The sequence below is a fragment of the Amborella trichopoda genome, chromosome 2 (genome assembly GCF_054954075.1).
Source record: "Amborella trichopoda isolate Santa Cruz 75 chromosome 2, AtrichopodaSantaCruz75HAP2 v2.0, whole genome shotgun sequence".
In the NCBI taxonomy this organism is placed as follows: Eukaryota; Viridiplantae; Streptophyta; class Magnoliopsida; order Amborellales; family Amborellaceae; genus Amborella; species Amborella trichopoda.
The window spans coordinates 52983284-53127462 of record NC_142337.1 but is presented as its reverse complement, the minus strand read 5'-3'; the positions used below and the strand labels follow the sequence as shown (position 1 = coordinate 53127462).

The window sequence follows — 144179 nt, the reverse complement described above, 5'->3', positions numbered from 1 at the left end:
TGAAAACCTGAAAAGGCATTACAAAGAAAAACAAAACAAAAAAAATAAAAAAAAGATGGACGTGGTGAAAACCTGAAAAAGCATCACGGGTAAAAGGAATAAAAGATCTCCAAGAGGAGCTTTCAATGCAAAACACTCAAGTACAAACAAGTACTTAAAAGTTCCAATAATACTGCACAAGCAGACACTGAGGATGAATACTCCTCCTAAATCCTACAGGTTCCCAACATAACCAACTCAAAAAGATGTAGGAGGGTGATATGAATGGAAAACCGAAGTGATTCGACAAACCTTGAAAAACGTCAAGACCCTCCAAGATGGAAGCCCGGCAAGAATCCAAAGGGCTCTTTATGGATCCATGAAGCAGAGGATGAAAGCTCCAAAGGTAAAAAGACAACTTCGTGATTTCTAAGTTCTAACGATCCCACAAGGGAATCCTTTCATCATCTTTGGGTAGAATATAACAAAGAAAATGACCACCAAAGGGGCCACAGGTGGCAAAACTGTAAGGCCCACCCCTTTTGAAAATGTCGTTTCAACTTGATTGTTAAAATCATTCATTTACAAAAGCTTTCTCCTTTTAGAAGGGACTTCCTTCATCACTACAATAGGCTAAACTATTAGTCAATCTAGCCTCGATCTCGAAGCCATCTTCCTATGCCTATTATGAAGGCTTGAAACTAGCCAGGCACTCCCTGGTTATATGAGTATAACTGCCAACTACCACATATCAGAGATGGGTGAACCTCTCCAATGATGATATTGGCTAGTCTGGGAGCGTTTTTCTCTCGACTGGATACCCTGAGACAAAATGAGTCAAGCTCATCCCCGTGTGTGCGTACGATATCCCAATAGCTGGAAATTTGAGACAAAGACCCTACAACTAGGGGGCTGAGTTTGTAACAATTCAGTTTGGAAATTGAGTGCAAAGAAAGTGTTCTACTCTACTTCAACGAGTCAACTGCACACGTATACGTTAAAAGACCCCCCAATAGGGGCAATAAAAAATAAAAAAAAAAGAGAAATAAAGAAGAACATAAAACAAAATTTTGGCTATCTCAAAATTCTGACTTTATTCATCCGTTAAAAAATTAGCTTATTACAGGCATTCACGCTATCAAACTTGGTCCTATGACTGAAATTTCTATTATCCCAATGGACTTCAATAAAAGGAAAAAGTACTGAAAATGAGAATGATCACAAGATCAAGGAAAAAAGTAAAGAAAAGAAAATAGTTTGGCTATTCAATCTTCGACTTAGGATCAACGTCCTTTTCCTTGAGTTCCACCACGAAGGCCACCCATCGAGCTAATTCGACTTCAACCTCTTCCAAGCTGATGTCAGATGTATTGTCATGCGACTTGATTCATTTATTTGAACAAGAGGGACCATCTTCTCGATGAGGCACAAGATCCTGACCAGGACCAGATGACTCACCACGAAGTCTCAAAGATTTGGGGCATAGTGGAAGAGGGCAGGCACGTTCTCACCAAGAATCATAGTTCGAAGTAGTCGTGGGCTTGTCTTGCTTAGCTAGCCCCTCACTAGAAGAGGACTTCTTCCCCTTCCATGACAAGAATCATAGTTCGAAGTGATCATGGGCTTGTCTTGCTTAGCTAACCCCTCACTAGAAGAGGACTACTTCCCCTTCTATAACAAACTTACCATGATTAGAAGAGCTGAAGAGTGCCGATGAAGCAAAAAGATAGGGCAACGATCGATGTCCTCTCTGGAAGAAGTTTAATTTTGAATGTGGCGAAACTGGCGAAGAACCCTCTGAGGGAAATACCCCTCTATGAAGAATTGCCCCGCCAGTATAACACATGAATTTCCCATAGCATGCTAAAATAGGGACACGTTCTCAAGGTCCCTAATCACCCAATCGAAAGACGACAACTCATCCAAAACTCACTGATAATAATTGACGTTTTGTGGTCCGGTGGAGTCATTGACATATGTCAGTCCCAAAGCAGCAGATACAGCCGTCGTTGGTCAAGGAAGACGGATAATGGCGATGGGTTCATAGGACCAAACCTGTAGAAAACAGAGCTCAAAATTACCCCAAAACCTCACACAACAGAAGCTCTGAACCCAGACTCATCCGGGGCAGTTTGACCTCGGTGACACTGCTAGTGTCACCCAGCCTGTGTGGGCGACACTGGCCGTGTCGCCCAACTCATAACCTCTCAGATCCAATCGGGCTTTTTTCAATAAATTCCTACGTTAAAAACATGAACTCCAAATCCCAAAATAGGACAAAAAATTGTGTTCCAAGGGAAAAATAAAATAAAATTGGGTTCAAAATATGCTTGCAAAATCAAGACACTGCCCTCAATAAATTGGTCGCCTCGCGTGACCCGGTTGTGAAGACCCCGGTATATGCCCGCCAACACGGTCAGAACAATGGTGTAGCCTGCTCATTCTTAGAAGGCATATACTAAAGGAATAAGGGAGCTATGAACCGTCTTGCAACCACTTGGAAAAAGGATGGATCCCAACAACACGAAAAGAAAAATACGGATCTGTTCAGCTGCTCGAGATTGCTTTCGATTTCTGACCAATAGCTCCATATCAACCCACTGGCCACGTGAAGAATAAGCAGCCCCCAACAGTCGCTCACCCATGATAGAATGGTCATCGGTGGCAGTGGGAGGTTGATACACAATCCCGGTTAGGTTCACGCCAGAAATCTGGGGAACATCCTCCAAGGTTGGCGTTGTCTCACCTATAGTAAGAAAGAAGGTATTTGTCTGATGATTGAACCTTTCAGTGAGAGCTTCGAGGAGCGGAAAGTTCATATTGCAAGAGGTCATGTTCAAGATACCCATCATCGTAATTGAAGCCAGAAGGGCCATGAGCTCGGGCCACTGCCGAGCAGAAAGAAACTAATCTCAGAACCATCGTCCGATAATAGGAAATCCATTAACGCGTCAAGGAACTTCACCCGACCTAAGGCCCTGAGAAATATGAGACGACAGACTTTCAGGGAAGTGCTGAACCCTAGGAAAAATAGGGGAGTCTTCCTCCTCTCTTCCATCGTCAACTCGCTCGAGAGCTTAACCCTTGCTCGTAGAGATCACATTGTTCTTCCTAGGAGCCATGAAAATCTGAAAATGTGAGCAAGAAGATATTGTAAAAACAAAAGGATCATGATGAAGAAGGGAGAGGATGAAGATGAAAGAAAAAAGATGAGTATGAAGGATGAGAAAAGAAGGAGACGAGGGACGATTTTTATAGAAAAAAAAGAATCTGACCCAAAACGCGTTCTATAGTTATCAACTTTGGCCAACAGCAGGTTTTGATAACCCCAAAGCCATAAAAAATGATAAAAAATAATTTCGAAGGTCAGAGGTCTAGGCAACACGCCTCATGTCACCAAACTCCGTACTCAGACTTGGGCGACACCACCCATGTCGCCCATGTGAAAAGAAAAACCCTTTTAATCCCATTTCCCCAAAGAAAAAAAAAACATTGATGTGGGCGACACCAGTCATGTCGCCCATATATTTTTCCAAGAACTTTTTCTTTTTAATTTCTCATGCTATTAATAACAATAAAAAAAATTTATATGGGTGACACTAGCCGTGTCGTCCAACCTGTGAGGGCGACACTCCTCGTGTCGCCCAGGCAACACCACTGGTGTCGCCCAAGTATTTTTGTCATCGTTAAAATTCCCATGTTCCACAAAAATACTAATAATAATAATTTTTATAGGGCCGACACTAGCCATGTCGCCCAGCCTGTGTGGGCGACACTGCTTGTGTCACCCAAATGTTCCATGCTCGGTTTGTTTTAGTATTGGAAAAAGAATAAAAAAAAAAAGATTTTTTTTTAGGTGGGTGACCCTAGCCGTGTCGCCCAAACCTGGTCGACAACACCAGTGCCACCCGGGTGACATGCCCTATGTCGCCCAAGCTTTTTTTTTCAAAAATGCCCCCACTTAATTTTGGCGACTTTCGAGAATTAAATTTGGTTTTTCCATGGTTTTTTATAATTATTTTCTAAAATTTTTATCGACTTTTAAAATAAAATGCTCCTCGGTGGCATGAGCCTAAACTGCCAACCAATTTTCTAGAAAATTTTAAAAAAAAATTCAAAAAGTAAAAACGCTTAACGGTAGCATGAGCCCAAACTGCCAACCAAGTTTCCAAAATTTCAAAAACATAAAATAAAAAAGAGAGAACACTTCTCGGCGGCATGAGCCTGAACTGCTAACCAAAGTTTGATCCAGGGCACAACCACCCTGTTTCAATGGAAAAACGTCAAACTAGTTCAACATTAAAGAGCCGAGACAAGAAAAACATCAAACTTGTGCGACGTTAAATAGCCGAGATAGGAAATGTCAAACTCGTGCGACGTTAAAGAGCTGAGACAAGAAAAAAGTCAAACTCGTGCGACGTTAAAGAGTCGAGACAAAAAAAATGTCATACTCGTGCGACAATAAAAAAAAATGTCAAACTCGTGCTACATTAACGACTAGCCCCATATGACGTAAAATGCCGGATGTGTTCAAGGCACAACCACCCTGTTCAATGTGTTCAGGGCACAACCACCCTATTCAAACGTCTAGCCTCATATGACGTTAAAGGTTCGGTATATCCAGTTAAACGTCAAACTCGTACGACATAAAAGAGACGAGACAAGTAACATCTAGCCCCGTACGAGGTAAAATGTCGGATGTGTTTAGGGCTCAACCACCCTGTTCAATGTTGTTCAGAGCACAATTACCATGTTCGATATGTTCAAGGCACAACCACCTCGTTCAAACATCTATCCCCGTATGACGTAAAAGGGTCGGGTGTATGGTCCATCGCTGCATGACGCTAAACTGCTTAAAGGGCTCTATGGTTGCAAGAGTTAAAACTGCTAACCAACTTTGTTTTTCAAATATCTTTCTCTTTTCAAAATTTTCACTATATGCCTGTGATTTAAAAAACTTTAATTTCTTTGTTAAAATCGTAAGATGTCCCTGCTCCGGGTTCTATTTCAAATCTCCCCCTACTTTCAAAATTTTTAAAACATTTTCTAAAACGAAGGAGCTTGGACACTCGTACATGATGAGTATCATGTCGCCGCGTTTACTGCGTTGCTGCCTCGTCTCTCTCTTCAGATTCAGCCAGACAAGTCTCTTCCTATAGAAACCTTTTCTAATAGACAGCCTTCGAAAACCTTAAGGAAATCAAAGAAAAGGTCATGACTAAAAATTTCAAACTGCGAAACCCCTGAAGATAAGTGGCATGGCTAGAAAATCCAACCAGAGTTAACTCACCGACAATGCCTAAACCCCTAGGAGGAAAAATGCCCTAGATGGGTGAGCTCGATAAGCACAATGACTTAGAGGGATAGTTGGCATGCCCTCTGACCACGTGACGTCAGGACGAAATTTAAAATGTTTGCTTTATATTTGACGTTCACTTGCCCCTCGAAGGACAGAGAATACCAGAGTGTCTACTTCTTTGCCACTCACCTATCCCTCGAAGGATAGGGAGTGCCAAAAAGGGGCAACTGTAGATACCCCATTTTAAAACTGGCAAATTCTATGGTTTCTTGAACCCTTAGGACCAAATTATCCTAGTAAACCCAAAATTCATAGTTCACATAGCCTACCCTGCGACCCGAAACCAGTCTGCCTGTACAGAACCCTGTTGATCCAGATTTATGTAAACGCCCTATTTTACCAAAAAAATCATTAAAAATAGTAAAAACTCCATTGTGATCAAAATGTTCTCTGAGAGCTTCACAAGAAGCTAAAGAATACACCCAAAGTGAAAAAAGTAAATTTGGACAAGAGCTTCACAAGAAGCTGAAGAATACACCCAAAGTGAAAAAAGTAAATTTGGACAAGTTTTGGTGTTTTAAATTCCGAGGCCTTAAAAAATGCATTTTAATTGGGTAAACTTGTTTATTATATGAAGATATTCTCCCCAACAAATTGGGCCCCATTTTTTGCACCTTTCCAGGACGATTTAGGGAGGGGATCGAGAATTGAGATAGGCAGAAACCCTAAGATAGCGATGAGACCCTAGGCAAAAAAAAAGAGTCGTCAGAGAGAGAAAAAAAACCCTAACAAGGAAAAAGAAACATAAGACATAGAGATGAAAAACCTGAGGGAGTTACAGGAGAGAAAACCTTGGAAATTGATTCAGGAAGCCTTAGCCTCCTGAGAGAAACCCCAGATCTACCCTTAAGATACAACCCAAAATCAAAGCCTTCACATCGAAGAGATTTGCTAATAAACATCCGACTCAGAGAGACAAAAGAGGACCGGTTCGGATTCGGACGAATCCAAGAAGGCTCAGGAATCTCGGGCAATTCGACTCGGTTTGGTATCATTTTCCTTTTTTCTTTTTTATTCTTCTTTATTGTTTTAATTTCATTTTGATCTGCTTATTCATTTTAAAATCGTGTTTTGGATGCTCTGGATCATGCAAGCCCGGCCATAGATCTGAGAGCAGGCAGATCTGACCTCATATCTGAATTCGATTTGTCCCATTTTCTTTACCATTTTATTTCTTGCATTTTCATTTAGTTTAAGGTGTTAAAATCGAGATATCTTCATTGGAAGATCTGTCTGATTTTCATATATATATATATATATATATATATATATACATATATATATATATATATATATATATATATATACATATATATATATATATATATATATATATATATATATATATATATATATATATATATATATATATATATATATATATATACACACACACACACTACAAAATTCCTATAAGCGAAAATAAATAGTGATTTCACCTACCCTTATCACCGTCCAAATATCATCACATGATCAATATTGTCCAATAGTGTTTTATTTTTTATTTATTTTTTCTACAAATCGGAATGATCTAAAATTTAGAGAGTATATATATCATACTAAGGCGCATTAAAAATATATAAAAAAAATTATCCATAAAAACAAATTGACCAAAATACCCCCAAAATGTTTCAAGGGTATTTTTGTCAATATTTTGCATGTAAAATATTTGTTTTATATTTTTTTAAGATTCCCCTATTTTTGATAAATATATTTTTCAAATTTCAGGTCATTCCGATTTGTAGAAAAAATATGAAACATAAAAATTATCAAACAATCGTGACTGCGCGATGAACTTTGGACGGTGATGAGGGTAGGCGAAATCACTGTTCATTTTCACCTATAGGTGTTGCCTAGTGTTTTCCTATATATATATATATATATATATCAGTGATTTTATGCAACCATTGTATTATAATATAATGCATTATTGTGTTGGTACAATATCATCCTTTACATTAAATCAAAGCCAATGGCAGAGATTATACCTAAATATCCATTTAAAAAATCCATGTCACATTTATAATCGAAATTTGGAACATTCAAAACATCAAATCTCTTTCAAGGATCAAACTCATCTTGGCATCTATTTGGGGTTTGTTCCTGTTATAATGGTTGCTGTAAAGAGAAGGTTGAAGGTCCAAAGTTAGGAGTAGGGCTTGAGACTGAGAAGATCAACTTGTAGTTCAGCCCATTGTCTCTGGATTTGAACTCCACTGAGAAGATGAGTATAGTTCCGGATGCGAAGATGCAAAGTTTAGTGATTACAGAGTTACCGGTATGACACTCACTCTCTCTATGTCTCTATCTCTCTGTCTATCCCTGTTACAGTTTACATAATGCAATTACTAGTTTCTCTCTGTCTCGATGTATCTCTTTCAAAACAATTTCTTGCTGTAATTTGTGTTTTGCTTGTCTCTCTCTCCAATGATATATATTTAGGGCGAGCTTTCTATGCTTCCCCTACAACATAAAACTTATATACTTCCCCTTATCCAACCGTTCATTCTTAATGGAGGGCTAAGAATGCCCCAATCACAATGTCACGTCTCTACACTATTTTATTTTTAATTTTTTTTATAAACTATTTTGACACCAAATTTTGGACGTCCAATCCTCTATTAAACTTTCATTAGTTAAAAATATAAAAATATATTTTCAAAAAATAAAATGACCAAAATACCCTTAAAAGATTCAAGGGATATTTTTGTCATTATATTCTATCAAAGAATTATTTTTAATATGTTTTATAGGTGCACCCCAACGAGAATATGGCAGTACCAAATTTCATATTCATACAATTTTCATTAAAAAAACTAAAAATAAAATACTTTGAGACGTCGGATCTATGATCAAACGGTGAGGGGCTCTCTTGGTCAAAATTGGATGGTTGGATGATAGGGGAAACACAGATCTTTTATGCTGCAGGGGAAGTATAGAAGCCTTTCCCAAAATATATACAACTCTCACATTTCTAGATAATGCAATTACTTATTCATCTCTCTCATCTCTTCATTTATCTCTGTTACAAAAGTGCAATTAGTGGTTTTCTCTCTCTCTCTCCCTCTCTCTCTCTCTCTCTCTCTATATATATATATATATATATATATATATATATAAAGGAAAAATATTTTGTAAGCCCATGGGCATACTGTTACAGTAAATGCCCACGGCCCATATTGGATCTGGGCCGATCTGATAATCACGGATGTATGATAGTATTTGAATTTTAATTGTTTTTTTACAAATCTAAATTACTAGAAATTTTAGACGTGTGTTCTTCAAAAATAGATGAATCTACGAAAAATATCAAAAAAATATTTTACATGAAATAAATTGATCAAAATGCCCTCGAAAAGTTTCCAATGTATTTTGGTTTTTTTGGTTTTTTTTTTTTTATATTTTTATTATGTGGGCCTTGATGAGAAGAACAAATGCCTAAAATTTCAATTGATTTGGATTTTAATAAAAAAAATTAAAATTCAAACACAAAATAAGGTCGTGGCTGTTTGATTGGCCTAGATTCAATCTGGGCCATTGGAGTTTATTGTAGCAGTCAACGAGTGGGTGCACATAATCCACTCCAATATATATATATATATATATATATATATATATATATTGCCCATTGGCTCATCACCGTCAAGAAAAATCGGGCGGTGTATGTTTTTCGACAGCCACGGACCTAGCATGTCTGTGGCAGTACTATCATGTATTTCGCCCATTGGCTCATCACCGTTAGGAAAAATCGAGCGGCGTACGTTTTTCGACCGCCACTACCCTAGCATGTCCATGGCAGTACTATCATGGACATACTACATCCGTGATGGTCAAAAAATCATGCGGAACTGGCGGGTCCATTAATAAACCACCACAAACATAGCAAGTACGTGGCAGTGGCGAAACACTGTGGCAGTACTATCATGTATTTCGCCCATTACTCCTATTGTAGGTGAGGATGAGTGTACAATTGAAGATTTGACACCAACTTCTCATTGTGTCAATGGTGATACTAGAATGATAGAAAATTCTATTATAAAAGTGTTGAAATTGAATCTAATGAAAATTTGAAGTTCGAACCATTTGAAGGTATGGAGTTTGAATCTTAGGAAGCTATAATGAATACGCTAGGCAGGTGGGTTTCAATATGCATACCAACACTCTTTAATATATGTCATGGAACTGCTAATGCCAGAAGATTTGTTTGTTCAAAACAAGGATTTTGACAAAAGAAATATATGGACAATGAAAATAGAGTTAAAATACCACATGCAAATTGCTAGAGAAGGGTGTATGGCAATGAGAAGGGTGTAGGGCAATGATGATGGTGAAGAAAAATGACATTAGAAAATAGGTCACTAGGAAGTTTGCGAAAGATCACAACCATTTCTTAGCAAAGCCTGGAGAAGTTCAATATATGCGATCACATAAGAAGATGACGAACAAAACACAATATATTAGATACACATATACCAGTGCAAGATTATGCTTGTGCTTAGGCAAGAAGCGGGTGGAAAAGAGAATCTTGTATTCACAGATCGTCATTGTGAAAATTACATTGGGGAAATTTGAGGGAACCGTTAAATTAGCACGAAACAAAGCTAGCACAAGCACAAGTCGAAGAAACCTAGGGTTTCTTCTTCATACCCCAAGCCAGGGTTCTAAAAGTCAAAGCTCTTTTCTCTTTCAATTTCTAAAAATTATGTATAATTGACTCTCGCAAGGCCCCACACATCTCTTATATTTTAAGATTCAATATTCAAAGACATTACATATCCATAAAATGATTAAAATGACCCATATATCCTAACCTAAACTTAAATTTTGTAGTAAAAAATTTACCCCTATGAATAGTTCCCATGACTAGTATTCATGAGTATTACTTGTGAATTGTTCCCATGAAATAAACAAAAAATATATAAAAACCCTAAAATCCCTAAAAAAAACTAAAAACCCTATAAATAAGCCCTAAAAACAAACTATAATATACATCCTTTAAAGTTGAATAAAACAAAGAATAAGAACAAATTTTCCCTCCATCAAGGGGACATAAAACCTCTGACAGATACCCCACATATCTTGCATACTAAAAAGGATGAACCAGAAAGCTATATGGAAGCTCAGTCAAATGAATACAAAAAAAAATAGGTTAAAGCTATTCAAGAGAATATAGCTCCTTGAGTAAGAATTATACTTATGACTTAGTAAAGTTGGCAAGAGGTTAGAAGCTAAAGAAGAACTAGTAGGTATGTAGGAAAAAGATTGAAGAAAGAGCTCAAACCAAGGTACAAGCTTGGTTGTTTTAGGCAGAAGATGGGCATCGACTGTGATGAAATCTTTTCTACCACAGTGAGCATGTCACTAATTCATATGGTGTTAGGCCATTTCACATTGCATATCCACCACCCTAACCACTGAGCCAAGGGCCTCATTAAGTAAGAAGCACTCATGAAATTGCTATCCAATTTTTCTTAACCATGTTACTCTCACTTTAAGACTGAAGCGTTAGAAAAGACGCTAGACCGTCTCTCAATCCAAAGATGAAAAAGAAACTGACTTAGCCCTTTAGGATTATCACTTGATAAGCTAGTGAGGTACTGATAATTGCACCATAATTTCCCCAAGTTTAAATCACTCTTCTGAAATAATAATCTCTCTCCCACTCTCTCTTTCTCTATACCACTTATGTCATGCACTCATTTTCTTTCTGTTAATATCTCTCTCTATGTCTCATATCATTTTTCACTAATATTCTCATTCAAGAACAAATATTGTCATGTCAATTTTCACTAACATTCACAAAACTTTCCCTTAAAATGTCCCAAGCCTAGGAAATAGGAGGTAGCTTGCATTAGGTAGGCAGCCATTATAAACTTTTGCCACTTCTTTGGGAAGAATAAATAAACCAGATGACTACCACAACCGGGGCCAAATTCGCCCTTAAATTTCAAATCATAGAAACAAGAAAAAAAATTTACATATATACTGGGTACATGAGAAGTTTCAAGAACTTTCAATTCTTGTTACCGTTTACATCAACCCACTATGCGGGGTTGAACACCCTTGATTTTGATCTTGAAGTTGATACACACAATTTTAAAAGGAAAAATACACCAACAAGTTGAGAACATCAATATTAACAGACATAGTGGCTCGTATACCTGGCTATGTGCAGGGGTATTGTTCATAGAATAGGATATGGAGATATCAGATCCTGTCTCTTGACTGGCTGTGTAACTAATATAATCACTCTCTCATCTCTCTCTCTCTTTTTATCACACACAAAATGGGAAATGGGTGCGTCTCAATTCATCCTCCTCCTCTCTCAGTGAGAAAAGGATTTAAATAGGCATTCTGAACTAATAAGAAATAGAATCCATAAAGTATATCCAAATCGTTGACCATATCGGTTTTATCTCTCACGATTGGGTTTGAAGTGATATGCTCACATTCTTGGTTGAATTTTTAAAACACCTCTAGATGGTATTAATTATAAGTCTATCTTTATTTTATCTTGATCATGTCTTGATGTTCGAATTCGAGTGTGTAACTCCCAAGATTTAACGCGATATTTCATGAGAAAATAAAGGAAAGTGGTTACTCTTACCCATCGTCGACCAGTCTATAGAACAGTTATAACATGTCTAAGTATTTTCACTTCATGATAGTGAATCCATTTAGCATGAAATTTTGAGAGATGATAGAGAACTCAAATCCAAATACAATGGTTCCATCGCCACCTCAAATGGATCACATAAGAGATAGATTTGGCCCGTCCAAGTGAACCCATTTCTGTTGCAGATTATGATAACAAATTTGAGGACTACGGGTGTATCCACTTACACCTCATGGGACTATAGACCATGAGAGTATAATACTTTTGTGGAGGGGACTATGACACAAATCTTCACAAATTTTGGGCTCATGATTCTTCTTATCTTGGGAGAAATCATCCATCTGTGGTCAAAATTTTGTACAGCTTTCAAGGTTATTGTCGCAGAGATTGCCACATTTTTCATGAAAGAGTGGTAAGATGCTACACTTTCATGATTGATAGGGCATTGAGTCAAGAATCCAATGGTCTAAGTCCCATGAGAAAACTCCGTATAGAATGAGGGTAATCTCAAATTTAGTGATTAGAGGTCATCGTGGCTATTTGTCGGGCGGACAATGCATAAGGATTTGGTTGCCAACGATTATGAAAGATGGGTTAAGTCATCTTCGAATCACATGATTCTTTGGGATGGGGGATATGATGTCTTAAATATGGTTTCCCAAGAGTTTCAAGGATGTACAATGTCATATCATATTGTCATGCCCCAAGAATTTACAATACTGATATTCTTGAGATGTGACAGTCAAAACATATATACATTGCTTGATAGGACAAATTTACAGTGGCGAATTCTTACAAAGTAACAAAAGAAAGTTTAAGCACAACAACAATATCTCCCAGAGTTGATCTTGACGAGCACTCAAAATGAAACTACAGTTTTCTTGAAAAAAATGTTTACCATAATTTGATGAGTTTGGCTACTCAGTAAGTGATCGTCATAGTCCTAAAAATAATCAAGGTTCAAAGTTATCAATATTTCAAAAAGGAGGTCTACTAACACAAATGCATTAAAATTTTCACTTTAAAAAATGCATAATTAAGTATAATCCGAATAATAGAAATGCATATAACATTTTAACCGCAGTGCATAATTCAAAGGATTTCACAAATTACCCTACTGGCGTCCCAAGTAGGTCACCTATATACCCCATCAGCGTCTTAATGGGTCCACTTAATCCCTATCGGCATCCCAGATAGGTCCACTTAATCCCTGCAGCTCCACTTATACCTCACCAGCATACCGGATGAGTCCACTTAATCCCCACCGACGTACCGGATAGGTCCACTTATACTTCACCGGCGAGCCGGATGAGTCCACTTGCATACTTAAAGTATTTCTAAATCTCTTTAAACATTCGAAAGTAGCAATATCTTGTACTCAACATATCACTGGAATTATTAATATCAATTTCACTGAAACCATTAATAACAATCAATTTCAATAACACTTCAAAAATAACCAGCCAAATATTTTGGCTCAAATTTAGAAAGGTAGCAGTTCGTAAAGACATTCTAAGATAATGGCCAATCTAATATGTATAAAAAAAAAACTCTTATAGAAATTCAAGAATACAGAATTATCTCAATTTATGGGATGTCAATTTGCAAATAAACATTTCACAGACAATGTTATAATCAAATGCAAAAATATCAGTTTTCAAATAATAAGACAGACATTTGCACATGAAATTTACAATATCTAAATATTCAAAAACAACAGTAGAAAGAAATCTCACAATTTTACTAACAGCAAAAATATCACATTTATTTCTAATGGTTTTACAGTATCTAAAATTTTCTAACAACCGACAAGAAAATACATAAATTTATTTCTAAAAATTTTCAGCATTAAAAATTTCTAACATAGATAAAATATCACAATTTTATTAAAAAGATTATTTTTCAAAATAATGAGGTCGCTTGCACATAAAATTTATCGCGCCTAAAATTCATGATAATAAGCAAAAATAATTATTTCATTTCATTTTTAAAAAGAAGAGATTATTTTTCAAGATAATGAAATCACTTACCTAAAATATTTGAGAAGGAGCTTCTGATAAAAATTCGGCTAGAGAGAGGAGCTCACTGTGTTTGTAAGAGGGAAAGCGAGAAAGGAGTTGTTAGGCGACGTCTTACCTTTCGTCCTATTTAATTTCTTTTAAAACGCCTCCACCTCATGTATGAGGTGTCATGTAAAAGTCCACTTTTAATACGTGAAAACCACGTCCACTAAAGGACGTGGCAAGGGAGCAAAAGTTTAAACCAGGAAAAGGCTTTTGAAAATAGTGATGGTCCCTAAAGACCATCATGCTCATATGACCCATCACTTATTTAAAAGTTTCTTTTCGTTTTTATTTTTTTGAAATTTTAGGAATATTACATTCTTCTCCTCTTAAAGAAATTTAGACCTCTAAATTTATGTACCTGATTATTGAAAAAGATAGGGATGTTTTTCTCTGATATCGTCTTCTCGTTCCCAAATCTACTCTTCTCTTGAATGGTACTATCATAATATACGGACTAAAGGAATCTCCTTGTTACGCAACACTTGCACCCTTCTATTTAGTATCAAAATTGGCTGCTCAATGAAGGATAGGTCCATCCTGATTGGTAAAGGTTCATATTTCAAGATATGGGATGGGTCGGGCTGATATTTCGTAGTGATGATACATGGAAGACATTATGGATGTTTGCCAATTCGGGTGGTAAGGCAAGTCTATAAGCGACACCTCCGATTCTTTCTAGGATTTCAAATGGTCCGATGTAACATGGGCTCAACTTTCCTTTCTTGTCGAATCTTATATTGCCCTTTATTGGTGAGATTTTTACGAAAACTCGATCACCTTCTTCAAATTCAAGATCTCTCTTTCGGTTATCGGCATAACTCTTTTGCCGACTCTGAGCTGTCTTGAGCCTCTCTCGAATTAATGTTATCATATATGTAGTTACCTGGACAATTTCTGGCCCCAAAAGCTTTCTTTCACCAACATCCTCCCAACAGATGGGTGACCTGCATTTCCTTCTATACAAGGCTTCATATGGTGCCATCTGAATACTGGCTTGGAAGCTATTATTATAAGCAAACTCAATCAGGGGTAAATGGTCATCCCAGCTTCCTTTAAAGTCAATGAAACAGGCCCTTAGCATATCTTCCAAGGTTTGGATGGTCCTCTCCGATTTTCCATCCGTTTGGCGGTGAAAGGCAGTGCTAAAGGTGAGTCTCGTCCTCATGAATGACTGTAGCCTAGGCCAAAATTTAGAAGTAAACTGAGTATCCCTATCCGATACAATACTGACCGGAATTGGATATTTAATACGCGAATACTATTACAGTGAATACTATTACAGCGAATACTATTACAGCCAACTCCAAGTCATGAATTGGATATTTTTTCTCATATTCTTTCAACTGTCTGGATGCATATGCCACTACTTTCCAATATTGCATTAATACGCAGCCCAAGCCTTTATGTGAGACATCACTATAAATCACAAATCCCCCACTCCCCTCAGGAATAGTTAAAATAGGTCCTGAAGTTAATTGAGCTCTTAGTTCTTGAAAACTCTCCTCACATTCACTTGTCCACTCAAATTTGACATTTTCTGTGTCAATCGAGTCAATGGGGTTGCGATTCGAGAAAATCCTTTTACAAATTTTCTGTAATATCCTGTCAATCCCAAAAAGCTTCGAACTTCAGTCACATTACTTGGTTGTTTCCAATTAACAACGACTTCAATGTTTGAAGGATCAACTGATAGACCTTCCTTTGATATGACATGTCCTAAAAATGTCACTTGTTCAAGCCAAAATTCACATTTACTAAGTTTGACATACAATTTCTTTTCTCTTAATATTTGCAATACCATTCTTACATGCTGCTCATGTTCCTTCTGATTCTTGGAATAAATTAAAATATCATCGATGAATACCACAATAAATTTATCCAAAAAGGGCTTAAAGACCCGATTCATCAAATCCATAAATGCAACCGGTGCATTGGTTAATCCAAAAGGCATGACTAAAAATTCATAATGGCCATACCTTGTTCTGAAAGCTGTCTTTGTAACATCTTCACTTTTAATCTTAAGTTGATGATATCCAGATCTAAGATCAATTTTTTAAAACACTTGTGATCCTTGTAATTGATCAAATAAATCATCAATTCTATGTAATGGATACTTATTTTTCACTGTCACTTGGTTCAACTGTCTATACTCGATACACAATCTCATGGTCCCATCTTTCTTTTTAACAAACAATACCGGAGAACCCCAAGGTGACACATTGGGCTTGATAAAACCTTTATCTAATAATTCTTCCAATTGTTGTTTAAGTTCTTTAAATTCTGCAGGTGCCATTCTGTAAGGTGCCTTAGAAATTTGGGCTACCCCTGGCAATAATTCAATAGAGAATTCAATTTCCCTGTCAGGCGGTAATCCTGGCAATTCTTCAGGGAAAACATCGTGAAATTCTTGGATATCCAGAGTGGTATCCAAATTTATCTCTTCCTTTCTATCCTCTTTGATAAAGGCAAGAAAGCCTTGACACCCTTTTTGAAGGAGGCGATTAGCTCGAATACAGGAGATTAAATATGATGGGGAGTTTTTTTTAATACCATTGAAGTAAATACTGGTTGATTTAGAATACTAAAGGTAACCATTTTCTTGTAACAATCAATACTTGCATGGTATGCAGATAGCCAATCCATGCCTAAGATTACATCAAAATCTTGAATTTCTAGGAGTATTAAATCAACCAACAGTTCATTTTCTTCTATCTTTATTGCACAGGATTTGTACACTATATTGGCGTCACTTGAATTTTCCATCGGTGTGACTACTTCTATAATGTATTTTAATTGTTCTGGTTCTACCTTTAAGTGGCATACAAAGTGTGGTGACACAAATGAATGAGTAGATCCAGGATCAATCAAAACACGAGTTACTTTTTGGAAGATAATAAGAGTACCTTGGATCACTGCTTTTAAGGCCTTAGCGTCTTGTTGGGTGATCGCAAATACTCTTCCCTTCATCTGAGGCTTTTGAGCTATCCCTCCTTGCTTTGGAAGCTGTTTCATCTGTAAGCTAGGACATTATCTAATCTGGTGCCCCAATTTTCCACATTTAAAATAGGCTCCAGTATTCCAATAACAAGGGCTCGATCCATGATTTTTCCCACATTTTTTACATGGTTCTATTGGGCTTTGAAGTGGCAAGAGCCTTGGCTTCTTGTTTGCCCTTTCAAGCTAATGTCAATTAGATGGTGTGAGTTTCACTTGACTTTTCTGATTTTTCGTCTTTTGGTAATCTTCAAAATCTTTTTCGACAATTTGGGCTCGATCCACTATTTCAGCATAAGTTCTCAATTTAAGACTGATATTCTGCTTCTAATAGCTGGCCTGAGACCCCTTTCAAATTTTTCACCTTTCTTGCCTCATTGTTAATCATATGTGGTGCAAACCTGGCCAATTCAGTAAACTTGGCTTCGTACTGTGCTACTGTCCGGTTTTCTTGGATTAATTCCAGAAATTCCATTTCTTTTTGGTCTCGAATAAAATCTGGGAAATACTTTTCATTAAATGCCTCTAGAAATGCTTCCCAAGTTAAGGGTTAGTTTTCTTTGATCAATACTCCTTTTTCCATTCTCCACTAGTGGTGTGCTTCACCTTCTAACATAAAAACTGCTAAGGCCACCTTCCTATCATCTGGACATTCCATTACCTCGAATATTTTTTCCAATTGCATAATCAATCCCTCAGCTTCCAGCGGATTTATAGCACCCTTAAAAGAAGGTGGGTTCAATTTCTTAAATTGTTCGATATTACTCCCACCATTTCCCGTAACTGACTGCCTGGGTGGATTGTTGTTTTCCATCTGATGTTGCATTAGAGCAACCATATTTTCTAAGGCTTTGTTTATTCCTTCCATATTAGCTTCAATTATTCTGGATCTTGACTTCGTCTCGGTCTGTACACACAATAAATGTGATTTTAAGTACATTCTTTTTAAATTTCCTACGAATCTTAAACCTATTGCTATGATACCAAATTTGTCATGCCCCAAGAATTTACAATACTGATATTCCTGAGATGTGATAGTCAAAACATATATACATTGCTTGATAGGACAAATTTACAGTGGCAAATTCTTCTAAGGTAACAAAAGAAAGTTTAAGCGCAACTACAATATCTCCCAGAGCAGATCTTGACGAGCACTTAAAATGAAACTGCAGTTATCCTGAAAAAAATGTTTACCATAATTTGATGAGTTTGGCTACTCAGTAAGTAATCATCATAATCCTAAAAATAATCATGGTTGACAGTTATCAATATTTCAAAAAGGAGGTCTACTAAATGAAATGCACTTTCAAAAATGCATAATTAAATATAATCCGAATAATAGAAATGCATATAACATTTTAACAGCAGTGCATAACTCAAAGGATTTCACAAATTACCCTACTGGCGTCTCAAGTAGGTCACTAATATACCCCATCAGCGTCCGGATGGGTCCATTTAATCCCTATCGACGTCCCAGATTGGTCCACTTAATGCCTGCATGTCCACTTATACCTCATCGGCGTACCGGATGAGTCCACTTAATCCCCACCGGTGTACCGGATAGGTCCATTTATACTTCACCGGCAAACCGGATGTGTCCACTTGCATACTTAAAGTATTTCTAAATCTCTTTAAACATTCGAAAGCAGCAATATCATATACTCAACATATCACTGGAATTGTTAATATGAATTTCACTGAAACCATTAATAACAATCATTTTCAATAACACTTCAAAAATAACCAGTCAAATATTTTGGCTCAAATTTAGAAAGGTAGCAGTTCGTCAAGACATTCTAGCATAAATGCCAATCTAATATGTACAAAAAAACTCTTATAGAAATTCAAGAATACGGAATTATCACAATTTATGGGATGTCAATTTGCAAATAAACATTTCACAGACAATGCTATAATCAAATGCAAAAATATAAGTTTTCAAATAATAAGGCAGACATTTGCATATGAAATTTACAATATCTAAATATTCAAAAACAACAGTAAAAAAAAATCTCACAATTTTACTAACAGCAGAAATATCACATTTATTTCCAAGAACTTTACAGTATCTAACATTTTTTAATAATAGACAAGAAAATAAAAAAATTTGTTTCTAAAAATTTACAGCATTAAAAATTTCTAACATAGATAAAATATCACAATTTTATTAAAAAATTTTTTTCAAAATAATGAGGTGGCTTGCGCATAAAATTTATCGCGTCTAAAATTCATGATAATAAGTAAAAATAATTATTTCATTTCATTTTTAAAAAGAACGGATTATTTTTCAAGATAATGAAGTCATTTACCTAAAATATTTGAGAATGAGCTTCTGATAAAAATTCGGCTAGAGAGAGGAGCTCACTGTGTTTGTAAGAGGGTGAGCGAGAAAGGAGTTGTTAGGCGACGTCTTACCTTTCGTCCTATTTAATTTCATTTAAAACGCCTCCACCTCATGTATGAGGTGTCGCGTAAAAGTCTACTTTTAATACATGAAAACCACATCCACTAAAGGACGTGGAAGGGAGCAAAAGTTTAAACCAGGAAAAGGCTTTTGAAAATAGTGATGGTCCCTAAGGACCATCATTCTCATATGAACCATCACTTATTTAAAAGTTTCTTTTCCTTTTTTTTTTTTCAAATTTTAGGATTATTACACCTACTCTTCCAATATTATCGTGGAGAGACGTATTATGGCCTCAGGGATATATGACACATAGCACATCTCAAATTGAGATGGTTTGATAGTCTTCTATGACCCATCATTAGCCAACATATTTGACTGACGACAGATTTGAAATTGTATCATACCGAATCCAAATTCTTCTAATATTGTGTGGAAAGGTCTATTGTGGCATTGGGAGAATATGTCCCAGAGCTTGTCTCGATTTGAGATGGCTTGATACGATTTTATGATCGGTCATTAGCCCACATGTACATATTTGATCGATGACGGATTTGATAGTGTACCGTATCCAAAGTCTTCTGATATTTTGTGTAGAGGCATATTGCGGCATCACGGATATAGTTCCTAGAGTTTGTCTCGAATTGAGATGGTTTGACACCTTTTTTTATTTTTGGTCGTTAGCTAAGATTTATAATTTGACCAACGGCTAGGTATCTTAAGGAATAAAGGGGCCTTCACATGATGAGTCTTAAGCACATTATACTCCACTTATTATATCAGGAGCATGCTTTACAAATATTTTTCAAGAATCATATATATTGGGTTCGTATAGTGGCCCATCGACTACCAATGTATTTGGATCTAACGTTCGTTTAATAATTATTTTATGCATCATGCCCTTAGACTTATTGGTGTACTCATCTAAGTGTGTTTACGTGCTGGAGAATCCCGAAAGCGTTTGGTGTCCGGTCATTTGGGTTACTTTGTCGATATCTTTTATCTCTCTTATTTATGTTTATCATCCCATGTATGAATGCTTCACAACCTTCAAGACTATCCCTTTATTCCGGGAGTCTTGGTTTATGAGTGGGTTAATGCTCATCATCGCATATTTATGATAACTTGCATATTCCCTAAGCATCATTATCACATTCTTCAAAGGGAGTCATCTCTTCAACTTCCTTTTGATACTTGGACGCTCCGAAATGTGGATGCTTAAAAGTGGGAATGTTTAGACAAACATTGGACTCCAAATAGAAAACCAGTGGACATCACATTCGGGGCCAAATTCACCCATTCACTTCATATCAAAACACAGGCTTTAAATTTATATTGTGCACTGAACAATTCTAAATATTTAATCCTTTGTTATAATTTACATCAACTAAAGAAAAGAAAATAAGCCGAAAACTTTTGATTATAGCCTTAAAACCTATACATTTGCTCCTAAATGAAGAAAATACACAAACATATCAAAAAAAAAAAAAAAAGATAACATCGATGGCATATCATCCCATGTACTTGTGGATGTACGCAGGGATGTTGTACGGGCCCAGACTCTTTTGCATGGAATTTCTAACCGTCGTGTGTGTAATTCCTGCCTGACCACCGCGTGTGTAATTCTTGACCTCTCTATGTAAATTCCTGACCATCGTGACCATTGTGTGTGTGTTTTCCAGACGCTGCGCGTGTTATGTCCAACCGCCATGCGTAATGTTTTACCACGGTGTGCGGTTGAATAGGGTGGTCCAAGGGGGAACATCCTCTTCTTTTTATCCCCCTTCTTTTCCTCACCCATGTGATGCCACCTCACCCATGCCACCTCATTGCCACCTCACCTATGCCACCTTATTGCCACCTTACCCCATGCATGTGTGCCTCATCAGCTCATGCATATGGCCACCTTATCTCTCTCTCTTTTTGCATGCAAGCCACTTGGCCTTGCATGCAGCCGCCCTCTCTCTCTCTCTCTCTCTTCCCCACTAAATTTTAAAAGGCCCTCCCCTAGCCCATTCACCTTTTGCTCTCTCTTTCTCTCACCCACGTTTTTTCCTTTAGACTTTAGAACCTTAGGCACTGAAGCCACTCTAAGGAGCTTGACAAGGGAAGGGAGTTATGTTGTCTAAATTTGGTTAAGAATTCCTATAATTTTCCAGAAATATGTATTCTCTGTAAATTGTACTTTTCACCAATTTTTATATGTCTAAATAAGTTCAAATTTGATTCAAATGAAAGATGGTGAGTTATCTTCAATTGTTCTTAGGGTTGCAAAGTGAGATTCTTTATGAAATGGGAGATAGGTTACATTTTCCAAAATAGTGTCACCTGAAATTCTGAGATTTTGCAGAAAACTATACTCTCTATTCATTGCACTTTTCACTGATTTCTATATGTCCAAATGAGTTAAAATTTGATTCAAATGAAAGATGGTTGATTTATCTTCAGTTGGTCTTAAGGTTTCAGAGTGATATTATTTATGAATTGGAAGATAGGCTATATTTTCTAAAGAGTGTCATCTGAAATTCTGAGATTTTCTAGAAAACTACACTCTTTGTACATTATACTTTTTACCAATTTTTATATGTCGAATAAGTTCAAATTTTATTCAAATGAAAGATGGGTGAGCTGTCTTCAATTGTTCTTAAGGTTGCATAGTGATATTCTTTATGAATTGGGAGATAGGTTATATTTTCCAAAAGAGTATCATCTGAAATTATGAGATTTTCTGGAAAACTACATCCTCTGTGCATTGCACTTTTCACCGACTTTTATATGTCCAAATGAGTTTAAATTTGATTCACATGAAAGGTAGGTGAGTCCTCTTCAAGGTTTCTTTTGGTTGTAGAGTGAAATTCTTCATTATTTGAGATTTATGCCACAGATATGATATATGTAATGTGATATGTGATAAGTGATAAGTGATATGTGATAAGTACTGTGATTTCATATGTGAGCATGGACTTGCCATATAATGTGATATAATGTGTAAGCATCATATGATATAATGTGTAATCATGATGATATATGATGTGTGAGCATGGACTTGTCGCACGATGTGTGATATAATGTGTAATCATAATTTGATAAGACATGTTTATGAATTAGTAAATGTACATGGTTGTATTAAGATGTGCTTGTGATGCATTGAATGCCGCACGATGTGTGATATATTGAATGTGCATGTTGTAATAGGACATGCTTATGAAATGAAAGTATGCCCTGAAATGAAAGTATGATCTGAAATGTGTATGTGCTATGTGATAAGGGGCACTATGCAATGGGTTATCCATTGGTAGTGTGATGCGATGTGGTATGATATGTGATATGATGCCCTATGCAATGGAACACCCATTGGTAGTGTAATGTGAAATGTGATAAGTGATAAATGATTTCTTTTCATGCTTTGCTTAGCTATGACATGAATGCATGATAATGAGACCTGCTTTGTTTTGACATGGTAAGAATAATGTGGTATTAATGGGTGAGCCTGGACTTGCCACCTGATGTGATATGTGATGGGACCTATGTGTTCATCCCGGTGTTAAGTGCTATTGTGGTATGAAGTACTATGCAATGGGACACCCATTGGTAGTGTAACTGAAGTGATGAGTTCTATGTAATTTCTTTGGCATGCTTTGTGCGTATCGTATGACCATGATTAGTATTAGTGAGGTGCCTGCTTTGAGAGTATTGCAGGGCATGACTATGTGATCGATACCTGTGAGGTGGATGCTTTGGGTGTATTGCACGGCCTGACCTTGTGATTGCTATAGAATGAAAGTATGCTCTATTATGAAGTGAAACTATGCTCTGTTGTAATAAGGATGCATGTTGTAAGACATGCTCAGTTATAAATGAATGTGTGATACTGAGAAATGCATAGTTATGATGAATTGTGACGATACTCATGAAGGAAAGGTTCGCTGAACTACTAATTCATATGATATCTGATATATGAATTATGATTGTTCCATCATGAAAGGAATCACTTATGATACATTGCCAAATAAAATATTATACATGGTTTCAGGTTACTTAGACTTGCATAAATCTGGAATATGAGTATGAGTTATTGTATGTAGGCAGGAATGCATGGTGCCTTGATCTACTTACTGGGATTTATAGTTCATTCCATTATTTTTCTATCTGTATAGAGTGATAGCTCACACGTGAAAGGCAAGCGGTTTGGTGAGTACAGTTGACGGTTGGAGCCCAGAGCCTGACAAGGACACCCTTTCCGGATTGTATGTTTTGTTGGCAGTTTGGCCATATAGTCGTTATGATTTTGATGTTATGTAATGTTTTTGGGCTATAGGAGCCTTGGACACTGTTGTTATACCTTGGAGCTTTAATGATGGTTTGGAATTAATTTTCTGGCTTTTTGAGTGGTTATATGTGTTTGGTGTTTTTCTTTCTTTTGTGGTTTGCACTGATTATCGGTTTATAAAGCGTTGAGCCACTCCGATCGGAGTGGTATTCGCAACCTCATGATCACGGTCCCACACCTTATTGCCCTCCGGCTAGTAAAAAAAAAAAAAAAAGAGAGGCAGGAGAAGGGGTCGTGACAGGTGTTATCTTTTGAATCTGGTCTTCCTAAGAGAACGGGTCTTAAATGAATTGCAGGAAACGATTATCTTTCTCTTCGTGTCTTGAATATTTTGCTCTCTTTTCCACTCTTTTAATTCTTACTGAGGTAGAACCTCACAAGAACACTTTATCTCTATTATACTGTGTCTATCAGAAATGTGTGTACCTCTTCAATCGAGAAGTTCCTTTTTGATATTGCTAAATTATGATTTTTCAAGGGATAACCATGCATTTCCCATCTTCGAATCTTCACCCTCCATCCTTATCTTGGATTTATCCATTCATTTGAATCACAGAGTTTGCATGGCGTAGTTCTTATCATCATAATGTTGTTTATGTCTTGTGTTTATTTTTTCACATTGTTTATCTCACTGCTGGGTTATTCAAGCAGATACAATCGCTAGCACTTGTCTTTGAATTTCAAACATTTGAATCTTATGATCTCACATATGCAAAATCAGGGATTTGTCAGTGTTGTCAGTAGGCTGCATCCACTTTCATTGTTCAGCTCAATCCATGCCATACCTTTTAAGGATGATAAAACAAAGAGCCAAGAATTCAACAGTGCCAATCTTATGAGAGAATTCCTTGTACTAAGGAAGCAATTTCCTTTTTGGTAACTGAATGTCTCATGACACGTAGAGCTTTTAAGGCCTTAACTGCTGGACAATGATGATGATGGGGTAAGCCATCTATAGGCAGCTTTAAGACTACCGATTAACATTGAGATGGGTTAAGTCATCCCTGAGTAGCTTTAAGACTATCGTTGACACTGAGATGGTTAAATCATCCCTGCATAGCTTTAAGATTGCCGATAATACTGAAATGGGTTAAGACATCCCTAGACAACTTTAAGACTGTCGTTAAGATTGAGATGGGTTAAGCCATCCCTGGGCAGCTTTAAGACTATCGTTAAAACTGAAATGGGTCAAGCCATCCTTGGGCAGCTTTAAGGCTGTCGTTGAGATTGCGATGGGTTAAGTCATCCCTAGGCAGTTTTAGATTGTCGTTGATGCTGAGATGGGTTAAGTCATCTCTGGGTAGCTTCTTTAAGACTGTTGTTGATACTGAGATGGGTTAAGCCATCTCTGGGTAGCTTTAAACTGCCATTAATGTTGAGATAGGTTAAGTCATCTCTGTGCAGCTTTAAGATTACCGTTGAGACTGAGATGGGTTAAGTCATCCCTGGGCAGCTTTAGATTGTCGTTGAGGCAGTAATGGGTTAAGCCATCCCTGGACAGCTTTAAACTGTTAATTGACATGGTGATGGGTTAAGCCATCCCCGGGCAGCTTTAGACGGCCCATTGATGTGGTGATATGTTAAGTCATCCTTGGGCAGCTTTAAACTTCTGTTGGTGGTGATGGGTTAAGCCATCCCCAGGTAGTTTTAGACTACCGATGATACGTTGATGGGTTAAGCCATCCCTGGGGAGATTTAAACTGTCGCTGAGACTAAGATGGGTTAAGTCATCCTTGGCTAGCTTTAAGACTGTTGTTGATACTAAGTTAAGCCATCCCTGGAACATCGTCAAGGGAACATTTGAGTGATGTCATTAAGAACTATGTTTACTTCTGATCATTCATTGAGGACAGTCATCTATTGGATGCTCATTGTATATCTTCAATCAAACATTCGTACTTAGCCTTATATGGGGCTAAGTAATATACTTATAAAACAAAGTATATTAATAACTCATCCATCGGTCATTCGCAACTTGATCGTTGTTAAGTGTTCATTAGAATGTATCTGGTCTTGTTTAAGACAAAAAGTACACCCAACAATGCTTTATAGTCTTTTTAATCTTGGAATTGAGCTCACCCTTAACAATGAATTCTCATAGACTTTTCCCCACTACTTGGAGTCTGCCTTATTTCAAAACATAAGTTAAGAAAAAATTTATACAAGGCTATGACCTTAAACTATCGAAAAAAGATGCGCCTCAAAACTCCAGCAAATAAGATTGTTTTGGTGGTGTCAAATCTTTTAATTGATCATCTCGACTTTGAGATGTACCGATGTGGAAAGAAAAAAAAACAGACTTTAAGGTACCAAAAATGGTACATCTTGTAATATTATCTAGATTGCTATGTTTGTATATCTGCTTGATCCATGCCCGTTTTTCAAACTTTACATTTCATAACTAGATGTGAAGTAATTTTTCAAGTTATCATTGAAATTCCTGACACCAAAATTACGTATTCCCATGAACTTTGGAGGTCCGCTAGAATTCAATCGTTTAAAGTCGACACCTTAGGCTTTGATTGCAAAGAATTTAAAAATTGGAAACTTTTTTATTATAGTCTTGCTAGACTATTTTGTAGGTTTGTCTTTTATTAATGTTATAGTTTTAAGTTAACAGATTTGTTAATCAACTTCTTACTTCAAGAAATGAACTATTCTAATTATGACTTTAATTTGAAAGATTTAAAAGAAATTTAAACTTTACTATTTATTGGAGTTTTTACATTGTATTATGTTAAGAAATTAATAGATATATGTGAAGGGGTCGATGCACGTGACCCCGCATGCCCACGCTAATGACCTTTTTTTTTGCACGTGATCTAATTAATTATTACTACGAGGAACCTATAAGTGGAACCCCTCAACCGTACATCCAAAGGTCTTTTATGAGCACAAGGTGGTTTAAGAACCACCTGGCAGTTTATATATGTTTACTAAAAATATTTATAAATTTAATTTAATTTTGTCTAATACATAATTCAATTATTCAATTTATTATCATAAAAAGAAATTATTCTTAAAACATTTCAAATTTTAAACCATTTAAAAAAAAATTCAAACTTTTAGTTTGTTGCTTCGAAAATAAGTATTTGAAGAAATACAAGCTTTTTATGCTTCCTCTACAACATAAAACTTATATACTTCCCCTTATCTAACCGTCCATTCTGAAAGGAGAGTTAAGAATACCCCAATTACAATATCACGTCTTTACATTATTTTATTTTTAATTTTTTTCTATAAACTATTTGACGCCAAATTTTTGATGTCCAATCCTCTATTAAACTTGTATTAGCGGAAAATATAAAAACAATATTTCAAATAAAATAAAATAACCAAAATACCTCTGAAAGATTCAAAGGGTATTTTGTTCATTACATTTCATAAGTAAAAACTATTTTTAATAAATTTTATAGGTGTGCCCCAATGAGAAGATGACGTGTATTAAATTTCATATTCATACAATTTGTATAAAAAAAACTAAAATTAAAATACTTTGAGACGTCATATGTAAGATCAAATGGTGAGTGACTCTCTTGATCAAAATTGGACGGCTGGATGATAGGGGAAGCATAGATCTTCTATGATGTAGGGGAATTATAGAAAACTTTCCCTTTGAAGAATAACATGAATATAGAATATTCTTTCAAAAAAAATAACATGAATATAAAATATAATTAAGTTTAATGTATTATTTTGTAAAGCAAACTCAACTTTTTGTTGATATGGTGCACTTTTTAATAAATTTACAAAATTTATGGTTATAATAATGAAGAATTTTAATGTCTTTTCCAATAATGGTTTTATCTTGGGGTACATTTCATTTACTTTGGTATATGATGTTACACACATGATCCTTATTGAAGCATCACACCAAAAGATTCATAAAAATGTAAACTACTGCCAAACGTTCTCCGTTAACAGTATACAATGTTATTGACCTACCCAAAGAAAACTCATAGTATTTAATTGGTCTAAAATTCAGTGAACTATATTTTAAAATGAGTATTCCAAAAGAAAATGTTGAAATTTTTAAATTTTTAACAAAACCTTTAGATGAGAGATCATGCAACTAAAAGACTATAAAATACGTACGTGTTAGACTGTTATTAATTACTAGGAAAAGTATCCAATGCACCCCACCACGGCGGGTTGACATCTCATAGCCATATCCAACGGTCAAAATTAGTCTCATATTTTATTTTTATTTTTTATTTAAATAATATATTTATCTGAATTTTAAGTATATTTTTATAAATGCAACTAAATAAAAATGATTAAAATTACTCAAAGTAAAAAATGACTGAAATACAATTATATTTGTTTTGGTCAATTTCTTTATTCAAAATATTAGTTTATTAATTTTAGTCCATCTTATAAAAATGATCCAAAAACCAAAATGCCTGATTAATATCATTTTTAAATAAAAATCCAAAAATAAAAAATGAGATTCATTATTGGCCCTTGGATAAGCATGGTGAACAAGTGGTTGAAAAATCGGCGGTCTGATTCGAAATTGGGTGATCCTGATCGGGTATCGCCCAAGCCGTTCCGATTTCAATGAAAAATGAGATACAGATCAATATTATTTTATTATTAGTAAAAACTCGAAATTTGCTATTAATAAAACCTTGAAACGTGCGACCCACCCTGGTCTTGCCGTGCTACCCACTTATTATTAATAAAACCTTGAAATGCACTACCGACATCACATAATGTCACGCACCCACCCTGCTCCTGCTGTGTCAGCCAATTTTTTAATAAAACACTCTTACATAACAATTATACCCCACAGGTGTACCCTTACGCATCATATATGGCCATGTCAACCAAATCGTTCTCATAGATATTTGCAAGTAACTTATATGTGCCATTCTCATCCCACATCTCTTCGATGTGGGACATTCTCTTTCACATAGCCCAATGGTTGCACTACAAAACATAAAACACATGGAAAATTTTTCATTTCTAATGTAAGGAATAAATTTTCTTCGATGTGGGACATTCTCTTTCATATAGCCCAATGGTTGGGCTACAAAACATAAAACACATGGAAAATTTTTCAATATTTCTAATGTAAGGAATAAATTTTCCAAATTTCTATCTAAATAAAAGACAGCTACTACTCCAACTTAAATTCCAAATAATATTTTATTGAAATTTAAGTAAAATTACAAAATGCTCATCTTGGAGCACAACCGAATTAAAGGTTTGCTGGTATAAAATTGGTCTAAACCTCCGAAGTTATATTTGATCAAATTCTACCCAAAAGCATATACAATACTTTTATATAAAATACATATTTACATATTTTTATTTACAGTATGATATTTTCAATCTCAATTGGCTGGTCAGTCCAACGGTCCAATGGCCATTCTGATCTGAGGAATGGCTTCCAATTCTTTGTTCTTATTTGTATAGTAAAATGATGATAAAATAATATAATACAAACCAATAATTCTAATTTCAGTGTATAATATTGTATTTAGTTAGCTTTTAATAAATGTTTAATAATAATCTTCATACAGAAAAAAAAATCTCAATATTTGCATGTTGATGAAAAAAACTAAAAGTTCTTAATATGGTACACTCATTTCTTATTGGATTTCTGAAAAACAACATTTACAGTGATTTTTAATAATTTTTTTGGATTTTTTTAAGACATAATCTGACCGATTCGGCCGATTCTTGATCCAGATTACCGATTCACCGATCCGGATAAATTCTCAAGATACCCGATCCAGTGCACCGATCCGTTTTTTAAATCACTGGCATTAAAAGGTGTATGTTGTTGTGGACGCAATACCAAACTTTATTAGTTTCTTAACCCTATCAGCCTTTTCTAGCACACCTTATAAAATTTGAATTGTGTAATACCTAACCAAGCTCCAAACCTTAAAATGATTCTTTGAATGTCACTAGGTGTTGTTCTCTTCCCTAGAATAAAGTTGTGAGAATTCTTACTCTTTTTTTTTTGTTTTTTTGTTCTACAAGATAAAGCTGTGAGATCTCTAAAAAGTAGATAGCGTCTTTCCCATAATTTGTTCTCCCTCGTTTAGTTCATTGTGATACGGGAGTGAATCAAGAGAATGACTTTCCCCTATGGAATCCGGCAACTCTAAATAGACTCGGTACCACCTGTCATCATTTTTCCAAGGAGTCCACGTTGTTTTTAAACATAAGCTTGAAAAAAGTTAATAAAAAGTTACAACCTAAACTATACAAAAAAGACATCACACAAAACTCCATCAAAAAAGACATCACACAAAACTCCATCAAAAAAGGTTGTTTTGGTGGTGAAAGGACTTTTAATTCATCATCTCGATCCTGAGTTGTACGGATGTAAAAAGAAAAAAAAAATATTTCTTTTTTGACAAATGTTCAAAAGAATTATTGATGATTAAGTAAAAAAAATTACATCAGAACAAATCAACAGTGACGATAACGATTCACCTCCTTTAGCCAAAGAATCGGCAATGGAGTTTACTTCTCGATAGACATGATTGAACGAAATAGAAGGTCCAGCTAGATCCATTATTTACAACCACAAAGATCGCAATTCCCACATAACCTACTGATCCAATTTACACCATTTTAGCACATTCAAGGAGTCCCCTTCAATCCAGACATTACCAGTAATCTTCCTCTCAAACAAAATTTTCAACCCACACAACAAAGCACTCAATTCAGCAAAATTTGTTGTTTGTTCCCCTATCGGGCAAGCAAAGGAGAGAATAACACAGCCCGTGGAGTCACATACAACGCCACCAATGCCAGCCCTACCTGGATTTCCAAAGGAACTTCCATCGAAATTTAGCTTAACACTCCCGAAAGTCAGGTGCCAACCAAAAGCTCTTCGGTCTAGGACGAGAAATACCAAGGGAAAACAGATCGTGAAGATTAGACAAAACATCCACAATTGGATTACCCCAACCCGCCTGAGTCACTGATAGCCATGTCCCAATGGATAGCTTAATTTTGGCTATGAGCTTTTCAAAAGATAATGAACTCCCATCGAAGGTTCTTCTATTCATCTCCTTCCATATTTCCCAAAGGATAACCTTTTTAAAAATCTTCCATAGGACTTTCCCACCTACCGACAAATGGCTTAAAGACATCTGAGAGATAATACCTTCTACTGAATGGGGCATGACAAAAAGTATCCCAAGTGTGGAGAAAAGCAAGGACCACACACAGGATGTAAAGGAATAATGGACCAAAAGATGTGCCACTATTTCCCTTCTTCTTTGTACAAAAGACAAACATTAGGCAAAAAATTTTCCCTTTTAATTAAGTTATCAACCGTTAAAATCCTATTAGAAGAAGTAAGCCAAATGAAACACTGTGCCATTTCCAAACAGCAGCAACATTGGAGTTAGACCATCTAATCCTATCTTGGAATAATAAATTATAATAAGATTTCACCGAAAAAATACTCACTTTCAATCTCCCATATAATCTCATCCTCAGCATCAGCAACAACATAGGTATTATCCAACACTTCCATAAGAGAGCACCATTGACATAATAGGTGGTTACTTAGTCTGCAGTAGATAGAGAAATATTCCAAGAACTTTGCAAACCTCTTCTTTCTAAAGCCTCCTGAATGTCATTGTCGGCTGAGTTGCCAATCCAAAAAGATCAGGAAAGGCCACTTTCAACGGATAATCCCATATCCATTTATGATGCCACAGAGACACTTGCATACCACAACCAACACTGCATCTAGAATAACCTGAAACAATAGTCCTGCATCTAAAGGTGGACTTCCACACCTGTGAAACCTCTCTTTCGTGCCCATTACCCAACCACACCTGTAATCTATCAACTCTATATTTAGCCATAAAAACTTTATACCTCAAATGGTTCTTGAGTTTAAGACTTCTCCACCACCATCTACATAACAGTGATTAGTTAAACACTCTAATTCTCCTTAATCCCAACCCACCATCTTTTTTAAGTATACATACTCTATCCCATTTAAGCAAATGGAACTTCCTCCCATTGAAATAGGAGCCCCCGATAAAGTCTCGCATCATTTTTTCCAATTTTCTTGCAACCGAGGCAAGCATATTTATCAAAAACATCTGGTAAACAAGAAGATTTGATAAACATGATTTCAAAAGAGTAACCCTATCGCCCAAAGAAAGATACTTGTACTTCCATAAATCCAACTTTTTTTTCACTCTTTCAAGCACTATATCCCAAACAGCAATCGTAAGCCTTAGAGATAAGAAGACCCAAACAGGTCACATTGGAAGGAGCCAACCTTGCAACCCACAATAGCAGCCATCTCCTCTATCACCCCATCCTCACAACAAATCCCAACCATGGAAGATTTATGAAAATTAACTCTCAGACCCAAGGTTGCTTCACAAATATCCAAAAATCTATCAAAGTTAAAAACTTGTAGTGTCTCAGCCTCACAAAAAATAAAGGTATCATCTGCATATTGAAGATGAGAAATTTGGATATCAGAGTTAGCAATCCGAAACCCAGTGAAATAACCTTCATTCTCTACTCTATCTAACATTAAACTAAAGTATTCATCATAAATTGTATATAAGAAAGGAGACAAGGGATCCCCTTGTCATAACCCCTAGAGGCATTGAAGAAGCCTACAGGACTACCTTTGTACGGAACAGAGAAATGAGTCGATGATAAGCACCCAAAAATCCAAGATCTCCATCTCTCACCAAAGCCCATAACTCTCATAATTTCCAAAAAGATCCCCCACTCTACCCTATCATAGACTTTTTCCATATCCAACTTAAAAAGAATACCTAGTTTTTTACTAATAACTCTTGAATGGATGCATTCTTGAGCTAGCATAACATTGTCTGTGATTTGACGATCCTCAATAAAGGCAGATTGGGTATTAGAGATAAGAGTAGGCAGCACCAACTTCAGCCTCTCTGCGAAAACCATAGCAATGATCTCATATAGGCTTGTCAGCAAACTTATGGGTCTCATATCAGCAAGACTAGAAATCAACCCTTTTTTAGGAATCAATGCCACAAAAGTAGAATTAACACCTTTGAAAATTTGACCCGTAATCATAAAATTTTTCACCAATTGAAGCACTTCACTTTTAACCGACAGCCAAAATTTATGGAAGAATGCCAAAAGGAAACCATTAGATCCTAATACTTTGTCCTCAGGTAAGGCAAAAATAGCCTTATGTAACTCTGCACTGGTGGCTTCCTTCTCCAGTTCAAAACACAAATTTAAAAGAAGCCTATTAAAAGAGATTCTATCCAGTGATGGAGTGAAATCAACCTCTTTAGAAAAAGTTTTTTCAAAAAAAAAAAAAAAACGAAGATTTTAAAGTATAAAAAATGGGGCATCTTGTAATATATTATCTAGATTGTCCGTTATCCAGACTTTTATGTGTTTGTAGATAAGTTTGATATGTACTTTTTTCGAGTTTGAAATTCATATTTTTATGTGTTTGTAGATCAGCTTGATATGTGTTTTTCTTTAGTTTAAAATTTCATAAGTAGTAAATTTCATAAGTGTTTTAAAAAACAGATCGGTGCCCCGGATTGGGCACCCAAAAATTCATCCGGATCGATGAATCAGCATTTCGAATCGGGAATCGGCCGAATCGGTCGAATTCAGCCTTAACAAAAATTCAAAAAAAAATATTAAAAATCATTATAAATGTTGTTTTTTAGTAATCCAATAAGAAATGAGGTACTATATTAATAAATTTTATTTTTTTGTATCAATATATGAAGATTGAGATGTTCTTTTCTCATCAAACATTAATTAAAGAGAAAAGTTTATATAGAGCCAAGGCTCTAAACAATCAAATTTGAGCCTACATCAAAAATTTCACTAAAAGAGGTTGTTTTAATGCCGAAATATCTTCAAATTGATCATCTCGACATGAAGATACATGGACAAGAGGAAAAAATGGATCATAAGTTTTGAAAATAGTGTATTTTGTGAAGCATTTTTGGGCCGTCAATTTTCAAGATTTTCAAGTTTGCATAAATATCTTGATCTACACTATTTTTTAAGCTTTAAAATTTATAAATAAATATAAAAATATGTTTTAAGGCTATCACAAAGATTTCTAATATTGAAACGACATTTCTCGACACTATTTGAAGGTAGGTTCTAATTTGATTGTTTAGAGCCTAGGCTCTATAAAAACGAACCCCTTATTAAAACCTCGCTAAATACAATATTATACATTGAAATTAGAATTATTTGTTTGTGTTTTCTTATTTTATCATCATTTTACAAAAAAATAATACATTGCATATTTTATAATGTAAATAAATTAAAAAATAAAATATAAGACATGGTTATCATTTTAATTAGTATAATTATTAATTACAATATTATAATAAACGTGATTCAAAAAACAAAGGTATGACCCTCACAAATAAACAAATCTAAGATATAATAATTAGTGTGGATAGAAATATAGAATTTAAAAGTATAAATTTACAATCATATTTTAATAAAATTAATTAATAAATAAATAAATTCATACTTGCAATATAGGGTAATTGATAAAGTAACTTAAAAATAAATTCTTAAGTGGTATAAGTTAGTGTTATTTTCTCTCTTAAAATATCCCATAAACTATTTTTTTTTAATATTCAATAAACTAATATTAGTGTTATTTTTTTATTTTATTAATATCATATGAGCTAGTACTAATTTTTTTAATTTTAATTAGCTAATAGTCTAATATTAATCATATAATAAAATAATCCCATGAGATAATAGCTTAATAGTATTAGTCTCTTTATTTGATTTTTTAATAAGTAAATTTCAAATTGTTTTTGGTGAAAGATAGGTATGGTGGGCCATATCTCCCAAATTTTATTTTTAATAATTTTATTTCTTTTTTTATCATGTAATTTAATGTCAGGCACACATCTCTCTTATTGAGAAGAAAAATAAGAAGACGATTTTGTCAAGGTAAGTTTTTTAAAAAAAATTTTGTCGAGGTAATTTCTATTTTTTTTGTCATAACTTTTATTTTTTTGTCAAAATAACTTTTTAGTGTTACGTAAGGTTTGAACTAGGAACCTCTTGAGAGGGAGATGGACATAATAACCGACTAAACCACAACCCCACTTGTTATCTTATTTTTTATAATAAAAAGATATCTTGTATGACCTTTTCAAGCCGTAAGTACCATGCTCAAATCCCACATCAGAAAAACGAAAGAAGTTTGAGGTCTATAAAAGCCTCCTCCGTACCATGGTTTATCGCGTGTGTAAAAAGCCTGATCAAACCTGAGGTTGACAAGCACACATGGCAACACGATCGCATCAAAATCCATCATCGCCCGACTCGCCCGTTTTGTGACCTCTAGAATTGACACAAGGTGATCGATTCCCTGTCGAGCCCGAGTCTGAGCTGACTCGGCGATTTTTAAACCACTGCTTGTAACATTATGAAGTTTACTCTTTTAAGAATAATAACACACTACAAACTTACATTATGAAGTTTACTCTTTTAAGAATAATAACACACAACAAACTTAGAACAACATGAAACGTATTCATGAACCAATCTCTATAACCAGCACAACATCAGTCTAATATTGTTTATCTGTTGCTTTTTTAAATTGATATCATTATTTTCAATTTTGTAGGGAAAAAATCCTTTTTTGAATATTTCTTTTTTATGTAATAACATTGAAACTTATACTGGATTTTATTTTTATTTTTAATCATATTATATGGAAGTGATTTCTAATATTTTTTAATCATTTTTAATTATAATATTAAAATTAATAATTATACAGTGATAATAAATGATTGTATTTTATTCGTTAATTTATTTACATTATAAATTATATACTGTAGTATTTTTTGCTATAGTTGCAAATATATTTTTTAAAATTAGATGATATTATAAGACAAAATTTAAATTTATTTTTATTTGTATAATAAATTATTTTTAATACCATATACAATTAATAATTATACTGATATCCAAACAAGGAAACAATGTCTCAATATTCACATTTTTTTACAAATAATGAAACTACATCATGTACCACTCCTAATTTCTTTTAAAAACTAAAAAAACACTATTTTTAGAGATTTATAGTGATTTTTTAAAAAAACTATTTGGGACAAAATTTGCCGATTAGGCCTATTCTCTTGTTCGACACGCCGATCCACCGATCCGACACAGGTATGGGTAAAGACGATTTGGGTTACCGATCTATTTTTTAAAACATAGGAGAAACCTATAAGTGGGACCACTCAACGATACCTTCAAAGGTTTTTCTTGAGCACAAGGTCTATGATCCACCTGTAGAGGGACGATTTGTGTTAGCGATCTATTTTTTAAAACATAGGAGAAACCTATAAGTGAGATCACTCAACGATACCTCCAAGGGTGTTTCTTGAGCACAAGGCCTAAGAACCACCTGTAGGGGTGAGAATTGACCCGATTCATATCCGAAACACAGGTTTCAGACCCTATTCGGATCTAGGTTTGAACCCAAAATTTGGATCTGAATCCAAAAATCAGATCCGAAATAAAATTTGGATTAGATCTAGGTACAGTGGATCCAAACCGAATCCAGATCCAAATCCAACTCGTTTTTTTTAAATAGTAAATTTTTATTTATATATATAATTTTTTAAATAGTAGATAATCCTAATTCGAATCCAGATCTGATATGCTATTTGGATCCAGATCTGATGCATACTATTCATCAAATCTAGATCCAAATATCCAGGATCGGGTTTTAACCTGGATCAGATGTATACTATTAGAATCGGCATCTAGATATGGTCGGATCCGGCCTTGATCCATCCTGTTCTCACCCCTAACCACCTGGCAGTTTATATATTATTATTAAAAATATTTATAAATGAAATTTAATTCTATCTATTAAATAATTCAATTACTTAATTTATGCTCATACAAAGGAATTATTCTTAAAACGATTTAAATTTTCAAACGTTTAGACTTTTAGTATAGAGCTTTTAAAATAAATATTTGAAGTTGATGTATTATTTTTTAATAGAAACTCAAATTTTTGTCGATATGGTGCACTTTTTAAAATTTACAAAAGGGTTATGTTAGGGTGCTCATACTTTGGAGTAATGGAAAATTGTTTCATGCAGGTTGGACCGCATTTCTACATATGCGGTCAGTAAGTGTAAAGCATCTATCTTAAATATAGATGCAAGTAGGTGTTCCGTCTAAAAATAATAGAAACTAATGGTCCAAATGTTTTCATAATAGAATTATTATTTCTATTTTTTATTTTCATATTCATGATCTCCATGTTAGAGATTATATATCCTTAAAACATAGGTCTTAAAATCCATTTCAAAAATAGATTTATTAATAGGCTTGCATTTCTACATATGCGGGTTTGGTTGCATCAAAACCAAGTCCATGGAGTAATTTATCATCATATTCAACAAATTTTGGACACTTCTATATCGTTGTTTTGTATATGGAGTATTTTTTTAATAGGGATATTTTTTGTCATTAGAAGGGGTATGACGTCATCTACACGGGGTGTGACATCAGTGGCTGATATCACATCCCATGTAGATGACGTCACACCAATGACCAAAAATACCCTTATTGAAAACAAGGTTAATGTACAAAACAATAGTATATAAGTGTCCAAATTTTGTTGAGTATAATGATAAATTACTCCATAGTGTAAGTACCCTAATATAACTCTTTACAAAATTGGTTTATTGTTAAGATATTAAACGATTTTAATATCTTTTCCAATAAAGGTATTAGTTATCTTGGAAAAAAAAAAACATGACTTTTGTGGTACATTTCTTTTACTTTGGTATTTAATATAGGCAGCGGTTTGTATAGAGACGAGACTCTAAACAATTAAATGACAACCTACCTTCAAATAGTATCAAGAAATATGGTTTTCATACTGAAAATTTTTGTGATAGCTTTAAAAAATATTTTCATCTTTAATTATAAAATTTAAAGCTTAAAAAATAATGTATATCAAGCAAATCTATGAAAATCTTAAAAATTGACGGTCCAAAAATATTACAAGATGCACTATTTTTAAAACTTGAAATCCGTTTTTTTCTTATGTCTATGCACCTTTATATCCAGATGATCAATTTGATGAAATTTGTTTAAATTTTTGAGATAGACTCTAAGTTGATTGTTTAGATCCTAGGCTTTATATAAACTTTTCCCTAACACCAAAAAGATTCATAAACATGTATAACTGCCACCTAAAATGCTCCCTTAAGAGTATACTATGTAATTACTCTATCCAAAAAAACCTACTTATAGTATTCATAGGTCTGAAATTTAATGAACTGCATTTTAAAATGAGTATTTCAAAAGGAAAAGTGGAAATTTTAAATTGTTAATAGAACTTTTAGGCGATGGATCATGTAGCTAGAGGACCATAAAACACTTATAAGTTAGACTATTATTAATTACTAGGAAAAGTATTCTGTAGTGACCGGTGGTAGGGTGCGCAAGCACCCTTCCAATGGTTGAGATTTCGTTGGGCCGTATCCAACGACAGAAAATTAGATTTGTATTTTATTTTTTTATTTTTTATTTAAATAATATATTTATCTGAATTTTGAATTTTAAGCATATTTTTATAAATATAACTAAATAAAAATGATTAAAAATATTTTAAGTAATAATGACTAAAATACCTCTATATTTGTTTTGGTCAATATTTTTTTTTTTAAAATGTTTTCTTTATTAATTTCAGTCAATCTTATAAAAATAAACCTAAAACAAAATTTTCATATTAACATAATTTTTAAATAAAATTTTTTTGAAAAATGAGATTTTTTATTGGCCCTTGGATAAGTATATGATTCAATCTGAACCATTAAAATGTCTATTGTTGTAGACGCAATAGCAAACCTAATTACTATTCTTTACCTCATGAGTGTGTTATTGTTGTCCTTAAAAATTTGAATTTGAGTTCTCCAAACCTCAAAACAATTTCTTGAATGCCACGTGGTGATGAACCTGGTGGCGTGTGAGATGATATGTTCTTGTATATGTGTTCTTCTTTTCTTTAGAATAAAGTTCTGAGAGTTTTTTCTCTCTTTGTTTTTATTTTGATGTGGTCCACTAGGTAAAGACAAAGACTTTCCCCTATGAAAAATCGACGATCTTTATTTGGTTTATTATGTTTCGTCCCACAACTCTAAATAGACTCACTTCATCATATTTTTTTTCCAATTACTTGTGGTGCACCTATTTCTAAATAAGTTTAGAAAAGGTTTATACAAGGTTGGTTACAACTTCAAACTGTAGAAAAAAGACACGCCTATAAAAAACGTACATCTCGTAATATATTATTTAGACTGTCCGTTCTCAAGATTTTTATGTATTTGTAAATCGACTCGATGTGCATCATTTTTTTAGATTTAAATTTCATAATCGGATGTTAAGTAGTTTTCAGTTGAAGCTAAAAGAGAATGGAATGCCTAAATAGAGAAAATAAAAAATCCAACTTCAAAAGAACACAGTTAGGTAGGAGGATTTTATGAGTGAGTTTTAGTAAGGTAGGAGTTGTCACCCAGAGGTCTATATTTTGGTTTAGAAAATAACTTATATTTTAAGTTAAGTAGAAATTATTTTTCGTTACTTTTTAGAAAGAGAAGATAAATAAGATTTAAAACGATTGATGAGATAGAGATTTATGTGGGAGTTAGAGAGAGAAGGAAGAATGAAAAGGTGGCATGTGAGTTTTAGAGAGAGAGATATATAGTTTATGTTTTTGGGTTTATTTATTTATCTTCTAAGTGTATTTAAAGGAAAAAGTCCCTCATTATAAAAGAAGAGAGATTGGAGATTAAGTTAAGAGTTGATCTTGTAAACTGATTTGTTTTAGTAGACTCCCTTGCAGACCTAGATAACAGGTATTTTCTCTCATCTTTTTGTTTTTTTTTTTAATCATTCTGGTTATCGTTTTCTCTTTACTTCAGTTGGTATCAGAGCTCTAAGATCCATGCTGATAACAAATAACTGATGATCTAAGTATGGAGTTTTTAAATCAAATATTTGAGAGATTCAAAGAAGACCTAGTAGTGCATATTAACAAATTTATAGAACAAAGTCTATGATATCTATTTCATAGTTGGCAATATGAGGAAAAAGAAGAAGATCAAGAATCAACCAATAATCCAAACATTGGATTTGAGTAAAGAGAAAATAATTGGATTTGAGAAAAGAATTTGGGTCTTTGTAAAAAGATCTTTTGGGTGGACTCCCTTGCAGACCTAAGGAGATTGTATATTCTCTTAACCTTTTTATTTTTTATTTTTAATTCTGGTTATTATTTTTTCACTGCCTTAGAAAGTATGTTCTGATATACGATCAGAGGCAAGATCTGGTTTCAGATGGCAGTTTCATATGGTTTTCTTATGATGGTTTTCACAAAGTGGTTATATTTATATATATATACACAAAAAGTTGGTATAGTTAAAACTGTAGCTTTTAAATCTTCAAAACATCTTCAGAGCAATGTTTGTAACCTCAGACTCGGGCAAGTCCATTACCAAGTTCCTCGGTCTTGGCCCCCTGCAGGGCTCGTAACCCTCCCCATCTCAGATTTATATTAAAATGGTACTGTACCTGGGGCTAAGTTACTGTAGAAACTCGCCTAAATACTGTAGCAATTCGGTCAATTTTTTGCTTAATTTCCTAGTTTCATGGACTTGATAAATGGAAGAGTTCAACATAATTTTTTGTCGAATTCAAAAAAATGCAAGTTTTTCATGGTGATTGGTTTCTTAAGCCTAGTTTTGCATTCTTCATCAAATGAAAGGCTTCTTAAAAATAAAATACAAAAAAATTGCACTTGCAATCCTTTTAAGGACAAGGTTTATATGCGGCCAGCTCGCATATTGTAGAAATGCAAGCTTGGCAATAAATATATTCTTAAATATAATTTGATCCTAATTTTAAGAGAATATATAATCTTTAGATGGACCACCTATTTGCATTCATCTTTAAGATGACTACTTTATACGTTTGGACCGCATATTCTAGAAATGCAGGCCAGCCCGCATGAAACATGTTTCCATACTTTTACTTTGGATTTACTATTCACACAGTTTTAGAGAGCTTGGGTTCATCACATCCGAACTCCAAACCAGAATCTAGTTTGGGGGTTTTGATATGGGTCATTTAAGAACACTTTGACAAATACCGAGGCATTGATTCATACCGAGCACAAGGATTGGAGGATCAATGGTAATGGAGATGGGGCATTGTGGTTAAGGGGGGTGATGCCTCAACATAACGTCCCACCCTCCATTCCCACCGTTAATTAATATGTACAAAAAGAAAAGAGAGAAAAAACGAAGAAGAAAAAGATTGGAAGATCAACCTTGAAATGTCAAAATTTCAAAGTCAACAACATCAATTTTTTTTTACAAAAGTTCTGCAAAATGTTTCCAAGATTTTTGAAATTTTTCTTGTGCATATCGATGAGTTGGGGCAACTACCCAAATCCTTAATCTTTAAGGGCATCAAACAAAAGGAGAGAAGTAAATTAATGTTCAAAAAAATAAAATAAAAAAGTAAGGTAAATCATAAAGGAAAATTAAAAAACAAGAAACAACCTCGTAAGGAAAGTGCAAAATCTTTCCTAGCAACCTAAACTACCCATGGAAATTTGAAACAAACATAATTTTGTTCCCCTTAATTTTTATTGATCGCCAAAATTTGAAACAAACATAATTTTGTTCCCCTCAATTTTATTGAAGGCCAAAATTAGCAATAAATTCCTCAAATTATACTTAACCAAGCAAGCCTTACTTAGGAATTGGAATAATGAAAGTTTCATTAGAAAAACCTTCTGTCTCTCTCTCTCTGGTTCCCTTCTCTTGCATTCAAAGTCACACAACTTCCATTACATTTCACCATAAAAGTAGCCAACAGAAGACGAGGAGTAAAGCCAAGTCACTTCAGGCATCAATTTTTAATAAAACATATGTAAACACCAAGGCCCCACTTCCAAAACAAACAAAAGAGAAATAAACAAAAAAAAAAAAAAAAAACTTCCCCCAACTTGCTTTAGATGGAAGAAAGAAAAAGAAAAACAAAGACCTACGAATACATACAGCCTCTGCTTCCTATATAATTTTCCGATTATGAGGCTTAGGAATGTACAAGGACTAAAGATGGAGATGCAGGATGAGGATGCACTTGGCCAGGCTGAGTTCTGGCAGATCACCTTAGCTTTCGTCGACAGTCTCACATTCAAGTGTGCAGTCGAGCTCGGCATACCCCAGATAATCCATGCCAAAGGTCAACCCCTCACCCTCTTAGAGATCATCACCTCACTGCAAGCTCCCTCCCCCGACTCAAGTTGTCTCTCACGAGTCATGCGCTTCTTGGTGAAGAAGCAGGTGTTTAGCGAAGAGGTGAAGGAGGGTGAGGCCTACTACAGGCTCACTCGTGCCTCCAAATGGCTGGTGAGGCTGGGGGCATCGGGCCTTGCTCCCATGCTCACCATGCTGAACCACCCTATTTTCCTTGCACCATGGCACCGCTTTAGCCGTTGTGTGGTGGAAGGGGGTGATGCCTTTGAAATTGCTCATGGTAGCAAGTTATGGAAGTATACAGCAAATAATCCTGGTGCCAATGACATATTCAACGAGGCCATGGCTAGCGACACTGTGGTAGTTCTTGAAGCCTTGCTCTCTTAGTATAAATCAGGGTTTGCAGGATTGACGTCATTGGTTGATGTAGCTGGTGGTACAGGGACCGTGGTGAGTGCGATTGTGAAGGCGGACCCGCATATCTCAGGGATCAATTTCGACCTCCCGCAAGTTGTGTCGAGTGCACCAGAGCATCCGGGTGTTGTTCATGTCAGCGGTGACATGTTCATCTCTATCCCTCATGCCGATGCAGTTTTCATGAAGGTATTGGCCCATTGCATACTTTGTCTTGGACCTTGGCCGAGGTGAGTTATTCGGCGGAAAGTAACCGTCTAAGTTCATGTCATATTGAAAAAAAAAAGGATAATAAAATGAAATAAGGTATATATATAATAAGATACTTATCTTTAACACAAATATTTAAATTGCTTATTGGGAAAAGGTGCACAGGGGACTTATTTTTTATCTTTTAATAAAAATAGAAACATTTATTGTTCAAAAAAGTAAACAAATGGGATCCAGCCAGGGGGGATTAAAACCTTAGACATAAAATCGGTACGTAGAGGCCGAGTAACTTGGCGGGGTCCGAGTCTCCTCTGCAGAGCCCTAAAATAGTGATTTCTCCTTTATTTGTCGTAGTTTTCTGACTAATTAGACAGTCAAGAAGAAATTTTGTATCCTCATCTTTCTCTATCTCTTTCCTCTCATTGATTGCCAAAAAAATTTGGGATGTAACGCTCCCTCCATTCTATTCTCCTCTCCCTCCCCTTCTGCAGTTGAGTAAATAGTTCATTTCAAATTGGTGCAGTGGATTTTGCACGATTGGGACGAAGACAATTGTGTGAAATCTTGAAGCAGTGCAAGAAAGCAATCCCAAAGAAAAGTGGGAAGTTGATCATCGTCGACGTGGTCTTGCGTCCTGAGGATGATACAAGTGCTTTTTCAGACTCAAGGTTGGCATATGACCTCGAGATAATTGCATTTCTATTAGGAGGCAAACAAAGGACTGAAAAAGAATGGAGGGCTCTATTGTGCCAAGGGGGTTTCAGCAAATGCAATATCATATCTCTTCCAACACTTCAGTCCATTATTGAAGCTTTTCTGATGACTAGTACTCTCTGTGTTACTCTGTAACCTTCATGTAACCATGATTCTGATTCTGGTTCTGGCTTGTCTCTTCTTTTGTTAAACTACTATAGAAACAAAAGTTTGTTATGTAAAATAATTTCACCACTTGCTTGATTTGGGAAACAGTCACCAACTTTGTTTTGGTGATGCGAAATTCCTAACTTTGTTTGGTGATGTAAAATTCCATCTAGGAAGTCTTATAATAAGACAATTGTCTACCCAATTTATTATGGGAACCAATGCTGTAGAACTCGGCTCAGGCAGCCGACTCGCCCCTGGCCTAGCCAAGTTACAATGGTAAGTCACTAGGCCTCACGCAAGTTAAGCTCGAGTCCACCAAGGGCTCCGGAAAATCAAATATTTTTGGGGAAAAACCCAATAAAATCATAAAATCACTGATTAATTTATATTATGAAGGAGAATTGACATAAAAAATAGAAACAATTTTGGCTTGCAAGACGGCCATATTTTCTTACCCTTCCTTTTACTTATTGATCTTGCACAAGTTCCCTTCTTGGGCTCTTGAAAATAATAGCAATCACATTAATAAAGGGTCGTAGAGAGAGATAGATCCACGCTAACCACACAGGAAGATACCAAATAACTTAGTAATTCTCACAATCACCGGCCAGCAATGGATCAGCCGTGATAGATCCGTCTGCTTTGATATTATGTAAAGAGTGTAATAACAAAATAAAAAACATAAGTTCGACAATCATGCCTACATCCAGGAAAGGTATACCAGTTTTTCATTCATATGAATTATTCTAGTTTATCAGAGATTTATAGAGTTACAATTCTTATCTTTTAGAAAACAAATATCTTGTAATCCACAAAATAAAAAATTTAATATTTTGCTGTTATAACATTCAACAACTAGAGAAGGGGATCGGTCTGGTAAAGGAGATGCAATACATATCCCTGACTATTGAAACTGACTCGAAGCTTGAGTCAACGCTATAGGGCCCCATGGAAACCATGTATTATCATGGCAAATTGCAAATTTTGTCTAAATTTTTCGCATACCATCAATCGCACATCGAACATACTTACAAAAAGGCTAATATGGTTGTTGACTCTCTACCTAAAGAGGCGGTATCTAGGAATGAAGCAACGGTGTAGCGTGCTCGTCCGTCATGTTTGCCTTTTCTTTTATCTAATGTTGCCAAAGTTCCCTTCCTAAGGGTTATAAAAGGTTTGTTCATGTAACTTTTTTTTTTTGAGTTCTTAATAAAACGAGTAGGGCCCAACATCCCCACTGATTCACCCAAAAAAAATAAAGTGGATATGCTTTTTTCTTCTGTAGACATGGCCTAAAAAGGTGAACAAATATCGGTGCCAATAAATTATTTTTACTTACTTTATTGCATATTTTTGTACTCATGCACACACATCATCTATATTAGTGCGAGAGCGCTCGACTAGCTAAGCCTAACAGATTAACAAGTTCATTGGAAAAGCTTTTTAGCATGATTTGAATAGGAATTTCATCTTATAATCTCCCATTGTGCTAATTCGGTTTTCACATTGAGATCATTCGATTTCTGGAATAACGCTAACATGATTGTGTCTAATTTTTTGAACCCCAAAAGAATTGAAATCTAGGGTGCGCATTCTTCGATGTATTTCGAAAATTACAAACAAAATGTATGACTGATTTTTTATATAAAACAACAGTCATAAGCAATGGTTTAAAAAACGGATCGGTGACCCGGATCGAGCTCCCAAAAATCCGATCTGGATCGGCGAATCGGCGATCCGGATCGAGAATCCGGTGAATCGGTCAGAATAGAGCTTAAAAAAAATCCAAAAAAAATATTAAAATTCATTATAAATATTGTTTTTAAGGAATTCAATAAGAAATGAGGTTACTCCATTAAGAATTTTCATGTTTTTGAATGAATATGCGAATATTGATATGTTCTTTCCCTGCATGAACCGCCATTCAGCATTTAATTTACATCACATAAAAAGATAAACATAGAATTATCATGGAATAAGTATATCAACATACATGGACTACAATAAAGCATAAAATTAGTAACATATGATCTAAAAATAAAATGATAGACGACGTTGTTGCTCTTTTTGGTCACACTGGTGCCATTGATTGAATTCATTTAATAATTCATTGATTCGATCTACAACGAATCATCGATATTAGTAGGCGTCTGACTATTCCCAAATCCCTAAGTGTTAGTATTTTGTTGTGTTCCCAATCTAAAATCCCCGAAGATTGTCCATCCTTCATGCTCACCTGCATTGTCGTGCTCATCCCTACACTGTTGCTATTGGGACTCGATATGTGAATAATATGGCTGGGATAGGGTGGCCTCAGAATCATCATCTCTCTCATTTTCTCTTTGAATAATATGGATTAAAAAAAAAAAATAACAAATTTTCAAAAAAATCGACCATGGATTAAAAAAAAAAATCAGAAATTTTCAAAAATTTTTATCATGGATTACAAAAAAAAATTCGATCATGGATTAAAAAAAAAAAATCACAAATTTTCAAAAAAAATCTATCATAGATTACAAAAAACAATTCGATCATGGATTAAAAAAAAAAAATCACAAATTTTCAAAAAATTCAATCATGGATTACAAAAAATTCGATCATGGATTACATAAAATTCGATCATGGATTACAAAAAAAAACAAACAAGAAAAAACAAAAAATTCGATCGTGGATTACAAAAAAAGAAAAAAACAATTCGATCATGGATTAAAAAAAATTCAATCATGGATTACAAAAAACTCTATCATGGGTTACAAAAAAAACAAAAAAAAAAAAATTCGCTCATGGATTACAAAAAAAAAAACAAACATTTCGATCATGGATTACAAAAAAAAAAAACAAACATTTCGATCATGGATTACAAAACATTCGATCGTGGATTACAAAAAATTCTATCATGGGTTACAAAATAAAAAATAAAAAATAAAAAATTCGATCGTGGATTACAAGAAAAAAAAAAAAATTTTGATCATGGACTACAAAAAATTCGATCATGGATTACAAAAAATTCTATCATGGGTTACAAAAAAAAAAAAAAAACAAAAAATTCGATCATGGATTACAAAAAAAAAAAAAAAACAATTCCATCATGGATTACAAAAAATCGATCAAGTATTACAAAAAAATCTATCATGGATTACAAAAAAAATAAAAATAAAAAAAATAAATAAAATAAAATAAAATAAAATTCCGTACGGGACTCGCCGTTTCCGTACATTGAATCGGCGCGTCACTGTGCAGAATCATCCGGTTCTCTCTAAAACCGGACGATTCCTGTTTTTTTCGCCGATTCGATCCGTCCATGGTGATTCCCGAGTCAAACCGGGCGATTCCGGTTCGACTTGGCGTTTGTTTAAACACTGGTCATAAGTTTCTTATTTTTTTCCTTTGCATGCTCTATGTTTGCTGACTTTCCTAGTTTAGCTAGAGCCTTAGTTTACAAACTCTAAAAATTATAGTCTAGAAAACCTAAAGTCCAGTATTTTAAGGCCAACATTTGGTATGAAGGATTGCGGATTATAGTTTGCAATTCGAAATGGATACTTCTAGAGACATATTAGCCAATATGTGGAAATTCATATGTTTGATTATTATAAATTTTCTATTTGGATACGTAAATTGTCTTGTTGCATAGCATGGAGTTGTTCTAAGTAAAATCCAATATGACAAACAAACTGAGCATATTGATGACTCCATACATGGCTAAAGACGAAGGTACAAAATGTGAAACAATTATAGTGGGACATAACCCAAAGGTAGCATTTCTTCAATTTAGTACAGAGCGTTATATATATCTATATATATATAGAGAGAGAGAGGAAAATGCTCATGTGAGCCAGCTCGAGCATAGGAAATACGTGCGCCGAACGGCTCGGAGGGTTTTGTCGAGTGTGAACGGTTGGATGTTGCCCCTTTCAAAATAGTAGGATGTTAGTCGTAGCTGACAACCTCAATCCTACTTGCAGAGCCTCTCTCTCATCTCGAACAACCAGCCCGCACTCTCTCTCATCTCGCACACCCAACACGCAATCTCTCTCTCTTATCTCGTTATCCCTGCTCACAGATGTCTCTCTCATCTCGCACACCCAACACGCAGTTTCTCTCTCTCATCTCGTCGTTCCTGCTCGCAGAGGTTTCTCTCATCACGTCCTACTAAAACCAGTCTCTCACTCACTCGCCCTCCCGGCAGTTGGGTTTTTTTCTAAGCACCCCCACAATGAAGGTAATGGTGATTTGCAGTTTTACTTTGCCTTTTTTTTAAGGCTTTATATATACTCAAATGGAATCCATGGATTTTAGGGTTTTTTAGTTGATTATGGGGCTTTTTGTTCATTACAAAAGTGTCATTTCAAACAAACCTACAATTTGGGCTGTTAATGGAAATTTGGATTTTCTACTTTATTTTGTAATACTTGAATGTCATCCAGTACTGTTGCCCTGTTAGCTGAATTACGGTTTCCTTTTGTGTTGATTCTTGGGCTGGTTGTTAATAAAAATTTGGATTTTATTTTATGTTATTTTGAAATACTCGAATGCCATTCATTAGTGTTGCTTTATGGATTCCTTTTATGTTGATTCTGAGGATAGTTGTTAATGGAAATTTGGGTTTTTTTTTTTTTCCTTTTTGCTTTTTTTTTTTTTTGGTAAAACTCGAATGCCGTCCGTTAGTGTTGCTCTGTTAACTGATTTACGGTTTCCTTTGATGTTGATTCTTTAGCTTTTTGTTCATTAGTTTTGTTTCCTTTCAATAATTAAGCAATTTTTGTTTGTTAATGGTTCGAACGTGGTTTCTTCTTACTGTTGGAATTGATGTTTCTCTATTTAGTACATATTTCGATTTTTTTTGTAATACTCGAATGCCTTCTGTTAAGTGATTGACGGTTTCCTTTTGTGTTGATTCTTGGGCTTGTTGTTCATTAGAAAAGAAACCAGTTATTTTTCAATCATCAAGAATTTTGGTTTGTTAATGATACAAACATAGTTTTTTTCTTACTGTTAGAATTGATGTTGCTCTGTTAAGTAATGATTTGGAGTTTTTTTTTCAATACTGTAAGAATTTAGTGTTGTTCTGTTAACTGATTTATGGTTTCCTATTATGTTGATTCTTGGGCAAGTTGTTAATGGAAATTTGGGTTTTTTTTTTTTTTTGTAATACGCGAATGCCGTCCATTAGTGTTGCTCTATTAACTGATTTGCGGTTTCCTTTGGTGTTGATTCTTGGGATTTTTGTTCATTAGTTTTGTTTCCTTTCAATAATCAAGCAATTTTTGTTTGTTAATGGTTCGAACGTTGTTTCTTCTTACTGTTGGAATTGACGTTGCTCTGTTTAATACTGATTTGGATTTTTTTTGTAATACTCGAATACCTTCTGTTGAGTGATTCCCGGTTTCCTTTTGTGTTGATTCTTGGGCTTTTTATTCATTAGAAAAGAAACCAGTTATTTTTCAATCATCAAGCATTTTGGTTTGTTAATGATACAAACAGGGTTTTTTCTTACTGTAAGAACTGATGTTGCTCTTTTAAGTACTGATTGGGAGTTTTTTTTTTTTCAATACTGTAAGAATTTAGTGTTGCTCTATTAAGTGATTTACGGTTTCCTTTTATGTTGATTATTGGGCTGGTTGTTAATGGAAATTTGGAACTATCTTTTATCTTCTTCTTTTTGTTTTTTTTTTGTAGTACTCGAATGCCGTCCATTAGTATTTCTCTGTTAACTAATTTTCGGTTTCCTTTGGTGTCGATTCTTGGGCTTTTTGTTCATTAGGTTTGTTCTTTTCAATAATCAAACAATTTTTGTTTTTTAATGGTTCAAACATAGTTTCTTCTGTTGGAATTGATGTTTCTCTGTTTAGTACTTCTTTGGATTTTTTTTATAATACTCGAATGCCTTATGTTGAGTGATTCACGGTTTCCTTTTGTGTTGATTCTTAGGCTTTTTGTTCATTAGAAAAGAAACCAGTTATTTTTCAATCATCAAGCATTTTTGTTTGTTAAAGATACAAAAAAGGTTTTTTCTTACAGTAAGAATTGATGTTGCTCTGTTACGTACTGATTTGGAGTTTTTTTTTTCATTACTGTAAGAATTTAGTGTTGCTCTGTTAACTAATTTATGGTTTCTTTTATGTTGATTCTTGGGCAGGTTGTTACTGGAAATTTGGATTTTTTTTTTTTTTTTACTCGAATGCCTTCCTTTAGTGTTGCTCTGTTAACAGATTTGCGGTTTCCTTTGGTGTTGATTCTTGGGCTTTTTGTTCATTAGTTTTTTTTCCTTTCAATAATCAAGCAATTTTTGTTTTTTCATGGTTCGAACGTGGTTTCTTCTTACTGTTTGAATTGATGTTGCTCTGTTTAGTACTGATTTGGATTTTTTTTGTAATACTAGAATGCCTTCTGTTGAGTGATTCATGGTTTCCTTTTGTGTGATTCTTGGGCTTTTTATTCATTAGAAAAGAAACCAGTTATTTTCAATCATCAAGCATTTTGGTTTGTTAATGATACAAACAACGTTTTTTTCTTACTGTAAGAATTGTTGTTGCTTTGTTAATTACTGATTTAGACGTTTTTTTTTTCAATACTGTAAGAATTTAGTGTTGCTCTATTAACTGATTTACGGTTTCCTTTTATGTTGATTCTTGCGCTGGTTGTTAATGGAAATTTGGATTTTTTTTTTGGTAATACTCGATTGCCGTCCATTAGTGTTGCTCTTTTAACTGATTTATGGTTTCCTTTGGTGTTGATTCTTGGGCCTTTTGTTCATTAGAAAAAAAACCAGTTGTTTTTCAATCATCAAGTACTTTGGTTTGTTAATGATACAAACAGGGTTTTTTCTTACTGTAAGAATTGATGTTGCTCTGTTAAGTACTAATTTGAAGTTTTTTTTTAGTGTTGCTCTGTTAACTGATTTACGGTTTCCTTTTATGTTGATTCTTGGGCTAGTTGTTCTTGGAAATTTTGAATTTTTTTTTTTTTTTTCGTAATACTTGGATGCCGCCCATTAGTGGTACTCTGTTAACTGATTTCTGGTTTCCTTTGGTGTTGATTCTTGGGCTTTTTGTTCATTAGTTTTGTTTCCTTTCATTAATCAAGCAATTTTTGGTTGTTAATGGTTCGAATGTGGTTTCTTCTTACTGTTGGAATTGATGTTGCTCTGTTTAGTATTGATTTGGATGTTTATTTTTAATACTCGAATGACATCCATTAGTGTAGTGGTTCTCGGTTGAGTGATTCACGATTTCCTTTTGTGTTGATTCTTGGGCTTTTTGTTCATTACTTTTGTTTCTTTTCAATCATCAAACATTTTGGTTTGTTAATGGTTCAAAAAGGGTGGAATTGCTCTATTAAGTCATAATTTGGAGATTTTTTATTTTATTTTTTTTAAACTCGAATGGCATTCATTGATGTTGCTCTGTTAAGTGATTGTTTTTTGTTCATTAGTTTTGATTCCTTTTAATCATCAAGCATTTTGGATTGTTAATGGTTCAAACAAGGTTTCTTATTACTGTAAGAATTGATTGCTCTATTTAGTACTAATTTGGACTTTTTGTTTTTTTTTTTAATACTCGAATTGCATCCATTCATGTTGCTCTGTTAAGTGATTGTTGTTTGTTCATTAGGTTTGTTTTCTTTCAATCATCAAGCATTTTTGTTTGTTAATAGTTCAAATAGGGTGGAATTGATGTTGCTATTTTAAGACCTAATTTGTAGATTTTTTTTTCTTTTCTTTTTTTAAATACTCGAATGGCATCAATTGAGTTAAATTTCGATCCTAATCTTACAGTTTTGTGATCTTAACCTCTTGTTGGAGAGTGTTACTAACTTGGCTTGTCTAAGGTGGAGTTGGAGCGAGTTCCACAGCTACTATACCACCCTTAGTGAGGTCAATAAATTCACTTTCAGCTTTGCATTTACAATTTTTCATGAGCTTTACATTTTCAATCTAGTATGCTCATTGAATTTAAAATTAGGTGTTCAATGACATGGAAACTAATAACCATATTTAGTGTTCAAACTAGTGATTATAGATTGGACCTGAAATAAAATGTGTTTTGTGTAGGGTACTTAGAGTACCTTAGATGGACCTCACCATTTCAGAAAGTGTGACACCACCCAAGGGAACTTGCTCCATGGGGGATGGGGTTGCAAGCAAGGGATCTTGTGGACATATTGAGGGACAAGGTTGCAAGCAAGGGATCTTCCTCCATGGGCTCTACAGTATCGCCCATGTTGTCATCCTCTGACCATGAGAGAGATGCGACACTTTCTGAAATGGTGAGGTTCATCACAGGTACTAAAATTACCCTGCACAAAACACAATTTCTTTTAACACTTCACATATTTTTTATTAAATGATTTGACAATTTGCATAACTTTTCTTTTGGTCATTAAGTTTAGTTAAATATCGATCCTTATTTCTTGAACACTAAAAAAAATTAAAAACAAGAACAAAAAGCTCTAATTCTTCATTCAGAATCATTCGCCTTCAAATCTCAACTAAAACAAACCGTATTCGATTTAAAGGAAGCAAACCTAATGAACAAAAAGCCCTAAAATAAACAAAAAAAGAAACCGTAAATAACCATTAACAATAAGAAAAATAAATGGTGTCTTTTCTGATGAACAAAAAGCCCCAAAATCAGCACAAAATGAAACTGTAAACCACCATTACCATTGTATTACTACTTAACAAAGCAACATCAATTGATGTCATTCCAGCATTAAAAAAAAAACTTCGTATTACTACTTAACATAGCAATATCAATGGATGCCATTCGAGTATGGAAAAAAAAAACTCCAAATTAGTACTTAACAGAACAACATCAATTCTTACAGTAAGAAAACACCCTATTTGTATCATTAGCAAACCAAAATGCTTGATGATTGAAAAATAACTGTTTTCTTTTCTAATGTACAAAAAGCCCAAGAATCAACACCAAAGGAAACCGTAAATCAGTTAACAGAGCAACACTAATGGACGACATTCAAGTATTACAAAAACAAAAATCCAAATTTCCATTAACAACCAGCCCAACAATCAACATAAAAGGAAACCGTAAATTAATTAACAGAGAACCACTCAATTCTTACAGTATTGAAAAAAAAAAAAAAAAAAAAGTCCAAATCAATACTTAACAGAGCAACTTCAATTCTCACAGTAAGAAAAAAACCCTGTTTGTATCATTAACAAACCAAAATGCTCGATGATTGAAAAATAACTGGTTTCTTTTCTAATAAACAAAAAGCCCAAGAATCAACACAAAAGGAAACCGTGAATCACTTGACAGAAGGCATTCTAGTATTACAAAAAAAATCCAAATCAGAACTAAACAGAGCAACATCAATTCCAACAGTAAAAAGAAACCATGTTCGAACCATTAACAAACAAAAATTTGCTTGATTATTGAAAGGAAACAAAACTAATGAACAAAAACCCCAAGAATCAACACCAAAGAAAACCACAAATCAGTTAACAGAGCAACACTAACGGAAGGCATTCGAGTAATAGAAAAAAAAAAAAAAAATCCAAAGTTCCATTAACAACCAGCCCAAGAATCAACATAATAGGAAACCATAAATCAGTTAATAGAGCAACACTAAATTCTTACAGTATTGAAAAAAAAAAACTCCAAATCAGTACTTAACAGAGCAACGTCAATTCTTACAGTAAGAAAAAACCTTGTTTGTATCATTAACAAACCAAAATGCTTGATGATTGAAAAATAACTGGTTTCTTTTCTAATAAACAGAAAGCCTAAGAATCAACACAAAAGGAAACCATGAATCACTCAGCAGAATGCATTCGAGTATTACAAAAAAAATCCAAATCAATACTAAACATAGCAACATCAATTCCAACAGTAAGAAGAAATCAGATTCGAACCAATAACAAATAAAAATTGCTTGATTATTTAAAGGAAACAAACTAATGAACAAAAAGCCCAATAATCAACACCAAAGGAAAGCGTAAATCAGTTAGCAGAGCAACACTAATGGACGACATTCGAGTATTACAAAAAAAAAAGAAAATAGTCAAAATTTCCATTAACAACCAGCCCAAGAATCAACATAAAAGGAAACCGTAAATCAGTTAACAGAGCAACACTAAATTCTTACAGTATTGAAAAAAAAAAAACTCCAAATCCGTACTTAATGGAGAAACATCAATTCTTACAGTAAGAAAAAACCATGTTTGTATCATTAACAAACCAAAATGCTTGATGATTGAAAAATAACTGGTTTCTTTTCTAATGAACAAAAAGCCCAAGAATCAACACAAAAGGAAACTGTGAATCACTCAACAGAAGGCATTCAAGTATTACAAAAAAAATCCAAATCAGTACTAAACATAGCAATATCAATTCCAATAGTAAGAAGAAACCACATTCGAACTATTAACAAACAAAAATTACTTGATTGTTGAAAGGAAACAAAACTAATGAACAAAAAGCCCATGAATCAACACCAAAGGAAACCGCAAATCAGTTAACAGAGCAACACTAATGGACGGCATTTGAGTATTACAAAAAAAAAAAAAAAAAAAATTTCCATTAAAAGCCAGCCCAAGAATCAACATAAAAGGAAACCGTAAATCAGTTAAGAGAGTAGAACTATTGAAAAAAAAAAACTCCAAATCAGTACTTAACAGAGCAACTTCAATTCTTACAGTAAGAAAAAAACCCTGTTTTGTATTATTAACGAACCAAAATGCTTGATGATTGAAATATAACTGGTTTCTTTTCTAATGAACAAAAACCCCACGAATCAACACAAAAGGAAACCGTGATTCACTCAACAGAAGGCATTCAAGTATTACAAAAAAAATCCAAATCTGTACTAAACAGAGCAACATCAGTTCCAATAGTAAGAAGAAACCATATTCGAACCATTAACAAAAAAAAAGTGCTTGATTATTGAAAGGAAACAAAACTAATGAACAAAAAGCCCAAGAATCAACACGAAAGGACCTTAAATCAGTTAACAGAGCAACCCTAATGGACGGCATTCGAGTATTACAAAAAAAAAAAAAAAAATCAAATTTCCATTAACAACCAGCCCAAGAATCAACATAAAAGGAAATCATAAATCAGTTAACAGAGCAACACTAACGGATGGCATTCGAGTATTTCAAAATAAATAAAAACATCCAAATTTCCATTAACAACCAGCCCAAGAATCAACTAAAAGGAAACTATAAATCAGCAACACTAATGGATGACATTCAAGTATTACAAAATAAAATAAAAAATCCAAATTTCCATTAAAAACCCAAATTGCAGGTTTGTTTGAAATGACACTTTCGTAATGAACAAAAAGCCCCATAATCATCTAAAAAGCAATGGATTCCATTCGAGTATATATAATACCCTAATTAAAAACACAAAGTAAAACTGCAAATCACCATTACCTTCGTTGTGGGGGTGCTCAGAAAAAAAACTACAGGGAGGGCGAGATGAGAGAGAGACTGGTTTTAGTAGGACGTGATGAGAGAGAACTCTGCGAGTAGGGATGATGATATGAGAGAGAGAAACTGCGTGCTCGGTGTGCGAGATGAGAGAGACCTCTGTGAGCGGGGATGGCGAGATGAGAAAGAGATATTGCGTGCTGGGTGTGTGAGATGAGAGAGAGAGTGCGGGCTGGTTGTGCGAGATGAGAGAAAGGCTCTGCAAGTAGGACTGAGGTTGTCTGCTACAACTGACATCCTACTATTTTGAAAGGGGCAACTTCCAACCGTTCACACTCGAAAAAACCATCTGAGCCGTTCGGCACACGTATTTCCTATGCGCGAGCTGGCTCACGAGAGCATTTTCCAATATATATATATATATATATATATATATATATATATATATATATATAAAAGGAAGAAGAAGAAGAGAGAAGTCATGTAATTAGTAGATACGACTATTTAGTTTTTATAGAAAGAAGAGGCATACATGCCATATAAAAATAGCAGATAAAAGTTTAGTCTCCATATGTGCACCATTAAATTTCTTAATAGATTTATCATATAAAACTAAAAGTAAATTTAAAAGCCTAGAAAATTGAATAGAAATAATAGAAAAAATAATGGTGCAAATAGGACAAATAGAAAGTCTAGACTTAGCGGAAGAAACTGTAGAAATTTTAATAAATATAAAACAAAATTTAATAGAGTATATAGAGCACGGAAACACAAGACAACGAGGTTTTCATATCACTCTATATATGTTAAGAGAAGTAGAAACAGTTAGGCCAAGAGAAATTTACAATGAAGAATGTAGTTGGGAAAATGAGGATGAAGATGATGGTATTTACTAATGGAAAATCCCAGAGAAAATGCAAAGAATTCATAGATTTTCTCTATTCAATATAAAAAAATTGACTTCTATAGAAATGAATGAAGGAATTTAAAAAGTACATGAAAATGATGAAAAAAGTTTAAGATCCCAGTAGTAGATAATACAAAATTAAAAAATTATAAAAGTCTAGGTATAATTTTATACACTAAGAAATGATACAAATCGGAACATGTCCTTTATTTAGAAAAGGATTGGATGTATCAACTTTATTATGTGTGTTAAGCTATAGACATTTCAGACTCCAAGATGCAGTGATTGGAGGAATACAAGCTCCATTAAGTAATGGAGTTCATTTTGAAATATTTCCAAATTTAGAGGTTGCTTTTGAAGATAAAAAATCTTAGAGTCATTAATTATTAAAGTACAAACAAATGGGCAAAAAACTGAAAAAAGATAGCTATAATATTTCAGTACACTATAGAGTCTGTTATAAATTAATAAAAACAATGATAAATCCTAAGACTATTAATAATAGTAAAACAGGAGAAACTATTTTAATAGAAAATAGAACTTTACACTCACGCAAATTTACTCCTAAAACTATCGAAATAAGCATCATTCTCATGAGTAGGAGATGAGATATAAATAACTTCTTCTTTCATTTCAATAACAAAGAGGTCATCCTTGAGGAGACCGGTCATAACAGTTTCACCGTGGTTCTTGACTGTCACCTTATTAGCAGAGAAGATTTTGACATACACAGGCTTAGCCAACTTAAGGATTGAAATCAAACACTTCCTCATTTTGGGAGCATAAATTGTTAGTTTTAGTACCATAGTTTTTCCATTATTCATTTCTAACACGGTCCCCAATGCCCAAAACTTCAATCTTTTGGTTTCCTCCCATGAATGTGTTATTTGCCTGACCCCACAATCTTTGCGATATTTATCTTTCGTGTTTGACACGTGGGTTGTAGCTGTAGAGTTAGAACACCAAGATGCATCCTTTGGATTAGCTTGCATCCTCCCAAAGATTACATGGGCATATTCCCTATTATCGGCATTGTTTTAATTGAACCTACAATTCTTAGCAATTGAACCAACCTTCCTGCACAGAAAACATTGCTTCTTCTCTTTATTATTTTCTTGTTTTTTCTCTCCCCTTTTCTTTTCATCATTATTCTCTTTATTATTGAATTTCCCTTTCCTTTTGTTTGGTTTAAAATAGGATTTAGAGTTCATCATATGCACCACATCTTTTGGTGCTAATGCATCACGCACATTCTCTTTCCTCCTTGGCCTTTAGCAAGGTCACAAGCTCCACTATCCTAGGAGTTATCTATAGTAGCAAGAGAGGCCGCAAATACCTCCCATGAATTGGGGAGAGTATTTAGAAGGTGAACCACTTGCATAGGTTCATTGGGCCCTATTTCAAGTACTTTCAACTCGCGAATTAAAGCTTTGAAAGCATGCACATGCTCGGCTATCTTTCCTCCTTTGGGCTTCTTCAAGTTGTATCTTTTCATGGAAAAATTCTTGGTCATAAATGATGGATCAGTAAATTCTTTCTCGAGCCTTTCATGCATGCCTTTTGTGGTCTTGATGGTCTCATACTCCAATGCACACGAGTCATGCATAACCATGAGTAGGATATGCATTGCAAGCATATTTATGAGCTCCCTCTTGGCATATGCATATCTCGTACCCTGAGATACATTCCCTCTAGGCTAAGATGGTGGAGCCTCGGTGAGCATATTATACAAATCTTCCTTATAGGCACATAGCCGATTTTGCACTTCTATTAGGCATAGTTTGTGCTATCGAATCTATTAGTCTTTGTTGTCATGTTTTCTTGTCTGAAAAATATGAAAAAAATAATAAAAAAACTAAAATAGTGGCAGGAAGAAATCCTTGCTCTGATACCAATGAAAGTGGACGATGTGAACTAGGACGGTCTATGTAGTTTATAATTTTTCATTTGCAATACAGGCTAAAGCACTTACATATGTCCAAGAATTACAATTAATTTACAAATAAATACATAAAATTTAAATATGGATTTTTACTTGCTGCCATTTTTCAAAACCTCTTCATTACATAAAAAAAATTATATCAATTGAGATTGGGAATAAGAAAGTACAAGAAATCATAAAATAAGACAATCAGCCAAAAGATTACCTTCAATGGACTTTGCATACCCTACACTCAGTCTCCTCCACCAATATCACACGGGATCTAGGCCTTTTTTGAATCTCAACAAATGGGAAGTTAGGCTAAACTCTTTATTTAATAATTGAGAGCATGCACATGAAGATGAGCCTCTTTCTTCTCCAACTATGTGGAGCATGCCCACCTTTCTTTGTTTGAAACTCTAGGGGTCTGCCCCTTCTCTTTTTCTCTTAGAGAGTATGGGAGAGAGGGAGAGAAGACTAGAAAGAGAGAGAGAGTGGTGTGGCACCCTATGAATGAGAGAGAGAGAGCTCTAGGCTAATGGTATGTTGAGATGACCCCATATTAAGATGTTTTATAGTAGTTAGGTTAGGGTTAGGGTTTTTAGGGTATCAATCCTTGTGGATATTTGATTTAGACAATTGACCATGGGTGACCTGGGGGATGAGAGATATTAACCATACAATCTATAGATCATCCATGATGATCTATTGAAAGGTACTAGAACCTTATCCCTCATCATCCTTAACTTAATCCCATCAAATATTTTGTGTAGAGAAAGTATATTTTGTATTTTCTTTTGTCACTCAATCTCTACCATTCTCTTTCTTAAATCAATTAGCCTCTTTCACCAAACTTTCCATTTCACTTTTTAAATCAATTAAGTGGCTTATTCCACAAGCCACACCATATATAAAGTGGAGAAAAGTGGGGTGTCCCCCTTAAGTAGTGTAAAGTGGGCCCCACGTCCCCATCATGGTGGGCCTAATATGGTGGGCCATAATGTATTATTGGCCCCCATAATACTAAACAATTTATAGATAAAAGAAAATAATTTTTCAAAATATTTAAATATTTTATTTTCTTCTCTGAATATTTAAATACCTAAAAATTCAATTTTAGTTCTTTTAAAATCATTTTTTATAAAACAAAATATTTAGAGTTTCTAAGAATTTATTTAATATTTTAAAAATTAATTAAAAATTAATATTTTAAAATTAATTTAATGAGAATTGGATCCAATTTCATTAAGAAAAATATGAAAACACTTAGGCACATCATCTCTACTTATGACCGTGTCCCACACTCACTTTCTGAAACTGACCTTGCAACACCCATGATCCATATTCTATCACTGGGGGTTCATGATTGAACTACCAAATCCAGCCAATAAGTGATAAGAACATGATCGTAGCTTGTAGACTATAGGTTCCCCTTACGGACAAGCCCAAGTCATACACACATGTGCACACTCATCGTAATTTGTACATGGGGCTCTCACACATGTACATGTAACACCCTCAATAGTATCTACTTCCCACTACGGCTATCGTATAGCATGTTGTGTGATAATTATGATAAGGATTTGACATTTGTCCGCTTAGGCCTACCAATCACACACAAGGATCACTAAGTCCCTTGGCTAACTACCCTGGGCATCTATCTGACCTCATCAAGGGGTAACCCTGCAAACCCTTCTCGGTTGTGCTATATATCGAGGTCTCATACGGTTTTAGAACTCAACTTGACCAAGCTCGACAAGCCCAGTTTGAGTTTTGGTATGAGTATTGCGAACTTCGAACCCTCTAGACCATGCTCCCACTGGAGTTCATTATTCTACTATTATAAAATTTTGCTACATGCTCTCGTACGGCCTTTAAATGGCAACAAAACCCAACGTTCATTAGCAGTAGGGAACCTCATATTTGCTATGGTTATGCCAGATCTAACATAGCACAAGCAATAAGAGTTGAAAGTAGATACATGATAAATCTTGACCATGATCACTAGATCACTGTAAAGTACAACCTTCGATATTTGAAGGGAACCTGTGATGCTGGTATTTGTTATAGTGAGGTGGATTTGAAATTCACCAGTTATATTTATGTTGATTTTACAGGTGTCTTGGAGAAAAGAAGGTCTACTACCCGTTATGTTTATGTTGATTTTACAAGTGTCTTGGAGAAAAGAAGGTCTACTACCCGTTATGTTTTTTCTTTGGTTGATGGTGCGGTTTATTTGGTTATCAAACTTTCAATCTGCGATGACTTTGTCTCTTATAGAGGCCAAGTATATATCGCTAACTAATGCATCTAAAGGAGCAATATGACTAAATAAGCTACTTCGTTAAACAAGTTACTTAGTGAACTCAGAGTTGTGCAAGAAGATAATACCACTTCATTGTGATAATTAGAGTATATCGTTTTAGAAATGAATCTAGTCTTCTAAGATAGTACTAAGTATATTCATGTTCCCACTTTTTTCGTGATGTAATAGAAGACAGAAGAATTTTATTTAAAAAATTCATACTTATAACAATCAATCAGATATGTTGACTAACCCCATTGGGAATGAAACTTCATTTGATGCTGAACTCCCTTGGGGCTTATAGTTACTTAATGATTGGTAACTGATGGACAACAATTTTGGAGAAGACTTGTCCAAATTCAAACATATTTTCAAGTTGGAGAATATTAACATGAATCCGACTTTCTTATCTTTAAAGAACTTGAGATATTTCATGTACACCTAATTTCCCTATTTGCATGGTGATCCTATTTTTTAGGTTGGGGAATCCTTTTGGGTTTGGAAAAATCACGTAAATCTATGGGACATAAATAGACTTTCCTACTCCTTTAAAAAGGGGAATAGGAAACACTCACGTGGGTGCTTACTTGGGCTTTCTTGTTTATAAAATATATTTTGTAGAGAAAAAAAGTGCAAGAGAGATAGATTTATAAAATATATTTTGCAGAGAGAAAAAGTGCAAGAGAGATAGAGGGTGAGATGTTGTGTCATTTGGGTGGGTCTTCTAGTTTTGGGCGGGTCTTCTAGAGAGAGAAAAACCGTATTTTAAGATTTGTGAGATAAAGCTTGTAAATCTTTATATCCTCCATACATACATGGTGTTTTTTGATTAGTGGAAGAAACTTTTGCAATCTCACATACGTAGACAACTTGCTTAACTACGAAAATCCTTGTGTCTTGGTTCTTTTAATTTTCTTTTGCTATTTTTCTTTTCCTTCATTTTTTCCCAACCATAGTTTCTATTCTCTACAAATATCTTCTGTGGTGAGTTTTAACATGATATTGTAGTTTTTGTGTTTTAGTCAAAATTTCTCTAATAATTATGGGGACTTTAATATGTATATTTAATTATTTAATATTATGGAATACATTTTTATTTAGACAAGTAAATTCAAATTGTATATTACTAAAAGATTTTAAAATTTTTGTTTATAATATTGTGTTGGATATAATGATATCCAAAATCACCCACATATAAAATCCTATATTATGTGGGATTGAGATTGATATTGATAAGTTTCCTAAAGGAAAAAGAAATCCAAAAGGATTAGGACTCTTTGGTATATCTCTTAGTTTTGAAATATATGTAACATTTATAGTAAATTTCCTATTTAGTACGGATTCCTAATCTTATATATATGGGATGAAAGTGCAGAGAATTTGTATACCCTATTTGGGTTACTATATGGGAAAGGTGGCTTTCTCTAGAGAGAGAGACAGGGCCTCCTCTACATCAGTGGCAAAGCCTCATTTATAGAGAAGAGAGCTTCTTATGGAGAGAAACACCACAATGAGCCTCATGTTGATTGAGATGCTGGTTTCTTGTAGAGAAGCGATTCCCATGAAGATTTTGGATGGTTCCCCTTTTAGTAAAAGAAAGTCTCGATTGCTCTCAAGGGTCTCTTCTTGGACAACGGTTTAGCTGTGGAATAGATATGGGTCTCTTCCTGGACAATGGTTTAGCTCTAGAAGATGAGTATCTTCCTAGACAATGGTTTAGTTGTAGAATAAATATGAGAGATGGACAGGTCGTGCCGATCGGGAGAGCGAGTCTAAAAGGGTTTGCTCAACTGGGTTTTGTCCAGGGTTAGAGAGGTAACTCTATGTCCCAAAGTCTATGGCGTAATTTTCATAGGTATAATGGATTTTAGGTTGTCGTTTCGTGGATGTAGCCCTCTTGTGGTGAACCACATAAATCTTTGTGTTCTTGTATTGTGTGTGATTCATGTTCTATTTATCGTATTATGGCTCGCATATCTTTGTTTCTAGCTTGTATATCGTTCCGTGGATGTAGCCCTCTTGGGGTGAACCACATATATCTTTGTTTCTAGCTGAATAAATACACAATCTTAGTGGGATCCAACTTTGGGGTTTTTGTTTCCGCATCAAAGAGGGTTATTAAATCTAACAAGTGGTATCCGAGTGCATGGTTCAGTACAAGGTTAATGTTTGTGCATTCGGTTGAAGAAAAGCACATGGCAAAATATGCGAGTGTTTTATTTGAGGTGGAGAAATATAATGACAAGCACAATTTTTCAACAAGAATGATGAAGGAATTTATTTGGAAAATGATGAAGAATCCGTAAAGCAATACAATTGATGTTGGTATGGTGAGCAAGTGATTTTGATATCAAGGTGGAAATTGTTGGATATAATGATATTCAAAATCACCCACATAAGCAAATTCAATATTATTTGGGATTGAGATTGTCATTGATAAGTTTCCTAAAAGAAATAGAAATCCAAAAGGATTAGGACTCTTGAGTACATCTCTTAGTTTTGATATATATATAACACCTATAGGAAGTTTCCTATGTGGTTTTGACTCCTAACCTTATATGTATAGGATGTAAGAGCCGAGCATATGTGTGCGTAATTTGAGTCACCATATGAGAAAAGTGGCTTCTTCTAAAGAGAGAGGTTGGGCCTCTTCTGTTCCAGAGTTTTCCTCTAGAAAAAAGGCGTCCCCTTAGAGAGAAGAGAGCTTCATACGAAGATAAACTCTATAGATGTGCCTCATTTAGATTGAGTGGCTAATTTCTTGTAGAAAAGCAGTTCCCATAAAGATTTTGGGAGGTTTCTCCTTTTAGTGAAAGAAAGTCTCGGTTGCTCTCAAGGGTGTTTTTTTAGACAGTGGTTTAGCTATAAAATAAAGATGGTTCTCTTCCTAGACATCGGTTTAGCTGTGGAATAGAGAAGAAAGATCGGTGGGTCATGCCGATTAGGAGAGATAGTCTAAAAGGGTTTACTCGACTGTGTTTTGTCGAGAGTTAGAGAAGTAACTCTATGTCCTAAAATCTAACGCTAATTGGTATTGTGGATTTCAATTTTTTGTGCCCATGGATGTAGCTCTCTTGGGGTGAACTATATAAATCTTTATGTTCTTGTGGTGTGTATATTTCATGTTTTATTTCTCGTATTATGGCTCGTGCACTCTCTTAATTTGTTTCTAGCTGGATTAGTACACGATCTTGGTAGGATCCAACTTTTGGGATTTTTGTTTTCGCATCTAAAAGGTTTTCAAAATTCTAACTAGTGGTATCAGAGTGCATGGTTCAATACAAGGCTAATGTTTGTACATTCGTTGAAGAAAATTACATAACAAAGTACGCAAGTGTTTTATTTGAGGTGGAGAAATATGATGGCAAGCACTATTTTTCAGCAAGAATGATGAAATAATTTATTTGGCAAAAGATGATGAATTCATAAAGCTATCACATGGATGTTGGCATGGTGAGCAGGTGGTTTTGATATCAAGGTGGAGATTGTGGGAAATAGTGATATCCAAAATCACCTACATATGAAAATCTCATGTTATGTGGGATTGAGATTGAGATTGATATTTATAAGTTTCCTAAAGAAAATAGAAATCCAAAAAGATTAGGACTCTTGAATATATCTCTTGATTTTGAGATTTATGTAACATCTATTAGAGATTTCCTATTTAATATAGATTCCTATTCTTATATATATGGGATGAAAGACCAGATAGTTTGTATGCCATATTTGGGTCACCACATGGGAAATGTGGCTTCCTCTAGAGAGAGAGGCAATGCCTCATCAGTGGCAATACTTCTCTTAGAGAGAAGAGAACTTTTTATAGAGAGAAACACCACGATGTGCCTCATGTGAATTGTGAAGCTGATTTATTCTAGAGAAGTGATTCTCATAAAAATTTTAGGTGGTTTCCCCTTTTAGTAAAAGAAAGTTTTTATTGCTCTCAAGGGTCTCTTCCTAGACAGCTGTTTAGCTGTGGAATAGAGATGGGTCTCTTCCTGGAGAGCGGTTTAACTGTGGAAGATGGTTATCTTCCTGGATACTGGTTTAGCTATAGAATAGATATGAGAGATCGACGAGTCATGCCGATCGGGAAATGAGGTCTAAAAGGGTTTGCTCGACTGGGTTTTCTCGAGCGTTAGAGAGGTACTCTATATCCAAAAATCTATGACATAATTGTCATTGGTGTAGTGGATTTCAGTTTGCCGTTACGTGGATGTAGCACTCTTGGGGTACCACAAATTTTTATGCTCCTGTGATGTGTCTTTAATGTTTTATTTATCGTATTATGGCTCGTGCTCTCTCCTATTTTGTTTCTAGCTGGATAAGTACACGATCTTGATGGGATCAAACTTTGGGATTCTTTTTTCCGCATGTTAGAGGGTTCTTAAATCCTAACATACTGGTCATAAGAATTTCTAATGCATTTCAAAATTAAAATATCTAAAGATACTTATCAACTTAATAGCCTTATCAATTCCTTGCAAATGGAAGATGTGGCTTATTTTACATTAAGATTACATACATTCTTGTTATTGGGAAACCTTTTATTGCGATAATAATGATTAATGAAAAGTTCTAAACTAGGTTGTGGTTTGTATAGAGCTTAGGCTTTAAACAATCAAATTAGAGCCTACCTTCAAATAGTGTCAAGAAATGTGATTTTAATATTAGAAATCTTTGTGATAGCCTTAAAATATATTTTCATATTTATTTATAAATATTAAAGCTTTAAAAATAGTGTAGATTGACCGATCTAAAAAAACTTGAAAATCTTGAAAATTGACAATCCAAAATTGCATTACAAAATACACTATTTTCAAAACTTAAAATTCATTTTTTTCTCATGTCCATACATCTTGATGTCAAGATGATCAACTTGAAGGTATTTGGGAATCAAAACAACCTCTTATTGTGAAATTTTTGAGGTAAGCTCAAATTTGATTGTTTAGAGCCTCAGCTCTATATAAACTATTCCCTTTAAAATATCAAGAGAAATTTTTTTTTTACTGGGATATTATGAAACTAATTTTAAACGGTGAAGCTCCTCCGGATAAAGTGGAGATAATTTGAATTTATTAACGAAAATTGTCACCAACTTAAAAAAAACTTTCCAATTCACAGTTTGTCAGCGCTTTTTATGCATTTGGAATATGGATTTCATATTAAGTCGCTTCAAATGCATTTGCACTTCAAATCTGTACTTTGTGCAAATCAAAAGATAGCGCATGTGTTTACCTTGTGAAGTGCCCAACCAAAGGCAATTAAAAAAGTTGGAGATAAAGTATTGGCAATAACAGGGTAAAAACTCAGTGACCTGGATTGGCCGATTCAGATTAGGAGTAGATCGGGCCAATCTAGATCCTATATAATATCGGGAATTAGCCAATTCCCCTATAAACTGGCGAGTTCGTGTTGGTTCTCTAGCAAAACTTGGTACGAATTGTGTCCACCTGTCTTTAATTATAATTTTTTAATCACTGAACGGGCTAGTTCAACCCCATACTGGTAAGAGAATAGGCTAGAACCGGGCAGTTCGACCATACTGGTAAGAAAATCGGCTAGAACCGGCCTCACATAATCTTTTTAATCTTTTTAAAGTTTCCAGTTTGTAGACCAAATAGTTGTTCCATTGTGCTGGATCAGAAATCTGAAGGTTTGATCCAGGTCACCGATCGGATCTTTGAAATCTTGGGGGGTGAACATTATCGTATAATATTTTTTATCCAAAATGTATCTCTGACTTTGGAAGGGGGGTCACATTTGACTTTGGAAGGAGGGTCACATTTGAATAAGACCAGCAGCTTAGTATTAAAATCCCATCCCATTAAAAAATTGCCTTCTATCTCATGGAAATTTGCTAATTATTAGTCATTATGATAAGCGCAAGTGGGGCTTTCTAAATGAGGGGAGTGTTAAGCAAGTGGGGTTATGTAATAAGGAAATTCTCGTCGATCGAGAATAGCTTGGGGCCTTGGCAGCAGTATTGTCGGGCCATGGTGAATGTTAGGTTTGGTGATAGCTAAATCACCATACTCATATTTTATTCTAGAAAATTAAATGTATTATGGTAAATAGAAAATAGATTTTTTGGGAAGTAAGATAGTGAGATCTTTATAAGAGAGAGTGAATGTAGACATAATACTCATTTTTTTAGGGTCATCCCTTTGGGGGTTATGGGAATGGATCTCCAATATGGGGATGGGTCTCCAAGAGGAGAGATATAACCTCCGAGAGAGAGGAGGTATTCCCATGAGTTTTGAATTTGTTAACTTCCACTTCTAGAGAGAGAAAATCTCTATATTGCTTTCGATGTTATCTTTCCGGTAGCGGCATTGCGGTGGAAAAGACATTGATCAACGGTATTGCTCGGTAGGGAGAGCGAGTTTAGAAAGGAAGATCGGTGATGGTTTTTTACCGATGTTTAGATATATATATATATTATAACTCAAAATTGTAATCTTTATTGTGATAATGGATTTCTTGCTGATGCCGTGGCCGTGGCCCAACGGGATGAACCACGTAAATCGTGTATTGTTGTGACGTTCTTTTTATGTTTGTTTTTTTTCTCGTATTCGATTTATAGTTGTATTCATCTATTTTGTATTTAGTTAATTATGTACACGATCTTGGGTAGGATCCCGGTATTTGGGATTCCCAGTTCTGCAAGCTAAGGGGTTCTCGAGTGTCCTAACATTGATATCAGAGCATAAGGCGCGTATGGGGATAAGGCTTGCATTAAGAAAATGATGAATAGTGGAGTTTGATGGATACATGGCTTGAAGTAGAAAAATATCAAGGCAAAGTGTTTTTGAAAATTCTACAATGGAGGCAAGCATGAAGAAATCAAGAAATCTTTTCAATGAAGGTTGTCAAAATAATTATGATGATTTTGCTATCAAGGTAGAGATTGTTGGGTTTGGTGATAGCTAAATCACCATACCCATATTTTCTTTCAGAAAATTAAGGGTATTATGGTAAATAGAAAATAAACTTTTTTGGGAAGCAAAAAAGTGAGATCTATATAAGAGAGTGAATGAAGACATAATAGTCATCCTTTAAAGGTCACCCCTTTGGGGGTTTTGGGAATAGATATCCAATATGGAGATGAGTCTCCAAGAAAGTGAGATATGGCCTCAGAGAGAGATATGGTATTCACATGAGTTTTGAGTTTGTTAACTTCCACTTCTAGAAAGAGAAAATCTCTATATTGCTTTTGAGGTTATCTTTCCGGTAGCAGCATTGCGGTGGGAAAGACGTTGATCAACGGTGTTGCTCGGTCGGAAGAGCGGGTTTAGAGATCGGTGATGGTTTTTTACCGATGTTTAGAGATAAGTATTATCTCTTGTAACTCAAAATTGTAATCTTCATTGTGATAGTGGATTTCTAGTTGTCGAGGCCGTGGATGTAGCCCAACGGGGTGAACCACATAAATCTTGTGTTGTTGTGGTGTGCTTTTTATGTTTACTTTATTTCTCGTACTCGATATATAGTTGTATTCATCTACTTCGCATTTAGTCAATCACGTACACGATCTTTGGTGGGATTCCAGTATTTGGCATTCCACATTCTGTAAGCTAAGAGGTTCTCAAGATCTCTATATTGAAGTCTCTGACTCCATTCTCACCAAAAGGTAGGGGCCCAAATCCCCACTGACTTACCATGTTTTAATAAGGGGCTGGGGTCATGCTGGTAGCACCCAACAATCTAATTATCACGTTGTGGTTTCCATTCCTACAACTAACACTACTCCACTAATACCTTAAAAAAAAGCTTACTCCTAATCTAGTTGAAAAAATGGGCAAGGGACTGTCTTCCCCATTAAATTACCCCAAAAAAAAAAATTCTGGTGAATCTCGTGATCCACAATTCTAACGCCATAATGGCATTTTTTATCTTATAATATCGATTCTAAAGTCAACTATCAAGTTTCTCATAATTCTAAATACTCGTGATCCACAAAACTATGGTAATAGTCAACAATCAAGTTTTTTATTCGTTTGGAGGACTGACACAGGTTTCATGTAAATTCTACAATAGTCTTATTGAACTAATAAATGGTTTAGTACCAAAACCCCAACCTAACATCTATCATATGGTTAGTCCACATTTGATTCAGGGGGGATTTGATCTACATAAATTTTGATCTATGGAAATAAAGTGATTTATTTTTTTACTATTATCGTATGTAAAAAATTAACTTAGAGAGAAAAGCACCACTTTCTATTATGGAAAAAGTTTATATAAGGATGCACCCTTATAATGTAGAACTACGGATGCACCTCAAAAATACATCGGAAAAGGTAGTTTTGATGTTGAAAAACGCTTTGATTGATCATCTCGACTTCGAGATGTATGACCATGAAAAATAAAAAGATTTAAGTTTCAAAAATAATACATTTTACAGCATATTATCTACGCCGTCCATTTTCAAGATTTTCATATGTTTATAGATCTACTTGATTTTAACCATTTTTAAAATTTAAAATTTGATAATTAGATATAAAAATAGATTTTGAGATAAACCTAAGAACATTTTACATCAAAATTATGTACCATGATAAAATTCAAAGGTGCACCTTACCTCTACAGCTACGGATGCATCCGTATGCCAACTGCAACCTTATATTATATTATTTCGGATTTGTGCTTACACGACACACCACACACACGTGCACACACGTACTGCCCCTATTTATAGACTCTAAGACTGCCTTTGTAAAGGGTGTTAAAAGGAGAACATGGTCCTTTTATTTTACAGTCAATGAGGGTCAATGTAACTCATGTTTTACCGAATAAGGTCAACTTTGTAATCACCGCTTAAGATTTATCTAGAGAGAGAAAATGAGTTGAGAAAGAGAAAGCCACGTATTGCTCCAACAATTCTCCCCTTCAACAATGGCTTACTACAATTGTTGACCATCTGATCATTTCGAGTTATTTTCTATATCAGCAACTTGTTTGTTAGTCCTTATTAGTGCCAATATAATCACCTGTGACCTTTGATTCTAAGGTGATTTGATTTGGCACTTCTGGTTCACTAATTATTTTTTTTAACACTTAGTGGAGAAGGTTACTGTTAAGTTAAGTCTTCTGTGTCACTTAATCAAAACCAGACCTGGACACGAATCCAAATAGTGTTCGGGTCTCGGTCTTGGACCCGGACCCGACCTGCCAAGTCCAAATATTTGGACCCATACCCAAACACATGTCTGGTATACCCGACGGGTCCCAAGTTGGGTATGGGTCCATTACTAACCCTAGGAAGGAACTAACATCATTAAATTAATATCCAAATTAAATTTGAGGGGGTTTGGATTGGTTGTTTTTTATTTAACTTCAGATTTTAATTGGTTATCCAAATTAAATGAGAAATTTTCAAATACTTTCCCTACAATTATCAATTCATTATCAATTTCAATGGCTCTAAACTCGACGAGTCGTCTTTGATTCCGCATGAAAATCGAGTTCATACGTACAAGATCGGTCACATAAGAAAACATATAAAATTATGTTTTTACATAATATATATATATATATATATATATATATATATATATATATATATATATATATATATATATATATATATATATATATATATATATATATATATATATATATATATATATATATATATATATATATATATATATATATGTATATGTATATATTGGTTATTTTCTATAAATGGTTTTTTGAAATTTTCTATAAATGGTTTTTTGAAATTTTCTATAAATGGTTTTTTGAAATTTTCTATAAATGGTTTTTTGAAATTTTCTATAGATGGTTTTTTGAAATTTTCTAGCTATGTTAAGACAATTTGTTTGAACCAAATTTTAGAATATACACTCTTTTCATTCTAACGAACAATCACAAAAAAGAAAATTTTGAAACCACAACCTATAAAATATTTTTTAGCCCAATTAACATAACCCATTCATTTTGATAAACTGCTTAGATATGGGCTTTATAAGGATTTTTTTTCTCTTTTAATTTTTTTAAATGGCTTATTATCAGTAGATGAACAGTGTTAAAAAGAAAAAAATGATTTTGAATTTTTAAAGGCTAAGATCTTAAAATTCACCGAATGAATGATCTACCTTCGTTGTTGGATGGGATTCATTTTGACCACATCTAGGGTTCAAATTGAACTTTATTTTTTGGTAGTTGATTATTGAGATGAAGAGTGTGTGTATGAAAAATTTTGGGTCATACAAATACCACAAACTTGGTTTTCTAAAAGTGTGGTTGCATTATACTTTGTATCAAAGGTAAATGGGCCGAATTTATGCTTATCCATTTCCAAATTTCCCCAATATTTCAGTAAAAAGAAATCCATAAACAAATATGACGACTGCGTTTTATGAATACTTCAATGTGCACAAGGAACAGGCCTCCAACTTGCAATATGGCCCACACCCGAACCCTTATAAATTCAAAATGGAAGAGGGCTCAGAAGATCAAGCAGACTGGAGGGATGGAGATGCCGGGTGAGAATGATGTTCAAGGCCAGGCTGAGCTCCGGCAGCTCACCTTAGCTTTCGCAGACACTCTCACACTCAAGTGTGCAGTTGAGCTCGGCATAGCCCATATGATCCATTCCAAAGCCCGACCACTCACCCTCTCTGAGATCATCACCTCACTGCAGGCTCCTTCACCAGACATCCAGTGCCTCTCGCGAGTCATGCGATTCCTGGTCAAGAAACGTGTGTTCAGCGTCAAGGTGAGGCAGGGCGAGGCCTACTATGGCCTCACTCCCCTGTCCAAGTGGTTGGTAAGGCCCGAGGAATCGGGGCTGACACCCATGGCGCTGCTGTTGGGCCACCCCACAGTCCTTGCGCCATGGCACTACATGAGCCAGTGTGTTGTGCAAGGGGGCCTCCCATTTGAGAAGGCTCACAAGAAGGAATTTTTTTATTATAACTCTGAGAATCCTGAGTTTGATCTTCTCTTTAATGATGCGATGGCGAGCAATTCGAGGGTGGTGTTAGATGCATTGCTGTTGGAGTACAAGTCTGAGTTTGCAGGATTTTCTTCTTTGGTGGACGTGGCCGGTGGCACCGGAACGGCGATAAGCAAGATTGTGGAAGCGAATCCTCATATCTCCGGCATCAATTTTGACCTGCCACATGTGGTCGCCACTGCACCAAAATACCCCGGGGTGGTTAATGTCGGGGGTGATATGTTTTCTTCCATCCCAAGTGCCGATGGTGTTTTCATGAAGGTTTTCAACTGTTGCTCTCTCTCTCTCGCTCCATATGTGCCCCTTTTTTTTTTTTTTTTTTTTTTTTTTTGTTAAATAATGGTACGTCACTAGGGATTTGAAGTCAAAAACCTTACCTTGAGGCTCGGCAATACAATTGCAATGCCTCAAGCCCTTATCTTATTTTTATTATTATAAGACCAGCCTAAGATAAAATTTGAGGGTTAGTTGATTTCGCTGGGAAGCATCAATAAAAAAATAATATAAACAGTATTTGCAACAAATAAATGACCAAAAATGCCTTAGAACATTTCAGGGGGCATTTTGGATGTTTTATATTTATTTATTTTTAATGTGTTTTTCAAGGTGTGTGTGGGTGAGAACTATGATGTATCAAAAACCTGAATTTTATTTTAACCTGATGTATAAAAATAAAGTTGAAATAGTTAGAAAGGCTCTCAAAACTAAAGTACTCTAAGTTTGAGAGCTTCTAGGTTTGTCAAGAGGAAATTTTCTATGTGCACATATATAACATATGTGACTCCGGGTCTCAGTCATCAAATCTGAGTAGATAGTTGAAATGGCTTCATCTGAGTAGATAGTTGGAATGGCTTGAGTTACAATGTCAGAGCCTAGCTAGCTCTTAACCGTCAAATCTTGATCAGACGGCTCATGGTTTTTTATTTTTTATTTTTTAGTTTATTTTTTAAAATAATTATAAAACAAAATTTGGAAAATGCATAGATTTGACAAGGGCTCACATGATAAAATAATAATAATAATAATAAGAAATAAAAAGTAAACGTAAAATAAAATCGGTGATGAAAAATTGCAAGAATACCCCTAAAAATTGTAGGGCCATTTTGTTCACTTATTTTGACATGAAATACTTTTTTTATTTTCTCAGGTTCGCCCTAATTTTATGATGGGATGCCAAAATTTTATCCAAAAATATTTTGTAAAAAAAATGAAAAATACAACAGTGTTTGCGTGACATTATGGTGTGAACAATTGTAACCATTTGATTCAGATATAACAGGCAAAAAGTGGGGCCACATCTAACTTATATATTGTTGGGGTCACATAGAAACATTTCTCTTATCTCAAAACATAGTCCACTAGGATTATAGACAAGTTATCCAACAAAAATACAAATAGAATTCTTCCAACTTCGAGGCTACAAAATTTCCCACCTCTCCAACTTCTGGTTGTTAAATTTTTTTTTGGGTGAGGCACACTTATATGATTTCATTTTCAGTGATTACAAAATTTGGCATACTGGTTAATGGCATGTAGCCTTGCACATTTGTTTTGCTTTAGCCAGCTAAGAATTATATAAGAAATATATTTATGAATATTTAATTTAAAGATATATTTCACTTCTGAATGGCTAAATATATTATATTGCCAGTAATATTATACACCATCAAGCAATTAGTTTTTTAGACAATGTCAAAAGAACACATCTTATAAGATAGTATCAAATATACACCATCTAAACAAAATGGATGGTGTAGATTTAAGTAACCTTACTTATCCGAACCAGCAACCTTATATAATTTTTTTCCTATAAACTAAGCCTATTCGAGAGCATATAAAAGCCTTTTAATTTTCCTTTCTTATGAATAAGTTGACGTTTAAACACCGTTGTGCCAAACTCTCTTCTATCTATCCAATTGAAAGATATATTTGGTCAAGTAATCAAATAAGTTTTCCATGGAGAGATAGAAATGACGTTCGACTTGTTTTGGACATTGTATCATCAGATCTAGATCTGATCGAGAGAGAGATTTAAGTGGGAGAGATGTTTTCTTAGTATGCAAACTATACTCCTGCAGGATTATACTATGTATATTATTTCCAAAAAAAAAATTTTGAATTTCAAGGTTTTTTACACTTAGACCTCGCACCGCAAATATTGGAGGGTCTTTAGATAATCTTGAGATGTTATTTTTTTAGGTTCAATTAGATGTTTTTTCTTTTTATTAAGATTAATTTATAGGTTGAAAAGGTTACGTCCCTAAAATTTGGGATCCTAAACTTGCTCCTATCTTGAATATTACTCTAGGGAATTAATGAATTGTATAATCCCACGGGAATATAAAATTTTGAAAAAATATCTCCTTATCCCCTATTTTTAACTTTCAAATCTCATGAGACCCAAGAATTGAAAATATTAATTATAAACAAAAGCTCTCCATCGTTTCTATCTTACAAACCCCCTAAACCTTTTTTACCATAAATTTTTTACCCAAACAAATACTAAAATGACACCTTATTAAAACCTCATCTCTCTCCCTCTAAAACTCCATCTCTCTCTCTCTCTTCTCTTCTCGGTGAGTTTACAACCCAAGGGGTTTAGCTTGAGCTCGAACACGAGCATACCTTCTTATGTGTGAGAGAGAGATGGAGTTTGGGTTTTAGAGAGAGATGGAGTTTTAGAGAGAGAGAGAGAGATGTAGTTTGAGTTTTAGGGAGAGAGATGGAGTTTGAGTTTTAGAGAGAGAGATGGAGTTTTGAGAGAGAGAGACAATGATGTGAGAGTGAGAGAGATGGAGTTTTAGAGAGAGAGAGATAGAGTCATTTCATAAGTTGTTGAGGTCAATAATACATGGTCAAAAAGGTTGAGGGGGTTGGAAGATAGAAAAGATGGAGTCTTCTTGCTAATAAGTAATATTTTCAATGCTTGAGTCTAATGAGATATAGAAGTTAAAAAAATATAAGATATTAGGATATTTTCCCTAAAATCTTTTGGAATGAGTTTTTTTTTTTTGCCGTATATTGTATATAAACAAAAGAAAGCGTGGCAGTAGGAAGATAGGAAGGAAATGGAGTTCAAAAGGAAACTAATAATCCTCTCCCACTTTTTCTCCCGAAATAGAATGCTTTGCATCAGTCCTAAAATATTACGTTAAATATGCTATTTATAAGCGGAAATTACGAAGAAGATCGGTCAGCCTACCTTTTTTTTATTTTTTTTAAAATTGACCAACCTTTGTAATTTCCATCTATAAATGGAGCATTCTCCATTTTACCTAAAATTTTGGGGTCAGGACATAAATCACTCTAAAAAAATATAGATGACCCATAACGAGTCTTGGATTTTAATATATCCGTGCTTTGGATCCCAATGTAACCTAGCAAACAAGAGAAAAAGACCTTGGACTTGAGATGGATAGTGGATATTAGGAGTAATTCCTGTAGATGAAAATTAGTTGTACTTCATTTTTGCCCTCCATGTCTGTGAATGTGCCATACCTTATGGTGTACCATGTAGAACCATATAGCGTACCGTCCCAAGCATATACCTTTTGAAACTACATCCCCCTCTCATGGCATGCTTGATTGTTTTCCTAAATTGCTTTTGTGCAGTGGATACTACATGACTGGAAGGACGAAGACTGTGTGAAGATATTGAAGCAATGTCGAAAAGCACTCCCTTCCAAGAGCGGGAAGTTGATTATTGTGGACGTAGTTCTGCATCTTAAGGAAGATACCAGTGCCTTTGCTGACTCGAGGTTGGCATTCGACATGTTAATGTTTGCAGTAACCTCAGGAGGCTTGGAGAGGACAGAGGAGGAGTGGAGGGCACTGTTGAGCAAGGGTGGTTTCAGCAACTGCAACATCAAACCGCTTCCTACCCTCCAGTCAATTATCGAAGCTTACCCCGACCCAAAAGAGTAGTATTACCATAAACTACAACGAAAATATTATACGATCCATATAGTTTTGAAAATGACACGATCATGTGGATTATCACCATCAACTCAGTGAATTTAATAATGACGGTGGGAAACAGGGATTGTTCATAGCACCATATCGCTCTTATCATAGGGGCACTAAAGTATAAAGTGCCTGTATTACTGGTAGAGCATCCCTCTTAATTACGATTCCATGGATGGTGTTTGTGTAATATTTTTGTATTAAGAACGATGTGCTTCCCTATTAGTGATGATTCTATGGATGGTGTTTGTGTGGTATTTTCGTGTTACAAACAGTATGTTTCTCACTGTTTTCAGGTAAATCAGTGATAATCTCTCATTTCCGTCGTCAGTTGGTGTTGTCATTTTTCACATGTGTTGTAGAGCTGAAATAAATTTTATTGCGAGGGTAATATTAGATGGACTGATGCAAAAACGATCCATGTGGTCATGATAACCACAAGACCATATATGTTATAACTATGTTTGGACAACGAAGGTGATGCAAATACGGCTAATGACATATTTGGTGGGCACCACTATATCACGTCCAACTTGTTGAAGACATTGGGATAGTAACAAGCGGAAATTTTAGATTAACTCCAAAATCAACTTTCTGCACATCCTGCCCTCAATATTTTTTATATTATATACTAAATCTCAATATTATTTTTTCTTGTATTTACCGTCCCCACCATCTCCAATTAAAAAGTCAAGAAAATTGAAACCAAAATATCTTTCTTAATACTTCTCCCATATTTTACTATGTTTAGGTTTTAGAGCTGCACCCTTCTCTCTCTACCAAAATTTCATAAACTCCTGAAATTTCAATCTCTCCCCAAACTCTCCTCTCTCTCTACCGAAATCCCATGCGAAAAGTTTCTCTCCCCCCAAACTCTCTCTCACTTTCTATGAAATCCCAAACTCCTTCTCACAGCAGAACTCTCAATGTAAGCTGTGGATCTCCCTCTCTCTATGCCCAATCTGTCTTTCTCAATCTCTTTGCCCAAACTCTCTAGCTTTAAGAAATCTCAATCTCTCCATTTCTGTTTTTTTAGAAACCAATCTCTCCTTCTCTCTCTCTTTGTGCCCAATCTCTTGATTTCTTTCTCTCTCTTTGCCCACTCTCTCTCTCTCTATAAAATCTCTCTTGAATCACCCATTTTTTCCCCTCTCAATCTACAAAATCTCTCTTGAATCTCCCATTTTTTCCCTCTCTCTCTATTCTCAATCTCACTGGATATCTCTCAGATCTCACTCTTTGTGCCAAAAACTCTCTCTACAAAATCTTTCTAATATCTCTCATTTTCCCTCGTGCTCTTTCTCTCTCCTCAACTAGGTGACAAACTATATTTAATAATAACCTCACTTGATGTCATTATGGACATATGGATCAAATTATATAGCTCCACAATGTTTGCAATGGTGTTATACTGGCTACATGATTGGTGAACTGTCGGGCTCCAGCAAAACATGCCTTACTAAACCAGTTCAATAGATTTTTATGATATAAAAAAAATTATGAATAATAATTTAAAATATATAATATATTACACTGGTCAAAATTAGTCATATGCCAGTTTTGTTGTTTATTGAATAAACATAAATTTACTTTAGATCAAACTGACCAAAGTACTAATTGGTGGTCAAACAGGTAACCACAAGTCCGGCCTGGTATAGATAGATTTGATTTGTGAGCCGTGCTTAATATATGGGCATAAAAGAGTTTGCTAGCAGGTTGCCAATTATCTCACGTTAAAAAGGGAAGGTTGGTGTATGGCTCAAAGTTTGGTTGAACTTCTATTGGAGGAACGTCCCACTCCAACCGTCCATTATTGGGTTTCCATGGTTGAGGAGGTGCTAGCAACCTATTTGAAGCTTTAAAAGCTAGAATTGAGGTTTTTTTTTTAAGGGATTGTATACAAAGATATTTTCTTTTTCTTTTTTTTTTTTTTTTAAGAAAAAAAATCACAATTACTTTTAGCCATTGATGTGAAATCCAATACATGAAAGCAAGATTCAAAACATTGACTCGGCCAAAGTACTCAGGCCAAGGCGATTTATTCAGCAGAGTTCGATTTCCTCGGCCGAGTCAAACTCTTGTTTTATTTTTTTTAACATAAATTAATTACATATATATAATGAGGAGCAGCGTTTATTCAATGTGCGTCCGCTGGCTTCGTGGTAATGTGCCTGCACTAGTCATGCACCCCCAGGACGTGGGATACATTTTCCCTAACCCTTTTACTTCTTTTTCCAGCCAATAAAGATTACATTCTATATTAAAATTCCTTTTGCTTCTTTCTAGCAAATAAAGATTACGTTGTATATAAAAATGGAGGACTATTGCAACTACAGTTATGTGTGGGCAGGTCTTAACCTCCGAATAGGTTGTGAGTTCCATTTTTATAGGTGGCGTATTTTTTTAACTCTAATTTTCTTAGTGCATGAAATTATTTATGAGTTTTTTTTTTCCATAACTCTCCTAAAAAAATATATATATATTTACTCTACATTTGTTAATGGCTTAGATTTATGTTTTAAATCTATTTTATTAATGGCTTGGCTTTATTTTAGAATTCTTCTTTTCATAGCTCTCTTAAAAAATATATTTTTTAACACTATATTTATTAATGGTTTGGATTTAAAAATGGAGTTTTTTAACACTATATTTATTAGGAAAAATTTTATATAAGGATGCTACCTTAGTAAAACTATGGATATCGCTCAAAAACCCATCAGAAAAAGTAGTTTTAATACTGAAAAACTTCGTTTGATTGATCATCTCGACATCAAGATGTATGACTATGAAAAATAAAAAGATTTTCAGTCTCAGAAATAGTGCATTTTACAACATATGATCTATACTGTCTATTTTCAAGATTTTCGTATGTTTATAGATCTACTTGATTTTAACTATTTTTTAAATTTAAAATTTTTTAATTAGATATAAAAATAGATTTTGAAATAATCCTAAGAACATTTTACATCAAAATTATATACCATAATAATATTTGATGGTGCACCTTACCTCTACACGTACGGATGCATCGGGTATGCCAACTGCACCCTATTTATTAATGGGTGTACTGAATGTTGTCTTGGCTTAGTGTTTTGTTCCGCTTCTTAACAAAATATTTTCTTAGCTTAATGTTTTGTTATGTACTGCAGTACTAGCAGTACCGAATTAGGTTTTTTCCTTTTCTTTTTTGGAATTGGTACCAGTATTTTTTGTAATAGTAATACTAATACCAAACTACCATAATACTAGTCCTAAAGAGAGAGAGAGAGAGAGAAAGATAGTTGTCAATGCTGCAAGAGTAGCAATGACAGCAAAATCAACAAAATAGAAACCGTGAAGAGGTGAGAGCATTCAAATAGTAGTAGTCTCCATTCTAGAAAACTTATCAAATTCGAGAATAACTCCTCGACTATGAAGTATGAACCAAGGACTCCAAATCACAGCCAAATCCTACTCCCTCAACCAAATCAAGCAACTCCATGCGTACCTCATCACAACAACCCAACTTCTCAATAAATTCACACAAACAAAACTCATATCTCTATGTGCAAACTCCCCTTCAAACACTTTCCAATATGCACGACTAATCTTCTCCTAGATAAAAAATCCAGATACATTCTCCTATAACACCATGATAAGGGCTTCTACTCTGCACTCTAACCCACAAGCAGTCCTTCAATTTTACTCTAAAATGAGGCGTGAAGGTGCTTCTCCTGATGGCTTCACCTTCAACTTCTTGCTCGAGTCGTGCCGCCGTACCTGCAAGGATGCGTATGGAATGCAAGTCCATGGCCATATAATCAAGCTTGGATGGGCATCTTGCAATAAGATCTTGGACACTAATTTGGCTATGATGTATGTGGATTGTGGCCAATTAAAATGTGCAATGCAAATGTTTGATAAGGTGCCTCAAAGAGATGTTGTTTCATGGAGTGCTATAATAGCCATTCATGCAAGAAAAGGGGACATAGACCATGCACTGAGGCTCTTGGATTGCATGGGGTCATCAGGCATCCATCCCAATGAGGTTACATTGATGCCAATCATCCAAGCCATTGCCAAGTCCAGTGCACTCACTCTAGGGAAACAACTTCATAATTTCATAGATAGAAGCCCATACATAAGGAAAGACACTTACTTGAGCAATGCCATTGTGTATATGTATGCAAAGTGTGGTGATATAGACAAGGCTAGATGGGTTTTTGATGGGATTATAGAGAAAGATGTATGGTCATGGAGTGTCATGATAGAAGCGTTGGCAATACATGGCCATGGCGAGGAGGCCTTAAGAGTCTTTTCGAGAATGTTGAAGGTCGGCGTGCTGCCTAATGAGGTCACACTATTGAGTGTGTTAAGTGCATGTAGCCATTCAGGGCTGGTAAGTGAGGGCCGGAAGTTGTTTAGAGAGATGAATGCCAAGTATGGTTTGGTCCCAAGAGTTGAGCACTATGGGTGTATTGTAGGCCTGCATTCACGGGCCGGGCTTCTTGATGAGGCCCAAGAACTTGTATGGGGGATGGGAGAAAGGCCCAATGGGCTTGTGTGGCGAGCATTGGCGGGTGGTTGCATGGCCTATGGGAATGTGGAGATGGCAAAGGATGCATGTCAATTGCTTCTTGAGTTGGATCGTGATCATGTGGGGGACTATGTGCTCATGTCTAATGTGTATGCTAGTGTTGGAAGGTGGAAGGATGTAGAAAGAGAGAGAAGCATGGTGGATATGTTGGGGTTGAAGAAAGTGAGAGGTGTAAGTGCCATTGAGTTGGATGATCATGGTTATCTCTCTACACTCAAAAACAAAAATGATCATGGCCGTATGTGTAGATGACATAGTGCATGTTTGGTATTGTCTAAAACATGAAAGTTCTAGTTCTCTAGAATCTAGGGCTTTTTGATATCAAGAAGTTCCTGAATGTTTCTTTCATAATTTGGAATTTCTCGAATTTCAGTTGGGGTTGAGAAAGGGAGAGGTGCAAGTTTGGGTTGTTCTTAGGGTTGGGGTGCCTGTTGTTTGGATAGACCTGGTAAGAAACCTGGAATAGCCTGTATATTGTTTGGGTTGCCTGGAAGATGTGTATCCCAGAAATTCATTAGTCATTCTTTTAGTTTTTTTTTCTTCATTTAATTTTGAGATTTACCAATAAACTTCTCATTTTCATTCCAATCTTCAATGTCGTTTATTGATTTTGATAAAATATTTATTCTTCATTTTGCTTTTCAATATTTAGCAATTTTATATCCCAAAGTTTCTATTATCCTCTATCTATTGAAATGTATCAAAATCTTCAAAGGCTAAACCAAGTAAGATCCAACTACATAATTATTTGTCACTACTTCATTATTGAGGGAAATAGTACTTTCATATTACAAGGTCATCAAAATTTCATTATTCTAATTATGTTCTCTCCTGATTCTCTCTATTCTCTCTTTTTTTTATTATCCCAAGAAGAAAAAAAACACATAATGCCAAGTTTATCCTGGTATTATAGACAAAAAAACGAGACGACATGAGAGATCTCTCCATCATCTCCCTGACCTGGTCTCTCTCTCTCTCTCTCTCTCTCTCTCTCTCTCACATATCTAAATCCACGTTTAAATATGTAATTTGCTCAGACTCACAAATTCTTGTCGCTAGGTTACACTGTGAAATCATAAACATCTAACTGTATAGTTCTTTAAATGAAAGCCCTCCGAAATAAATTGTCTGACAAAAGCTATCAGAGTTTAGGACCTAGGCCTACTCGCGAGCATGAACATCTGATATAGGTTGCGCATGAGCCACAACATCTCCAAAAATGAAACCCTTTATGTGCATAGGATGAAAAGTAATGGACAAGTGCCTTGAAGTCCAATAATTTGCCTGAAAAATCACCAAAATATGAAATTTTTATACTAGCATATAAGTTTTTCTGGTTCTTTGCAATATAACCAAATTGTACTTAAACATGCTCCTCCCAACTAGGCCCAGTCATCTTCCTCGTCACTTTATTGAACTGAAAACTAGGCTGATTTAGGAGCTCTTTTGTCCCTCTGTAGAGCCATATCAAATATTTAACGTGATGTTCACCAAGCTCTTGTCCATACCATTCGCTTGTGATAGAACTTAGCTCTTCATATGCCTTCCTTGAACACTTGCCATAGCTCTCTATACACCTCCCTAAAACTTTGGTTAAGGGAATTTCGAGAAACCTCTAATCCTAAACCCCTAAGGACCATACTAGTATAGTAGATCTTTGTTGATCATGCCTAGTAGTCCATAATACGTAGGAAACCCTCACATCAGACAAGGTCAGTCCAGTAACTAAATCTTATCATTATTTATCCTGGTCAACCTAGAACAACACAAAAATCGCATAAAATTGTTAATTGAAGACCCCAGAATGCATAAAAAATGGACCACATCACCACTGTAGGACTCAATAGAGCTTGTTGTACCAGCCAAGGGTTGCTCCTGGCCAGTGACGCAGGGTGCGTAGGTGAACGCAATGGGCCTAACAACGTGCATCACGTCATCAACCTATTCTATGCTTCAAAACCTTTTTTCAAAAGGTTCTACAAGTGAATAATTCTCAAACGGTTTGGGTCAAAGCTCAATATAGACCACACATGAAAGTTGCCCCCATCATGTGGTGTGGATTTTAAGTTTCCCTTTTATAATAGTTACACCCATCATTCTGGTTATGCTTAAACTAACCACTATGGCAAACCAATAATTACACTCTTCCAATGGCCATGAATCAATCTGGGATACCTACTATTAGAGGACCTAAACAAGTGAATGCATAGTGGAGAGGGAGTAAAACGTCATCAAATCTCACATAATTAATAGACATTTGTTACATAAAAAAAAACATCGATGACATAATGGGTCGATGTTTTTAGATGCATAATGTGTATTATTAGATGCATTATTAATTAATTGATGAATATTACCACTACATAGTTTTTACTTTACTGTAGGAATATAATGACAATTATATATATATATATATAGAAATATAAATATCAAAACTTCAAATCTCAACTTATATACTTCTCCAATATTAGTAATTATTAGTAATTAAGCCCTTTTACCTAATCCTCATGCACATTAGTTGGATTTTTTTATTCAAGTGAGGTTTTAAGATCCAAGTTTAGGCATTTTTTAGTCCCGAAATCCCAATCCATCATTACTTGCTCAAAAGGTTCATCTATCGCTGATTGACCCCTGAAACCCCCGAAACCTACATCTCGACCAAAACACTTCTGTTATTAATTGATCAAGCTATCAAAGCCCCTGATAAATTGGTTCAAAAGGTCAAAGAGTAATGGCGCTTTCAATAAAAAAGATTACAAAGAATGAAACAAATAATATAAAAACATACACATAGATTGCAAAATAGATGGGCAGATGTCCGAATAGATCTAAGACCTCATACGTCTGCTTGAGGCGAAAGCTCCACGTGGAGAGTAGTGTTCGTAAAATCGAACCGAAACCGTTAACCGGTCAAGAGGCTGGGGCGGTTCGAATTGAAACTGGATTAACAGGAGCGGTTAACCAGACTAACCGGTTATGTAGATTTTTTTTAAAAAAAATGAATCAAAGCCCCCTAAAATAATTTAAAACAAATATAGAAAAAGTTAGATTAAGTATACACTATCATATTACATACATTTATCTTATAAAAAAAAATTGAAACTACTTTTTATATAATTTAATATTTGAATATTATAGAGATATGTAAGAAAATTTATAATTTCACATAAATTCAATTAATGAAGTTACAAAGTTCAACTAACGATGCATGACGCAATAATATATGCTTCTATATTGTTTTAATGTTGATGTTGAAAAATGTTATTTTAATGTTGAAAAACCCTTTAATACGGTTTAGAATTGGGTTTGAGAGCGTATTTTTTTTGTAGCATAATGTTCCCAGTTTTTCGAAAGGTTGTAAGTCAAGGTAGTAAGAGAGAGCACCTCATGTGCTCAATAACTTGGTTAAAAATGCAAGGCGTGGATCAAGGTGTTAAGTGTTGCTTCAAATGGCCAAATTGATTTTGAAATGGCCAAACCTCATTTACTCAGTAACATTTTAAGTTGAGTTTTAACATGACAAAAAAAAAAAAATATGAGATGGCAACTTTAAAATGTAGAATTAAGATGCATATTAAAAATAAATAAAACATGGTTAATTTTTTATCCAATTCAGCATGTGGAAACATGAGAGATGAGTAAAACACCTTTTAGTTTCAACCACTTTTCTTCATAGAGGCTAATAAACATATTTAAGGAGTATGAAGTTGCAACAAATGATAGATAGCTTGTAACAAATAAAAATATAAATTAGAAGAAAATGTCACAACTAAACAAGAAGTTGAGAGCATAGACAACAATAACATGCACCAAAAATAACCTTAAAAAGAAATAAATTTTTTTCTCATATTCATCAACAAAAATAATATTTTTATAAAAATAAAATATAACATTAAAACCAATACAACAAGCTCGCCAAACATATATAACATTAAAAAGAAAGAATTATTTTTTTCTCATATTCATCACAAAAAAAATTATTTTTGTAAAATAAATAAATAACATAAAAAAAGATCCAAAAAGCTCACCAAAAATATTTAAAATTTTTTTTTAAAAAAGAATATATTCTTTTTTTTCTCATATTCATCACAAATAACATATTTTTATAAAAACAAAATGTAATTTTTTTAAAAAACTAATTTTTTTTTAAGAACCCTAAAATCAAGCCAAAGAACACAGAAACGTTAGAGTCAAAATCAACCCCAAATCTTTCATTTTTTGAACAAATTGACATGGGGATATGATAGATACTTTAATTAAGATTCTAATGCTCGATTCATTCACTATTGAGATCTTTATTCAAATAATTGTGGATTTTTCACTTCACGAAAATTTCAGGAAAAAAACACAGCAAAAAAAATTGATATAAAAACATTTAATCAATAGTAAATCAAAATAACTAGTTTATTTGATACATGAGGCCTTTATGATCAAACTTCAGTGATCAATTTGATAAAAATTGATCAATTGGTCAATCAGAAATCAATTTGTTTGGATCAAAAACAGTTCTTCGAGCAGTAGTACTTTGGGGCCAAAAAAACCTCAAATCTTCATCATTTTGGAAAAATTGAAATATATGAACGTTGAATCCTTTAACAATTAATCAAAGCCCTCCAGTTTTAAGAAACACTATGAGGTATTGAAGCTACATTTGATAGATTGGCGGAAAATTCTAATTTTCAAAAATCCCCATTTCAATCCGCTAAGAACTCTTTGTTTTTGGAATTTTGATTCAATAATTGACAATTTATAGAAACTTTTTGGTGTATAACATCAATAGTTGATCGAAAAAACAAATATTATGTAAAAAAAAGCTGCAAAATCTTGTTCGGTGAAAAATAATGGGCCTGTATCAAATAACGACCGTTTATTTGATGCGTTGAAAATGCCGTTATATCGAGCGTTAGAATGGTAAACCGGACCGGTTAAGAAAAACCGGCCTGTTTAGACTAAAAAACGTCGGTTCAACCTCAAATTGGCCGGTTTTGGTGCCGATATTTTTTTGAAGAGTGCCATCTTATGAGGTGTGCCACAAAACCGGCCCTAACCAAACTCGCCACCCCACCGGTAGCGATCTAACCTGCCAGTTTTGCAAACACTGGTGGAGAAAGCGAGTTAACTCACAAACAAAATGGGCCCGTTCGCTTTTTAAGGGGCTGCAATCAGCTGTTTAATATTGAAAATACCAGACACCAGAGCACCTTGCCCGAATAACGGTTTGGTTCTAAAACTACCGGGTGAATAAGTTATTTATTTGATGTCGAGATGATCAATTTGAGGATATTTAGGCATCAAAAAAACCTCTTCTAGTAAAATTTTTAAAATAGGCTCTAATTTGATTGTTCAGAACGTCGGCTCTATATAAACTTTTCCAAAAAAAAAGACCTCTTGAACTTTTCGGTTTTCCTACCCTTGTATGGAGATGTTGATCTAGGAAATCACCACAATCACACAATCACCTTCGGTACCTAAAATTCACCAAAACCCCTAATTGCACCCAAGACATCTGCTATGGGCCATATTAGTGAAATGATCCAATCCCGCTATAGTCAAGTCCCTTACGGGTAAAATAGCCTCCTGAAGCTACTAGAAGTCTCCTTGTCCACTTTAATCCTAAAATAAAACTTTAGAAAATGGAAATTCATTATAATTCTGAATTTCCTTAAAAAAAAAAAAACTACTTAAGAAAACTTCCCTGATTCCCCTCTTACGAAGTTATCTTGTTTACCCAAACACCAGTCGAAAATCTTCTTTATTGATAAATAAAAGGGAAATCAAAATGGTATGAAACCAATTGTTAAACAGTGATAAAAAAATCACCTAATATGTATTTGTATTTTACTTATTTGTTTAGGGTCTTTTTTGTCACTAAATTATGTGACTGGTACAAAAGCAAAAAAGGTTATATGGGACACACAATTTTTCCTTTTTGGTTAGAACTCTTCTCTCTCTTTAGAAAGTTCTTTCTAGGGTTTACTTGGGTTATGTTTAGGAAAGAAAAGAGATTATTTTGTTCATTTTAGTGGGAAAATTGTATGAGCTTATATTGCTCATGTCTTTAGATCGTCCAAAGTAAAATGGAGTAAATCGTGGTTTTTGGGTGATCACAATAAAGTATTTTTTTGGTGATAGTTTTCACCAATTTTCTCCATTGAGGTAACTTTGTATCCCCCAGTAAATTTCTCTTTGATAGTGTAATTACTTACAGGCTTGTCCGTAGAGCCCTGCCAGGTGAGCCACATTAAATTTGTATTATGAATTGTCTCTCTAATTTTCTCACATGAATATGTAATTTATTCCATCTCTAATTTATTTTTCTTAAATTATTACACACGATATTGGAAAGGATTATTGATTTTATATATGCGGTATTAAGTATGTGATATTCAGGTTAAATTGGGATTTCGGGTATTTGAACTTCCAACACTAATAGTTCCAGAGTGCTCATTGTTAGGAATTAAAGTGGTTTGGAATTATTTGTTATGAACCAATTATCGTGAAAAAAAAGTGCTCCAAAAATAATAGTTCTTAATTGTACAGAAGCCAAAATATCACAGGATTAATAATCATATGTGTGCGGTTTGTATAGAGCCGAGGCTCTAAACAATCAAGTTAGAGCCCACCTTCAAATAGTTTCGAGAAATGTGGTTTCAATATTGAAAATCTTTATGATAGTCTTAAATTATATTTTTATCTTTAATTATAAAATTTAAAGCTTTAAAAATAGTGTAGATCAAGCCGATCTATGAACACTTTAAAATCATGAAAATTGACGGTCCAAAATGCGTTACAAGATGCACTATTTCCAAAACTTTAAATCCATTTTTTTTCTCATGTCCATACATCTTAATGTTGAAATGATTAAGTTGAGGATATTTAGACATCAGGACAACCGCTTCTAATGAAATTCTTAAGGTGGGCTCCAATTTGATTGTTTAGAGCCTCGGCCCTATATAAACGTTTCCCTAATTATATTAAGAAAAAATATATAATACTAAGATCTATAATAATATACCAAAAATATAAATAATATCTTATTGTTTTATTTATTAAAAATTTTATGATTTACAACTAAGAGTAATTATATAATATATCTTAATATACAAATAACATTTAAATAAGGGAAAAGTTTACATAAGGTTGCAACCTTAAAATGTAGAACTATGGATGCACATCAAATATCTATTAGGAAAAAATGTTTTAATATTGAAAGCCCTCTAATTGATCATCTCGACATCGAGATGTATGCTTATGAAAAAAAAAAAAAAGATTTTGAGTCCCATAAATGGCGCATCTTACAAAACATTATCTAGACCATCCATTTTTCAAGATTTTTCAACATTATCTAATTAGATATGACAATAGATTTTGAGATAATATTAAGATTATTTTACATCAAAATTATATGTTATGATAAAATTTGAAGGTACGCCTTAAATGGATTGTTTAAGGTTGCAACCTTATGGAAACCACACCCTTTAAATAATAGATATTAAATATGGTCAAAAGCTTCACTTTTAAAGGAAAAAATTTATCTAAAGTTGCAACCTTAAAATGTAGAAGTACAAATGCACATCAAAAATCCATCAGAAAAGGTTGTTTTAATGCTGAAAAACCCTTTAATAAATCATCTATATGAAAAAGAACAAAAAAAAAAGATTTTGAGTCCCAAAAATAATGCATCTTGTAACACATTATCTAGACCATCCATTTTCAATATTTTCATATGTTTACAGATCTATGTAACTATTTGTGGAGTTTAGAATTTTATAATTAGATATGAAAATAGATTTTGATATATTCCTAAGAAATTTTTACACCAAAATTATATGTTATGATAAAATTTGCAGGTGCACCTTAATTGGATTGTTTAAGGTTGCAACCTTATAGAAACCATACTCATTTTTAAACGGGTGCAGTTGGCGTACGTATACATACGTATGTGTAGAGGTAAGGTGCACCTTTAAATTTTACCATGGTATATAATTTTGATGTAATTCTTATGATTATCTCAAAATCTATTTTTATATCTAACTATAAAATTTTAAATTTAAAAAATGGTTAAAATCAAGTAGATCTATAAAGATATGAAAATCTTGAAAATGGACGGTATAGATAATATGTTGTAAAATGCATGGACTTAAAACCTTTCTATTTATCATAGTCATACATCTCGATCTCAAGATGATCAATCAAAGGGTTTTACAACATTAAAACTACCTTTTTCGATGGATTTTTGAAAGGCATAAGTAGTTCTACATTATAAGGTAGCATCCTTATATAAACTTTTTCATTTTAAAACACGCTTTATTTATAAAAAGAAAAAGTTTATATAAGGTTGCAACCTTACAATGTAGAGCTACGGATGCACCTCAAAAATCCATCGGAAAAGATAGTTTTAATGTTGAAAAACCGTTTGGTTGATCATCTCGACATCGAGATGTATGACCGTGAAAAATAAAAAGATTTTAAGTCTCAGAAATAGTGCATTTACAACATATTATCTACACCGTCCATTTTCAAGATTTTCATATGTTTATAGATCTACTTGATTTTAATCATTTTTTAAATTTAAAATTTTATAAATAGATATAAACATAGATTTTGAGATAATCCTTAAAACATTTTACATCAAAACTATATACAGTGATAAAATTTGAAAGCGCACCTTACCTCTACAGCTATGGATGCATCCGTATGCCAACTGCACCCTTTATATAATAACTTATGGGGGTTCAACCTGATCGGTATGGCCATCGATTACTGACACGTCTAGTCCTGTTCAAGCAACTCAGATTTTCGGATAAACAATTAATTTGATCGCCAAATTCAAAATAGAGAAATGATCCTATAGGACCCTCTCCCACCTATGTGTATACGACCCCCAAAATATCACCATTAAAGTTGGTACGGATCTCTAGAAAAGTGAAGTCCCACATCCATGTGATAACTTTTCTACCCACAATAGTGTAGCTTTTCGTGTGAGACTGTTTTTTTTTTAGACTCACACAGGAGTAGCTTTAAGAATCATATACACTGAGCACAAGACGTAGAGAAGAGAACAAAAGTTTTTAAATTGTCAAGGTCATTTTTTGTTTTTCAAGAATCAAAATGAGGCACATTTCGGTTTTTGAAAAACCGAAAATACGGCCATTTCGGTTGTTCAAAACCCGAAAAAGGGTAAAACAATATTTTTTAAAACATTTCATTATGAAGTGAAAAAACAGACAGTCTAGTAATAACGGAAACTATTTGGTACTTTGGTAATAATGGAAACTATAATGTATAGTTATACACTATTCCATTTAAAAAAATAGTTTTCAAAATTATGCTTATGAAACAAAATTGTTTTAATAAAGTCTTAAGAATTAACCCTTTATATAAACTTCTAGCCTTTAAAATAAATATCGATAAGTAAAATTGATGTGAAGTATACTTAAATTGAATATATTTTTTTATTCTTTTCATAATGTGTTGCTTTTTTCAGAATTTATGAAATTAGAGATATATTTTCTTTAAGGATAAAATTTATATAAGGTTGAGGCCTTAAACAATTAAATTAAGACACACCTAAAAAATTCACTAGAAGAGGTTGTTTCAATATCGAAATACTCTCTAATAAATCATCGCTACCTCGAGATGCGTAGAAGTAAGAAAAAAGAAAGAAAGATTTCAATGTCTAGGAAAAGATTTCAATGTCTAGGAAAGAAAGATTTCAATGTCTAGGAAAGGGCGTATCTTCAAATGCATTATTTGGGGCGTCAATTTTCAATAATTTAAAGTATTTATAGATTTGCCCGATCTATATTATTTTTTAGGCTTTAAATTTTGTAATTAGAGATCAAATAAATTTCCAGGCCATCACAAAGATTTTACTACTAAAAAATCATCTTTCCGACACCATTTAGAAGTACATCTTACTTTGATTATTTAGGGTCAAGAATGAATAATAGAGTAAAGATAGAGTAAGCTCTTTTACTAATTCTGATCTAATTTCGACAGTCCACCTCAGTGGAGTTAATTATAATTTTATGGTACTTTGTACCAATTAAATTATATTTTGGTGCATATGATTTATGCACATAGGTCACTAGAACAGTGCCTACTATAGCTTGAGTACTACCAGTTGCAGCAACGGATACGGCTATTTTCATCTTTTCTTCGTGCTTGAGGTTTTGATTGTTATTCACCATGGTAAAAGATTGATCACCCAATATTTTGACTTTCTTTTAAACTTTATCTCATGCTACCTCTTCTTTTTTCCCTAGTTGCTTTTTTTTAAACCTCCTAACAACCCTTTCAAGATGTTTTATAATTGCCACGTACATCTAGGGAGCAGCTCCTACAACATATTTTACATTGGGTTGGAGCTTTGGCGAGGCTTTCCATTCCTCAAAATTTAACATAGCTACTAACCTTAAATTGAGATGGAGTGTGGTTGGCCCGTCCCCAATTCAATATCATGTGGCATGGCTGCTACCTCCTTTAGTTTTCTTCAAGCTCAAAATTGATGTGGAATCCGGGTAGCTCTAGCTATGGAGGAATCATTAAAAATAATGCACGTGTATTTATTGTGGCTTCTACAGCCCCATTAGGCAGTAACTTTAATAACACAATTGAATTTTATCCATTGGAGTAGGGGATCTCACTAGCAGGTGAAATGTATTGTCTACCTATTGTTATTGAAAGAGACTCCAAGCTTACCGTTGATTCCATGGGTTGTCATTGTAGGCCTCTTGGAGATTGGCGCAATGGAGGATAATTGTACTTATTAAGATTGAATCTTTTGCTGAAAATCATTGGAAGACCCTACCATCTAAAGAGAGGCCAACATGGTTGCTGATGCTTTGGCCAAGGCAACGGTTTCTATGAATGAAGCAATGGTGTAGAGTGCTTGCCCCTAGATTTTATCACCCCTTTCGTTTTGTAAGATTTGTTCATATAATTCTGGGGAAGATCAGATGGGGATCAAGATCAGGTTCTTACACAATTTTAAATTTATTTTTGCTGATTTTACTTTTAGAGATGTCAGTAGATTTTTTGGTTTAGTTTTAGGAATTATAATTAGTTTAGAAGTTAGGGTTATATTTTCTTTTTCTTTTTCCTAAAAACATATTTTGTTATGGCATCTTTTATTTTTTTTTATTAAGGCTAATTGTTAGAAATATAATTAGTTTAAGATTCTTTGGGTTAGTTTGACAAGTCTTTTTTTATTAATTCATTTTTGTTGAGTTATTTTAGGAAGATTAAATAAGTCCGTTTACTGTCCTTTAATAAGTATTAATTGTGTTGGTACTTTCTGTTTTTGAATAAAATCTTTCTTTATCTTTTGAATAAGGAGATGATTCACATGATATTAGACCACCTACTAGGATTAATGTTGAAGTGGTGAACTTCCATTTTTGTAGGGAGTTTTAGAAAGCAAGTTGCAGGGGAATAAAAAATTAAGCACATACAATGTATTGGGATGATGGATTTTTGGTTGAATGAAAAAAGCTTATTGTAGAGAGAGAGAGAGTGAGAGAGTCATTTCTATGAGTTTTTCTTTTATGTGCTCTTGTGGTTCTTGGTGGAGGACTCGGACTCCCCACGTTCGTGCTTCCTTTTGCTGATTTATTATATGCTTTTTATTTCTCTATCTAAAATGCAGTTGATTTACCGGTTATTGGTGGGCCGGTAATTTTCAACTGCATCAGGTGGTATCAGAACATCAGTCGATTTTTAGGGATCATGATGTTTGTCGATAGGCATCATGGCTCGTGAACGAGGCCTATGCCCGGGTACCGAAAATGAGCACATCATTAAGAGAGCGAGACCTCTGAGACACTGAGATAGAAGACTTGAGTCGACAAGTTGAGGGATTGACCCAGTGCTTTGCACAAAACACAGTACCGACATACTATGATGACGATAGTGAGTGGGAAATTGTCTTCGAGTACCCCGTTATATACATACGCTTGCCTCGAGAGACCCATAGTCAGGATTTAGTTGATCTACATCATTTGAAAGGGAACAAGGTTGATTTTGGTGTTGTCGTATCGAAGATCAACAGGGTCGATTGGGATTTGTCCCCAATTTTCTATACATATTTAGATGAAGATCAATGATTTGTAGGAGATCCAATATGTAATAATGTTCAAGATTACATGATTAAACCAATATTTGATGAAGAAAATAAAAAGAAGGCCTCAAAGAAAAATCAATAGGTTGACTTGGTTCAACTGTTGAATCTAGTGCTCATATCAAATATGCACACGTCGTATGTCTTAAGGTTAAGTTTAAGCAATTTCAGCAAGTTTATGGTTGAACAGACTCGATTGACCAACAATGATCTTTTCCATGAGGCCTTTTCATTTTCAATGTACGATTGTTGCATTATAATCAATACAATAACCCATAAGTCCCAAGATCGTGTTTACAATGTTTCTAGTTGAAGAAGATTACAAGGATATTGAAAAATTCATCTTAACACATTTCAACACTCTGATCGAATTTTCTCCAACCAGGGGAGAATGATGCATATCAAGATCCACTTGTTACAAAATTTTAATTTTAGTTTTGTTGATTTTATTTTTAGAGATGTGGATAGATTTTTGGGTTTGTTTTTAGGAATTATAATTATTTTAGGAGTTAGAGTTATATTTTGTTTTTTTGAAAAAAATATTTTGTTCGTTTTTGTTATGGTATCTTCTATTTTTTATTTTTATTTTTATTAAAGTTAATTGTTAGAAATACGATTTGTCTAAGATTCTGTGTTTGTTTGATAAGTATATTTTTATGGGAAAGGTTTCTATACTTTCCCTACAGCATAGAAGATCTATGCTTCCCCTACCATCCAGCCGTCCAATTTTGATCAAGAGAGTTACTCACCGTTTGATCTTAGATCCGATGTCTCAAATTATTTTATTTTTAGTTTTTTTATACAAATTTTATAAATATAAAATTTGGTATGTTCCATCTTCTCATTTGGGTGCACCTATAAAAAATATTTAAAATATTTTGTTGATAAAATATAATGACCAAAATGCCCCTTAAAATTTTAAGGGGTATTTTAGTAATTTTATTTGATTGAAAATATTTTTTTATATTTTTCGCTAGTATGAATTTAATAGCGGATTGGACGTACAAAATTTGGTGTTAAAATAGTTTATAGAAAAAAATTTAAAATAAAATAATGTAGACACATGACATTGTGATTGGGGCAATCTTAGCCCTCCATTTCAAAAGAGTAACCCTACCACCCAAAGAGAGATACTTATACATCCATAAATCCAATTTTTTTTTAACTCTTTCAAGCACTATATCTCAGACAGCAATCGTAAGTCTTAGAGATAAGAAGACCCAAACAGGTCACATTGGAAGGAGCCAACCTTGCAACCCATAATAGCAACCATCTCCTCTATCACCCCATCTTCACAACAAATCCCAACCATGGAAGATTTATAAAAATTAACTCTCAGACCCAAGGTTGCTTCATAAATATCCAAAAATCTGTCAACGTTAAAAACTTGTAGTGTCTCTGCCTCACAAAAAATAAGGGTATCGTCTGCATATTGAAGATGAGAAATTTGGATATCAGAGTTAGCAATCCGAAACCCAGTGAAGTAGCCATCATTTTCCACTCTATCTAACATTAAACTAAAGTATTTAGCATAAATTATATAGATGAAAGGAGACAAGGGATCCCCTTGTCACAACCCATAGAGGCATTGAAGAAGCCTACAGGACTACCTTTGTACAGAACAGAGAAATGAGTCGATGATAAGCACCCAAAAATCCAAGATCTCCATCTCTCACCAAAGCCCATAACTCTCATAATTTCCAAAAGGATCCCCCACTTTACCCTATCATAGGCTTTTTCCATATCCAACTTAAAAAGAATACCCGGCTTTTTACGAATAACTCTTAAATGGATGCATTCTTGAGCTAGCAGAACATTGTCTGTGATTTGACGATCCTTAATAAAGGTTGATTGGGTATTAGAGATAAGAGTAGGCAGCACCAACTTCAGCCTCTCTGCGAAAACCATAGCAATGATCTCATATAGGCTTGTCAGCAAACTTATGGGTCTAATATCAACAAGACTAGAAATCAACCCTTTCTTAGGAATCAATGCCACAAAGGTAGAATTAACACCTTTGAAAATTTGACCCCTAATCATAAAACTTTTCACTAATTGAAGCACTTCATGTTTAACCAACAGCCAAAATTTATGGAAGAATGCCAAAGGGAAACCATTAGGTCCTAGTACTTTGTCCTCAGATAAGGCAAAAACAGCCTTATGTAACTCCTCACTGGTGGCTTCCTTCTTCAGTTCAAAACACAAATTTAAAGGAAGCCTATTAAAAGAGATTCTATCCAGTGATGGAGAGAAAACAACCTCTTTAGAAAAAGCTTTTTCTAAATAAATAAACAGATTTTAAAGTACAAAAAATGGTGCATCTTGTAATATATTATCTAAATTGTCTGTTCTCCAGATTTTTATGTGTTTGTAGATCAGTTTGATATGTACTTTTTTCGAGTTTGAAATTCATATTTTTATGTGTTTGTAGATCAGCTTGATATGTGTTTTTCTTTAGTTTAAAATTTCATAAGTAGTAAATTTCATAGGTGATTTAAAAAATGGATCGGTGCCCCGGATTGGGCACCCAAAAACCCAAAAATCCATTCAGATCGATGAATCAGCGTTTCGAATCGGGAATCGGCCGAATCGGTCGAATTCAGCCTTAACAAAAATTCAAAAAAATATATTAAAAATCATTATAAATGTTGTTTTTTAGTAATCCAATAAGAAATGAGGTACTATATTAATAAATTTTATTTCTTTGTATCAATATATGAAGATTGAGATGTTCTTTTCTCATCAAACATTTATTAAAGAGAAAAGTTTATATAGAGCCGAGGCTCTAAACAATCAAATTTGAGCCTACATCAAAAATTTCACTAAAAGAGGTTGTTTTGAAGCTAAAATATCTTCAAATTGATCATCTCGACATCAAGATACATGGACAAGAGGAAAATATGGATCATAAGTTTTGGAAATAGTGTATTTTGTGAAGCATTTTTGGGCCGTCAATTTTCAAGATTTTCAAGTTTGCAAATATATCTCGATCTACACTATTTTTTAAGCTTTAAAATTTATAAATAAATATAAAAATATGTTTTAAGGCTATCACAAAGATTTCCAATATTGAAACCACATTTCTCGACACTATTTGAAGGTAGGCTCTAATTTGATTGTTTAGAGCCTAGGCTCTATAAAAACCGAACCCTTTATTAAAACCTAGCTAAATACAATATTATACATTGAAATTAGAATTATTAGTTTGTATTTTATTATTTTATCATCATTTTACTATACAAATAAGAATAAATTTGAAATTTGTCTTATAGTATCATCTAATTTTAAAAATATAATTTACAATTATAACAAAAAATAATACATTGCATAATTTATAATATAAATAAATTAATAAATAAAATATAAGACATGGTTATCATTTTAATTAGTATAATTATTAATTACAATATTATAATAAACGTGATTAAAAAAACAAAGGTATGACCCTCACAAATAAATAAATCTAAGATATAATAATTAGTGTGGATAGAAATATAGAATTTAAAAGTATAAATTTACAATCATATTTAAATAAAATTAATTAACAAATAAATAAATTCATACTTGTAATATAGGGTAATTGATAAAGTAACTTAAAAATAAATTCTTAAGTGGTATAAGTTAGTGTTATTTTCTCTCTTAAAATATCCCATAAACTAATTTTTTTTAATATTCAATAAACTAATATTAGTGTTATTTTTTTATTTTATTAATATCCTATGAGCTAGTACTAATTTTTTTAATTCTAATTAGCTAATAGTCTAATATTAATCATATAATAAAATAATCCCATGAGATAATAGCCTAATAGTATTGGTCTCTTTATTTTGATTTTTTGATAAGTAAATTTCAATTTTTTTTTGGTGAAAGATAGGTATGGTGGGCCGTATCTCCCAATTATTATTTTTAATAATTTTATTTCTTTTTTTATCAAGTAATTTAATGTCAGGCACACACACACCTCCCTTATTGAGAAGAAAAATAAGAAGACGGTTTTGTCAAGGTAATTTTTTTAAAAATTTTTGTCAAGGTAACTTCTATTTTTTTTGTCATAACTTTTATTTTTTTGCCAAAATAACTTTTTAGTGTTGCCTAAGGTTTGAACTAGGAACCTCTTGAGAGGGAGACGGACATAATAACCGACTAAACCACAACCCCACTTGTTAACTTATTTTTTATAATAAAAAGATATATTGTTTGACCTTTTCTAGCCCTAAATACTATGCTCAAATCCCACATCGGAAAAACGAAAGAAGTTTGAGGTCTATAAAAGCCTCCTCAGTACCATGGTTTATCGAGTGCGCAAAAAGCCTGATCAAACCTGAGGTTGACAAGCACACATGGCAACACGGTCGCATCAAAATCCATCGTCGCCCGACTTGCCTATTCTGTGACCTTTAGAATTGACACGAGATGACCGATTCCCCTATCAGGCCCGAGTCTGAGCTGACTCCGCGATTTTTAAACGACTGCTTGTAACATTGTAACATTATGAAGTTTACTCGTTTAAGAATAATAACAAACTACAAACTTACATTATGAAGTTTACTCTTTTAAGAATAATAACACACAACAAACTTAGAACAACATGAAACTTATTCATGAACCGATCTCTATAACCAGCACAACATCAGTCCAATATTGTTTATCTGTTACTTTTTTAAATTGATATCATTATTTTGAATTTTGTAAGGGAAAAATCCTTTTTTTAATATTTCTTTTTTATGTCATAACATTGAAACTTATACTGGATTTTATTTTTCTTTTTAATCATATTATATAGAAGTGCTTTTTAATATTTTTTAATCAATTTTAATTATAATATTAAATTTAATAATTATACAGTGATAATAAATTATCGTATTTTATTTGTTAATTTATTTACATTATAAATTATATACTGTAGTATTTTTTTGCTATAGTTGCAAATATATTTTTTAAAATTAGATGACATTATAAGACAAAATTTAAATTTATTTTTATTTGTATAATAAATTATTTTTAATACCATATACAATTAATAATTATATTGATATCCAAACAAGGAAACAATGTCTCAATATTCACATTTTTTTGCAAATAATGAAACTACATCATGTACCACTCCTAATTTCTTTTAAAAACTAAAAGAACACTATTTTTAGAGATTTATAGTGATTTTTTAGAAAAACTATTTGGGACAAAATTTGCCGATTCGGCCTATTCTCCTATCCGACACGTTGATCCACCGATCCGACACGGGTATGGGTAAAGATGATTTGGGTTACCGATCTGTTTTTTTAAACATAGGAGAAACCTATAAGTGGGACCACTCAACGATACCTTCAAAGGTTTTTCTTGAGCACAAGGTCTAAGAACAATCTGTTGGGGGACGATTTGGGTTAGCGATCTATTTTTTAAAACATAGGAGAAACCTATAAGTGAGATCACTCATCGATACCTCCAAGGGTGTTGCTTGAGTACAAGGTGTATGAACCACCTGTAGGGATGAGAATTGACCCGATTCATATCCGAAACCCATGTTTCAGACCCTATTCGGATCTAGGTTTGAACCCAAAATTTGGATCCGAATCCAAAAATCAGATCGGAAATAAAATTTGGTTCGGATCTAGGTACATTGGATCCAATCCGAATCCAGATCCAGATCCAGATCCAACCCGATTTTTTTAAATGGTAACTTTTTATTTATATATATAATTTTTTAAATAGTAGATAATCCTAATTCGAATCCAGATCTGATATGCTATTTGGCTCCAGATCTGATGCATACTATTCATCAAATTCGGATCCAAATATTCAGGATCGGGTTTTAACCTGGATCAGATGTATACTATTAGATTCCGGATCTAGATATGGTCGGATCCGGTCTTGATACATCCCGTTCTCACCCTTAACCACCTGGCAGTTTATATATTATTATTAAAAATATTTATAAATGAATTTTAATTTTATCTATTAAATAATTCAATTACTTAATTTATGCTCATACAAAGGAATTATTCTTAAAACGATTTAAATTTTCAAAAGTTTAGACTTTTAGTTTAGAGCTTTTAAAATAAATATTTGAAGTTGATGTATTATTTTTTAATAGAAACTCAAATTTTTGTCGATATGGTGCACTTTTTAATAATTTACAAAAGGGTTATGTTAGGGTGCTCACACTTTGGAGTAATGGAAAATTGTTTCATGCGGGTTGGACCGCATTTCTACATCTGCGGTCAGTAAGTATAAAGCATCCATCTTAAATATAGATGCAAGTAGTTGTTCCGTCTAAAAATAATAGAAACTAATGGTCCAAATGTTTTCTTATTAGAATTATTATTTCTATTTTTTATTTTCATATTCATGATCTCCATGTTAGAGATTATATATCCTTAAAACTTAGGTCTTAAAATCCATTTCAAAAATAGATTTATTAAGAGGCTTGCATTTCTACATATGCGGGTTTGGTCACATCAAAACCAAATCCATGGAGTAATGTATCATTGTATTCAACAAATTTTGGACACTTTTATATCGTTGTTTTGTATATAGAGTATTTTTTTAATAGGGATTTGTATATGGAGTACTTTTTTAATAGGGATATTTTTTGTCATTAGAAAGGGTATGATGTCATCTACACGAGGTGTGACATCAGTGGCTAATATCACACCCCATGTAGATGACGTCACAGCAATGACCAAAAATACCCTTACTGAAAACAAGGTCAATGTACAAAACAATGGTATATAAGTGTCAAATTTTATTGAGTATAATGATAAATTACTCTATAGTGTAAGTACCCTAATATAACTCTTTACAAAATTGGTTTATTGTTAAGATAATAAAGGATTTTAGTATCTTTTCCAATAAAGGTATTAGTTATCATGGAAAAAAAAAAAACATGACTTTTGTGGTGCATTTCTTTTACTTTGGTATTTAATGTAGGCTGCGGTTTGTATAGAGATGAGACTCTAAACAATTAAATGACAACCCACCTTCAAATAGTATCAAGAAATATGGTTTTCATACTGAAATTTTTTTTTATTGCTTTAAAATGTATTTTCATCTTTAATTATAAAATTTAAAGTTTAAAAAATAGTGTATATCAAGCAAATCTATAAAAATCTTAAAAATTGACGGTCCAAAAATATTATAAGATGCACTATTTTAAAAACTTGAAATCCGTTTGTTTCTTATGTTTATGCATCTTTATATCCAGATGATCAATTTGATGAAATTTGTTTAAATTTTTGAGATAGACTCTTTGATTGTTTAGATCCCAGGCTTTATATAAACTTTTACCTAACACCAAAAGACTCATAAACATGTATAACGGCTACCTAAAGTGCTCCCTTAAGAGTATACTATGTAATTCCTCAATCCTAAAAAACCTACTTGTAGCATTCATAGGTCTGAAATTTAATGAATTGCATTTTAAAATGAGTATTTAAAAAGGAAAAGTGGAAATTTTAAATTGTTAATAGAACTTTTAGGCGATGGATCATGTAGCTAGAGGACCGTAAAACACTTATAAGTTAGACTATTGTTAATTACTAGGAAAAGTATTCTGTAGCGACGGGTGGTAGGGTGCGCAAGCACCCTTCCAATGGTTGAGATTTCGTTGGGCCGTATCCAACGACAGAAAATTAGATTTGTATTTTATTTTTTTATTTTTTATTTAAATAATATATTTATCTGAATTTTGAATTTTAGGCATATTTTTATAAATATAACTAAATAAAAATGATTAAAAATATTTTAAGTAATAATGACCAAAATACCTTTATATTTGTTTCGGTCAAAAGTTTTTGTTTAAATTGTTTTCTTTATTAATTTCAGTCAATCTTATAAAAATGAACCTAAAACAAAATTTTCATATTAATATAATTTTTAAATAAAAAGTTTTAAAAAATGAGATTTATTATTGGCCCTTGGATAAGCAATGATTCATCTGAACCATTAAAATGTCGATTGTTGTAGACGCAATAACAAACCTAATTACTATTCTTTACCTTATGAGTGTGTTATTGATGTCCTTAAAAATTTGAATTTGAGTTCTCCAAACCTCAAAACAATTTCTTGAATGCCACGTGATGATGAACCTGGTGGCGTGTGAGATGATATGTTCTTGTATTTGTGTTCTTCTTTTCTCTAGAATAAAGTTCTGAGAGTTTTTTCTCTCTTTGTTTTTATTTTGATGTGGTCCATTAGGTAAAGTATCAAGGGTTGCCCCTCTCTCTAAAAAGGAGATAGGTTCTTTGCCATAACGCTGTGTTTCTTGATTTAGTTCATTTTTGTCCGTGAGTGCATCAAGACAAAGACTTTCCCCTATGAAAAATTGACGATCTTTATTTGGTTTATTATGTTTCGTCCCACTACTCTAAATGGACTTAGATCATCATAGTTTTTTTCCAATTACTTGTTGTGCACTTATTTTTAAATAAGTTTAGAAAAGGTTTATACAAGGTTGGTTACAACTTCAAACTGTAGAAAAAAGACACGCCCATAAAAAATGTACATCTCGTAATATATTATTTAGACTGTCCGTTCTCAAGATTTTTATGTGTTTGTAGATCTGCTCGATGTGTATCATTTTTTTAGATTGAAATTTCATAATCGGATGTTAAGTAGTTTTCAGTTGAAGCTAAAAGAGAATGGAATGCCTAACTAGAGAAAATAAAAAATCAAACTTTAAAAGAACACAGTTAGGTAGGAGGATTTTATGCGCGAGTTTTAGTAGGGTATGAGTTGTCACCCAGAGGTCTATCTTTTGGTTTAGGAAATAGCTTATATTTTAAGTTAAGTAGAAATTATTTTTCATTATTTTTTAGAAAGAGAAGATAAATAAGATTTAAAGAGATTGATGAGATAGAGATTTATGTGGGAGTTAGAGAGAGAAGAAAGAATGAAAAGGTGGCATGTGAATTTTAGAGAGAGAGAGATATAGTTTATGTTTTTGGGTTTATTTATTTATTTATTTATTGTCTAAGTGTATTTAAAGGAAAAAGTCCCTCATTATAAAAAAAGAGAGATTGGAGATTCAGTTATGAGTTGATCTTGTAAAATGATTTTTTTGAGTGGACTCCCTTGCAGACCTAGATAACGGGTATTTTCTCTCATCTTTTGTTTTTTTTTTAATCATTCTGGTTATCATTTTCTCTTTACATCAGTTGGTATCAGAGCTCTAAGATCCATGCTGATAACAAATAACTGATGATCTAGGTATGGAGTTTCTAGATCAAATATTTGAGATATTCAAAGAAGACCTAGTAGTGCATATTAACAAATTTATAGAACAAAGTCTGTGATATCTATTTCATAGTTGGCAATCTGAGGAAGAAGAACATAAAGAGGTAGAAGATCAAGAATCAACCAATAATCCAAACATTGGATTTGAGTAAAGAGAAAATAATTGGATTTGAAGAAAGAATTTGGGTCTTTGTAAAAAGATCTTTTGGGTGGACTCCCTTGCAGACCTAGAGAGATTGTATATTCTCTCAACCCTTTTATTTTTTATTTTTAATTCTAGTTATTATTTTCTCACTGCCTCAGAAGGTATGTTCTGATATATGATCAGAGGCAAGATCTGGTTTCAGATGGCAGTTTCATATGGTTTTCTTATGATGGTTTTCACAAAGTGGTTATATATATATATATATATATATATATATATATATATATATATATACAAAAAGTTGGTATAATTAAACTGTAGCTTTTAAATCTTCAAAACATCTTCAGAGCAATGTTTGTAACCTCAGACTCGGGCAAGTCCATTACCAAGTTCCTCGGTCTTGGCACCCTGCAGGGCTCGTAACCCTCCCCATCTCAGATTTATATTACAATGGTACAGTACCTGGGGCTAAGTTACCGTAGAAACTCGCCTAAATACCGTAGCAATTCGGTCAATTTTCTGCTTAATTTCCTAGTTTCATGGACTTGATAAATGGAAGAGTTCAACATAATTTTTTGTCGAATTCAAAAAAATGCAAGTTTTTCATGGTGATTGGTTTCTTAAGCCTAGTTTTGCATTCTTCATCAAATGAAAGGCTTCTTAAAAATAAAATACAAAAACATTGCACTTGCAATCCTTTTAAGGACAAGGTTTCTATGCGGCCAGCTCGCATATTGTAGAAATGCAAGCTTGGCAATAAATATATTTTTTAAATATAATTTGATCCTAATTTAAAGAGAATATATAATCTTTAGATGGATCACCTATTTACATCCATCTTTAAGATGGCTACTTTATACGTTTGGACCGCATATTCTAGAAATGCGGGCCAGCCCGCATGAAACATGTTTCCATACTTTTACTTTGGATTTACTATTCACACAGTTTTAGAGAGCTTGGGTTAATCACATCCGAACTCCAAACCAGAGTCTAGTTTCGGGGTTTTGATATGGGTCATTTAAGAACACTTTGACAAATACCAAGGCATTGATTCATACCGAGCACAAGGATTGGAGGATCAATGGGAGTGGAGATGGGGCATTGGAGTTAAGGGGGGCGATGCCTCAACATAACGTCCCACCCTCCATTCCCACCGTTAATATGTACAAAAAGAAAAGAGAGAAAAAACGAAGAAGAAAAAAATTGGAAGATCAACCTTGAAATTTCAAAATTTCCAAGTCAACATCAATTTTTTTTTACAAAAGTTCTGCAAAATGTTTCCAAGATATTTGAAATTTTGCCTGTGCATATTGATGAGTTGGGGCAACTACCCAAATCCTTAATCTTTAAGGGCATCAAGCAAAAAGAGAGAAGTAAATTAACGTTCAAAAAAATAAAATAAAAAAGTAAGGTAAATCATAAAGGAAAATTAAAAAACAAGAAACGACCTCGTAAGGAAAGTGCAAAATCTTTCCCAGCAACCTAAACTACCCATGGAAATTTGAAACAAACATAATTTTGTTCCCCTTAATTTTTATTGAACGCCAAAATTTGAAACAAACATAATTTTGTTCCCCTCAATTTTATTGAAGGCCAAACTTAGCAATAAATTCCTCAAATTATACTTAACCAAGCAAGCCTTACTTAGGGATTGGAATAATGAAAGTTTCATTAGAAAAACCTTCTGTCTCTCTCACTCTCTGGTTCCCTTCTCTTGCATTCAAAGTCACACAACTTCCATTACATTTCACCATAAAAGTAACCAACAGAAGAAGAGGAGTAAAGCCAAGTCACTTCAGGCATCAATTTCTAATAAAACATATGTAAACACTAAGGCCCCACTTCCAAAACAAACAAAAGAGAAATAAACGCAAAAAAAAAAAAAAAACTTCCCCCAACTTGCCTTAGATGAAAAAAAAAAAAAAAAACCAAAGAAATACGAATACATACAGCCTCTGCTTCCTATATAATCTTCCGATTATGAGGCTTAGGAATGTACAAGGACTAAAGATGGAGATGCAGGATGAGGATGCACTTGGCCAGGCTGAGTTCTGGCAGATCACCTTAGCCTTCGTCGACAGTCTCACACTCAAGTGTGCAGTCGAGCTCGGCATACCCCAGATAATCCATGCCAAAGGTCAACCCCTCACCCTCTCAGAGATCATCACCTCACTGCAAGCTCCCTCCCCCGACTCAAGTTGTCTCTCACGAGTCATGCGCTTCTTGGTGAAGAAGCAGGTGTTTAGTGAAGAGGTGAAGGTGGGTGAGGCCTACTACAGGCTCACTCGTGCCTCCAAATTGCTGGTGAGGCCGGGGGCATCGGGCCTTGCTCCCATGCTCACCATGCTGAACCACCCTATTTTCCTTGCACCATGGCACTGCTTTAGCCGTTGTGTGGTGGAACGGGTTGATGCCTTTGAAAAGGCTCATGGTAGCAAGTTATGGATGTATACAGCAAATAATACTGGTGCCAATGACATATTCAATGAGGCCATGGCTAGCGACACTGTGGTAGTTCTTGAAGCCTTGCTCTCTGAGTATAAATCAGGGTTTGCAGGCTTGACATCATTGGTTGACGTAGCTGGTGGTACAGGGACCGCGGTGAGTGCGATAGTGAAGGCGCACCCGCATATCTCAAGGATCAATTTCGACCTCCCCCAAGTTGTGTCGAGTGCACCAGAGCATCCGGGTGTTGTTCATGTCAGCGGTGACATGTTCATCTCTATCCCACATGCCGATGCAGTTTTCATGAAGGTATTGGCCCATTGTTCATCTCTATCCCTCGTGCCGATGCAGTTTTCATGAAGGTATTGGCCCATTGCATACTTTGTCTTGGACCTTGGCCGAGGTGAGTTATTCGGCGGGGAGTAACCCGGCTAAGTTCATGTCATATTGAAAAAGAAGAGGATAATAAAATGGAATAAGGTATATATATAATAAGATACTTATCTTTAACACAAATATTTAAATTGCTTATTGGGAAAAAGTGCACAGGGGACTTATTTTTTATCTTTTAAAAAAATTAGAAACATTTATTGTTCAAAATAAAAAAAAAATGGGATCCTGCCAGGCGGGATTAAAACCTTAGACATAAAATCGGTAAGCCGAGGCCGAGTAACTTGGCGGGGTCCGAGTCTCCTCTGCCGAGTCCTAAAATAGTGATTTCTCCTTTATTTGTCGTAGTTTTCTGACTAACTAGACAGTGAAGAAGAAATTTTGTATCCTCATCTTTCTCTATCTCTTTCCTCTCATTGATTGCCAAAAACATTTGGTATGTAATGCTCCCTCCATTCCATTCTCCTCTCTCTCCCCTTCTGCACTTGAGTAAATAGTTCATTTCAAATTGGTGCAGTGGATTTTGCACGATTGGGACGAAGACAATTGTGTGAAATCTTGAAGCAGTGCAAGAAAGCAATCGCAAAGAAAAGTGGGAAGTTGATCATCGTCGACGTGGTCTTGCGTCCTGAGGATGATACAAGTGCTTTTTCAGACTCAAGGTTGGCATATGACCTCGTCATAATTGCATTTCTATTAGGAGGCAAACAAAGGACTGAAAAAGAATGGAGGGCTCTATTGAGCCAAGGAGGTTTCAGCAAATGCAATATCATATCTCTTCCAACACTGCAGTCCATTATTGAAGCATTTTCTGATGACTAGTACTCTCTGTGTTACTCTGTAGCCTTCATGTAACCATGATTCTGATTCTGGTTCTGGCTTGTCTCTTCTTTTGTTAAACTACTATAGAAACAAAAGTTTGTTATGTAAAATAATTTCACCACTTGCTTGATTTGGGAAACAGTCACCAACTTTGTTTTGGTGATGTGAAATTCCCAACTTTGTTTGGTGATGTAAAATTCCATCTAGGAAGTCTTATAATAAGACCATTGTCTACCCAATTTATTATGGGAACCAATGCTGTAGAACTCGGCTCAGGCAGCCGACTCGCCCCTGGCCTAGCCAAGTTACAATGGTAAGTCACTAGGCCTCACCCAAGTTAAGCTCGAGTCCACCATGGGCTCCAGAAAATCAAATATTTTTGGGGAAAAACCCAATAAAATCATAAAATCACTGATTAATTTATATTATGAAGGAGAATTGACATAAAAAATAGAAACAATTTCGGCTTGCAAGACGGCCATATTTTCTTACCCTTCGTTTACTTATTGATCTTGCACAAGTTCCCTTCTTTGGCTCTCGAACTGATGCATCTAAAGGAGCAATATGACTAAATAAGCTACTTCGTTAAACAAGTTACTTAGTGAACTCAGACTTGTGTAAGAAGATAATGCCACTTCATTGTGATAATTAGAGTATATTGTTTTACAAAGGAATCTAGTCTTCTATGATAGTACTAAGTATATTCATGTTCAGTATCACTTTTTTCGTGATGTGATAGAAGACAGAAGAATTTTATTTAAAAAATTCATACTTATAACAATCAATCAGATATGTTGACTAACCCCATTGGGAATGGAACTTCATTTGATGCAGAACTTCCTTGGGGCTTATAGTTACTTAATGATTGGTAACTGATGGACAACAATTTTGGAGCAGACTTGTCCAAATGCAAACATGTTTTCAAGTTGGAGAATATTAGCATGAATCCGACTTTCTTATCTTTAAAGAACTTGAGATATTTCATGCACACCTAATTTCCCTATTTGCATGGCGATCCAATTTTATAGGTTGGGAATCCTTTTGGGTTTGGAAAAATCATGTAAATCTATGGGACATAAATAGACTTTCCTACTCCTTTAAAAAGGGGAATAGGAAACACTCACGTGGGTGCTTACTTGGGCTTTCTTGTTTATAAAATATATTTTGTAGAGGGAAAAAGTGCAAGAGATATAGATTTATAAAATATATTTTGTAGAGAGACAAAGTGCAAGAGAGATAGAGGGTGAGATTTTGTGTCATTTGGGTGGGTCTTCTAGTTTTGGGCGGGTCTTCTAGAGAGAAAAAAAATGTATTTTAAGATTTGTGAGATAAAGCTTGTAAATCTTTATATCCTCCACACTTACATGGTGTTTTTTTATTATTGGAAGAAACTTTTGCAAGATGTAGACAACTTGCTAAACTACGAAAATCCTTGTGTCGTGGTTCTTTTAATTTCGTTTGCTATTTTTTTTTTCCTTCATTTTTTCCAAACCATAGTTTTTATCCTCTACAAATATCTTCTGGGGTTGAGTTTTAACATGATATTGTAGTTTTTGTGTTTTAGCCAAAATTTCTCTAATAATTATGGGGACTTTAATATGTATATTTAATTATTTAATATTATGGAATAAATTTTTATTTAGACAGGTAAATTCAAATTGTACATTATTCAAAGATTTTAAAATTTTTGTTTATAATAATGTGTTGGATATAATGATATCCAAAATCACCCACATATAAAATCCCATATTATGTGGGATTGAGATTGATATTGATAAGTTTCCTAAAAGAAATAGAAATCTAAAAGGATTAGGACTCTTTGGTATATCTCTTAGTTTTGAAATATATGTAACATTTATAGGAAATTTCCTATTTAGTACGAATTCCTAATCTTATATATATAGGATGAAAGTGCAGAGAATTTGTATGCCCTATTTGGGTTACTATATGGGAAAGGTGGCTTCTTCTAAAGAGAGAGACAGGGCCTCCTCTACATAAGTGGCAAGGCCTCATTTATAGAGAAGTGAGTTTCCTATGGAGAGAAACACCACAATGAGCCTCATGTAGATTGAGATGCTGGTTTCTTGTAGAGAAGTGATTCCTATGAAGATTTTGGGTGGTTTCTCCTTTTAGTAAGAGAAAGTCTCGATTGCACTCAAGGGTCTCTTCTTGGACAACGGTTTAGCTGTGGAATAGATATGGGTCTCTTCCTGGACAATGGTTTAGCTCTAGAAGATGAGTATCTTCCTAGACAATGGTTTAGTTGTAGAATAAATATGAGAGATGGACGGGTCGTGCCAATCTGGAGAGCGAGTCTAAAAGGGTTTGCTCAACTGGGTTTTGTCAAGGGTTAGAGAGGTAACTCTATGTCCCAAAATCTATGGCGTAATTTTCATTGGTATAATGGATTTTAGGTTGTCGTTTCGTGGATGTAGCCCTCTTGTGCTGAACCACATAAATCTTTGTGTTCTTGTGGTGTGTGATTCATGTTTTATTTATCGTATTGTGGCTCGCATATCTTTGTTTCTAGCTTGTATATCGTTCCGTGGATGTAGCCCTCTTGGGGTAAACCACACAAATCTTTGTTTCTAGCTGAATAAATACACAATCTTAGTGGGATCCAACTTTGGGGTTTTTGTTTTCGCATCTACGAGGGTTATTAAATCTAACAAGTGGTATCCGAGTGCATGGTTCAGTACGAGGCTAATGTTTGTGCATTCGGTTGAAGCAAAACACAAGGCAAAATATGCGAGTGTTTTATTTGAGGTGGAGAAATATAATGACAAGCACAATTTTTCAGCAATAATGATGAAGGAATTTATATGGAAAACGATGAAGAATCCGTAAAGCAATACAATTGATGTTGGCATGGTGAGCAAGTGATTTTGATATCAAGGTGGAAATTGTTGGATATAGTGATATTCAAAATCACCCACATAAGGAAATCCAATAATATGAGGGATTGAGATTGTTATTGATAAGTTTCCTAAAAGAAATAGAAATCCAAAAGGATTAGGACTCTTGAGTACATCTTTTTGTTTTGATATATATTTATATAACACCTATAGGAAGTTTCCTATGTAGTGTGGACTCCTAACCTTATATGTATAGGATGTAAGAGCAGAGCATTTGTGTGCATAATTTGAGTCACCATATGAGAAAGGTGGCTTCCTCTAAAGAGAGAGGTTGGGCCTCCTCTGTTCCAGAGTTCTCCTCTAGAGACAAGGCGTCCCCTTAGAGAGAAGAGAGCTTCATACGAAGATAAACTCTATAGATGTGCCTTATATAGATTGAGTGGCTAATTTCTTGTAGAAATGCAATTCCCATAAAGATTTTGGGAGGTTTCTCCTTTTAGTGAGAGAAAGTCTCGGTTGCTCTCAAGGGTGTTCTTTTAGACAGTGGTTTAGCTATAAAATAAAGATGGCCCTCTTCCTAGATATCAGTTTAGCTGTGGAATAGAGATGAGAGATCGACGGGTCGTGCCGATTAGGAGAGATAGTCTAAAAGGGTTTGCTTGACTGTGCTTTGTCGTGGGTTAGAAAAGTAACTCTATGTCCTAAAATCTATGATGTAACGTTAATTGGTATTGTGGATTTCAATTTTTTGTGCCCATGGATGTAGCTCTTTTGGGGCGAACTATGTAAATCTTTGTGTTCTTGTGGTGTGTATATTTCATGTTTTATTTCTCGTATTATGGCTCGTGCACTCTCCTAATTTGTTTCTAGCTGGATTAGTACACGATCTTGGTAGGATTCAACTTTTGGGATTTTGTTTCCGCATCTAAAAGGTTTTTTAAATTCTAACTAATGGTATCAGAGTGCATGGTTCAATACAAGGCTAATGTTTGTACATTCGTTGAAGAAAATTACATAACAAAGTATGCAAGTGTTTTATTTGAAGTGGAGAAATATGATGGCAAGCACTATTTTTCAGCAAGAATGATAAAATAATTTATTTGGCAAAAGATGATGAATTCATAAAGCTATCACATGGATGTTGGCATGGTGAGCTGGTGGTTTTGATATCAAGGTGGAGATTGTGGGAAATAGTGATATCCAAAATCACCTACATATGAAAATCTCATGTTATGTGGGATTGGGATTGAGATTGATATTGATAAGTTTTCTAAAGAAAATAGAAATCCAAAAAGATTAGGACTCTTGAATATATCTCTTGATTTTGAGATATATGTAACATCTATTAGAGATTTCCTATTTAATATAGATTCCTATTCTTATATATATGGGATGAAAGACCAAATAATTTGTGTGCCATATTTGGGTCACCATATGGGAAATGTGGCTTCCTCTAGAGAGAGAGGCAATGCCACATCAGTGGCAATGCCTCTCTTAGAGAGAAGAGAACTTCATATAGAGAGAAACACCACGATGTGCCTCATGTGGATTGAGAAGCTGATTTATTCTAGAGAAGTGATTCTCATAAAGATTTTAGGTGGTTTCCCCTTTTAGTAAAAGAAAGTTTTTATTGCTCTCAAGGGTCTCTTCTTGGACAGCTGTTTAGCTGTGGAATATAGATGGGTCTCTTCCTGGAGAGCGGTTTAACTGTGGAAGATGGTTATCTTCCTGGATATTGGTTTAGCTATAGAATAGATATGAGAGATCGATGAGTCGTGCCGATCGGGAAATGAGGTCTAAAAGGGTTTGTTCGACTGGGTTTTGTCGAGGGTTAGAGAGGTAAATCTATGATATTATTTTCATTGGTATAGTGGATTTCAGTTTGCCGTTACGTGGATGTAGTCCTCTTGGGGTACCACAAATCTTTATGCTCTTGTGATGTGTGTCTTTAATGTTTTATTTATAGTATTATGGCGCGTGCTCTCTCCTATTTTGTCTCTAGCTGGATAAGTACACGATCTTGATGGGGTCAATCTTTGGGATTCTTGTTTCCGCATGTTAGAGGGTTCTTAAATCCTAACATACTGGTCATAAGAATTTCTAATGCATTTCAAAATTAAAATATCTAAAGATACTTATCAACTTAATAGCATTATCAATTCCTTGCAAATGGAAGATGTGGCTTATTTTACATTAAGATTACATACATTCTTGTTATTGGGAAACCTTTTATGGTGATAATAATGATTAATGAAAAGTTCTAAAATAGGGTGCGGTTTGTATAGAGCCTAGGCTTTAAACAATCAAATTAGAGCCTACCTTCAAATAGTGGCAAGAAATGTGATTTCGATATTAGAAATCTTTGTGATAGCCTTAAAATATATTTTCATATTTATTTATAAATATTAAAGCTTTAAAAATAGGGTAGATCAACCGATCTAAAAAAACTTGAAAATCTTGAAAATTGACGATCCAAAAATACATTACAAAATACATTATTTTCAGAACTTAAAATTCATTTTTTTCTGATGTCCATACATCTTGATGTAAATATGATCAACTTGAAGGTATTTGGGAATCAAAACAACCTCTTCTAGTGAAATTTGTGAGGTAAGCTCAAATTTGAATGTTTAGAGCCTCAGCTCTATATAAACTTTTCCCTTTAAAATATCAAGAGAAATTTTTTTTTTACTTGGAGGGTCACATTTGAATAAGACCAGCAGCTTAGTATTAAAATCCCATCCCATTCAAAAATTGCCTTCTATCTCATGGAAATTTTCCAATTATTAGTCATTATGATAAGCGCAAGTGGGGCTTTCTAAATGAGGGGAGTGCTAAGCAAGTGGGGTTATGTAATAAGGAAATTCTCGTCGATCGAGAATAGCTTGGGGCCTTGGCAGCAGTATTGACGGGCCATGGTGAATGTTAGGTTTGGTGATAGCTAAATCACCATACTCATATTTTATTCTAGAAAATTAAATATATTATGGTAAATAGAAAATAGATTTTTTGGGAAGCTAGACAGTGAGATCTTTATAAGAGAGAGTGAATGAAGACATAATACTCATTTTTTGAGGGTCATCCCTTTGGGGGTTATGGGAATGGATCTCCAATATGGGGATGGGTCTCCAAGAGAGAGAGATATAACCTCCGAGAGAGAGGAGGTATTCCTATGAGTTTTGAATTTGTTAACTTCCACCTCTAGAAAGAGAAAATCTCTATATTGCTCTTGATGTTATCTTTCCGGTAGCGGCATTGCCGTGCGAAAGACGTTGATCAACGGTATTGCTTGGTCGGGAGAGCGAGTTTAGAAAAGAAGATCGGTGATGGTTTTTTACCGATGTTTAGATATATATATATATTATAACTCCAAATTGTAATCTTCATTGTGATAATGGATTTCTTGCTGATGCCGTCGTCGTGGCCCAACGGGATGAACCACGTAAATAGTGTGTTGTTGTGACGTGCTTTTTATGTTTGTTTTTTTTCTCGTATTCGATTTATAGTTGTATTCATCTATTTCGTATTTAGTTAATTAAGTACATGATCTTGGGTAGGATCCCGGTATTTAGGATTCCCGGTTCCGCAAGCTAAGGGTTCTCGAGTGTCCTATCATTGATATCAGAGAATAAGGCGTGTATGGGGATAAGGCTTGCATTAAGAAAATGATGAATAGTGGAGTTTGATGGATACATGGCTTGAAGTGGAAAAATATGAAGGCAAAGTGTTTGTGAAAATTCTACAATGGAGGCAAGCATGAAGAAATCAAGAAATCTTTTCAATGAAGGTTGTCAAAACAATTATGATGATTTTGCTATCAAGGTAGAGATTGTTGGGTTTGGTGATAGCGAAATCACCATACCCCTTTTTTCTTTCAAAAAATTAAGGGTGTTATGGTAAATAGAAAATAGACTTTCTTGGGAAGAAAAAAAGCGAGATCTATATAAGAGAGTGAATGAAGACATAATAGCCATCCTTTGAAGGTCACCCCTTCGGAGGTTTTGGGAATAGATATCCAATATGGAGATGGGTCTCCAAGAAAGAGAGATATGGCCTCCGAGAGAGATATGGTTTTCACATGAGTTTTGAGTATGTTAACTTCCACTTCTAGAAAGAGAAAATCTCTATATTGCTCTCGAGGTTATCTTTCCGGTAGCAGCATTGCGGTGGGAAAGACGTTGATCAGCGGTGTTGCTCGGTCGGAAGAGTGGGTTTAGAGATCATTGATGGTTTTTTACCGATGTTTAGAGAAGGGTATTATCTCTTGTAACTCAAAATTGTAATCTTCATTGTGCTAGTGGATTTCTAGTTGTCGAGGCTGTGGATGTAGTCCAACGGGGTGAACCACGTAAATCTTGTATTGTTGTGGTGTGCTTTTTATGTGTACTTTATTTCTCGTACTCGATATATAGTTGTATTCATCTACTTCGCATTTAGTCAATCATGTACACGATCTTTGGTGGGATTCCAGTGTTTGAGATTCCGCGTTCCGCAAGCTAAGGGGTTCTCAAGGTCTCTACATTGAGGTCCCTGACTCCATTCTCACCGAAGGGTAAGGGCCCAAATCCCCACTGACTTACCATTTTTTAATAAGGGGCTGGGGTCGTGCTGGTAACACCCAACAATCTAATTATCACGTTGTGGTTTCCATTCCTACAACTAACACCACCCCACTAATACCTTAAAAAAAAGCTTACTCTTAATCTAGTTGAAGAAATGGGCAGGGGACTGTCTTCCCCATTAAATTACCCCAAAAAAAAATTTCTGGTGAATCTCGTGATCCGGAACTCTAACGCCATAGTGGCATTTTTTATCTTATAATATCGATTTTAGAGTCAACTATCAAGTTTTTCATAATTCTAAATACTCGTGAATCTCGTGATCCACAAAACTATGGTAATAGTGAACAATCAAGTTTTTTATTTGTTTGGAGCATTGACACAGGTTTCATGTAAATTCTACAGTAGTCTTATTGAACTAATAACTGGTTTAGTACCAGAACCCCAACCTAACATCTATCATATGGTTAGTCTACATTTGATTATGGGCTTTAGAAGGATTTTTTTTCTCTTCTAATTTTTTTAAATGGCTTTATTATCAGTAGATGAACTGTGTTAAAAAAAAAAAAATGATTTTGAGTTTGTAAAGGCTAAGATCTTAAAACTCACCGAATGAATGGTCTACATTCGTTGTTGGAGGGGATTCATTTTGACTACATCTAAGGTTCAAATTGAACTTTTTTTTTTTGGTAGTTGATTATTGAGATGAAGAGTGCGTGTATGAAACATTTTAGGGCATACAAATACAACAAACTTGGTTTTCTAAAAGTGCGGTTGCATTATACTGTATCAAAAGTAAATGGGCGGATTTTATGCTTATCGTTTTCAAAATTTCCCCAATATTTCAATAAAAAGAAATCCATAAACAAATATGACGACTGCGTCTTATGAATACTTCAATGTGCACAAGGAGCAGGCCTCCAACTTGCAATATGGCCCACACCCGAACCCTTATAAATTCAAAATGGAAGAGGGCTCAGAAGATCAAGAAGACTGGAGGGATGGAGATGCCAGGTGAGGATGATGTTCAGGGCCAGGCTGAGCTTTGGCAGCTCACCTTAGCTTTCGCGGACACTCTCACACTTAAGTGTGCAGTTGAGCTCGGCATAGCCCATATGATCCCTTCCAAAGCCCGACAACTCATCCTCTCTAAGATCATCACCTCACTGCAGGCTCCTTCACCAGACATCCAGTGCCTCTCGCGAGTCATGCGATTCTTGGTCAAGAAACGTGTGTTCAGCGTCAAGGTGAGGCAGGGCGAGGCCTACTATGGCCTCACTCCCCTGTATATTAAAAAATTTCAGAATATTTTTAAATATACCAAAAACTAAAAATATTTCCGTTGATTTCTCAAGAAGATAATATATATTAGTAGTTATAAATGGAACAATTATTTGAAAGGCCTGATCTTCCTTCTTGTGGAGGGGCCTGAGAATTCCTCTTAAATGTGTTTCTTATAACTGTTAGCATTTCAAATTAAGAGAGAGATAGAGAGAGAGAGAGAGAGAGAGAGAGAGAGAGATAGTTGTGAATGCTGCAAGAGTAGCAATGACAGAGCAAAATCAACAAAATAGAAACCGTGAAGAGGTGAGAGCATTCAAATAGTAGTAGTCTCCATTCTAGAAAACTTATCAAATTCGAGAATAACTCCTCCACTATGAAGTATGAACCAAGGACTCCAAATCACAGCCAAATCCTACTCCCTCAACCAAATCAAGCAACTCCATGCGTACCTCATCACAACAACCCAACTTCTCAATAACTTCACACAAACAAAACTCATATCTCTATGCTCCCCTTCAAACACCTTCCAATATGCACGACTGATCTTCTCCCAGATCAAAAATCCAGATACATTCTCCTATAACACCATGATAAGGGCTTCTACTCTGCACTCTAACCCACAAGCAGTCCTTCAATTTTACTCTAAAATGAGGCGTGAAGGTGCTTCTCCTGATGGCTTCACCTTCAACTTCTTGCTCGAGTCGTGCCGCCGTACCTGCAAGGATGCGTATGGAATGCAAGTCCATGGCCATATAATCAAGCTTGGATGGGCATCTTGCAATAAGATCTTGGACACTAATTTGGCTATGATGTATGTGGATTGTGGTCAATTAAAATGTGCAATGCAAATGTTTGATAAGGTGACTCAAAGAGATGTTGTTTCATGGAGTGCTATAATAGCCATTCATGCAAGAAAAGGGGACATAGACCATGCACTGAGGCTCTTGGATTGCATGGGGTCATCAGGCATCCATCCCAATGAGGTTACATTGATTCCAATCATCCAAGCCATTGCCAAGTCCAGTGCACTCACTCTAGGGAAACAACTTCATAATTTCATAGATAGAAGCCCATACATAAGGAAAGCCACTTACTTGAGCAATGCCATTGTGTATATGTATGCAAAGTGTGGTGATATAGACAAGGCTAGATGGGTTTTTGATGGGATTATAGAGAAAGATGTATGGTCATGGAGTGTCATGATAGAAGCGTTGGCCATACATGGCCATGGCGAGGAGGCCTTAAGAGTCTTTTCGAGAATGTTGAAGGTCGGCGTGCTGCCTAATGAGATCACACTATTGAGTGTGTTAAGTGCATGTAGCCATTCAGGGCTGGTAAGTGAGGGCCGGAAGTTGTTTCAAGAGATGAATGCCAAGTATCGTTTGGTCCCAAGAGTTGAGCACTATGGGTGTATGGTAGGCCTGCATTCACGGGCCGGGCTTCTTGATGAGGCCCAAGAACTTGTATGGGGGATGGGAGAAAGGCCCAATGGGCTTGTGTGGCGAGCATTGGCGGGTGGTTGCATGGCCTATGGGAATGTGGAGATGGCAAAGGATGCATGTCAATTGCTTCTTGGGTTGGATCATGATCATGTGGGGGACTATGTGCTCATGTCTAATGTGTATGCTAGTGTTGGGAGGTGGAAGGATCTAGAAAGAGAGAGAAGCATGATGGATATGTTGGGGTTGAAGAAAGTGAGAGGTGTAAGTACCATTGAGTTGGATGATCATGGTTATCTCTCTACACTCAAAAACAAAAATGATCATGGCCGTATGTGTAGATGACATAGTGCATGTTTGGTATTGTCTAAAACATGAAAGTTCTAGTTCTCTAGAATCTAGGGCTTTTTGATATCAAGAAGTTCCTGAATGTTTCTTTCATAATTTGGAATTTCTCGAATTTCAGTTGGGGTTGAGAAAGGGAGAGGTGCAAGTTTGGGTTGTTCTTAGGGTTGGGGTGCCTGTTGTTTGGATAGACCTGGTAAGAAACAATGGAATAGCCTGTATATTGTTTGGGTTGCCTGGAAGATGTGTATCCCAGAAATTCAGTAGTCATTCTTTTAGTTTTTTTTTCTTCATTTAATTTTGAGATTTACCAATAAACTTCTCATTTTCATTCCAATCTTCAATGTCGTTTATTGATTTTGATAAAATATTTATTCTTCATTTTGCTTTCCAATATTTAGCAATTTTATATCCCAAAGTTTCTATTATCCTCTATCTATTGAAATGTATCAAAATCTTCAAAGGCTAAACCAAGTAAGACATTTTTTCCAACTACATAATTATTTGTCGCTACTTCATTATTGAGGGAAATAGTACTTTCATATTACAAGGTCATCAAAATTTCATTATTCTAATTATGTTCTCTCCTGATTCTCTCTACTTCTCTCTCTTTTTTATTATCCCAAGAAGAAAAAAAACACATAATGCCAAGTTTATCCTGGAATAATAGACAAAAAAACGAGACGACATGAGAGATCTCTCCATCATCTCCCTGACCTGGTCTCTCTCTCTCTCTCTCTCTCTCTCTCTCTCATATCTAAATCCACATTTAAATATGTAATTTTCTCAGACTCACAAATTCTTGTCTCTAGGTTACACTGTGAAGTCATAAACATCTATCTGTATAGTTCTTTAAATCAAAGTACAATATATCAAAGCCCTCCGAAATAAATTGTCTGACAAAAGCTATCAGAGTTTAGGACCTAGGCCAACTCGCGAGCATGAACATCTGATATAGGTTGCGCATGAGCCACAACATCTGCAAAAATGAAACCCTTTATGTGCATAGGATGAAAAGTAATGGACAAGTGCCTTGAAGTCCAATAATTTGCCTGAGTAAATCACCAAAATATGAAATTTTTATGCTAGCATATAAGTTTTTCTGGTTCTTTGCAATATAAGCAAATTGTACTTAAACATGCTCCTCCCAACTAGGCCCAGTCATCTTCCTCGTCAATTGATTGAACTGAAAACTAGGCTGATTTAGGAGCTCTTTTGTCCCTCTGTAGAGCCATATCAAATATTTAACCTGATTTTCACCTAGCTCTTGTCCATACCATTCGCTTGTGATAGAACTTAGCTCTTCATATGCCTTCCATGAACACTTGCCATAGCTCTCTATACACCTCCCTAAAACTTTGGTTAAGGGAATTTCGAGAAACCTCTAATCCTAAACCCCTAAGGACCATACTAGTATAGTAGATCTTTGTTGATCATGCCTAGTAGTCCATAATACGTAGGAAACCCTCACATCAGACAAGGTCAGTCCAGTAACTAAATCTTATCAATATTTATCCTGGTCAACCTAGAACAACACAAAAATCTCATAAAATTGTTAATTGAAGACCCCAGAATGCATAAAAAATGGACCACATCACCACTGTAGGACTCAATAGAGCTTGTTGTACCAGCCAAGGGTTGCTCCTGGCCAGTGACGCAGGGTGCGTAGGTGAACGCAATGGGCCTAACAACGTGCATCACGTCATCAACCTATTCTATGCTTCAAAACCTTTTTTCAAAAGGTTCTACAAGTGAATAATTCTCAAACGGTTTGGGTCAAAGCTCAATATAGACCACACATGAAAGTTGCCCCCATCATGTAGTGTGGATTTTAAGTTTCCCTTTTATAATAGTTACACCCATCATTCTGGTTATGCTTAAACTAACCACTATGGCAAACCAATAATTACACTCTTCCAATGCCCATGAATCAATCTGGGATACCTACTATTAGAGGACCTAGACAAGTGAATGCATAGTGGAGAGGGAGTAAAACGTCATCAAATCTCACATAATTAATAGACATTTCTAACTTCATGTCAAATATTCATTGAAAAAAAAAAAAAAAATCAACAAGTTCAGTTCCATATAAATTTGCAATTAGTCATCAACACATACAATTATTCCAGTATCCACGTTAATTACACGAAGAGCAAATAAGGAAGCTAGCCTAGGGATTAACTAAAACCCAATTACTTAACGTAATTGAAATTTTATTTTTTCACATTTTCAGATAATATCTTCTATCAATTTGTTACATACAAAAGAACATCGATGACATAATGGGTCGATGTTTTTAGATGCATAATCTGTATTATTAGATGCATTATTAATTAATTGATGAATATTACCACTACATAGTTTTTACTTTACTGTAGGAATATAATGACAATTATATATATATATATATATATATATATATATAGAAAGATAAATATCAAAACTTCAAATCTCAACTTATATACTTCTCCAATATTAGTAATTATTAGTAATTAAGCCCCTTTACCGAATCCTCATGCACATTAGTTGGATTTTTTATTCAAGTGAGGTTTTAAGATCCAAGTTTATGCATTCTTTAGTCCCGAAATCCCAATCCATCATTACTTGCTCAAAAGGTTCATCTATCGCTGATTGACCCCTGAAACCCCCGAAACCTACATCTCGACCGAAACACTTCTGTTATTAATTGATCAAGCTAGCAAAGCCCCTGATAAATTGGTTCAAAAGGTCAAAGAGTAATGGCGCTTTCAATAAAAAAGATTACAAAGAATGAAACAAACAATATAAAAACATACACATAGATTGCAAAATAGATGGGCAGATGTCCGAATAGATCTAAGACCTCATACGTCTGCTTGAGGCGAAAGCTCCACGTGGAGAGTAGTGTTCGTAAAATCGAACCGAAACCGTTAACCGGTCAAGAGGCTGGGGCGGTTCGAATTGAAACTGGATTAACAGGAGCGGTTAACCGGACTAACCGGTTATGTAGATTTTTTTTTAAAAAAATGAATCAAAGCCCCCTAAAAAAATTTAAAACAAATATAGAAAAAGTTAGATTAAGTATACACTATCATATTACATACATTTGTCTTATAAAAAAAAATTGAAACAACTTTTTATATAATTTAATATTTGAATATTATAGAGGTATGTAAGACAATTTATAATTTCACATAAATTCAATTAATGAAGTTACAAAGTTCAACTAACAATGGATGATGCAATAATATATGCTTCTATATTGTTTTAATGTTGATGTTGAAAAATGTTGTTTTAATGTTGGAAAACCCTTTAATACGGTTTAGAATTGGGTTTGAGAGCGTATTTTTTTTGTAGCATAATGTTCCCAGCTTTTCGAAAGGTTGTAAGTCAAGGTAGTAAGAGAGAGCACCTCATTTACTCAATAACTTGGTTAAAAATGCAAGGTGTGGATCAAGGTGTTAAGTGTTGCTTCAAATGGCCAAATTGATTTTGAAATGGCCAAACCTCGTTTACTCAGTAACATTTTAAGTTGAGTTTTAACATGACAAAAAAAAAATTTATATAAGATGGCAACTTCAAAATATGGAATTAAGATGCATATTAAAAATAAATAAAAAATGGTTAATTTTTTATCCAATTCAGCATGTGAAAACATGAGAGATGAGTAAAACACCTTTTAGTTTCAACCACTTTTCTTCATAGAGGCTAATAAACATATTTAATGAGTATGAAGTTGCAACAAATGATAGATAGCTTGTAACAAATAAAAAAATAAATTAGAAGAAAATGTCACAACTAAACAAGAAGTTGAGAACACAGACAACAATAACATGCACCAAAAAAAACCTTAAAAACAAATAAATTTTTTTCTCATATTCATCACAAAAAAAAATACTTTTATAAAAATAAAATATAACATTAAAACCAATACAACAAGCTCACCAAAAATATATAACATTAAAAAGAAAGAATTATTTTTTTCTCATATACTTTAATTAAGATTATAATGCCCGATTCATTCACTATTGAGATCTTTATTCAAATAATTGTGGATTTTTCACTTCACGAAAATTTCAGGAAAAAAACACAGCAAAAAAAATTGATATAAAAACATTTAATCAATAGTAAATCAAAATAACTAGTTTATTTGATACATGAGGCCTTTATGATCAAACTTCAGTGATCAATTTGATAAAAATTGATCAATTAGTCAATCAGAAATCAATTTGTTTGGATCAAAAACAGTTCTTCGAGCAGTAGTACTTTGGGGCCAAAAAAACCTCAAATCTTCATCATTTTGGAAAAATTGAAATATATGAACGTTGAATCCTTTAACAATTAATCAAAGCCCTCCAGTTTTAAGAAACACTATGAGGTATTGAAGCTACATTTGATAGATTGGCGGAAATTTCTAATTTTCAAAAATCCCCATTTCAATTCGCTAAGAACTCTTTGTTTTTGGAATTTTGATTCAATAATTGACAATTTATAGAAACTTTTTGGTGTATAACATCAATAGTTGATCGAAAAAACAAATATTATGTAAAAAAAAGCTGCAAAATCTTGTTCGGTGAAAAATAATGGGCCTGTATCAAATAACGACCGTTTATTTGATGCGTTAAAAATGCCGTTATATCGAGCGTTAGAATGGTAAACCGGACCGGTTAGGAAAAACCGGCCTGTTTAGACTAAAAAACATCGGTTCAACCTCAAACTGGCCGGTTTTGGTGCCGACTTTTTTTGAAGAGTGCCATCTTATGAGGTGTGCCACAAAACCGGCCCTAACCAAACTCGCCATCCCACCGGTAGCGATCTAACCGGCCTGTTTTGCAAACACTGGTGGAGAGAGAGAGTTAACTCACAAACAAAATGGGCGCGCTCGCTTTTTAAGGGGCTGCAATCAGCTGTTTAATATTGAAAAAACCAGACACCAGAGCACCTTGCCCGAATAGCGGTTTGGTTCTAAAACTACCGGGTGAATAAGTTATTTATTTGCACCTTCAAATAGTGTCGAGAAATATGGTTTCAATATTAGAAGTCTTTGTGATAGCCTTAAAATATATTTTTATGTTTATTTATAAAGTTTAAAGCTTCACAAACAGTGTAGATCGACATATCTATGAAAACTAAAAAATCATGAAAATTGATGGTCACAAAAATGCGTTACAAAATACCATATTTCCAAAACTTGAAATCCATTTTTTCTCTCATGTCCATGCATCTTGATGTCGAGATGATCAATTTGAAGATATTTAGGCATCAAAACAACTTCTTCTAGTAAAATTTTTAAAATAGGCTCTAATTTGATTGTTCAGAACGTCGGCTCTATATAAACTTTTCCAAATAAAGAGACCTCTTGAACTTTTCGGTTTTCCTACCCTTGCATGGAGATGTTGATCTAGGAAATCACCACAATTACACAATCACCTTCGGTCCTTAAAATTCACCAAAACCCCTAATTGCACCCAAGACATCTGCTATGGGCCATATTAGTGAAATGATCCAATCCCACTATAGTCAAGTCCCTTACGGGTAAAATAGCCTCCTGAAGCTACTAGAAGTCTCCTTGTCCACTTTAAACCTAAAATAAAACTTTAGAAAATGGAAATTCATTATAATTCTGAATTTCCTTAAAAAAAAAAAAAACTACTTAAGAAAACTTCCATGATTCCCCTCTTACGAAGTTATCTTGTTTACCCAAACACCAGTCGAAAATCTTCTTTATTGATAAATAAAAGGGGAATCAAAATGGTATGAAACCAATTGTTAAACAGTGATTAAAAAATCACCTAATATGTATTTGTATTTTACTTATTTGTTTAGGGTCTTTTTTGTCACTAAATTATGAGACTGGTACAAAAGCAAAAAAGGTTATATGGGACACACAATTTTTCCTTTTTGGTTAGAACTCTTCTCTCTCTTTAGAAAGTTCTTTCTAGGGTTTACTTGGGTTATGTTTAGAAAAGAAAAGAGATTTTTTTGTTCATTTTAGTGCGAAAATTGTATGAGCTTATATCGCTCATGTCCTTAGAACGTCAAAAGTAAAATGGAGTAAATCGTGGTTTTTGGGTGATCACAATAAAGTATTTTTTTGGTGATAGTTTTCAACAATTTTCTCCATTGAGGTAACTTTGTATCCCCCAATAAATTTCTCTTTGATAGTGTAATTACTTACCGGCTTGTCCGTAGAGCCCTGCCAGGTGAGCCACATTAAATTTGTATTATGATTTGTCTCTCTAATTTTCTCACATGAATATGTAATTTATTCCATCTCTAATTTATTTTTCTTAAATTATTACACACGATATTTGAAAGGATTATTGATTTTATATATGCGGTATTGAGTGTGTGATATTCAGGTTAAATTGGGGTTTCGGGTATTTGAACTTCCAACACTAATAGTTCCAGAGTGCTCACTATTAGGAAGTAAAGTGGTTTGGAATTATTTGTTATGAACCAATTATTGTGAAAAAAAAGTGCTCCAAAACTAATAGTTCTGAATTGCACAGAAGCCAAAATATCATAGGATTAATAATCATATGTGTGTGGTTTGTATAGAGCCGAGGCTCTAAACAATCAAATTAGAGCCCACCTTCAAATAGTTTCGAGAAATGTGGTTTCAATATTGAAAATCTTTATGATAGTCTTAAATTATATTTTTATCTTTAATTATAAAATTTAAAGCTTTAAAAATAGTGTAGATCGAACCGATCTATGAACACTTTAAAATCATGAAAATTGACGGTCCAAAATGCGTTACAAGATGCACCATTTCCAAAACTTTAAATCCTTTTTTTTTCTCATGTCCATACATCTTAATGTTGAAATGATTAAGTTGCGGATATTTAGACATCAGAACATCCGCTTCTAATAAAATTCTTAAGGTGGGCTCCAATTTGATTGTTTAGAGCCTCGGCCCTATATAAACGTTTCCCTAATTATGTTAAGAGATAACTAATAATACTAAGATCTATAATAATATACCAAAAATATAAATAATCTCTTATTTCTTTATTTATTAAAAATTTTATGATTTACAAATAATAGTAATTATATAATATATCTTAATATACAAATAACATTTAAATAAGGGAAAAGTTTACATAAGGTTGCAACCTTAAAATGTAGAACTATGGATGCACATCAAATATCTATTAGGAAAAAATGTTTTAATATTGAAAGCCCTCTAATTGATCATCTCGACATCGAGATGTAGGACTATGAAAAAAAAAAAACGGATTTTGAGTCCCATAAATGGCGCATCTTACAAAATATTATCTAGACCGTCCATTTTTTTAGGTTTTCATGTGTTATGGATCTACTTGATTTCAGTCATTTTTGAAGTTTGAAATTTTCTCGTTAGATATGACAATAGATTTTGAGATAATATTAAGACTATTTTACATCAAAATTATATGTTATGATAAAATTTGAAGGTACGCCTTAAATGGATTGTTTAAGGTTGCAACCTTATGGAAACCACACCCTTTAAATAATAGATATTAAATATGGTCAAAAGCTTCACTTTTAAAGGAAAAAGTTTATATAAAGTTGCAACCTTAAAATGTAGAAGTACAAATGCACATCAAAAATCCATCAGAAAAGGTTGTTTTAATGCTGAAAAACCCTTTAATTAATCATCTATATGAAAAAGAACAAAAAAAAAAAATATTTTGAGTCCCAGAAATAATGCATCTTGTAACACATTATCTAGACCATCCATTTTCAAGATTTTCGTATGTTTGCAGATCTATGTAACTATTTGTGGAGTTTACAATTTTATAATTAGATATGAAAAAAGATTTTGATATATTCTTAAGAAATTTTTACACCAAAATTATATGTTATGATAAAATTTGCAGGTGCACCTTAATTGGATTGTTTAAGGTTGCAACCTTATAGAAACCATACCCATTTTTAAACGGGTGCAGTTGACGTACATATACATACGTATGTGTAGAGGTAAGGTGCACCTTTATCATGGTATATAATTTTGATGTAATTCTTATGATTATCTCAAAAAAAAATTTTATATCTAACTATAAATTTTAAATTTAAAAAATGGTTAGAATCAAGTAGATCTATAAACATATGAAAATCTTGAAAATGGACGGTATAGATAATATGTTGTAAAATGCACAGACTTAAAACCTTTCTATTTTTCATAGTCATATATCTCAATGTCAAGATGATCAATCAAAGGGTTTTACAACATTAAAACTACCTTTTTCGATGGATTTTTGAGAGGCATAAGTAGTTCTAGATTATAAGGTAGCATCCTTATATAAACTTTTTCATTTTAAAACACGCTTTATTTATAAAAAGAAAAAGTTTATATAAGGTTGCAACCTTAAAATGTAGAGCTACGGATGCACCTCAAAAATCCATCGGAAAAGGTAGTTTTAATGTTGAAAAACCGTTTGATTGATCATCTCGACATCGAGATGAATGACCATGAAAAATAAAAAGATTTTAAGTCTCAGAAATGGTGCATTTACAACATATTATCTACACCGTCCATTTTCAAGATTTTCATATGTTTATAGATCTACTTGATTTTAATCATTTTTTAAATTTAAAATTTTATAATTAGATATAAACATAGATTTTGAGATAATCCTTAAAACATTTTACATCAAAACTATATACGGTGATAAAATTTGAAAGCGCACCTTACCTCTACCGCTATGGATGCATCCGTATGCCAACTGCACCCTTTATACAATAACTTATGGGGGTTCAACCTGATCGGTATTGCCATCGATTACTGACATGTCTAGTCCTGTTCAAGCAACTCAGATTTTCGGATAAACAATTAATTTGATCGCCAAATTCAAAATAGAGAAATGATCCTATAGGACCCTCTCCCACCTATGTGTATAGGACCCCCAAAAGATCACCATTAAACTTGGTACGGATCTCTAGAAAAGTAAAGTCCCACATCCATGTTATAACTTTTCTACCCACAATAGTGTAGCTTTTCGTGTGAGACTGTTTTTTTTTAGACTCACACAGGAGTAGCTTTAAGAATCATATACACTGAGCACAAGACGTACAGAAGAGAACAAAAGTTTTTAAATTGTCAAGGTCATTTTTTGTTTTCCAAGAATCAAAATGAGGCACATTTCGGTTTTTGAAAAACCGAAAATACGACCATTTCGGTTGTTCAAAACCCAAAAAAGGGTAAAACAATATTTTTTAAAACATTTCGTTATGAAGTGAAAAAACAGACAGTCTAGTAATAACGGAAACTATTTGGTACTTAGGTAATAATGGAAACTATAATGTATATTTATACACTATTCCATTTAAAAAAATAGTTTTCAAAATTATGCTTATAAAACAAAATTGTTTTAATAAAGTCTTCAGAATTAACCTTTTATATAAACTTCTAGCATTTGAAATAAATATCGATAAGTAAAATGGATGTGAAGTGTACTTAAATTGAATATATTTTTTTATTCTTTTCATAATGTGTTGCTTTTTTCAGAATTGATGAAATTAGAGATATATTTTCTTTAAGGATAAAATTTATATAAGGTTGAGGCCTTAAACAATTAAATTAAGACACACCTAAAAAATTCACTAGAAGAGCTTGTTTCAATATCGAAATACTCTCTAATAGATCATCGCTACCTCGAGATGCGTAGAAGTAAGAAAAAAGAAAGAAAGATTTCAATGTCTAGGAAAGGGCGTATCTTCTAATGCATTATTTGGGGCGTCAATTTTCAATAATTTAAAGTATTTATAGATTTGCCCAATCTATATTATTTTTGAGGCTTTAAATTTTGTAATTAGAGATGAAATAAATTTCCAGGCATCACAAAGATTTTACTACTAAAAAATCATCTTTCCGACACCATTTAGAAGTACATCTTACTTTGATTATTTAGGGTCAAGAATGAATAATAGAGTAAAGATAGAGTAAGCTCTTTTATTAATTCTGATCTGATTTCGACAGTCCACCTCAGTGCAGTTAATTATAATTTTATGGTACTTTGTACCAATTAAATTATATTTTGGTGCATATGATTTATGCACATAGGTCACTAGAACAGTGCCTACTATAGCTTGAGCTTGAACAGGCATGGCTGCTACCTCCAGTTTTCTTCAAGCTCAAAATTGATGTGGAATCCGGTTAGCTCTAGCTATGGAGGAATCATTAAAAATAATGCACGTGTTATTGTGGCTTCTACAGCCCCATTAGGAACACAATTGAATTTTATCCATTGGAGTAGGGGATCTCACTAGCAGGTGAAATGTATTGTCTACCTATTGTTATTGAAATAGACTCCAAGCTTACCGTTGATTCCATGGGTTGTCATTGTAGGCCTCTTGGAGATTGGCGCAATGGTGGATAATTGTACTTACTAAGCTTTAATCTTTTGCTGAAAATCATTGGAAGACCCTACCATCTAAAGAGAGGCCAACATGGTTGCTGATGCTTTGGCCAAGGCAGCGGTTTTTATGAGTGAAGCAATGGTGTAGAGTGCTTGCCCCTAGATTTTATCACCCCTTTCATTTTGTAAGATTTGTTCATATAATTCTGGGGAAGATCAGATGGGGATCAAGATCAGGTTCCTACACAATTTTAAACTTATTTTTGCTGATTTTACTTTTACAGATGTCAGTAGATTTTTTGGTTTAGTTTTAGGAATTATAATTAGTTTAGAAGTTAGGGTTATATTTTCTTTTTCTTTTTCCTAAAAACATATTTTGTTATTTTTTGTTATGGCATCTTTTATTTTTTTTTATTAAGGTTAATTGTTAGAAATATAATTAGTTAAGATTCTTTGGGTTAGTTTGACAAGTCTTTTTTTATTAGTTCATTTTTGTTGAGTTATTTTAGGAAGATGAAATAAGTCCGTTTACTTTCCTTTAATAAGTATTAATTGTGTTGGTACTTCCTGTTTTTGAATAAAATCTTTCTTTATCTTTTGAATAAGGACATAATTCACATGATATTAAACCACCTATTAGGATTAATGTTGAAGTGCTGAACTTCCATTTTTGTAGGGAGTTTTAAAACGCAAGTTGCAGGGGAATAAAAAATTAAGCACATACAATGAATTGCGATGATGGATTTTTGGTTGAATGAAAAAAGCTTATTGTAGAGAGAGAGAGAGTGAGAGAGTCGTTTCTATGAGTTTTTCTTTTATGTGCTCTTATGGTTCTTGGTGGAGGACTCAGAGTCCCCACGTTCGTGCTTCCTTTTGCTGATTTACTATATGCTTTTTATTTCTCTATCTAAAATGCAGTTGATTTACCGGTTATTGGTGGGCCGATAATTTTCAATTGCACCAGGTGGTATCAGAACATCAGCCAATTCTTAAGGATCATGGTGTTTGTCGATAGGCATCATGGCTCGTGAACGAGGCCTATGGCCGGGTACCGAAAATGAGCACATCCTTAAGAGAGCGAGACCTCTGAGACACTGAGATAGAAGACTTGAGTCGACAAGTTGAGGAATTGACCCACTGCTTTGCACAAAACACAATACCGACATACTATGATGACGATAGTGAGTGGGAAACTGTCTTCGAGTACCCGTTATATACATACGCTTGCTTCGACAGACCCATAGTCAGGAGAATAAATCATAGGATTTAGTGAATCTACATCATTTGAATGGGAACAAGTTTGATTTTGGTGTTGTCGTATCGAAGATCAACAGGTTGTCGATTGGGATTTGTCCCCAATTTTCTATACATATTTAGATGAAGATCAATGATTTGTAGGAGATCCAATTTGTGATAATGTTAAGATTACATGATTAAACCAATATTTGATGAAGAAAAAAAAAAGAAGGCCTCAAAGAAAAATCAATAGGTTGAATTGGTTCAACTGTTGAATCTAGTGCTCATATCAAATATGCACACGTCGTATGTCTTAAGGTTAAGTTTAAGCAATTTCAGCAAGTTTATGGTTGAACAGACTAGATTGACCAACAATGATCTTTTCCATGAGGCCTTTTCATTTTCAATGCACGATTATTGCATTATAATCAATGCAATAACCCATAAGTCCCAAGATCGTGTTTACAATGTTTCTAGTTGAAAAAGATTACAAGGATATTGAAAAATTCATCTTAACGCATTTCAACACTCTGATCGAATTTTCTCCAACCAGGGGAGAATGATGCATATCAAGATCCACTTGTTACAAAATTTTAATTTTAGTTTTGTTGATTTTATTTTTAGAGATGTGGATAGATTTTTGGGTTTGATTTTAGGAATTATAATTATTTTAGGAGTTAGAGTTATATTTATTTTTTTTGCAAAAAATATTTTGTTAGTTTTTGTTATGGTATCTTCTATTTTTTATTTCTATTTTTATTAAAGTTAATTGTTAGAAATACGATTTGTCTAAGATTCTGTGTTTGTTTGATAAGTATATTTTTATGGGAAAGGTTTCTATACTTCCCCTACAGCATAGAAGATCTATGCTTCCCCTACCATCCAGCCGTCCAATTTTGATTAAGAGAGTTACTCACCGTTTGATCTTAGATCCGATGTCTCAAATTATTTTATTTTTAGTTTTTTTATACAAATTTTATAAATGTAAAATTTGGTATGTTCCATCTTCTCATTTAGGTGCACCTATAAAAATTATTTAAAATATTTTTTTGATAAAATATAATGACCAAATTGCCCCTTAAAATTTTAAGGGGTATTTTAGTCATTTTATTTTATTGAAAATATTTTTTTATATTTTTTGTTTGTATGAATTTAATAGCGGATTGGACGTACAAAATTTAGTGTTAAAATAGTTTATAGAAAAAAAATTAAAATAAAATAATGTAGACACAAGACATTGTGATTGGGGATATCTTAGCCCTCCATTCAGAATGGACGGTTGGATAAGGGGAAGTATGTAAGTTTTATGTTGTAGAAAGCTTGCCCTCTTTTTATTAGTCTGGTTTTGTTGAGTTATTTTGGAAAGATGAAGTAAGTATGTTTCCTTTTCTTAAGTAAATATTAGTTGAGTTGATATTTTAATAAAAGTTTTCATTATATTTTAGATAAGGACATGATTCAGATACGAAGACCACCTAATAGAATTAACGTTGAAGCGGTGGACTTTTTTTTTTTTTTTTTTTGGGAGTTTTAGAAAAAGCAAGTTCTAACAGTATAAAAAAAGGGAAAAGTTTACATAAGGTTGCAACTTTAAAATGTAGAATGATAGACACCTAAAAAATCTATCGAAACTATTATTTTAATGTTGAAAAAACAATCCAATCAATCATCTAGACATCGAGATGTATGAATATGAAAAAAAATAAAGTTTTAGTCCCGGAAATAGTGCATCTTGCAACATATTATCTAGACCATCCATTTTCAAGATTTTCATATATTTATAGATCTACTTAATTTTAACTATTTTTGGATTTAAAATTTTCTAATTAAGTATGAAAATAGATTTTAAGATAATACTAATAATTTTTTACAAAAAAATTACATATTATGATAAAAATTTAAGGTGCGCCTTAATTGGATTGTTTAAGGTTGCAACCTTATAGAAACTGCATCCATAAGTTGAGAAAAAAAAAAAAAAAAAAACCTGAAAACTACACTTTCTATGCAACTTACCTCGACCTAACTTTTTCTCACATTTTTTTCCAAAAAATACACTTTCTATACAAATACCCCCAACCAAAAATAAAAAAAATACCTAAGCTACCATCCCTTATTTTTGCCTTACCCTGACCACTCACCTCTATCCCACCAAAATAGGGACTCTGGCTCTGTGCAAGTGGTCCGGCCACAGGGCTTCGGCATTGTGTAAAGTGAGATCCAGATGTAGGGCTCCAGCACTGTGTAAAATGCCGTCCGGCAACAGGGCTCCAGTACTGTGTAAAGTGCGATCCGACCGTTACTGAGTTCCGGAGGGCTCCGGTATTATGTAAAATATGATTCGGTAGTTGCAAAGGGCGGTTCGGCAATTATTGGATGTCGGAGCCCGGTTCGGCAATTACTGGATGTCGGAGAGCTCCAGCTCTGTGTAAGTGTGGTCCGGCCATAGGGCTCCGGCACTATGTAAAATGCGATCCGCCAGTAAGGCTCCGACGTTGTATAAAGTGTGGTCCTGCAATAGGGCTATAGGTCTCTAGTACTACGTAAAGTGCAGTCCGGTGGTTGCAAAAGCCGTTCCGGCAGTTACTAGATTCCAAGGCTTCGGCGGTACAACAATACTCAGTTTTGGTCCACAAGTTGTCTTAGGGCAATCCGGTAGTACTCAATTTCGATGCAATAGCTGTCTTAAGGCGGTCGGATGCTGTGATGGTGCCCTCAAGCAAAGTGCTGTTGGGACCAAAAGTCAACGTCAAATCTTGCGAAATGATTTTTGTATACGAGAAAGACATTTCTGTCTAAACAAAATGAACTTTTTCCCTTGAGAGTATTTACATAGAAAATTTGCTTTAAAAAAAAAATGAGAGAAAAAATTAGGTGGATAAGTTACATAAAAAAAGTCTGGTCTTCAGTTTATTTGTAATTTTCCCTACAATGTTTGGGGAGGATGGATTTGTTAGACATACGTGACGAAGCCTTGTTACCTTGATTTAAGGGAACATGATATACTCTCATGGATGATATTGACGTTACTAGTATCATGGGATATGAGATCCTAGTTTTATGAATCTATAACCTTATAAATTGGAGAAAGAATAGTATCATGGGATATTAGATGCTAGTTTTATGGATCTATAATCTTATAAATTGGAGAAAGAATAGTATCATGGGATATTAGATGCTAGTTTTAGGGATCAATAATCTGGTATGAAGGATGAAGGATTGCGGATTATAGTTTGCAATTCGAAATGGATACTTCTAAAGACATATTAGCCAATATGTGGAAATTCATATGTTTGATTATTATAAATTTTCTATTTGGATACGTAAATTGTCTTGTTGCATAGAATGGAGTTGTTCTAAGTAAAATCCAATATGACAAAAAAAACTGAGCATATTGATGACTCCATACATGGCTAATAAAAGCACAAGGCAAAATATGCAGTGTTTTGTGCATTTAGTTGAAGAAAAGCACAAGGCAAAATATGCGAGTGTTTTATTTGGGGTGGAGAAATATAATGACAAGTACAATTTTTCAGCAAGAATGACGAAGGAATTTATATGGAAAACGATGAAGAATCCGTAAAGCAATACAATTGATGTTGGCATGGTGAGCACGTGATTTTGATATCAAGGTGGAAATTGTTGGATATAGTGATATTCAAAATCACCCGCATAAGGAAATCTAATATTATGTGGGATTGAGATTGTTATTGATAAGTTTCCTAAAAGAAATAGAAATCCAAAAGGATTAGGACTCTTGAGTACATCTCTTAGTTTTGATATATATATATATATAACACCTATAGGAAGTTTCCTATGTGGTGTGGACTCCTATACTTATATGTATAGGATGAAAGAGCAGAGCATTTGTGTGCATAATTTGAGTCACCATATGAGAAAGGTGGCTTCCTCTAAAGAGAGAGGTTGGGCCTCCTCTGTTCCAGAGTTCTCCTCTAGAGACAAGGCATCCCCTTAGAGAGAAGAGAGCTTCATTCGAAGATAAACTCTATAGATGTGCCTTATATAGATTGAGCGACTAATTTCTTGTAGAAAAGCAGTTCCCGTAAAGATTTTGGGAGGTTTCTCCTTTTAGTGAGAGAAAGTCTCGGTTGCTCTCAAGGGTGTTTTTTTAGACCGTGGTTTAGCTATAAAATAAAGATGGCCCTCTTCCTAGACATCGGTTTAGCTGTAGAATAGAGATGAGAGATCGGCGTGTCGTGCCGATTAGGAGAGATAGTCTAAAAGGGTTTGCTCGACTGTGTTTTGTCGAGGGTTAGAGAAGTAACTCTATGTCCTAAAATCTATGATGTAACGTTAATTGGTATTGTGGATTTCAATTTTTTGTTCCCATGGATGTAGCTCTCTTGGGGCGAACTATGTAAATCTTTGTGTTCTTGTGGTATGTATATTTCATGTTTTATTTCTCGTATTATGGCTCGTGCACTCTCCTAATTTGTTTCTAGCTGGATTAGTACACGATCTTGGTAGGATCCAACTTTTGGGATTTTTGTTTCCGCATCGAAAAGGTTTTTTAAATTCTAACTAGTGGTATCAGGGTGCATGGTTCAATGCAAGGCTAATGTTTGTACATTCGTTGAAGAAAATTACATAACAACGTATGCAAGTGTTTTATTTGAGGTGGAGAAATATGATGGCAAGCACTATTTTTCAGCAAGAATGATGAAATAATTTATTTGGCAAAAGATGATGAATTCATAAACTATCACATGGATGTTGGCATGGTGAGCAGGTGGTTTTGATATCAAGGTGGAGAGAGTGGGAAATAGTGATATCCAAAATCACCTACATATGAAAATCTCATCTTATGTGGGATTGAGATTGAGATTGATATTGATAAGTTTCCTAAAGAAAATAGAAATCCAAAAAGATTAGGACTCTTGAATATATCTCTTGATTTTGATATATGTAACATCTATTAGAGATTTCCTATTTAATATAGATTCCTATTCTTATATATATGGGATGAAAGACCAAATAATTTGTGTGCCATATTTGGGTCACCATATGGGAAATGTGGCTTCCTCTAGAGAGAGAGACAATGCCTCATCAGTGGCAATGCCTCTCTTAGAGAGAAGAGAACTTCTTATAGAGAGAAACACCACGATGTGCCTCATGTGGATTGAGAAGATGATTTACTCTAGAGAAGTGATTCTCATAAAGATTTTAGATGGTTTCCCCTTTTAGTAAAAGAAAGTTTTTATTGCTCTCAAGGGTCTCTTCCTGGACAGCTGTTTAGCTGTAGAATAGAGATGGGTCTCTTCCTGGAGAGCGGTTTAACTGTGGAAGATGGTTATCTTCCTGGATACTGGTTTAGCTATAGAATAGATATGAGAGATCGACGAGTGGTTCCGATCGGGAAATGAGGTCTAAAAGGGTTTGCTCGACTAGGTTTTGTCGAGGGTTAGAGAGGTAACTCTATATCCCAAAATCTATGATATAATTTTCATTGGTATAATGGATTTCAGTTTACTGTTACATGGATGTAGCCTTCTTGGGGTACTACAAATCTTTATGCTCTTGTGATGTGTGTCTTTAATGTTTTATTTATCGTATTATGACTCGTGCTCTCTCCTATTTTGTTTCTAGCTGGATAAGTACACGATCTTGATGGAATCAAACTTTGGGATTCTTGTTTCCGCATGTTAGAGGGTTCTTAAATCCTAACATACTGGTCATAAGAATTTCTAATGCATTTCAAAATTAAAATATCTAAAGATACTTATCAACTTAATAGCCTTATCAATTCCTTGCAAATGGAAGATGTGGCTTATTTTACATTAAGATTACATACATTCTTGTTATTGGGAAACCTTTTATGGCGATAATAATGATTAATGAAAAGTTCTAAAATAGGGTGCGGTTTGTATAGAGCCTAGGCTTTAAACAATCAAATTAGAGCCTACCTTCAAATAGTGTCAAGAAATGTGATTTCAATAATAGAAATCTTTGTGATACCCTTAAAATATATTTTCATATTTATTTATAAATATTAAAGCTTTAAAAATAATGTAGATCAACCGATCTAAAAAAACTTGAAAATCTTGAAAATTGACGATCCAAAAATGCTTTACAAAATACACTATTTTCAAAACTTAAAATTCATTTTTTTCTAATGTCCATACATCTTGATGTCAAGATGATCAACTTGAAGGTATTTGGGAATCAAAACAAGCTCTTCTAGTGAAATTTGTGACGTAAGCTCAAATTTGATTGTTTAGAGCCTCAGCTCTATATAAACTTTTCCCTTTAAAATATCAAGAGAAAGTTTTTTTTTACCGGGATATTATGAAACTAATTTTAAACGGTGAAGCTCCTCCGGATAAAGTGGAGATAATTTGAATTTATTAACGAAAATTGTCACTAACTTAAAAAGAACTTTCCAATTCACAGTTTGTCATCGCTTTTTATGCATTTGGAATATTGATTTCATATTAAGTCGCTTCAAATGCATTTGCACTTCAAAGCTGTACTTTGTGCAAATCAAAAGATAGCGCATGTGTTTACCTTGTGAAGTGCCCAACCAAAGGCAATTAAAAAAGTTGGAGATAAAGTATTGGCAATAGCAGGGTAAAAACTCAGTGACCTGGATTGGCCGATTCCCCTATGAACTGGTGAGTTCGTATTGGTTCTCTAGCAAAACTTGATACGAATTGTGTCCACCTGTTTTTAATTATAATTTTTTAATCACTGAACGGGCCAGTTCAACCCCATACTAGTAAGAGAATAGGCCAGAACCGGGCAGTTCGACCCCATACTTGTAAGAAAATCGGCAAGAACCGGCCTCATATAATCTTTTTAAAGTTTCCAGTTTGTAGACCAAATAGTTGTTCCATTGTGCTTGATCAAAAATCTGAAGGTTTGATCCAGGTCACCGATGGGATCTTTAAAATCTTGGGGGATGAACATTAGCTTATAATATTTTTTATCCAGAATTTTTCTCTGACTTTGGAAGGGGGGTCACATTTGACTTTGGAAGGAGGGTCACATTTGAATAAGACCAGCAGCTTAGTATTAAAATCCCATCCCATTAAAAAATTGCCTTCTATCTCATGGAAATTTGCCAATTATTAGTCATTATGATAAGCACAAGTGGGGCTTTCTAAATGAGGGGAGTGCTAAGCAAGTGGGGTTATGTAATAAGGAAATTCTCGTCGATCGAGAATAGCATGGGGCCTTGGCAGCAATATTGTCGGGCCATGGTGAATGTTAGGTTTGGTGATAGCTAAATCACCATACTCATATTTTATTCTAAAAAATTAAATATATTATGGTAAATAGAAAATAGATTTTTTGGGAAGCAAGACAGTGAGATCTTTATAAGAGAGAGTAAATGAAGACATAATACTCATTTTTTTAGGGTCATCCTTTTGGGGGTTATGGGAATGGATCTCCAATATGGGGATGGGTCACCAAGAGAGAGAGATATAACCTCCGAGAGAGAGGAGGTATTCCCATGAGTTTTGAATTTGTTAACTTCTACCTCTAGAGAGAGAAAATCTCTATATTGCTCTCGATGTTATCTTTCCGGTAGCGGCATTGCCGTGGGAAAGACATTGATCAACGGTATTGCTCGGTCGGGAGAGCGAATTTAGAAAGGAAAATCGGTGATGGTTTTTTACCGATGTTTAGATATATATATTATAACTCAAAATTGTAATCTTCATTGTGATAATGGATTTCTTGCCGATGCCGTCGCCGTGGCCCAACGGGATGAACTACGTAAATCGTGTGTTGTTGTGACGTGCTTTTTATGTTTGTTTTTTTTCTCGTATTCGATTTATAGTTGTATTCATCTATTTCGTATTTAGTTAATTATGTACACGATCTTGGGTAGGATCCCAGTATTTAGGATTCCCGGTTCAGCAAGCTAAGGGTTCTCGAGTGTTCTATCATTGATATCAGAGCATAAGGCGTGTATGGGGATAAGGCTTGCATTAAGAAAATGCTGAATAGTAGAGTTTGATGGATACATGGCTTGAAATGGAAAAATATGAAGGCAAAGTGTTTGTGAAAATTCTACAATGGAGGCAAGCATGAAGAAATCAAGAAATCTTTTCAATGAAGGTTGTCAAAACAATTATGATGATTTTGCTATCAAGGTAGAGATTGTTGGGTTTGGTGATAGCAAAATCACCATACCCATATTTTCTTTCAGAAAATTAAGGGTATTATGGTAAATAGAAAATAGACTTTCTTGGGTAGCAAAAAAGTGAGATCTATATAAAAGAGAGAATGAAGACATAATAGCCATCCTTTGAAGGTCACCCCTTTAGGGGTTTTGGGAATAGATATCCAATATGGAGATGGGTCTCCAAGAAAGAGAGATATGGCCTCCGAGAGAGATATCGTATTCACATGAGTTTTGAGTATGTTAACTTCCACTTCTAGAAAGAGAAAATCTCTATATTGCTCTAGAGGTTATCTTTCCGGTAGCAGCATTACGGTGGGAAAGATGTTGATCAACGGTGTTGCTCGGTCGGAAGAGCTGGTTTAGAGATCGGTGATGGTTTTTTACCAATGTTTAGAGATAAGTATTATCTCTTGTAACTCAAAATTGTAATCTTCATTGTGATAGTGGGTCTCAGTCATCAAATCTGAGTAGATAGTTGAAATGGCTTAAGTTACAATGTCAGAGCCTAGCTAGCTCTTAACCGTCAAATCTTGATCAGACGGCTCATGGTTTTTTATTTTTTATTTTTTATTTTTTTATTAAAAATAATTATAAAGCAAAATTTGGAAAATGCATAGATCTGACAAGGGCTCACATGATAAAATAATAATAATAATAATAAGAAATAAAAAGTAAAAATAAAATAAAATCGGTGATGAAAAATTGCCAGAATACCCCTAAAAATTGTAGGGGCATTTTGTTCACTTATTTTGAGATAAAGTACTTTTTTTATTTTCTTAGGTTCGCCCTAATTTTATGATGGGATGCCAAAATTTTATCCAAAAATATTTTGTAAAAAAAAGAAAAATAAAACAATGTTTGCGTGACATTATGGTGTGAACAATTGTAACCATTTGATTCAGATATAACAGCCAAAAAGTGGGGCCACATCTAACTTATAGTGTTGGAGTCACATAAAAACATTTCCCTTATCTCAAAACAAAGTCCACTAGAATTATAGACATGTTATCAAACAAAAATACAAATAGAATTCTTCCAACTTAGAGGCTACAAAATTTCCCACCTCTCCAACTTCTGGTTGTTAGATTTTTTTTTGGGTGAGGCACACTTATATGATTTCATTTTCAGTGATTACCGAATTTGGCATACTGGCTAATGGCATGTAGCCTTGCACATTTGTTTTCCTTTAGCGAGCTAAGAATTATATAAGAAATATATTTACAAATATCTAATTTAAAGATATATTTTGCTTTAGCCAGCTAAGAATTATATAAGAAATATATTTATGAATATCTAATTTAAAGATATATTTCACTTTTGAATGGCTAAATATATTATATTGCCAGTAATATTATACACCATCAAACAATTAGTTTTTTAGACAATGTCAAAAGAACACGTCTTATAAGATAGTGTCAAATATACACCATCTAAATAAAATGGATGGTGTAGATTTAAATAACCTTACTTATCAGAACCTACAACCTTATATAAATTTTTTCCTATAAACTAAGCCTATTCGAGAGCATATAAAAAACCTTTAATTTTCCTTTCTTATGAATAAGTTGACGTTTAAACACCGTTGTGCCAAACTCTCTTCTATCTATCCAATTGCAAGATATATTTGGTCAAGTAATCAAATAAGTTTTCCATGGACAGATAGAAATGACTTTTGACTTGTTTTGGACATTGTATCATCAGATCTAGATCTGATCGAGAGAGAGATTTAAGTGGGAGAGATGTTTTCTTAGTATGCAAACTATACTCCTGCAGGATTATATTATGTATATTATTTCCAAAAAAAAAATTTGAATTTCAAGTTTTTTTACACTTAGACCTCGCACCGCAAATGTTGGAGGGTCTTTAGGTAATCTTGAAATGTTATTTTTTTAGGTTCAATTAGATTTTTTTTCTTTTTATTAAGATTAATCTATAGGTTGAAATAGTTACGTCCCTAAAATTTGGGATCCTAAAATTGCTCCAATCTTGAATATTACTCTAGGGAATTAATGAATTGTATATTCCCACAAGAATATAAAATTTTGAAAAAATATCCCCTTATCTCCTATTTTTAACTTTCAAATCTCATGAGACCCGAGAATTGAAAATATTAATTATAAGCAAAAGCTCTCCATCTTTTCTATCTTACAAACCCCCTAAACCTTTTTGACCATAAATTTTTTACCCAAACAAATACTAAAATGACGCCCCATTAAAACTTCATTTCTCTCCCTCTAAAACTCTATCTCTCTCTCTCTTCTCTTCTCGGTGAGTTTACCAGCCAAGGGGTTTAGCTTGAGCTCGAACACGAGCATACTTTCTTATGTGTGAGAGAGAGATGGAGTTTTAGAGAGAAAGAAAGATGGAGTATTAGATAGAGAGAGATGGAGTTTGGGTTTTAGAGAAAGATGGAGTTTTAGAGAGAGAGAGAGAGATGTAGTTTGAGTTTTAGGGAGAGATGGAGTTTTCAGAGAGAGAGAGACAATGATGTGAGAGAGAGAGAGAGAGATAGAGTTTTGAGAGAGAGACGATGATGTGAGAGAGATGGAGTTTTAGAGAGAGAGATAGCGTCATTTCATAAGTTGTTGAGGTCAATAATACATGGTCAAAAAGGTTTAGGGGGTTGGAAGATAGCAAAGATGGAGTCCTTGTCCTTATATGTAATATTTTCAATGCTTGAGTTTAATGAGATATAGAAGTTAAAAAAATAGAAAATAATAGGATATTTACCCTAAAGTCTTTTGGAATGAGTTTTTTTTTTTTGCCGTATATTGTATATAAACAAAAGAAAGCGTGGCAGTAGGAAGATAGGAAGGAAAAGGAGTTCAAAAGGAAACTAATAATCCTCTCCCACTTTTTCTCCCGAAATAGAATGCCTTGCATCAGTCCTAAAATTTTACGTTAAATATGCTATTTATAAGCGGAAATTAAATATGCTATTTATAAGCGGAAATTACGAAGAAGATCGGTCAGCCTACCTTTTTTTTATTTTTTTAAAATTGACCAACCTTTGTAATTTCCATCTATAAATGGAGCATTCTCCATTTTACCTAAAATTTTGGGGTCAGGACATAAATCACTCTAAAAAAATATAGATGACCCATAACGAGTCTTGGATTTTAATATATCCTTGCTTTGGATCCCAATGTAACCTAGCAAACAAGAGAAAAAGACCTGGGACTTGAGATGGATAGTGGATATTAGGAGTAATTCCTGTAGATGAAAATTAAGTGTACTTAATTTTTGCCCTCCATGTCTGCGAATGTGCCAAACCTTATGGTGTACCATGTAGAACCATATAGCGTACCGTCCCAAGCATATACCTTTTGAAACTACATCCCCCTCTCAAGGCATGCTTGATTGTTTTCCTAAATTGCTTTTGTGCAGTGGATACTACATGACTGGAACGACGAAGACCGTGTGAAGATATTGAAGCAATGTTGAAAAGCACTCCCTTCCAAGAGCGGGAATTTGATTATTGTAGACGTAGTTCTGCATCTTAAGGAAGATACCAGTGCCTTTGCTGACTCGAGGTTGGCATTCGACATGTTAATGTTTGCAGTAACCTCAGGAGGCTTGGAAAGGACAGAGGAGGAGTGGAGGGCACTGTTGAGCAAGGGTGGTTTCAGCAACTGCAACATCAAATCGCTTCCGGCCCTCCAGTCAATTATCGAAGCTTACCCCGACCCAAACGAGTAGTATTACCATAAACTACAACGAAAATATTATACGATCCAGATAGTTTTGAAAATGACACGATCATGTGGATTATCACCATCAACTCAGTGAATTGAATAATGACGGTGGGAAACAGGGATTGTTCATAGCACCATATCGCTCATATCATAGGGGCACTAAAGTATAAAGTGCCTGTATTACTGGTGGAGCATCCCTCTTAATTACGATTCCATGGATGGTGTTTGTGTAATATTTTTGTATTAAGAACGATGTGCTTCCCTATTAGTGATGATTCTATGGATGGTGTTTGTGTGGTATTTTCGTGTTACAAACAGTATGATTCTCACTCTTTTCAGGTAAATCAGTGATAATCTCTCATTTCCGTCGTCAGTTGGTGTTGTCAATTTTCACATGTGTTGTAGAGCTGAAATAAATTTTATTGCGAGGGTAATATTAGATGGACTGATGCAAAAACGATCCATGTGGTCATGATAACCACAATACCATATATGTTATAACTATGTTTGGACAACGAAGGTGATGCAAATACGGCTAATGACATATTTGGTGGGCACCACTATATCACGTCCAACTTGTTGAAGACATTGGGATAGTAACAAGCGGAAATTTTAGATTATTGAGTGTGTTGAAGGTCGGCGTGCTGCCTAATGAGGTCACACTATTGAGTGTGTTAAGTGCATGTAGCCATTCAGGGCTGGTTAGTGAGGGCCGGAAGTTGTTTAGAGAGATGAATGCCAAGTATGGTTTGGTCCCAAGAGTTGAGCACTATGGGTGTATGGTAGGCCTGCTTTCACGGGCCGGGCTTCTTGATGAGGCCCAAGAACTTGTATGGGGGATGGGAGAAAGGCCCAATGGGCTTGTGTGGCGAGCATTGGCCGGTGGTTGCATGGCCTATGGGAATGTGGAGATGGCAAAGGATGCATGTCAATTGCTTCTTGGGTTGGATCATGATCATGTGGGGGATTATGTGCTCATGTCTAATGTGTATGCTAGTGTTGGGAGGTGGAAGGATGTAGAAGGAGAGAGAAGCATGATGGATATGTTGGGGTTGAAGAAAGTGAGAGGTGTAAGTACCATTGAGTTGGATGATCATGGTTATCTCTCTACACTCAAAAACAAAAATGATCATGGCCGTATGTGTAGATGACATAGTGCATGTTTGGTATTGTCTAAAACATGAAAGTTCTAGTTCTCTAGAATCTAGGGCTTTTTGATATCAAGAAGTTCCTGAATGTTTCTTTCATAATTTGGAATTTCTCGAATTTCAGTTGGGGTTGAGAAAGGGAGAGGTGCAAGTTTGGGTTGTTCTTAGGGTTGGGGTGCCTGTTGTTTGGATAGACCTGGTAAGAAACAATGGAATAGCCTGTATATTGTTTGGGTTGCCTGGAAGATGTGTATCCCAGAAATTCAGTAGTCATTCTTTTAGTTTTTTTTTCTTCATTTAATTTTGAGATTTACCAATAAACTTCTCATTTTCATTCCAATCTTCAATGTCGTTTATTGATTTTGATAAAATATTTATTCTTCATTTTGCTTTCCAATATTTAGCAATTTTATATCCCAAAGTTTCTATTATCCTCTATCTATTGAAATGTATCAAAATCTTCAAAGGCTAAACCAAGTAAGACATTTTTTCCAACTACATAATTATTTGTCGCTACTTCATTACTGAGGGAAATAGTACTTTCATATTACAAGGTCATCAAAATTTCATTATTCTAATTATGTTCTCTCCTGATTCTCTCTACTTCTCTCTCTTTTTTATTATCCCAAGAAGAAAAAAAACACATAATGCCAAGTTTATCCTGGAATAATAGACAAAAAAACGAGACGACATGAGAGATCTCTCCATCATCTCCCTGACCTGGTCTCTCTCTCTCTCTCTCTCTCTCTCTCTCTCTCTCTCTCTCTCTCTCTCTCTCTCTCTCATATCTAAATCCACATTTAAATATGTAATTTTCTCAGACTCACAAATTCTTGTCTCTAGGTTACACTGTGAAGTCATAAACATCTAACTGTATAGTTCTATAAATCAAAGTACAATATATCAAAGCCCTCCGAAATAAATTGTCTGACAAAAGCTATCAGAGTTTAGGACCTAGGCCAACTCGCGAGCATGAACATCTGATATAGGTTGCGCATGAGCCACAACATCTGCAAAAATGAAACCCTTTATGTGCATAGGATGAAAAGTAATGGACAAGTGCCTTGAAGTCCAATAATTTGCCTGATTAAATCACCAAAATATGAAATTTTTATGCTAGCATATAAGTTTTTCTGGTTCTTTGCAATATAAGCAAATTGTACTTAAACATGCTCCTCCCAACTAGGCCCTGTCATCTTCCTCCTCACTTTATTGAACTGAAAAATAGGCTGATTTAGGAGCTCTTTTGTCCCTCTGTAGAGCCATATCAAATATTTAACCTGATTTTCACCTAGCTCTTGTCCATACCATTCGCTTGTGATAGAACTTAGCTCTTCATATGCCTTCCATGAACACTTGCCATAGCTCTCTATACACCTCCCTAAAACTTTGGTTAAGGGAATTTCGAGAAACCTCTAATCCTAAACCCCTAAGGACCATACTAGTATAGTAGATCTTTGTTGATCATGCCTAGTAGTCCATAATACGTAGGAAACCCTCACATCAGACAAGGTCAGTCCAGTAACTAAATCTTATCATTATTTATCCTGGTCAACCTAGAACAACACAAAAATCTCATAAAATTGTTAATTGAAGACCCCAGAATGCATAAAAAATGGACCACATCACCACTGTAGGACTCAATAGAGCTTGTTGTACCAGCCAAGGGTTGCTCCTGGCCAGTGACGCAGGGTGCGTAGGTGAACGCAATGGGCCTAACAACGTGCATCACGTCATTAACCTATTCTATGCTTCAAAACCTTTTTTCAAAAGGTTCTACAAGTGAATAATTCTCAAACGGTTTGGGTCAAAGCTCAATGTAGACCACACATGAAAGTTGCCCCCATCATGTAGTGTGGATTTTAAGTTTCCCTTTTATAATAGTTACACCCATCATTCTGGTTATGCTTAAACTAACCACTATGGCAAACCAATAATTACACTCTTCCAATGCCCATGAATCAATCTGGGATACCTACTATTAGAGGACCTAGACAAGGGAATGCATAGTGGAGAGGGAGTAAAACGTCATCAAATCTCACATAATTAATAGACATTTCTAACTTCATGTCAAATATTCATTGAAAAAAAAAAAAAAAATCAACAAGTTCAGTTCCATATAAATTTGCAATTAGTCATCAACACATACAATTATTCCAGTATCCACGTTAACTACACGAAGAGCAAATAAGGAAGCTAGCCTAGGGATTAACTAAAACCCAATTACTTAACGTAATTGAAATTTTATTTTTTCACATTTTCAGATAATATCTTCTATCAATTTGTTACATACAAAAAAACATCGATGACATAATGGGTCGATGTTTTTAGATGCATAATCTGTATTATTAGATGCATTATTAATTAATTGATGAATATTACCACTACATAGTTTTTACTTTACTGTAGGAATATAATGACAATTATATATATATATATATATAGAAAGATAAATATCAAAACTTCAAATCTCAACTTATATACTTCTCCAATATTAGTAATTATTAGTAATTAAGCCCTTTTACCGAATCCTCATGCACATTAGTTGGATTTTTTTATTCAAGTGAGGTTTTAAGATCCAAGTTTATGCATTCTTTAGTCCCGAAATCCCAATCCATCATTACTTGCTCAAAAGGTTCATCTATCGCTGATTGACCCTGAAACCCCCGAAACCTACATCTCGACCGAAAAACTTCTGTTATTAATTGATCAAGCAAGCAAAGCCCCTGGTAAATTGGTTCAAAAGGTCAAAGAGTAATGGCGCTTTCAATAAAAAAGATTACAAAGAATGAAACAAACAATATAAAAACATACACATAGATTGCAAATAGATGGGCAGATGTCCGAATAGATCTAAGACCTCATACGTCTGCTTGAGGCGAAAGCTCCACGTGGAGAGTAGTGTTCGTAAAATCGAACCGAAACCGTTAACCGGTCAAGAGGCTGGGGCGGTTCGAATTGAAACTGGATTAACAGGAGCGGTTAACCGGATTAACCGGTTATGTATATTTTTTTTAAAAAAAATGAATCAAAGCCCCCTAAAAAAATTGAAAACAAATATTGAAAAAGTTAGATTAAGTATACACTATCATATTACATACATTTGTCTTATAAAAAAAAATTGAAACAACTTTTTATATAATTTAATATTTGAATATTATAGAGGTATGTAAGACAGTTTATAATTTCACATAAATTCAATTAATGAAGTTACAAAGTTCAACTAACAATGGATGACGCAATAATATATGCTTCTATATTGTTTTAATGTTGATGTTGAAAAATGTTGTTTTAATGTTGAAAAACCCTTTAATACGGTTTAGAATTGGGTTTGAGAGCGTATTTTTTTTGTAGCATAATGTTCCCAGCTTTTCGAAAGGTTGTAAGTCAAGGTAGTAAGAGAGAGCACCTCATTTACTCAATAACTTGGTTAAAAATGCAAGGTGTGGATCAAGGTGTTAAGTGTTGCTTCAAATGGCCAAATTGATTTTGAAATGGCCAAACCTCGTTTACTCAGTAACATTTTAAGTTGAGTTTTAACATGACAAAAAAAAAATTTATATAAGATGGCAACTTCAAAATGTAGAATTAAGATGCATATTAAAAATAAATAAAAAATGGTTAATTTTTTATCCAATTCAGCATGTGGAAACATGAGAGATGAGTAAAACACCTTTTAGTTTCAACCACTTTTCTTCATAGAGGCTAATAAACATATTTAAGGAGTATGAAGTTGCAACAAATGATAGATAGCTTGTAACAAATAAAAAAATAAATTAGAAGAAAATGTCACAACTAAACAAGAAGTTGAGAACACAGACAACAATAACATGCACCAAAAAAAACCTTAAAAAGAAATAAATTTTTTTCTCATATTCATCACAAAAAAAAATATTTTTATAAAAATAAAATATAACATTAAAACCAATACAACAAGCTCACCAAAAATATATAACATTAAAAAGAAAGAATTATTTTTTTCTCATATTCAATACAAAAAAAATTATTTTTGTAAAATAAATAAATAACATAAAAAAAGATCCAAAAAGCTCACCAAAAATATTTAAAATTTTTTTAAAAAATAATATATTCTTTTATTTCTCATATTCATCACAAATAACATATTTTTATAAAAACAAAACGTAATTTTATTAAAATTTTTTTTTTTTTAAGAACCCTAAAATCAACCCCAAATCTTTCATTTTTTGAACAAATTGACATGGGGATATGATAGATACTTTAATTAAGATTCTAATGCCCGATTCATTCACTATTGAGATCTTTATTCAAATAATTGTGGATTTTTCACTTCACAAAAATTTCAGGAAAAAAACACAGCAAAAAAAATTGATATAAAAACATTTAATCAATAGTAAATCAAAATAACTAGTTTATTTGATACATGAGGCCTTTATGATCAAACTTCAGTGA

The 144179-nt window shown here is 34.2% G+C and overlaps 4 protein-coding genes, 1 long non-coding RNA gene and 1 pseudogene across 7 annotated transcripts; 5 read left to right on the top strand and 1 right to left on the bottom strand.

Annotated features, from left to right (window-relative positions):
* Positions 1–41632: 41632 nt before the first annotated feature.
* LOC148783341 (uncharacterized) lies at positions 41633–43555 on the bottom strand. Its single transcript, XR_016050658.1, has 2 exons — positions 42920–43555; positions 41633–42712 (listed from the first exon to the last, which is right to left on the bottom strand). It is a non-coding gene; the product is annotated as an uncharacterized LOC148783341 (long non-coding RNA).
* Positions 41867–43744, top strand: LOC18431508 ((R,S)-reticuline 7-O-methyltransferase). The gene is given in 3 exon segments (XM_088860157.1): positions 41867–42644; positions 43189–43225; positions 43228–43744. Coding segments are annotated over 3 exon segments (1098 nt in total). The 5' UTR covers positions 41867–41870; the 3' UTR covers positions 43515–43744.
* Positions 43745–70429: 26685 nt separating this feature from the next.
* Positions 70430–75243, top strand: LOC148783340 ((R,S)-reticuline 7-O-methyltransferase-like). Its single transcript, XM_088858544.1, has 2 exons — positions 70430–71284; positions 74636–75243. The coding sequence occupies exons 1-2, from the start codon at positions 70436–70438 to the stop codon at positions 74945–74947; spliced, it is 1161 nt and encodes a 386-aa protein (XP_088714670.1). The 5' UTR covers positions 70430–70435; the 3' UTR covers positions 74948–75243.
* A 3374-nt stretch (positions 75244–78617) lies between these two features.
* LOC105420447 (pentatricopeptide repeat-containing protein At5g56310) lies at positions 78618–79814 on the top strand. Its single transcript, XM_011624089.1, has one exon. The coding sequence runs from the start codon at positions 78618–78620 to the stop codon at positions 79812–79814; it is 1197 nt and encodes a 398-aa protein (XP_011622391.1).
* A 23252-nt stretch (positions 79815–103066) lies between these two features.
* LOC148783339 ((R,S)-reticuline 7-O-methyltransferase pseudogene) lies at positions 103067–104948 on the top strand (annotated as a pseudogene). Of its 2 annotated transcripts, XR_016049587.1 has the most exons (2): positions 103074–103866; positions 104412–104589. The product of XR_016049587.1 is annotated as a (R,S)-reticuline 7-O-methyltransferase pseudogene, transcript variant X2 (transcript). The 2 variants fall into 2 exon arrangements; XR_016049586.1 differs by having other exon boundaries at positions 103067–104948.
* Positions 104949–113062: 8114 nt separating this feature from the next.
* On the top strand, positions 113063–140603 carry LOC148783338 (pentatricopeptide repeat-containing protein At5g43790-like). The gene is made up of 6 exons (XM_088859863.1): positions 113063–113377; positions 113969–115117; positions 115320–115394; positions 139236–139670; positions 139873–139947; positions 140592–140603. The coding sequence occupies exons 1-6, from the start codon at positions 113063–113065 to the stop codon at positions 140601–140603; spliced, it is 2061 nt and encodes a 686-aa protein (XP_088715989.1).
* Positions 140604–144179: the final 3576 nt, after the last annotated feature.

What these genes read in the sequence shown, in the direction of transcription:
- LOC148783340 (XM_088858544.1), top strand. Translation starts at nt 70,436, where the DNA reads ATGTGCACAAGGAACAGGCCTCCAACTTGCAATATGGCCCACACCCGA. An exon ending in CCGATGGTGTTTTCATGAAG is followed by an intron (nt 71,285 to 74,635) that starts GTTTTCAACTGT and finishes GCTTTTGTGCAG; the next exon opens with TGGATACTACATGACTGGAA.
- LOC105420447 (XM_011624089.1), top strand. Translation starts at nt 78,618, where the DNA reads ATGATAAGGGCTTCTACTCTGCACTCTAACCCACAAGCAGTCCTTCAA.
- LOC148783338 (XM_088859863.1), top strand. Translation starts at nt 113,063, where the DNA reads ATGGCCCACACCCGAACCCTTATAAATTCAAAATGGAAGAGGGCTCAG. An exon ending in AACGTGTGTTCAGCGTCAAG is followed by an intron (nt 113,378 to 113,968) that starts GTGAGGCAGGGC and finishes ATCTTCTCCCAG; the next exon opens with ATCAAAAATCCAGATACATT. An exon ending in GGTTGAAGAAAGTGAGAGGT is followed by an intron (nt 139,671 to 139,872) that starts GTAAGTACCATT and finishes CTCGAATTTCAG; the next exon opens with TTGGGGTTGAGAAAGGGAGA.